Here is a 140,894-nt window from a genome sequence, read left to right as displayed (position 1 = left end):
TTCTCTAGAGTTAACATCTGTTTCTTGGTTTGTCTCTTTTTTCCTTCTCTTGCTTTGTTTCTTAAATTCCACATATAAGTGAAATCGTATGGTATTCGTCTTTCTCTGACTTATTTCACTTAGTATGATACTCTCTAGCTCCATCTGTGTGGTTGCAAATGACAAGACTTCATTCTTCTTCATGGTGGAGTCATATTCCATTGTGCAACTATGCCACATCTTCTTTATCCAGTCGTCTATCAATGGACGTTTGAGTTGCTTCCATCATTGGCTATTGTAGATATTGCTGCAGTCAGCATCGGGGTGCATATATCTTTTCAAATTAGTGTTTTTGTATTCTTTGGGTAAATAACAAGTAGTGGAATTACTGGGTCATAGGGCAGTTCTATTTTTAACTTTAAAAAAAATTTTTTTAATTAAAAAAATTTTTTTATTCATGAGAGACACAGAGAGAGAGAGAGGAGCAGAGACACAGGCAGAGGGAGAAGCAGGCTCCACTCAGGGAGCCCGACGTGGGACTCGATCCCAGGTCTCCAGGATCATACCCTGGGATGTAGGCGGTGCTAAACTGCTGTGCCACCGGGGCTGCCCTATTTTTAACTTTTTGAGGAAGCTCCATACTGTCTTCCACAGTAGCTACACCAGTTTGCATTCCCACCTGTGGTGCCAAGGGGTTCTTTTTTCTCTACATCCTCACTAATATTTGTCTCTTGTGGGGGTTTTTTTGTTTTGTTTTGTTTTTGTTTTTGTTTTTGTTTTTTTGCCATTCTGACAGGTGTGAGGTGATATCTCATGGTGGTTTTGATTTGCATTTCCCTGATGAGGAGTGATACTGAACACCTTTTCGTGTTTCTGATGGCCACCTGGATGTCTTGTTTGGAGAAATGTCTGTTCATGTCTTTTGCTATTTTTAAATTGGATTATTTGGGTTTGGGATATTGAGTTGTATAAGTTCTCTACATGTTTTGGATATTAACTCTTTATCAGATATTTTTTAAAATATCTTCTCCCATTCAGTAGGTTATCTTTTAGTTTTGTTGTTTCTTCTGGTGGGCAGAATACTTTTATTTTGATGTAGTCTCAATAATTATTTTTGTTGTTGTTGTTTTGTTTTTGTTTCCTTTGTCGGCAGAGTCATATCTAGAAAAATGTTGCTGTAGCCAATGTCAGAGAAATTACTGCCTGTGTTCTATTCTTTTTATGGTTTTAGGCTTCATATTTACATCTTTAACTCATTTTACTTTTATGTATGGAGTGGAAAAAAGTGGTTCAATTTCATTCTTTGCATGTAGCTCTCCAGTTTTCCCAACACCATTTGTTGAAGAGGTTATCTTTTTCCCATTGTGTATGCTTGCCTCCTTTGTCGAAGATTAGTCGACTGCATAGTTGTGGATTTATTTCTGGGTTCTCTATTCTGTTCTATTCATCTATGTGTCTATTTTTGTGCCAATGCCATACTGTTTTGATTACTACAGCTTTGTAGTGCGTCTTGATATCTGGGATTGTGATACTTCCAGTTTTTCCTTTTTCAAGATTGCTTTGACTATTTAGGGTCTTTTGTGGTTCCATATGAATTTTAAGGTTATGTGTTCTAATTCTGTGAAAAATGCTGTTAGTATTTTGATAAGGATTGCATTAAACCTGTGGATTACTTTGGGTAATGTGGACATGTTAAAAATATTTGTTCTTCCGATCCAGGCCATGAGAATGGCATATCTTTCCGTTTGTGTTATCTTCAGTTTCTCTTATCAAGGTGTTATAGTTTTCAGGGTACAGGTCTTTCACCTCCTTGGTTGAGTTTATTCCTAAGTGTCTTCTTATTTTCAATGCAATTATAAATGGGATTGTTTTCTTAATTTCTCTTCCACCTACTTTATTATTAGTGTATAGAAATGCAACAGATTCCTCTATAGTGATTTTGTATCCTGCAGCCTTACTGAATTCATTTATCAGTTCTAGTTCTTTTTTGGTGGCGTCTTTAGGGTTTTCTATATATGGTATTATGTCGCCTTCAAATAGCATAATCTTGTCTTCTTCCTTACCAATTTGAATGCCTTTTATTTCTTTTTCTTGCTCAATTGCTGTGGCGGGGACTTCTAATACTATGTTGAATAAGAACAGTGAGAATGGACATCCTTGTCTTGTTTCTAGTCTTAAGGGAAATGCTCTCAGTTTTTCACCATTGATGTTAGTTGTGGGTTTTTCATTTATGGCCTTTATTATGCTCAGGTGTGTTCCTTCTAAGCCTACTTGGTTGAAGGTTTTTATCATGAATGAATGTTGTACTTTGCCAAATGCTTTTTCAGTGTCTATTGAAATGATTATATGATTTTTAGCCTTTCTCTTATTGATATAATGTTTCACATTGACTGATTTGCAAACACTGTACCACCTTTTCATCCCAAGAGTAAATCCCACTTGATCCTGGTGAATTATTTATTTTTTTGATATATTGTTGGATTAGGTTTGCTAATATTTTGTTGAGGATTTTTGAATATACCTTCATCAGAGATATTGGCTTGTAGTTCTCATTTTTTTGTAGTGTTTTTATCTGGTTTTGTTATCAGGATAATGCTGGCCTCATAGAATAAAATTTGGAAGTTTTCTTTCGTCTTCTATTTTTTGGAATAGTTTGAAAAGAATAGATATAAAACTCTTCTTTAAATGTTTGATAAAATTCACCTATGAAGCTGTCTGGTCCTAGATTTTTCTTTGTTGGGAGTTTTTTATTTATTTATTTATTTTTTTTTTATTTATTTTTTTTTTATAAATTAATTTTTATTGGTGTTCAATTTACCAACATACAGAATAACACCCAGTGCTCATCCCGTCAAGTGTCCCCCTCCGTGCCCATCACCCATTCACCCCCACCCCCCGCCCTCCTCCCCTTCCACCACCCCTAGTTCATTTCCCAGAGTTAGAAGTCTTTATGTTCTGTGTCCCTTTCTGATATCTTGTTGGGAGTTTTTTAATTGCTTGTTCAATTTCTTTGCTGATAATCAGTCTGTTCAAATTTTCTAATTATTCTTGGATCAGTTTTGGGACATTATATGTTTCTAGGAGTTTATCTATTTCTTCTAGATTGTTCAGTTTGTTGACATACAAGTTTTCATAATATTCTCTTATAATCTTTTGTATTTCTGTGGTGTCAGTTGTTATTTCTACTCCTTCAGTTCTGATTTTATTTGAGTCTTCTCTCTCTCTCTCTCTCTCATCCAGTTAAAAGTCTATCAATTTTGATGATCTTTTCAGAGAACCAGCTCCTCCTGGCTTCATTAATCTATTCTATTGGGTTTGTATAGATTTTCTATTTTGTTTGTTTCTGCTCTAATCTTTATTATTTCTTTCTCTCTACAGGTTTCAGGCTTTGTTTGTTCTTTTTCTAGCTCCTTTAGCTGTAAGGTTAGGTTTGAGATTTTTTTTTTGTTTCTTGAGGTGGGCCTGTATTACTATTTTTTATTTAAATTCACTTTGCCAACATGTAGCATAATATCCAGTGAGGCCTGTTTTATTATAATCTTCCCTGTTTTTAAGTTTATTTCTTCATGAGACACACACACACAGAGAGAGAGAGAGAGAGAGAGAGAGAGAGAGGGAGAGAGAGAGAGGCAGAGACACAAACAGGCTCCCTGCAGGGAGCCCAAAGTGGGACTTGATCCTGGGTCTCCAGGATCAGGCCCTGGGCTGAAGGTGGCACTAAACTGCTGAGCCACTGGGGCTGCCCAATAATCTTTCTTTTTTTTTTTTTTTAATGTTTATTTATTTATGATAGTCACACACACAGAGAGAGAGAGAGAGAGAGAGAGAGAGAGAGAGAGAGGCAGAGACACAGGCAGAGGGAGAAGCAGGCTCCATGCACCAGGAGCCTGATGTGGGATTCGATCCCGGGTCTCCAGCATCGGGCCCTGGGCCAAAGGCAGGTGCCAAACCGCTGCGCCACCCAGGGATCCCCAATAATCTTTCCTCTTATAATGGCTTTTGCTGCATCCCAAAGATTTTGAACTGTTATTTTTCCATTTTAATTTGTCTCCATGTATTTTTTTATTTCCTCTAGTTTCTTGGTTGACCCATTCATTGATTAGTAGCAGGTTATTTAACTTCCATGTATTTGTGTTCTTTCCAGATTTTTTCTTCTGGTTGATTTCTAGTTTGTAGTGTTGTGGTCAGAAAAAAATAGATGTTATCCCTTCAGTCTTTTTGAATGTGTTGAGTCTTGTTTTGTGGCCTAACATGTGATCTATTCTAGAGAATGTCCCATGTGCACTTGAAAAGAATGTGTATTCTGCTGTTTTAGGATGGAATGTTCTGAATATATCTGTTCAGTCCGTCTGGTCCAATGTGTCATTCAAAGCCACAGTTTCCTTGTTGATTTTCTGTTCGGATGATCTATTAATGTAAATGAGGTATTAAAGTCCCCTAGTATTATTGTATTATCATTGATTGCTTTCTTTATGTTTGTTGTTAGCTGCTCTATGTATTTGGGTGCTCCCATGTTTGGTGCATAAATATTTGCAGTTGTTATATCTTCTTGTTGGATTGTTCCCTTTATCATCATATTGTGTCCTTTGTCTCTTGTTACAGTCTTTGTTTTGTACTCTATTTTGTCCTATATAAGTATTGTGACCCCAGCTTTCTTTTCACTTCCATTTACGTGATAAATGCTTTTCCATTCCTTCACTTTCAAGCTGCCTGTGTCTTTAGGTCTAAAACAAGTCTCTTGTAGGCAGCATTTGGATAGAGCTTGCTTTTTTATCCATTCTGTTACCCTAGTCCTTTGGTTGGAGCACGTAGTCCATTTACATTCAAAGTAATGATTGATAGGTATATACTTAATTGCCATTTTTCTACTTGTTTTATGGTTGCTTTTGTATTTCTCTGTTCCTTTCTTCTCTCATGGTTTGCTGGCTTTCTTTACTGGTATACTTGGATTCCTTTCTTTTTATTTTTTGCATATCTGTTACTGGTTTTTGACTTACAGCTACCATTAGGTTTCTATATAACATCTTCTACGTATAACAGTCTATATTTAGTTGATGGTTGCTTAAGTCTAAACCCATTCTTTACTCCTCTCACCCCAATATGGTGTCATATTTTACATCCTTTTATTCTGTGAATCCCTAGACTGATTTTTATAGATATACATTTGTGCTTCCTACTCTTCTTACTTCTGCTTATAGTCTTTCCTTTCCACTCAGAATCCCCTTTAACTTTTCTTGTAAGGATGGCTTAGTGATGGTGAATTCCTTTAACTTTTGTTTGGGAAACTCTTTATCTCTCCTTCTATTCTGAATGATAGCTCTGCTAGATAGAGTATTCTTGGTTGCAGGCTTTTTTTCTTTCAGCACTTTGATTATCATGGCACCCTCTTCTGGCCTGCAAAGTTTCTGTTGAAAAGTCAGCTGAATGCCTCATGGGGTTTCCTTTGTATATAAGTGTTTTGTTGCTTTTGAAATTCTCTCTTTATCACTGCTTTTTGACATTTTGATTACTTAGGTGTCTTGGTGTGGAAATATTTGGGTTGATTTATTAACTCCTGGATCTGGATTTCTATTTTGTTCTCCAGATTTGGGAAGTTTTCAGCATTAGTTCCTCAAATGAATTTTCGGACCCTTGTCTCTATCTTCTCATTCTGGGATGCCTATAATATGAATGTTATTAAACTTGATGAAATCACTGAGTTCCCTTTGTCTATTTTCATTAATTATTATTTTTTCTTTCCCTCCTCTTCAGTTTGATTGCTTTCCATTACTCTGTCCTCCAGGTTGCTGATCTGTTCTACTTCCTCTGGCCTATTTATTCCCTTTTTTATTTCAGTTCTTGAGTTCTTCATCTCAGATCTTTTTAATGTGTTCTGTCTCTTTGTTGAGGGTCCCACTGAGGTCCTCCACTATTTTCTCAAGTCCAGTAAGTATTTTTATGACCCTGCCTTTCAATTCTCTATCAGGAATATTATTTCCATTTCATTTAGGTCTCTTCTGTGATTTTGTCTTGTTATTTCATTTGGGACACATTCCTCTATCTTATTTTGTCGAACATTCTGTTTCTATGTATTAGGAAAGGCAGCTAGCTACATCTCTTGCTCTTGTAGGTAGTGGCTTATGAGGAAGAGGTCCTGTGGTGCCCTGTAGTGCAATATCCTCTGTTCACCAGAACCTGGAGCTTCAGGAGTGTGTCTCCTATGCTTGTTGTGTATGCCATCCTATTGTGGCTGAGCTCTATTTGCCTTCAGTCCCATCATCATCAATGACTCTCTTTGCCTGTTGTGGGCAGGGTTGTCCCTGTGTTATTAGTGGGCCAGTCAGGGGCCACCTTCGGTTTGAGTTGAATCAGGTGTTTGCTAGAGATGAAATAGCATCAAATTGCAGGATACTTTCCCTGTGCTATCCCCTGTGAAGCTTGCATTGGTGGGTGAGTCCTGCTGTCAGACCCAATGTGCCTGCTGTCTTGCTGGGGCTGCAGTTGGACTGGCATGTGTGATTATCTTCCCCTTCCTCCGGGGCCAGAGCCACTTTGGAATGGTGGTGGTCTCCATCTGGGCTGCTTACACATGGCCAGGCTTGTGGCCTTGCTTTGGATGGGCTCTGGCCAAAGGCATATTGGAGGGGATGAGTCCACAGGTGAACTCGGGCATAGGGCAGGTTGTGCCAGCAAGGTCTGCACTTAGTCTGCTGGGGAAGGGGGCCCGAAGCCACCTAGAAAAACTCTTCTTCCCCAAGCTGGGATTGAGGCAGTGTGTCTATAGGAGAACCCAGAGGCAGGCCATGACTATTAGCAAGTTAACTGGAGTATGTTTCTGCTGAGCTGGCTCCTGCAGATGTATCTGTGTGTCAAGGCTTGGGGCAGGGGAAGGCAACAGTACCACCAGCTCTTTTGTTCTTGGAGAAGTCTCCCAAAGATCTCTATGTCTGCAGCACATGCCCAGAGATTAATAAATAAATATCCTTAGTAAGTAAATCTCCTTCCCATAAACCCCAGGTATTTTTCAAACTACTGCTTCTATGGGGCATCTCTGTGGGGATGCTTGTTGTGCTGTTTCTTTAAGGGCTAGGACTGTTTCATATCATCCTCCAGCTCCCCTGGAACTGCTGGTTTTTTAAATTCCAGGTGTTAAGCCCCACTGCTTATTAGGCCCCTCTGGCTTTCAAAGCCAAATGTTATGGGGATTCATCTTCCCCATGTGGGTTCCTGGGGTGCCTAGCATGGGTGTTTGCTCCACTCCCCTCTCTGCACCCATCACATCCCTCCCTCCTGCAGAAAGTCCCTCGAGTCTGAGTCCTTTTACCTCCCCCATGTCTCTGCCCTTCCTGCCCTCTTTGATGTGGCCTCTTCTCTATATCTATCTGTGGAGAGTTTGTTCTGTCAGTCTTTGGGTTATTTACACCGATATGGGTGTTATCTAGGACATTTAAGGGTCCTCCTACTCCGCCATCTTCCCTGCAAGACTAGCTTAATCCCCTTTGAAAAACATTCCTGGAAGCCTACCTAGAGACTTCGGATTAGATCTCATTGGTCAGAACTGCAGGTGAGGGTGGATCCCTAGAGCTGAAGGCAGGTTATGAAAGGCAAAGCCCTCCCCACCCAGACACTAACACAGGCTAAGTATGAGAACTGTCTGGTAGTCAGAGCTAGCACCCAGCTTTATACAAAATGAGAGAAGTGGTGACTCAGAACTTTGGGAGAAAGCAGAGTGACCTTTGAATCGCCCACATATTACGCATTTAGGACTGACTGTACATTATTGTGTGCGTATCTATAGATGGTATAAATATATACACATATTTATATGAACCATGGCAATTCTCTTGAGCTGTTATGCAATAAAGATCAAAGACTGAAAATAGAACACACTAAGATTATTTGGTGAAACATCTCAGAAGCACCCTGGAAAATTTAATGATGACAAATGGGATAACCCACCCAGTGAAGTTTTGTCTCACCCTCAGTATCAAGAGAATAAACATATCCGAAGCACTAAGGCCAGTGATGTCAGAGGCCAGCTTGAGGGTAGTGACAGTGGAAACCCAGCAAAATGAAGAGGTCAACTAAGATGGTCTGGGGAAGTGGGTCTCCTTTGTGAATCCCCTCCCTTGCTTTGATATTCTTCCTGGAGGTTCCTAGGGCTAAGATAAGCTAGGGCTTTAGGCCCATTTTGGAGGTACATCACCCAAAACACCTGCCTGGAAGACATAGCAATGGATAAGGCATCCGAGTCAGATTTGATTTCAGGTGCTGGCTCAGCTGCTGAGCGATGGATGACTGCTGGTAACTCACTGAACAGCTCTTCCACACTCAGCTACCATCTTGAGAAAGGGGGCATTCAGATGCCCGAACAACTCTCCTCCTGAGGTGTCATCAAGCTTAAATAGCATAGTCCACATTTTCAAGAATTGACAGCTGTATACAAAGGGAGATTAACATTATTCTGTTTAATTATCAGGCTCTCATCTCTTCCTTCAAAGCTTTGTCCACCACCCTCAGGGCCCAGCTTTCTGGTAATCCATATAAGGAAATGGCAAGAGTGATCCTATCACGCAGCCTCTCTGCATCATTTATTGAGATGCAACATTTTCACCCAAAAGTTTGACTTTCTAGACATGAGACAAAAGGATGAAGAAAGTCTTCTGTGACAGGGTAGCGCTTAGTCTCCTAATCTCCAATCACACAGGCAGCAACTCATTGAGCAGGCCTGGACCTGCATGGAACTGGCTTTTTCACTCTTGGAAAGTGGTGTTTAAATTTCTTGGTACCACTCGTAATTTGGTGGAACTGGAAACTTCAGAAAAATAAGCTTGAGTGTAGGCTTCTTCCTGGGAAGTTCTGCATCTAAGTAACTGCCTTCTTTTTATGGAGTTCTGAACCTGGAGTGCCTCCTTGGTGACTTGGCTGAGGATGTCCTCTTGTGTGTCATACTGGTTACTACTGCCACTGTATCTCAGGAAAAGTTGCAAGGATGGGGGCAGTACTCCTGTTAAGCTTTGTCCATAGCTATGTGTAACTTTGTGATACTGTGATTTATTTTTTATGTTTTAATTTTATTTATTTTATGTGTGTGATACTGTGATTTATACAAGACCTATATATTTGGTCTTTGTCCCTGTTTCTGGCTTTGAGCTCCTTAAACCCTTGAAATTTCCTGAGCACCCAGAGTAATAATATTGTCTTTTGTTATGTTAATGAGGTAACCTTTGGAAGGCCCCTAATCTAAGGATGGGGTGGTTGCCAGGGAAACCATCCATGTGACTAAAGGGTGTGGGGACTTTCAGCCCCACTCCTCCACCTCCTGGGAGGGAAAGGGGAGTGAAGTTTAAATCAGTCATGAATGGTAAATGATAAAATCAGTTGTGCCTCTATGATGAATCCTCCATAAAAACCCAAAATGATGGGATTCAGAGAACTTCTAGGTTGGTGAATCTGTGTAGGCAGTGGGAGAATGGAACCCTGGAGAGGTCACGGAGACTGCTGCCCATTTCCCCAGACCTTGCTGCTTGCATTTCTTCCAGTTGGCTGTTCCTGAGCTATATCCTTTTATAAAATGTTCCTCTGAGTTCAGGGAGCTGCTCTAGCAAATTAATGGGACCCAAAGTGGATTGGGGGCTTGGAACCTCCAATCTATTGCCTCTTCATTGGTCAGAAGCTCAGGTGACACCCGGAACTTGTGATTGGCATCTGAAGTGGGCAGTGGAGGAGGTCTTATGGGACTGAGCCCTTAACCTGTGGAATCCTATGCTGTCTCCATGTAGACAGTGTTAGTGTTTAGCTAAATTGTAGGACATCCAGCTGGTGTTGCAGAATTGCTTGGTGGTACTGGAAAAACACATTGGAACCTTGAATATTAGCAAGGGGTCTGCGTGGGCCAATCTCCTGTGTAGGGTGGCATCAAATCCTACCACCCAAAGTAATTTGAAGTGAGTCCCCAAATCCCACTGCATAGGCTGCACCCCAGACCAGTTCAATCAGCAGCTCTGGGGAGGTGGGGGTGGAACCTATGAGGCTCCCTGATACTGCAGCACCCAACCAAGACTGAGAACCTTGGTGAGCCGGCTAGCAAGGATACCCCGACAAAATGACTTTTGAGTAGAGATCTGAAAGATAAGGAGAGAGCCAAGAAAAATTTTGGGAAAAATACCCAATAAAAGGTAAAAATGGAAGGCATTATTGCAGTAAATCAGAGAAAAATAAGTTGTTTGCCTTTTCAAAATAGATTATTCTGTAGGTAACTATGAGGGAGCCTCAAAATCCAAACCAACTAGGAGAGGTTTCTTTTTTAGATTTTATTTATTTATTTATTTATTTATTTGAGAGAGAGTGAGCGGGCTGTGAGGGAAAGGATGAAGCAAGAGGGAGAGGCTCTCCAACAGACTCCCTTCTAAACAAGGAGTCTGTCATGGGGCTCAATCCCCGGACCCCAATATCACGACCCGAGCCAAAATCAAGAGTTGGACATTCAACCGACTGAGCCACCTCAGCGCCACTCCCAGGAGAGTTTTTGGTTTTGTTTTTTGAAAAAAAAAAAAAAAAAAGATTTTGTTTATTTATTCATGAGAGACACAGAGAGAGAGGCAGAGATGTAGGCAGGGGGAGAAGCAGGCCCTGCAGGGAGCCCGATATGGGACTGGATCCTGGGACCCCAGGATCATGCCCTGAGCCCAAGGCAGATGTTCAATCCCTGAGCCACCCAGGTGCCCCTCCTAGGGGAATTTTTATATGGCGAGAGTCCTCCACTTCCCTCAGGAGTTAAAATAGGACTCAGTGGAAAAGAATTTTGCTTGAATGAGGTTTTCAGGACTCCACCTGCTACATAAAGTGGGTGTCCAGGGAACTGTCTCCCCAGGAGGAGAAATGGTGAGGGAAGAGGGCCGGAGAGCAGGGGCCCTGGGGTCATCGCCTCCCTTCTCTGAGGTGGGCGGTTTTCCTTTTACGAAGCCTGTCACAGGAGCGCGGGCAGGGAGATGATTCAGGGACACAGGACCATGTCTAATGTCTCATTTGAACCCTCAGTCTGGTACAGTTGGTTTGAGATATTGGTTTTCTGTAACACAGACGTGGAACCAATAGTAAAGTCTGTATCAGCCTTCAGGACCATATCACAGGCACTGTTAGCAAGACCTGTGAGTACACAGCATGACACAATGGGACGGCCTCCTGCAGGGCCACAGCAGCACCTGGGAATCTATCATCAATGATGAACTTCCCTGTGGGCTGTTGATTCCGAGGAATAGCTGCACACAGTGGCTCCCACTGGGGACATACAGAGGCCACCAGGAGTTCCCCTTGTCACCCTGGTGCTACCCTTCCGGCTCTCCTTTACGGGCCGAGGTGACCTGTGTGCGGACTGGCCCTGCCCAGTGGAGCCCTGGGGAAGCTGCCTGCAGAAGGAAGTTTCCAGATGCTGGAACTGAATAACCTAGTGTGGTTTCTTCCTTGCTCTTGCTCCGAGCTCTTCTGGACGCGGGGTCCTTCTGATGTCACAGGGCCTTCCCCTGCGTGTTGACACAGCCTCACGCAGTAGGTGTCCTCCTCCTGGCTCCTCTCCTGCCTCCTTCCTGGACGAGCAGTACACGCTCCAGGTCCCAGTTCTGCAGGCTGTGTCCCTGGCTGAGCTTCCAAATCAAGGCCAGATTGCGGAGCTGTCTGCAAAGACCTTGCCTCACCCCATGCCCCCAGCCTCCTGCATTTCCAGCCAAGGCTGCCTGCGGTCGCCCAAGGGTGCTGTCGTCCCGGCCTCTTAACCTTGGCTCTCGAGACTCTCCCCCTGTGGGCTCCCTTCCTTTCTTCTCTCTGCTGATCCGTCACCTCCTCTCTGCCCTGCTCAACATTCACCTCTTTCAGAAGGATGGAAGATGAAAGAGAGAGTAGGAGCTGACACAGCTATTGATCAAAGCTGTGCTCTTCTAAAAATAGCAAGAACTAAAGTCGGCCGGCTTGTCGGTAATCCCTGGACTGTTCCCAGAGAGCCAGGGTTCCTCGGTGCTTGGACTGAGGCTTCTTCTTCTTCTTCTTCTTTTTTTTTTTTTTTTTAAGATTTTATTTATTTATTCATGAGAGATACAGCGAGAGAGAGGCAGAGACACAGGCAGAGGAAGAAGCAGGCTCCTTACAGGGAGCCCAATGCGGGACTTGATCCCAGGACCCCAGGATCACGCCCTGGGCAGAAGGCAGCCGCTCAACCCCTGAGACACCCGGGCGTCCCAAAGACACATGCAGCCAAGTCACCAGAACTTCGACTGCCAGCCCCCCTAGAGACAGGGTGGCTGGGGTTAATGGAGGGGGTGACAGCGCGAGACTGATGAGACTGTGTGAAATGACTTTTGAAAACTGAACCCTGAAAAAAATCCATGACATAAATCCATCGTCTGACAAGATGACCTCTCATTTTCCTCTTAATATCAATAAGGGGAAAATACAGTTCACTTCCAGTTGCAGGTCATTTTAGGCGATGTTTTGTTGTACTCTTTTCCCCTAGAGAATAGCAAAATAATTTATAAAATTCATTTTTCTATCATGACTAAGATATTTATAGATAAATAGTTGTTCTCAGCTAAAAATAGATATAAAAGCTTAGGAGTTATAATAATGATTCGTGTTTATTGAATGCTACTCTGGGCCAGTTATTTTTTTTTAAGATTTTATTTATTTATTCATGAGAGACACACACACAGAGAGAGGCAGAGACACAGGCAGAGGGAGAAGCAGGCTCCATGCAGGGAGCCCGTGGATCACACCCTGAGCCAAAGGCAGACACTCAACCACTGAGCCACCTCAGGTGCCTCTAGGCCAGTTATTTTTTATACATGAATTAATTTTCACATCCCTGAAGGGTAGGCATCATCATAGTCATTTATCCGTTAAGGAAGTTGGGGTTCAGTGAGGTGAAATTACTCTTCAAACTCATTCTTCCACTGAATGTCGGGACTGAGACTGGACCCCCATCTATTTGATCCAGAGACCAGATGCCTTACTGCTCCCCATGAGGCCTTCCTGCTTTGGAAGTGTTTCAGCTCTGACAGTCTCATGCCAAGGTATCAAAGGAAGCTAGAGACTTTAGCCCATCAAATTGACATAAGAAAGGACGTCCTGCCCTCTGTCAGAGGAGAACACCAGCATCCATGAGTCGGAGATACTTCACACGGTGAACAAATGTTTATCAAAGGGTCTTCTGGGGCACTTGGGTGGCTCAGTCAGTTAAGTATCTGCTTTCAGCTCAGGTCATGATCCTATGGGATGGAGCCCTGAGTCTGGCTCCTTACTCAGCAGGGAGTTCGCTTCTCCCTCTGCCTCTGCCCCTTCCCCTTGCTTGTGCTTGCTCTCTCTCTCTCTGTGTCAAATAAATAAATAAAATCTTTAAAAAGAAAGGTGTGTGTGTGGGGTCTTCTAGGTGCCAGGCATCTTCTAGATACTGGGATGCAGCAATGAATAAACCAGAAAAAAAAATCCTGCCCTATGGAAATGCATATTCTGGTGTGAGGAAGACAAACCAGTTTAAAACAAGTAAAATGTATATTATGTCACATGGTGATAAGAGTTGTAGCAATAAAGTCCTGGAGGGGATAAGGGAATCAGGCAGGGGGAGCAAGTGGTCGGGGAAGGACTCTGTGGGAAGGGCACTGCTGAGCAAAGACCTGAAGAAGGTGGTGGATATCTGGTGCGGAACATTCCAGACAGAGGGAACAGCCAGTGCAAAGGGCCTGAGGGTTGCTGGACTCGTGTGAACAAGTGGTGAGATGAAGTGAGACAGGTATGGGGGGATTGTGTGGGGTCTCACCAGCCTCTGTAATGACCTGGACCTTTCCTCTGAAGGACGTGGGAGCTACTGGAGTGGGAGCTACTGGAGTAACAGAGAGTCCTAAGAAGACAGCATCTTAGAATACTGGTTTTTTTTTTTTAAGATTTTATTTATTTATTCATGAGAGACACACAGAGCGAGGCAGAGACATAGGCAGAGGGAGAAGCAGGCTCCATGCAGGGAGTCCGATGCAGCACTCGATCCCGAGACCCCAGGGCCATGCTCTGAGCTGAAGGCAGGTGCTAAACTGCTGAGCCACCCAGGGATCCCAGAACACTGGTTTTAATGGGATCACTCTGGTTGCTCTGCTGGACATAGGAGAATCGAGGCTACTCAGGAAAGCCAGATGGGTGACGATGGGGCCTTGGGCCAAGGAGATGGGGGTGGAGCCAGTACTGGATACACTTAGAGGGAAGGAAGGGCATTCGGGGGTGGACGAGGTGAGGTGCATGAGGGAGAGACAGGAGAAGAGAATTACTGCCAGGTCGGGGGTCTGAGCAGCAGGAGGGGTGGGGCCTCCATTGTCTGAGCTGAAGGAGACTAGAAGCAGCAGGTGTGGGAGCAAGCCAAGTGTTCCCATGTTGGCTGGACCAGGTTTGAGACTCCCCTGCTGCCTGCCCCGGCCCTCCCATGGTGTGATCCCCCCCTCCTAACTAAGCAAACCCCCCCTTGATGTCCCCTTGCTGCTCACTGATTCCAAACCATAGCCCACCTTGGTGTTTTTGCTCCCATCCCTTCTAGATGCCTCTGTGCTGGCCCCGGGATTCAGTGGCAGCTGTGGCTACAGACGGCGATGCTACCTTTTCCAGCTTTTGAGAAGGGAAGACATTTCTTTAAGATCCTAGGAGAGGAAACTGAGGCACCCATATGAAGATCTTTCCCTGAGATTGTTGAGGGTGAGAGGTTTGGGTGGGCTTCAAGAGAACAGGGACAGATCCTGGGGGCTGATGCCCACCGTGAGGTCAGGGAGGCCCTTAGCGGGCAGTACGTGCACCAGGCCGGTTTCCTCTGGCCTGGCCGCCTAGCCTGAATGAGCAGCCCAGAATGAGGGTGTGAAAGATAGGGACGCTGTATGGGTTGAATTGTCTCCCCTAGAACTTATACGTTGAAGTCCTAACTCACAAGACCTCAGGGTGTGACCTTATTTGAAAATAGGATCTGAACCCAATTAAAATGAGGTCACCAGGGTGGACCCGCATCCAGTAGGACTGGTGTCCTGATTAGAGGGAGAAATTCAGACACAGATGTGCACGTGGGGAGAGCACCACTTACACAGGAAGCCCTGAGTCCTGGTGCGGCGGGGAAGCCAGCAGGGCAGCTGGAGCAGAGCCTTCCCTGGCACCACGTGGGATTGTGGCCCTGCCAATGCCGGGAGCTAGGACTCAGGACTCCAGAACTAGGAGACCATAAGCTTCTTCTATGGAAGCCACCAAGCTGTGGCCCCTTGTTATGGCAGGAGACTGACACAGCCACCAGAGAGAGTACCAGGGGCAGCTTCCGGTGGGAAGGAGCCACTGTCTTCTCATTCCTCCTGGACATAGGGAAAGAGGAAGTGAGGAGATGGAGAGGAAGATAGAGGTGAGATCCTTCAAACTGCTTCTGATACTAAGATGGAAACTTCCTTCCCTAAAATGGAAGTGGACAGACTGGCTTTTCTGGGTCAACTCTGATCAACAACATGTGGCTTTTTTGGGGGGAAAAAAAAAGCCTGGGGTTGGGGGGCATCTGAGTGGCTCAGTTGGTTAAGCATCCGACTCTCAGTTTCGGCTCAGGTTGGGATCTCAGGGTGGTGTGATGGAGCCCTGTGTCAGGCTCTGTGCTCAGCTCGGGGTCTGCTTGAGGTTCTCTCTCCTTCTCTCTCTGCCCCTCCCGCTCATGCTCTCTCTCTCTCTCTCTCTCTCTCTCGAAAATAAATAAATCTTAAAAAAAAAAAGAAGGAAAAAAAAGCCTCTGAGATGATTTCTATCTGGAACCATTTAAGGCTCTCCTAAAAAGTCTTTTAAAAATTCTTGATCTGGTGCTACAGTGAGTACTTGTCGATATTTGTTTATTGCATCACAAAAGTGAAGCCTGTGCTCACGTGAACACGCAGAGGAGCGCGGCATCCGTCGGGCTGAAGGCTCTTACAAAACGGTTTTAGTGCAGACAGGCTCTCAGAGGATTTCAAAGCTGCTCCAGCAAAGAGTTGGAAAACACACCCTGTGCTGGGAGGCAGAGGGGTTTTGGTGTCTCTTTGATTTTTTTTTTTTAAACTATTTGAGCCCAAGTGGCATCTGCAGATCCAAGTGGGGGAGAAATGCCAATCTGTTCACTTTCGCACACATGGTCCAGTGCAGCAGAACCTCCAGGCAGCGAGCAAACTGAACCAGGCTGCGGTCGGCTCCCCGTGTCTGCAGCCAGCTGAACACATGCCCAACACACACACAAAACACTAAAGATACTTAGACAAGCGAGTACTTTATAATTAGAAAATAATTGTTGCTTCTTTTGGCATTCTTTTTATTTTTTATTTTTATTTTATTTTATTCTATTTTATTTTTACATTCTTTTTACCATGAATCTATTGCAATCCTTCACTAACCTGGGGCTTTATCAGAAACGTTGGCTGGGGAGGTGCTGGCACACTAAGGTAACGTGAAATATTACCCCGAGCCAGCTGTCTGCACATCCATGGCGAGCCCCCCTCCAGGACATGATGCCCATTGGCAAGAGGGCATCGGCTCTGCCATTCTCATTAGTGATAAAACCTGCTGTTGAGAACATGAGCCCGTTTCAATGAGACGTTCATTTATTTTTGTCCTCTGCCCGTCGCAGAGGTCCACAGTCAGGCCCTCTGGGAAATGGAGACACTCAACGTGTATGAGCAGCCTGAGGGCCTCGGGGGCAGAGTCGCCGGCTGGGCCCACGAGGCTGGCCCAGTTCAGTGCCTCAGCTTACCCACTTAGGAAGACAGGCAGGAAAATCGTGGAAACTGAACGTGTTACAAACAGACCTAAGCAGGCAAGCAGGGTGGATACTTGTGAGAGCCCAGGACGGTATCTTTGCTGTATGGGAACCCGCTGCACACTTACCGTATTCGTGCAAGGGAAGCAGCCTGTCATCTCAAACAGAAGGTCAGGCTTTGGGTGGTGGACAGACAGCCACACGGCCCCACAAAGGCCATCCATGGGAGCCCTGGCTGGGACAAACCCCACCGCGGGCTTCCCGGGCGCCCCTTCCGTCCCTGGTCCTCCCAATATTTTCAGACAGATGAGATCAGATTATAATAAACAATAATGGCTCTTTGAAAGAAAAAAAATCTAGGAAGGAGGAAAGGACAGCTGCATCCAAGAGAGCTACCCGTGGGCTGACTGTGAAATGCAAAATCTGGGAGTAGAAAAGCTTTCCCTTCAACCGTCCAGATGAAACTTCAAAGCCAGCCAGAGGGGAAGAGGGTTACAGGGGGACTTTGACCTTTCATTTTGTACCTTACTATAATTTTTTATTTTTTTATTGCTTGTGTTGATGTGATGTGTGGGTTTTTGTTTTTGTTTTTTTTTTTAAGATTTTGTTTATTGGGCAGCCCGGGTGGCTCAGCGGTTTAGCATCACCTTCCGCCAGGGTGTGGTCCTGGAGACCTGGGATCGAATCCCACATCGGGCTCCCCATAGGGAGCCTGCTTCTCCCTCTGCCTGTGTCTCTGCCTCTCTCTCTCTCTCTCTGTGTCTCTCATGAATAAATAAATAAAATCTTAAAAATATATATTTTATTTATTTGACAGAGACAGCACAAGCAGGGGGAACAGCAGCAGAGGGAGAGGGAGAAGCAGGCTCCCCGCTGAGCCAAGGGTGCCTCATGTGGGGCTCGATCCCAGCACCCTGAGATCATGACCTGAGCTGAAGGCAGACGCTTAACCGACTGAGCCCCCCAGGAGCCCCCCGATCTTATGTTTATAATTCTAAATGATCACTAAAGGAAGTATCCTGGTCTGTTGAGAGGGCTCTGGTCACACCCACTAAGTCGATATGTGCGTATATATACATACACTCATTCTGATCAGAATGCACCCTGTGCCCTTCTGCTGTTGTAGAACCTTCTAGAACTCCGTGGCTAAATGCACCTGTAGGATCTCTTTGGGGAAAGCAGGCTGCAGGCTGACTCATACAAAAATGAGCATTTTAGGATCTGTAGCCAGGGAATCACTTCAGAGGGATGGCTGGAGATGGCAGATTGTCTGAAAACATGAGATGTGACTGGTGGAAGGATTTTCTCCAAATCCCTTTTCAAAACAAAAATCTCATTGAATTTTTTTTTTTTTTAAATCCAAAGCTTGTGCCCAAGAACAGTATTTTAGAGCTGAAGCCAGGAGTCTTCTGTGGAGGCCGCGCTGGCCCATGGGGTGCTCGCCAGGCCTGGGGCCAGCACCTCCCTGTTGTCAAGCTGCTAAGAAATAGCCGGTGCTCCTCCAGGGGACTGTGGTTGGAATTCTAGGAGGTCCAGCGCTCCCCTCAACATTTTGGGGCCCTGTGGTGTAGACACCCTCTCTGAGTGGGGTCCCTGGCCAGGGTGGAGAACCCCTGGGAGTGTGCTAGAATTCAGAGTCTCAGGCCCCACCCCACACGTATTGAGTGAGAACCTGCATTTTCACAAGATCCTGGGTGACCCGTGTGTACTTGTTTGAGCAGTGTTGGTCACGCAGCTTAGAGGTGACCCAACAGTAGGGTCAGGGAGGAGATAAAATCATCTTCAAAAACAGCCATCTAAGAAGGCTGCGTGGGATCCCTGGGTGGCGCAGCGGTTTGGCGCCTGCCTTTGGCCCAGGGCGCGATCCTGGAGACCCAGGATCGAATCCCACGTCGGGCTCCCGGTGCATGGAGCCTGCTTCTCCCTCTGCCTATGTCTCTGCCTCTCTCTCTCTCTCTCTCTGTGGGACTATCATAAATACATAAAAATTAAAAAAAAAAAAAAACCTTAAGAAGGCTGCGTGCTCTGGATTCCAACTACTGTCTACAACATTCTGGAAAAAGTGAAACTACAGGGACCCTAAAAGACCAGTGGCTACTGGAGATTGGGGTGGGGGGCGGAGAGAAGATGAATCGGTGGGGCACAGGTGGTTGGGAGGGCGGAGGAGGCACTCTGCATGATGCTGCAGCAGTGGATGGACGTCATTCCGTGTGTGCCAGGACCCAGGGAGTGTACAGCCGGAAGAGTGAGCCCTAATGTAAACCCTGGACTTCAGTTAATCACAACGTATTACACTTGCTCCTCAAGCGTGGTAAACGTGGCCCACTGATGCATGATGAGGGTAATAGGGCCAAACAGTGGAGTGGGGGTGAGGGAGCCTACGGGGACCCTCTACTTGCCACTCATTTTTCTGTAAGCCCAAAACTGCTCTCAAAAATAATCTGTTAACTCTACAACCTGTGCAACCAATCGGGGTGCGGGGAGCAGACATTCTCAGCTTGGGGTGCACAATCCCATCCCTGAGCTGTCCTTCTGTCATTTCTTCTTGCCTGGTGTCAACTGGTAGGCCCTTCTGCCCTACAGCCGGGTGGGATCCCCTCTGGCAGGGAAGGAGACCCAGTGGGACGTGGGGTCCCCATGAGCTGGGGCGCGCCCCCGCAGGCTGTGCAACATCCCCTGGTGCCACCCCGTGGGCTCAGGCCTGGCTCCCCAGAGCAAAGCCATGATGCAGGAGCGGGGAGGAAACACGGATGCACCTATGTCCTGCTCCAGTAAACGGAGGACGAGGAGGGTATTACCAAGTTACTGATCCTGGGGGAACGTGACCTGGGGCACGGATGCCAAAGAGCAAGCGTTTGTGCCAATCTACGCATCTCACCCATTTTGTTTAAATGTGAATTTAATTAAACAGAGAACTGTAGCCACATGTGTGATAACGAAGGAAATGGCCTTATGTCTTAGAGGCCGCCTGTGGCAGCAAGGGGCACACTCAGCAATAGCGTGACCTGACCCAGCAGAGGTATTCATGTTTTCTGTTGATACAGCAGCTGGATGCGGCTGGGAGTGCCCAGATTAGGGACGGGGGGGGGGTGGGGGAGGGCCTGGGCCCTGGACAGACCTGGTCAGCACTGAGTCCTGGACAACACAGCCACGTGCAAAAACAAACACATAGACAACGCGAAGTCGGTAAAGCTGGGCACAAAGATGGACTGTCTTTCGGGAGTGACAGCCGACTCCGTCTCTCCAGACGTCTGGTCACGAGTCCTGCCCCCCAAGTCATTTCAGGGAAGACAGCAGGTGATGGGTTTGGAAGCAGCTGGAAATCGGATTGTCGGATTGTCACACCGCTGGGCAGGCTAGTGTCCTCTTCTTGGGTGTTTCCAGATTTCTGCCCACAAGATTGTGCTGCTAGCCGGCAGCCCTTGGTTCACAGGGGATGCGAGCTTCTCTTCTCTGCTGGGGTCCCGGACGCCAACTTCTTTGTGGTTGTGGAGTTTGGCTGAGTTTTGCTTTTGCTGACACCCGGCTTCTTCTGTTTCTGGCTGTTGTTTTGAAGGGATTTCAGCCCCAGCATTTTACAATACTTGTTACACTGGTGTAGTGCTTTAAACTGATCGATGAAGGTCATAGAACAGTTGCCTTTAAATCCTTTGTACCTGCGAGTTTGGGTAGAAGGACACATACTTTTTTAAAAAACAGGACACTTCACCAGTTTTAACAGGGACACTAATGGTACATGGAAAATATATTGATTCCCACTCTAGGCAGGAACGGCCCAATGTTTGCCACAGCTATTGACAGGAAAAACAAACCCTGTGGGACTAAGCAAAGGCAAAGACCCACTGGCATGCACAGGACGGACCAACGGCCTATGATTACACAAGTGTTCTAGATGCTTATGGTTCCAATAAAACAAAATATCATTGCCCTTTTATGTTTAATCATGGGGACTAGTGCTGGACCATCTTAATAAAAAATTAGATCTCTCAGTGGTCTGAGAGCGATCCCATCCCACCCAGAAGTTCTGAATAAAAGATTCGACAACTCTCTGGGGCTGGAAGAAATTATTTAGGTTAGACCTTTCAATTCATAGTTAGAGGAATGTAGGCCCAGAGTCTCTGGCAGCAGCCCAGAAAACAAAGCAAGTTAGTACAAGAGCTGAGTGAGGATGCAGCCCTCTGAGTCTTCTTCTAGAGAAGATCTCGGTCCTGTGTCACCACCCCCTCTGCTCCCCAGCAGGAGAAGAATCTGGGCCTTTGTCACAGGTGGGCTCTAGAAGGGGCCATGCTGACCTGCCTCGGAGTAGTCTGAGGGGTTGCTCCTTTGGGCGGGGACACTGAATACTCAAACTCTAAATGACTGTTTTTTCTCATCCCGATCATAGAAGGTTAGTGTCCTCCTTGAGGGGACAAGGCCCTCAATCTCCCCACCCATCAAGAAAGCTGTTTGATGGGTTGTTGTGAGGATGAAATGAGAAAATCCACATAGACCACCTAGCTCAGTGCATAATGCAGTACAGACTCAATGAACATTGGCCAAGTTATTAAATGATCAATATTATATAACATTCCATCCCGTAGAAGGGATGTTGAAGCCAAGATTGAAGGGTGAGGGAGAATGAGGGAGGTATAAATGGGGGAGTGGGGGTGAGCCCGGCACACAGAATGGGGCCGGCACAATTTGTAGGGTCCTGTACAAAATGAAACCAAGGGCTCCTTGTTCAAAAATTATGAAGACTTTTGAGACAAACAGTGGAGCATGCATTCAATGAAGCCCAGGGCCCTTTGGAGCGCAGGTCCCGTCGCACCACACAGTTAGCAAGCCCATGAAACTGGCCCTGCTGGGTGGGAGAGAGCTCTGGCCACGTCTGATTAATAGGACCAACGAGAAGTCCGGCCTCTTCCATTTGCTGGTAGAAACCACAAAGATGAACGAACCTGGAATGAACGGGGACCGGGACTGTGTGCTTTTCCCTATGAAATCAGCTCTGTTAGGGGGTTAAAGGAGTTAAAGCTGCTAGGGGAGCTGTTAAGGGAGTTAAAGGTTCCTTTCATCTCTGGGGCCAGAGCATCAGGCAGCAGCTCTATCTCGACAAGTTTGTTACAAATCCCGCCTGCTCCCTCCTCCTCTTCCCTGGGAGGGAACGCTCTACCCCTGGGAGCCCATAGGCCATTTGCTTGTGAAAAATGACTCGGTTTCTAAAAGCCAAGCTCCCTCATTGAAGACAAAGTCAGCTCGAGACAGGAGTTGAATCCAGCAGCATAGAAAAAATCCCACTGCCAGCCGCGTCATCTTTACATCTCTATCTTCTGTAGGACACCAGAGAAAGGCTGAAATGTCAGCCCCACTGCATCTCTCTGGTCCCCGAGTGCTTCCCAGCAGGATGCAGCCAGGATGCAAGGCCCCCTGGGCCTGTGTTTGTCAGACCTGATGGAAAGCCCAACCCCATCCTTCTGCTGGAGGGAGGCCTCGCTCCTCACGCAAACTAGGAAGGTCACAGGCAGGGGCAGCCTCCCTGTCTAAGAGCCCTGGAAACACGTCCTGGTCACGTGTCTCAGGCTGCCTGGAGGCTTCTAAACATTCAGACAACATCCAGTCTCTGCAGAGGAAAATCACTAATTCACACTGGGGCCTCCCAGAAAATTTGAGAGTCACTTTGTAAGCCCTGCCTGGTGGCCGAGTGTGCGATGCCAGGTAACAAGTGAGCCCTTATATAGTGGTACCCAAGCTCTGGAATGGAATAGGCTGAGTGTGGACAAAGGGGCAGGACTTCTGCGCAGCCCAGCAGGGTCTGCCCTCTTGACTAGCCTGTGAGAGCCCAGGCCCCTTTCCAGAAATCTGGTCCCTTCTTTTCCTCTATATCCCTCCTTCTTTAGAGTCCTCATGGAAAGCCAGAGTAGGGCAGCAGGGACTCAGATTGGGCTGATTTTTACTATCGATGGCCGTGGGCCTGCTGAGGCCCTAGACGGATGGCTGCTTTGCTTGGCCTAAGAGCCCCTCTCTCAGCCCCCAGCTCGAGGGCATTTCTGTGAAGCCTTCCCTAACCCTGTCTTCACCAAGAGAAGAAATATCTCCAACCTCTTCCCTGCATCTTTAGGAAACTACATCCACTTCTCAGAATTCAGGGAATGCCTCACATCTCTGCACAGACAGTGATCTCTCCCAGGACACTACCTGAGTCCCGACAAACCTGTCCAGGGGATGCTCCTCAGCAAAGGTCAAGGAAACAAATGGAACCAGCTCCATCCTCAGAGCTGCTTCACCTTGGCCCAGAGGGTCCCCAGATCACATTTCTGAACTTCTCTTTCTCTCTGGGTCTAATTTTGGACTCTCAGCTTAGCATGTCACATAATAACAAACTTCCGTCCCTTATCTGTAGAACTTTTCTGGCTACCTAGCATCTACAGAATTAAAAATCTTTCTCTGGGGCACGTGGGTGGCTCAGTTGGTTTAGTGTCCGACTCTTGGTTTAGGCTCAGGTTGTGATCTCATGGTCATGAGCTCCAGCCCCACTTTGGGCCCCCCTCCCCGCTCAGTACAGAGTCTGCTTCAGATTCTCTCTCTCCCCCTCTCCTCTTGTGTATGCTCTCTCAAAATAAGTAAATGAAATCTTAAAAAAATATCCTTCTCCTTTCTCAGTTTGGTTTTGGTCTCAGTCAGGGATGCTGGGTTTCTGTCATGATTTCTTATTTTCTCAGACTCACAGCCATAGCTGATGCCTTAAAGGAAAACAGGACAACATCCTTTGTATTTCTCGATCAATTAACCCAGAGTGTTTCCAAGGACACAAAGCTCTCCTGGAACATCAAGCAATGGGCAACACACTGCCTGTGGTCCACCTGGCATGCCATTGTGCCATCTGCCACCATCAGGAGTAGACGGTGAATCTCAAGGAGCCTGACATCTCTCCAGCATTATCCCCACTGCACTCATCTCTGTTGTGTTTGTTAGACGGATGTACTAGGTTGAACGGTGTCCCTTCCAAGAGGCATATCCTTCCTGGAACCTCAGAACATATCCTTATTTGGAAATAGTGTCGATGTCTTATAGATGTAATTAAAATGAGGTGAAGCTGGAGTAGAGTAGGTCCTTAACCCAATATTACTGGTGTCTGTGCAAGAAGGGGAGAAAAGATACCGATACACAGGGAGAAAGATCACATGATGACAGGCTGGGAATGACAAGGATTGACGCCACCTTGGGAAGCCTGGAGAGAGGCATGGGGCACATTCTCTCTCCTTCTGGTTCTTCAGAAGGAAACTACTCTGCTGACACCTACCTGAACCTTGGGTTTCTGGCCTTCCAGAATGTGAAAGAATATATCTCTGTTGTTTCAAGCCACTAGTTTGTTCCAGAAGTAGAACCATAAATTCATTCCACCGGACATCAGCCAATGGGATCTTTTCTTGAATATCTTTCCCCTCAGATGAGAGTTGTGCATACAAATTACCCAGGGATCTTGTTCAAACACTGGTTTGGGCTCAGTAGGTCCGGGGTGGGGTCTGAGAGCCTGCATCTCCATGGAGCTCTGGGGGTGGGGGTGGGATGCTGAGGCCACTGGTCCAGGAATCCCACCTGGAGGAGCCAGGAGATGAACTAAAGTATGATGACCTCAAGTCATCCCTACTGACCTTGGAGACACTTTTATATTTAAATCGGAACACAGGCATATCATTTGTTCATGAAATTTATGTCGTACAGCATCCTGAAGCCTGTTTCTGGAGGAGCTAGGAGGCGCTCTATTTCACAATCCTGCCCCGACTCAGCACAGATTTACTCAGCACTCACTATGTGCTGGCAGCCTTGCTAGGCTGACTTCTTGCTAAAAAACGATTCCTCTTTTTCTCTCATCCTCATAATCAGACTCATACAGAAACCGCCAGCTGATGGCACGGCCGGCTCCTCTCTCGGCTCATCACGGCTTCCCTGTGCCGTGTGTTGCTTCCAAACACACCTGGGAGGAGAAGCGGGTAGAGCCAAGCAGCAGGAACTTCCAGATCTGGCTGTGGTGAGCAAATTAAGGTTTCTGTCTGGCTTCACAAGGGACCCGTTAAAGAGAACTTCATAGGGCAAGAAAAAGCAGTAGGGGATCCCCATACTTCGGGTAATCCTTTTAGAAGCAAGCCAGAGGCTATTTATAACAGAAATGTCAGTTTGATATCCCTTCTGAAGAAACTTTAACTTATAGGGACACAGAATTCAGGTTGAGGCTGGGGGTGAGGAATTGGACTTAAACCTCTAGTTTTGGGGGGAGTGTGTACAATAAAGCCAGGGCTGGATTTATGAACAGATAGAATAGATTCATGCCTACGTGTACTAAAGGAGAGGCCAGGGAAGCCCCCCACTTGAACCACCTGGTAATTCCTGCAGTTCCACCAATACCCTCCATTTCTTCCGTTGTTCATTCACTGGGCACAGCTAGAGGGCAGACATGCCAGGGGGACCCCAAAGGATCAATAAGGCACGTGGCCCTTTTAGGGAAGCTGCCCATCTTGTAGGGAAGACAGACACATTCACAAATAATTGCATTTTGCTGTGATAAATAGCTAATGAGGATCCTGAGAGATGGGGTTTTTCCCAGCACGTGGTGGGTCCTGAGGAGGACTCACAGGACAGATGGCTTAGGGTTCATGGGGCAGAGGGACCGGCACGGGCAACGGTTCAGAGGACGTTCTGAGGAGGGATGAGGCCAGAGGACATTTGCGGGAGGCTTCAGGAGCGGCGCTATGTGATTGTCCCTGTGGGTCAGCATTTCCCAAAATATGTTCCAAGGAGCAAGAGTCTCACAAGACGCTTTGAAAGAAAAATCATCCTGTGGTTTTAAGAACCGCGATCAACGCTCTACGATCTCTCTCCCTCCCCCTTGGGCCTTGGAATCACCCACCGGCTCTTTAAACACCTAATGAAGGCCCACCCTAAAGAAATCTCCTGCACTTCTCGGACCCAAGGTTCCCCAAGGTTATTTGGCAACAGGAATCTGGTTTTCACGTAATCCCTCTGAAAGATGCCTCTGTGGGAGTCACCGAGCTCTTGGGGTGGGGATGCCGCGAGGTAATCAAATCTGCCTTTTCTGGACAGTTGTACTCTGAGGCTGTCTGTGAGCTGATCCTCCTCCCTTTGGAGAGCTGTCCTCCCCCCCCCCCGACCCCTGCAAGGGCCCTGGGACCCTGGTCCAGCCACCACCACCTCACCCCAGACCATGCTGTCCCTCTCCCACACCACCCCCGGGTAAGACGGATCACGGTCACCCAGCTGCTAGAGGGCTCCGTGTCCCAGGAACTTCCCTTGGCCGACAGCCCACCCTCTGTCCGGCTGTGTCCCTGCCACCCCCCCGCTCCTCCTCAGGCCCCAGCCTGAGCAGTAGCCCAGGAGCCTCCATGGAAACCGGCCCTGGCACCTTCTTCCCTGACATCCGCCCAGGCTGGAAAAAAAAAAAAAAAAGCAGAATCATAAAAACAGGAGGGCAAAAGCAGCCCACGAGTCCGGTTCTCTGGTTCTGCTGGCAAGGCCATTCTAGAGGGAGCACCAGGCATCTACGACGGTCCCTGCTCTGGAGACCATGTGGCCCATCCCCACATACGCCAGAAGCACGCAGTCCTCTCCGTAATATCTGGAACATACACTGAAGTCAGGACACAGAGGGCCGAGGAGGGGACCCTCGAGACGAGACAGCCCTAAAACAGGCAGTCCGAGAGCCAGAGCCCAGCCGTGTGATTCCCAAGGCTGCCCCACTCCTGAATTTTAGCTGCAGAGGGAGGAGCTACCTTCTAGCTTCTTCTAGACGTTTTCTTGTCTTCTATTGACGCACCTGTCGAGTCTGTGGCATCTCTGTGGCGTGTCCCCTCTTCCATCCCTCTAACCTGGCTCCACTGCACTTTGCTTGGACCTTCCTCAAGGCGCAGATACCTTCTTTCTGGATGGCTCTGGCCCTCATCCCACCTGTGCTCTGGGCGCCCCATCCCCCTCATCGTGCATTTCCCTCCTCCTGCCTCCCAGGCTGTCCTGCAGGGGCCCGTCTAGAACCCAGCAATCTCTCCAGATGTTCTTTCATCTCAAGCTGGACGACAAATGACAAGGAGCCTGGCTGCAGGTCCCTCGGGTCCCGGGGGTGGCTGGGTCGGGGGTAGCGCCGAGCAATGGGGAGAACACGGCTCCAACTGTAGTCACTTGGACAAAGTGTCCTTTGCAAACCTTTTGGGCACAGCCCAGGAGACTGCCGTGCTTTTCCCACTCGGTGGAGGGGGTATGTCCTTGCTGACGCGTGGGCCCAGGGGACTCTGACCACACGCCAGAGAACAGTGCTGGTGGAGCCAGCCGGCCTTGCCAAAATTGTGAAAAAGGTAAATGCTCCCTTCACGGGCCTCCAGACCTCCTCGGTGGCCAAGAGTGGCCAAGCACAGTGGCCCCTGGCCAGCCTGCTCTCTGCGTAATGGCTCGATCAGATTAAAATGGGATGCAGGCTGCCTTCCTGGGCAGATGCCAGTGGGGCCAGTGGGAGAAAGCCGACAGTTTAGGGGGTTAAGTGTCTTCCTGTGGTCCCTTAGGCCTCAGAGAGGGGCCTCCGAAGCCTGCGGTGGCAAGTCAGCTAGAAAGTGTGGGTTCTGCTGCGAGAAGCACTTACAGGATGTCAGGAAATTCTGTGCCCAGGTCCCTTTGTTTCCTCCCCTCCTGGCGGATTCATGCATTAACGAGTCCGCCCGGAGTCACCATGCACACACACACACACACACACACACGAGCACACGCACACACATGTGCACCCAAGCCTGTTGTAGGACTGTGTATCTTGAATACAAATCCTTCCTTTGTCTCCACAAGCCTTGGCCTCTCTTGGGGCACAGCGGGGTCTCCGGCTCGTGACTGCCCGTGTGCACACAGGCCCCAGGGGGGCTGATCTTGGCAGCGAGGGCAGCCCGTCTTCTGGAACTCGGCTTGCCTGCATGTGAGAGTCTATTTCAATCTCTCCTCTTTTTCATGGCTGGTAGGACGCGAGCTGGACACACACCAGCAGAGCCTCTTTCTCGGGGCGCTTGTCCTTACCAGGCTCCTGCCTTGACATTTGGGTCGCTATCACCTCACGTTTGCCCTTCTGCGCGGAGCAGGCCCTTCGGCATTCTGTCCAGGGTCTCCTGGATTTGGTTTCCGTGTCAGGGACCTTGGACATCGCCATGCATCTCACGGCTTCTTCTTTCTTTTGAGTGTAGAAACGTGATGCTGGCCGCTGGCCACCCTGAGGACTGTCCTTTGGGACTATTCGTATGACACCTGCTTTGGTCCAGTGCTTACGGACTGTGAAGAAATCTGCTCAGGGCTCTTCTTTATTTTACTTTAATCCAGCAACATAACATGTGGGGGGGGGGGCTTGTTTGTTTTTGTTTTTTTTTTTTTTTTTTGGTTTTTTGTTGAGACTATAAAGGGAAAACGTATTGGCTCTGGTGCCCTCTGGTGGCTAATCACAATCACGCCATCTCCCCAGAAACTCACTGGTGGCTGGGGAGGGGCCTGGGTTTGCAGGACCTACTGCGACACCTGCCCCTCTGCTCCCCTGCGTGCATGGGTTTACACCGGTTTTGGTTTGGTGACGTTGAATTTCTAAATCTCCAGTTATAGAAGTAGGCATTTCTCCTTTTTCCCCCTTCAAAGAACTCTAAATGGCCAAGCAATTTCAAATTGGAAAAATACTCAGCTGTCCCGTCAGCATCTTGGGTCTGCCTAGAAAATGGGTTGCTAGAAGTTGTAACAGTGCTATTTGCCATGCTTCGTGACTTGAAGTTTTTGCACTCACCACTGCTGAAAGATTATGGGTACCGAGGTACAGGTGATGTGTTTCCAGACCTATTCCTATCTCTGGCTCCCAGGAGAAATATGACATACTTCTGCTTTAAGGATCATTTACATTTGAGTTTCTTTTCAAATTTCTTCTTGTGATTTAGTTCTAGTTTCAAAAGCATTGTGGTCTGAAAATATCAGGGGACAATCCCAATCTTTAGGTATCCATTGAGGCCTGATTTGTGACCCAGTATGTGGTCTATTCTGGAGAAAATTCCACGGGCCCTTGCAGGCAAAGTTGCATCAAAACAAATAAGTCCTGACAGCCCCTATTTTATTTCATGAGATTGTAAATAACTGCCCTCAACATAGTAACATACCCTCTGCCTTCACTAAACAAGAGGACGAGACAGGTTGCACTTACTGGAATGTCAGCAGCCAGTTATATGGAGCAGATTGAGACAAAAGGGGAATATTTTCTTTCGGTGACACAATAGCTTCTCTTCCTGCAAAAGATCCTGACCACTGCTGACCGGAAAAGGTGGGCCCTAAATCTGGGAGATCTTTTTCTTGCTGGTTTAAACAATACAATGCAGTGTTTATTATTTTTAAAAAATGTTTGGGTTTTTTTCAGTAATCTCTATGCCCAAGGTGGGTCTTGAACTCACAACCCCAAGATCAAGAGTCACATGCCTTTCACAGTGAGCCAGCCAGGAGCCCTGTTTAGTAGTAGTAGTAAAATAAGTCAGACTGGCCTCCAGTGCTTCTCCCATCATCCATGCCTTGTGCTCTTTCTAATGTGGTTAAAAGACTGTGTGTAATGCTGCCTACATGGAACATTGCTTTTTAGGATGGTGCCCCTTCCCCAGGCTCCTCCCTCTCCAGCAGATGAACTAAGCCCCCCTGGGGTGCTTGCTAAGACAGTGCGTATTGGACGCTTGGCCATCAATCCTCTCTCCTGCTCTCCTGAAGCCCTCTGGCATTTACAGTGCTCCCCAGCCTTCTCTCCCCCCGCCACGATCCTCCCCACCTGGACTCTCTCAGCCCAGTCTTCGAGCTGCCTTTGAACCAGAACCCTTTTTCAGGCTCTCCCCTTTTGAGCTCCATGTGGCAGCTCTGGCTTTCACTGGAGAGTCTCTTCAGCTGATTCTCAGCTCCGGACATGGAGGGTCTGCCCTTGGCTCAGGGGTGCCTTCCTTCACACAGCGCCTGCCTGCAGGCGGCATGGCCATTTCTCGGCACCTCTTGCTCCTCACTTGGAAAGAAGGCTGCACATGGTTGTTGGTTCTCAATCCAGAGCAGAGGGGTTCCCAGGGGCCTCCGAAGAGCTCTCTCAACCACTCCTTACTTTCCAATCCAGGGTTCTCCCTTCCATCTCCCTTTTTAAACTGAGCTTCTAAGAAATGCTTCTTTGGGGGAAAAATTGTGACTTGGGAAAAGTTTAAGGAAAAGCTTTTTAAAAACAATGGACATAAATAAATAAGTAAATAAATAAATAAATAAATAAAAACAATGGACAAGATGATCTAATATCCTTTCCAAAACTCTCAGATGCTTCAGAACTCCCTTCTCTCCCCATCTCCTCCTCCCTGATCACTGCTGGGGAGGAAAAGCCGTAAGTAACACTTTATAGACAACATTTTGCACTGGGCTCCAGCCATCTGCTCTTCTAATGGGTCTTGGGCAGCTGTCCCAGGCCAGACAAGTTACATTAAAGCTGAGAACAAAACCAAGGGATTGGATTTCTTTTCAAATTAGGAGAAAAAAATGTGCAATGAGTTCCCGGAAACTGTTAAGATGCTCTTAAAAGATATCTTAAATAATCATGCTCTTACATTTGTCTTAGTTTTTGAAACTACTTGAGCAGGTTTCTGTTTTGTTTTGGTAGAAAGTTGTTCTGAAGAATGGTACGAATTTTGCCCAGTCTGGTGTCAGGCTGAGGAGGAAAGGAAACCGATATTTATTATCGTGTGCATACTGAGCTTCAGGGCCTGGAGGCAGATTAACGGGGGGTGGGGGTGGGGGGGATCCTCCAGACAGTGCTCTGTGTCCCCATTCTGTGGATAAGTGGCTTCCAGAACGTAAAGCCACGTGACCAGGGGCGCCTGGGTGGCCCAGTCATTAGGCTTCCACTTTTTGGCACCTGCTTGGGTCATGATCTCAGGCTGTGGGATGGAGCCCCGTGTTGGGCTCTGTGCTGCGCAGGGAGTCAGCTTGGCCCGCTCCCTCCTCCTCTGTTCCTCCCTCTGCTCACATGCTCCCTCCACTCTCTCTCTCAAATAAATAAATAAAATCATTAAAAAAAGTTTTTGAAGTCACATGACCCCATAGCTGGTAAGATGAGAACCCAGCATTCAAAGCAGGTAGGCTTGATGCTGAATTTGCTCTGAACCACGGAGAACATGGGAATCTGCTTTACTGGGGAAATGTTTCTGAGGTCCAGAGAAATCCCTTCATAAAGAGCAGCACCATATAATTTATTTCCTAAGTGGAGAACATTGTGCAGGACAAATGACTAACTAGATGGAGGCCAGGACAGCAGGCATGAAATGGCACCATCCTGCACACACCGGGATGCACCCTCACCCACCCCACGGGCCACACTAGTGCCTGTAACGCAAGGGGCCAGGCTGCCCCGGGAGAGTCCGAAGTAAAGGCATGAGGGGTGGCTCAGTGGTTGAGCATCTGCCTTCGGCCCAGGGCGTGACCCAGGGGTCCCGGGATCAAGTCCCGCATCAGGTTCCCTGTGGGGAGCCTGCTTCTCCCTCTGCCTGTCTCTGCCTCTCTAAGTGTCCCTCTCATGAATAAATAAATAAATTTTTTAAAAAAGAAGAAGAAGAAGTCAAGGGCTTCAAGGTTTGAACCCAAGTCTCCCTCTACAGCCCGTTCTCCCCACCGCATCGGGCCCCTCCTGACGTGCTCTCTTTACAAGCCCAAGGCCACAACCAAACTTCTGGGCTCATCTGACTTAGGGGGCTCCCATCAGCACCGCCGACGGAGCGCGGAGAGAATCCCAGCACAAAACTGCATTATTCTGAGCCGCTTTTGAGAAGGAAACTATCCAAGCTGCATCTTACTTCGAAACCCAAACCAGAAGCGCTGCGGAGTCCGTGAGAACTCTGAATCACAGTCGACGATCTGGAGGTCACAAAGCCCCTTTTCTACTTCTTTCATATCCCCCTGCGTTTCTCTCACGCTGCTTTGCTAACGTGGGAATGGGTATACCTGTGGGAAGCAGAGCTCTGATGCCCGTGGTCTGAAACCACCAGAAAGCTCCCACAGATAAGTCCTCAGCAGTCATAGGACAGAAAGCTGTATCCATCCTGCCTTTTGTTTTTGTATTTCTGATGCTTTGACATCTGGGGTCTTGCTCACCCTGGAGAGAGCGCCCTTCCCAGGGCTAGCCAGGTCCTGGAGATGGCAAATGACTGGCCTTCATATGCAGACTAACCAGTCCAAAGCCAGTTCCCACCACCTCCTCTCCTGGGGTCTCACACCTACCCTGATGCACCAGGGCCAGACCACGAGGACAGCCTCTCCACCCCAGAGCCTGCTGCCATTTTCCAAACTAGCCAATTCCAAGCTGGCTTTCCCTGCCTCACCCATTCCTTCCCTTGAAAACCAAACAAAAGTTGTTGCTCGCATTTCCCCACACTCCTCTGCCCCCGCAATGACCTACGTGGTGCTTCCCCACATGGACCCCACGGCCTGGCCCTCTTGGGAACCATGAGCAACAAACCCCTCTCAGTGGCTATTGTCTCCTCTTCGATCCAGAAAAGCACTGGCCTCCCTACACCTGAACAATAGCAAAACAGAAGCCATCCATCCCTTCTAAAACTCATCTCTCCCTCGCTTCGTCCTCATAACAGACCGTCTCAGTACATGGGAACAGCAGTGGGCAAAAGCAGTGGCAGCTCCAACGCAGAACTTCATGCTCACCAAGAACCACAGATTGCCTGCTTTCTCCTCAGTGGTGGTTCCAGCAAAGCAGAGAGAAGCCACAGTTGTTCAAGAGATAAGTCAGTAAGATGTTACGGGGCCGCCCAGGCAGCGCCCACCTGGCACAAAGCAATACCCGACACCAACCTGGGAAACAGCCATCACAACCCCCAAGGGAGCTCCTCCCAGCTCCTCCCTAGCCGTTCGCTCCTTGAACCACCTCCAGGGAAATGTGGGAACAGCCCGAAGGACTTTTTAGGATAAGGTGGGATTTTGGGGGGGGGGGGAACATTGAAAATGTGCAAATTGAATTCAGGACACTCAAATGCCAAAAAAAAAAAAATTAGAAGCTTCTAATAGTGAAGATATGAAAGGCAGAAAAATGGAATGTTCATAATTAAAAGAAATTCCAGAGATGCTGGCATTGCCCCCCACCCTCCACGGCCCTCCTGTTAGTGATTAATCTTGAAATGTGTTTCCAGAGTCCTTGTTTGTTTCAAAGTTAGGAAACAAATGTGTTTCCCTGGGGGAACGAAGTCCATAAATATTTTATGTAAGTGAGAAAAGTGAATTGAATTCGTCCCAAGAACATTCGTCATCCGTGGTTAGGACAAGAAATCTACTCCCCCCCCCCTCCCCGCATCAGCTTCACAGCAGGTGTTTGGAAGCTCAGGATGGAACGATCTGTGCTGGGGGTTTTTTCTACTCACCCTTTAGCCAGTGTTGCTATGCCAACGTCCGTTAACTTCATTCCTACGCCTATAGGAAGAGAGAGCAGAGATGGGATTTGTGTTACCGGGAAAGCTCCTGGGGAGGCTCTGGCCATCTATTCTCCGGGAAGGGGTAGTGCCAGCCCCACCTTGCTTCCTTTCCTACATCAGCACACTTCCCTCCCTGCTTCCACCAGCAGAGGCCTCTCTCTATGGGCACCCACAGCCTTTCAGAGGTACACCCAGCTCGGTGGGGTGATAATGGGGGCTGGCCTCTGACGGAGGCCTAGGGGAGTTGTGTCTTATGGGCACCAGCGGTGGAGCCTGATGCCCCAGATGCCCCCAGCCCTTTGTAGCTCAGAAACGACGTCCTCTGTCTGTCTGGCCGCCCTCTCTGCTGGAGGAGGAAGGCCACTAGCTCTCGAACCACTCAGGTTTGTCGCTTGTCCCACCAGCTCTCTCCCTAGAAATGCTCCGACTGGGGCTTCAGTCTACTCCACTTCATCACTGAGTGTGGAAGTCCTTACACCAAGGCCGGTGGTGTGGGCGCGGGCCTGGCCAGGGGCTGGGGTGGGAGAGGTCAGCAGCAAGAAAGTTCGACATGGCATTTGTTCAGTTCAAAGCCACACTCCAGATACGCGATTTCCCATCTCCATAGAGTTGGTTTCCCAATTGAGGATGGAAGATTTCCTGGGTTGGCTTTAGGCCCAAGGGAAACACTCCCGAGTTACATGTCAACTTTTAACCACTGGCCTGAAGATGCTGACACATGGCCCCCATGGTCTAACCCTTTGACACCCATCTTGACCTCCACCCATTACGCCATCGTGGCGGGTGGCCACCAACAGCGAACAACCAAACAGCCACCCGAGCTCTGAGCTCTGGTTCAGCAAAGAGCCGTAGTGCCCCAGAACGAATCCCAAGCACATGGAAGTCTTTTCGCTTCTGCTTCTCCGGCAGGAGCAGGTCGGGAGAGCGACTGAAGAACCCAGGGATACACGGAAAAGGGGAGATCCTTCTGTCTTGCAGGGCAGGGAAGGGCAAGAGTTGCCAGCCCCTGGGGCGGTAGAGGAGAGCCATGCTCCCAGCCTGTCCCCATCTCCCTGTGCATCCTCAGCCTCTTCCAGATTTGGAGGAAGACAGACCTTTCCGACGCCCTGAGTGTGGATGGCCTCTGGTCTTTCCAGACTCTCCTTGCCAGATCACGGCCCAGTTCAGCTCCTGTCTCTCCAGGGTGGTGGCTATGGGTACCGGCTCCAACTCAGGCAGCCTCCTCTGCCTCAGGCTCACTCGTGCAATCCAGTGACAGGCCTGCTGTGGCAGAGCATGGGATCCACATGCTCCCCCCATGCTACCCCGCTGGCCTGTCAGGCTTGCCTCCTCCTCTCCAGCTCCTAACTCTTGTCCTACCCAGGCCTGGGTTGCTGTGCTCCCTATGGCCGGCAGATGCCCCGCTCATGGAGGGGGGCACAGCACAGAAACCAGTCTAGGCTGTGGATGAAGGAACCAGCATCCTCTCCAAAGCCAACTGAGGTTAGGTGTGATGGCAACCTAGCTCCATCTGAGGGTCTCTGCTCTTCCGAGCACTGTTTTCGGAGGCCGGGGAAAGGAACCCTAATGGGTTAATGCTCTGATTCAGCAGCATCTGCCTGGAGCACAGCAAAAATCCAGGCCATGTTGCTATTCAGGCTGGTTAGTCAGACAGAAGCAACGAGCCGTGCTTTTCTGCAGTGCACCTGTGAGCTAAATCAGACCCGGCACTTTGAGTGAGCCAGTGAGCGTTTTAAAAGCCTCGTTCACAGTGGGCAACTAATTCATCTCATTCTTGCAAAGCTGCTAACAACTAGAACATATGCAGAAAGGCTTCACGGAGCCTTTATTACAAGGACTGTGCTTTAAAAAAAAAAAAAAGGCCCCAAATTGTAAAAGCCCTCTTTGGACATCTTGTTTTTTTGTGGAAACTTGTATTTAAAAACCACAGCTCTGAGCTGCAATTTTTGTTCAGCTTTAAAAAGTCATTTGGCAAAAGGTCGTTGACCCTGGGAATTGCTTTTCCTGCCTCTCACAATCATCAGCTATCACTTACGGTTTAGAAAAATAGGATGCAATTTTGAAAAGGAAATTTCTCTGTTTCAGTTTAGTAATTTGCCAGCAGTTCAACCAAAGTCTCTATAGGATAATAATTTGAATTCCAGTGTGCTGCAATGAAGTGGAGTTGGGGATAACAGTCATCTACGAGTCGTTTCCCATAAAAGGAAGGAAGGAAGGATGCAGCAGCCTCTGGAACTTGCTCTCCAGAGCTTGAGTTCTTGGGTCTTTGGCGTGACGGCTTCTTACAACCCTAGTGGCCTCAGCAGTGGGCAGATCTCAGGGCCAAATCACAGGAGAGGCTTTCACCCCTAGGCTTGCAGAACCCACCACAATCCCATCAACAAGCAGATGCAACGAGAGAGGGGATGGCTTTCAAGAGTCTGAGAAGGTAACAGTTGAGTTTGGGTTGGCTTGATTTTTTCAACCTAATTCTAGTGTCTCCGTAAAATTATAAAATGTAGAGGTTATTTAGAGAAGAATGTGCCATCTTCTACACATCAATGATGACAATGAAGAGATTTTCCCTAGGTACACCGTGCCAAGATATTAAACAGCACACAGCATTTACGGAGAGATGTAACATTCCACTAGGCTTGTTTACAAGTGCCTGGAAGCAAAACTAGCTGTGCACGAAGCTCCGGGGTGTTGCTTTTCTATCGAAGAACTATACTTATTGCAAAATTAACTCTGAAGAAGAATAGATGGAGGGGGGAATCCAGATTTCCACAGCCGGAGTCTAATTAGAATGTGTTAAGACCTTGTGTGTGTGTCCGTGTGCGCATGCGTGCGTGTGGCAGTGGCTTCTCTTTGGAAAGTGAGCAGATATGGCTGCCTTCAATATGCAGACTGTCCCCATCGGCAAGACTGTAACACCGCACCCTCAGGAAGGTCCTCACTGTAAGCTTTAGCTTCAGGAGACACTTGGAAATCTCTTGCAAATTGGTAAATTTGTGGTTTGGTGGAAAGAGCTTGGGTGTGGGAGTTGGAAACCACAGGGTAGAGTCTTAGACCCCTCTGCCTATCAGCTGAGTGACAGAAGGCCATTAAAACACTGTCCCTGAGCCTCTGTTTTCTCATCTGTAAAATGGATCCTAATGGCTTCCTTGTAGGGTCATCGTGAAGACCAAACAAGAATTACAGGGGAAAAAATGAATACATACGAAAAGGGGGGGTCTCTCCAAACACTTTTACAACTCCTTGTGTCTATGGGTATTTCAAAATAAAAAGTTAAAAGAATTGGGGAGCACTTATAATGTGGCAGTTCTGTGCTAAATGCTTTCCCAACCTGTGTAACCCTCACGAGAACCCCACGTAAAGTACTGAGGCACGGAGAGGGAAGTTATTTGCCCAAGGTTAACAGCTAGGAAGCCGTGGGAACAGAACCCGGAGGCAGGCTAGCCCTTCACCACCAGGCCGGAGACAGAGCTGGAGATCCTCATATGTGACAAGGTCTGACACACAGCAGGCATACAGTTACAGTTCAGATTTTTCTTCACAGTATGATTATTTGGAAAGGAAGAGGAAAAGGAAAACCCTTGTGGTAGAAACTACTGGCGCCCCGCCCACTGCCCTCACCCTAACCGCTTCCGTGCACACAGGCTCCACCTCACTGTGCTACCAACATTTCTTGCCTGAGAACTTTCTCTGATCGCAGGAGCCTGCTTTGCTCAGCTTGGCTCACCTGTGTGCAGGTGGCAAATGCAGGGGAACTAACACCCCCACCAGGAATAGCCTCCCACGGGTAGCTGAAGGCAGTTGGTGCATCAATACCCCTGCTCCCTCTCTCCTTGGGTGGGATGATTCTGAGAAGTGTGCTCTGCACAGGCTCCCAGAGTTTCCCCAGCAGGCAGGAGCTCCAGTAACCCACATTATAGGTACCCTACTGCCTGCCTTCCCACTGCCTGTCACAGTTCTCTCACTTACCAGTGTTTCCTGGGATCCCCTCTCCAATATTTGTACCTGAACACTTGTGGGCAGGAAAGGATTAATCAAATAGAGTTAATCCTTGCCTAACTCCTGAGAGGTAACCTCTAAGCCCTGGAGTGACCTGCCCATAAAGAGTGGGTAAGAGCTGTTATCTGCCTGGGGCCTTGGGTGTGGGGTACCAGCTTGACCTCTGGAGAGGCTAGAGGCGAAGGACCATCTTATGGCTAGTTATGCCTAAGTGACAGACCCCCATTAAACTCTGGACACCAAGATTTGGGTGAGCTTCTCTAGAAGGCAGTTCTTCACGCATGCTGCCATGCATCATTGCTGGGAGAAGTAGGTGCTGTCTGCGTGACTCCACTGTGACAGGACAACTGGAAGTTCCCACCTGAACTCCCCCTGGCTCTGCCCCACGAACCTCTTCCTTTTGCTAATTTGAGTCTGTATCCTTTCACTATAATAAACCATAACCATGAGTGTAAAGGATTTTCGGAGTTTTGTGAGTCCTTCCAGTAAATTAATGAACCAGAAGATAGTCTTAGGGAACCCCAAACTGCATCTTGTCTCGGGGCAGCCTCTATGGGCAACCTGATGATCAAATCCCCTCTTCATATGAGAAATGCATTCCCATCAATTTGTATATAAATTGAAAATGCTGTAAACTAGCCAGGGAAGCTTGAAATCCAACTGTGAAAGACCCTTTCACCTGTGACAAATGAATTATTAGATCTTCATTTATCTTTTGGTATAGCCAGATTTCTCTAGATACTTCTGAATTGCACCTGTTGAGGATATAATAATAAAGCCAATCTTCGGTTACCTACGGTAAGAGGCAGGCATTCTTGGCGCAAGTCATTAAAGTGTACTTGATTACTCTGTCTGGCTGGTCATTTCAGGCTCCTCTGTCAGACCTTGTTTCTGATGAGACATCGGTAACACTTTCTGCTGATAAAGATGCTTAAGGGCATCCAGCAGATCTCTCCCTCTCCTCCCATCCACATCCCTAGGAACATTCCAGGCCCACAGCATCCCTGGATCCCAGGTCAGGCTGCTCTCCTCACCCTGCATGTCCGTGACCAGGAGGCAGCCACTTGTCTTCTGGTACACCCAGTGCTGGAAGGTACAACACTTCTGACCGGCCTCCGATTCTCTTCTCAAGAAGTTTATTTCCTTCCCATCCCTGATGGAATACTTCACAAATTCTCCAATCAGCTCCTCCTCCACTGTTGCATAAGGGATGTTGTTCTCAGGTCGGTGGATTAGAAAAATAGGAATTATCCTGGAAGGGAAGACAGCATGGGCACACATCACATTCTCACCTGGAAATAGAGACCAGGGGCATTCTCTCTTCACTTGGGGTAGCAGGGAGCTGCAGAACAAATCCCCGGATTCCATTAGACGCAGGCTGACCTCGACCACAACAATTGTTCATAGGTGAAAAGATATATTTCTGTCTTTCATTTGGGCCTAGAGTTGGTCCGAAACTCCTCCTTGGGATGGAGTTTGATTGCCCATGTAGAAATGAATGTTTTCATTACAGTCATACCCCCGTGACCCATTGGCCATTCATCCACCCATCATATGTCCTTCCTTCCTTCCTTCCTTCCTTCCTTCCTTCCTTCCTTCCATTCAGTCAGCAAATAGTCTTTCAGTAGTTGCTATGTCAGATAGTCTTCCAGATGCTATTCAGAAACAGTGAAGAAAACAGAGGCTCTGCTCTCAAGGATCTCACATTAAAATGAGGGAGGCAGGCAATAAATAAGTAAATGTAGAGTGCAATGTGCTATGTGAAAAAAATAAAGCAGTGGAAAGGTGCTACATAGCACAGGGGGCAGGGAGGGGCTGCTATTTTACTGAGGGTGGTCAGAGAAGGCCTTGCTAAGAAAGAACGTCTGAGCAGGACCTGTAGAAGGGAGATAGGGACCCATGAGGGTATCTATGGCTCCGAGTAAAAGGACCAACAAAGGGAAAAGGCACTGGGGCAGGAGCATCCTTGGTGTGCTCCAGGAACAGGGAGGGGCCAGTGTGGCTGGAGTAGAGTTAGCAAAGGGGAGGTGAGAGCGGGTGGGTGAGGACAGGGAGGCAACGGGAAGCCAGACCTTGTGGGGTCTTGGAAGGCCATTTGGAAACTCTGCCCTTTGTACCAATTTGGATAGAAAGCCACTGGAGGGTTTTGGACAGAGGAGTGCCACGATCACACACCTGTGTTATGGAGGAGTCTGTCGCTCTGTGAAGAAGGGGCTGTGCAGGGGCAGAGGCAGGAAGACCAGGCAACACACTGCACAACAGTGATGGTGTCTCCAGTGGACAAGGGATCACATCCAATATGCAGTTTTCAGCACGATCCATTCGTCCCCCACCCCCGGATGATTATTTCACCCCTGCTCCTCCCTCCTCACACTGCCCGCACCTCCTCCCCAACCCCACTCTCAGTGGATGACTCTGCTTCCTGTTTCATTGTGAAGCCTCAAACAGAGGAGAGCCTCTAAGAGCTGCCACCGGCACAGAGTTCAACCTCCTGGGGTCGGCGCCCGCGTAACCTCCCTCTTCCTGCCTCCCTACCCCACGATGGACGAAGCCTCCTTGCTCCCACCTGTACCGCTTGTCCCACTGGTGTCCTGGGTCTGGCCAACCCCTGTAATGCTCATGGCTATTGCTCCAAGTAGGTGCTCCCACCCTCCTCCATCACCTTTTGCCTCCACAGAAGCACTGCCAGGGCACAGCGACAAGCCCAAACAGCTCTACGCAGCAGGTTGACTCCACAGCCCAGTCCACTGCGGACTCCGTTTTACCTCAAAGCTCAGATCGTTGTAGTCTCACTGTCTACAACCGTCCCCTCCCATTCTCTCTGGCACCCGCCCAAGGAGGCTTTCCCTCTAATGCAGCTTCAGCCAAGGTCTCCAGCAGCACGTGGGGCTGGGTCTACCGGTCTCTTCTCAGCCTTCATCTTACTTGTTCTCAGTGGCCCTGGACACCGCTGATCTCTTGAAGCACCTTCTTACTGCTTCCAGAAACTTCCTCTTGGTTTCCTTCCTGCTCCACCAGCTACTTCTTTTCTTGTCTCCTTTGCTGGATCCTCATTTCCCCCCAACTGTTAGACTCTGGCATGCCCTGGGATGGCTCTTCTCTCTCTGCCCACACTGGCTAGTGACCTCCTTGCATCAAATACAGTCTGCATGTCGGTGAGTTCCATAGTTATGTCTCCAGCCCAGACCTCTCCCCTGAGGTCCTGACTCACATTTCCAGCCTCCTACTCTCTTTGATTGATGTCTAACAGGCATCTCAAATTTATTTTTTTTAAAGATTGATTGATTTATGAGAGACAGAGAGACAGAGAGAGAGAGGTAGAGAAAGAGGGAGAAGCAAGAGCAGGGAGCCCAAGGTGGGACCCAATCCCAGGACCCTGGGATCACGACCCAAGTCAAAGGCAGATGCTCAGCCAACAGAGCCACCCGGGTGGCCCAGCGTCTCGAATTTAACATAGCCAAAATGGAACCACTCATGTGCCCCAAACTCCTACCTCTGCCCCATCTCAGTGACTGGCAACTCACCCTCTCATTCTTTTCATTCAACAAATGTCTACTGAGCACCTTATGTCAGAATCTCAAAAACTCGCCAGGAAAGCAAGCATGAAAGAGACAGTCCCTGCTTTGCAAGGGCGACCACTGGGAAGGGAGGAGCACCCTGCTCCCAGCTCCTAACTAATGAGGAAGGGAGCGGCTCTCCAGATGTCGTGTGGTGTGACTTGAGTTGCAAAGACTGAGTAGAAATAAGCTGGAGGAGCGGGAGGCAAGGGGGAGGGACATGCGAACACCTGGATCCCCTCCACTTGGCTACCCCATCACCTAGCAGACCCCGCTCACTCGCACACACTCACAAGCCCATCTGAGTCCCACATCAGGCCCTCTCTTGACCTCACCCTGCCTGGGCAGAAGCTCCCCTGATTCTGCCCCCGGAGGTCCAGCCCAGGGACGCTCTGCCCACCCCTCTCACTCCCTAAATGCACTCACCCTGGCATTGAGCAAGGATGCAAACTCGCAACTGGCCATTCCCATTTATCACTGAGCAAGGAATAAACTGCATCGGAGCCTGTGACGGGCTGTGCGGGAATCCGCCTCACCGACTGCTCACAGCAGGAGCAACCATGCCTTGGTTTGGTCCCGATTCCAATTTCCTCTTTGATCCTTTACCCTTCAGTTTGCAAAAATCCCTCTTGCTGGGACGCTTGGGTGGTGAGGTCAGTTAAGCGTCCGACTCTTGGTTTGGGCTCAGGTCATGATCTCAGGGTTGTGGGATTGAGCCCCACTTTGGGCTCTGGGCTCAGTATGGAGTCTGCTTGAGACTCTCTGTCCCTCTCCCTCTGCCCCTCCCGCTCATGTTCTCTGTCTCTGTCTCTCTAAAAATAAATAAATAAATCCTTTAAAAAAATCCCACTCGCTAAGGTCACTCGATCTGATGGCTTTTAATGATTGCCTGGGGTCTTTCTGCACCTCCTGAGCATTGACCCTTTTTCCCCCTCTGGAATGACCCTCTCCCCTTGACCCTGGGACCCTGCCCCCTCCTGCCTGCCGTTCCACTGCGCTGGCCTCTGAGGCCCGTGGGAGAGGTGACATGTACTCGCCACATACCCTGACCCCCGTGTGCTCGCGTTTCTCGGGGCTCCACCCCTGGGCCTCTCTTCTTGTTCTACATTCTACCAGAGGACTCCACCCTTTCCGCCGCTGCGATGGCCACCTTCACGCTCGTGTCCAGCAAACCAGCTCACTGCTTCCCTTCCCTTTCAGCTCCAGCCTCAGGTGAACTGTCTGTGGGAGTCCGATGGGCCACGGTGCCCGCCCACCTCAGACTGGGCATATGCGGAGCTAACTCCGCACCTTACTGCACACCTGCCCGGGCCCCCTCCCTGCTCCAGTGGCAGTGTCATCTCACTAGTTTCCTGAGCTAAAAGCCTTGGATTTATATCCCTTCTCCTCTCCCTTCTTATGCCCTATATCAGTTTTGTTAACTACACCGACCTACCGAATGTCCCAACTCCCCATGGCCAGTGACCAAGTTCCACTACCACTGCCCCGTCCCTGGGCTGTAGCAACACCTTTCGGCCTGGTCTCAGTGCATCCAGCCTCTGGACCTCCTCTCCCACGGGCCTCTTCCTTCCTTCCACCCCCAGGTGGAAGTGTCTTGATGGTCCTTGCACACGGAAGCATCTCGAGGCTGAAAAGTATCTGAATCGTCCCCACCCCAACACATACATGCTCACGCTCACTGTGCCATCTCCTCTAAAATCTTGCTTGCGTTCCTCTTTTCTAACATTGTTTCAAGTGTAGAAGCCTTGAGAAGGCAGTGTGCGTGTGTGTGTGCGTGTGTGTGTGCGTGTGCATGTGTGTTTCCTGGTGTAGAGTCCTCTGATTTTGGTTCAATGAACACGGACTCAGGAGCAGGTGACTTTGTGAGGACACCTATCCTTCCATATGTTATTCATGCGCTCACAAATTCTTCCACCGTAAGGAAGGGAAAGATGTTTACACATCAAAATGTCCTAATCTATCTTGAGGCCACTGGCATATTTGGGGCGGTGCCAATGATGCTAATTAGCCCCTGTGTCCCTCACATGCACAGGCCCTTTCCAAGTCCCTGCACCAATCTTTATTTTATTTATTTTATTTTATTTTATTTTATTTATTTTATTTTTATTTATGATAGTCACAGAGAGAGAGAGAGAGAGGCAGAGACACAGGCAGAGGGAGAAGCAGGCTCCATGCACCGGGAGCCCGATGTGGGACTCGATCCCGGGTCTCCAGGATCGCGCCCTGGGCCAAAGGCAGGCGCCAAACCGCTGCGCCACCCAGGGATCCCTGCACCAATCTTTATAGTCATAATTTTGTGTCGTTCTCTTTAGAAAGCCCCCAAATTGTTGTGCAAAACTTGGGTGTGCCCCACCTGAGGGTGCTGCCATTCTGCCCATGTGGACGGCTCACCCGGTTGACCCTCTTCTTCTTTGAGAAGAACTGAAGGGGGCAGAGACTGAGAAAGGAGGCTGGAGAAGAAAGAGAACGTGCAAGTTCCTATAACAAACTGTAACTCACCCCACATTGCCGTCTTAGTGGATTTACCGGAAAGGCAATTGTGTATTTTCTTTGCATTATGTAAATTGTTCTAGAACTTGCCAAGAAATGTCTGTGTACTAAGTAAGTCTGCTAGGCAATTCTTGGCATAGAGCAGAAAGCATTAGACTTCCTATATGATCTGCCCAACACACCACCTCAGGGAGAGAACTTTTCCCCCTTTGTGAGCTGACAGGGTCCATGGAAGCAATAACACCTTCCTTCTTTCCTCTCCCAGTTTCTACTGATACACAAATGACTGTTTTGTTTGAAACTTCCAGTGTGCCCTGGCATACCTCTTTCTTTTTCCACTTGAACACACACATGCGATCTCAACCAGATAAGCAGACCAGCAACCACAAGCTGCAGACACCCAAACAACTGCTTGGGTTAGTACATATTTAGTCAATGAGTAGATAAAAATAATCCATGTTATTTGTCTCTGTGGGGTTCCAGGAAGTGGGTACCATGTCCCTACACTGCTGCTACCCAAGTCACTCTTCTTAGACACAGCATCGTATTTTATTTTCATCATAGGGTGATTGTTTTGTGATATTCTTGTATTCTCTTGTACTTGCTTATTGTTGGGATAATGTAATATCCACGAAGTAGACACTCTTTCTCTTCTATTTAACACGATACATTTATCCAATTCATTTTCTATCCAATTCTTTTCTATTTAATACGATACATTTATTGAATTCATCCATCCGTCCATCTCCCCATCCTTCCATCCCTCTTTCCATCCGTCCATCCATACATTGATTTAAAGAATACTTATTAAGGACTCCTGGGTGACTCAGTTGGTTAAGTGTCTGCCTTTGGCTCAGGTTGTGATCCCAGGGTCCTGGTATCAAGTCCCATATTAGGCTCCCTACTCAGTGGGGAGTCTGCTTCTCCTTCTCCCTCTGCCCCTCCCACTCTGCTCATGCTCTCTCCCTCACTCTCTGTCTCTCAAGTAAGATAAGAAATAAATAAATAAATAAATAAATAAATAAATAAATAAATAAAAATAAAATCTTTTGTAAAAAGTATATTTATCAGGTATCTCTCTATAAGCTTCTGGCAACCTAGTGAGGAACAGGATAGGAGCCGTGTGTGTGTGTTCTCATAACTCCCAGCCAGAAAGCTCAGGTGAAATGCTTGTCCTATTGGTCTTTCTTATCCTCTCATCTCTCCAGGTGCTCTAGATCCACAACAAACCAGGGGTGATGATACAAGAGAGGATAAACACACTTACTCTGGCACTTCTCCAAAGCCTTCCAGAGGCTGTGCTTCAGCAGCATAGATCTTGGCATAGTGTCTGGCAGTATTTTGGACATAGCATTCCTACATCACCCACACACATGGGAAAAACAAGTGATTAGAAGAAATTCAGAGTTGCCGGGAAGGCTAATCAGATTTCCTGATGTGGGTCAAGCCAATGGATTCCCCTGGTTGGAGGTACAGAAGCAACAATTATTGCATCCTAGAGGTATCTACCTGCAGAGGAGCTCTGAGACCTGAAGAAACTATCCAGGTAAAGCTCAAGAGGTTTCTGGGGCCCGATGTGCTGAACTATAAAAGTTCTAGAACTGCATGGCTGAAACTCACCCTGGGCAAAGGGACTGGCCCCATGGCAGGATGCCAGGTAAAGCTCGGGACCTGCAGGGCTGTGAGCTCTCCCATCTAAAGTCCTTCTTCAAGGGTGTAATGAGAGCCTTGGGTAGTGAACATCTCGACAAGACGTATGGAAAGCAAAATGGACTCCGCTTCCCCCTCTGCAGGGCCTTTCCAAGAGGGAGTCTGGATGTTGGGAGGTTTTCTGGCTGGACCAGATGGCACTAGAAATTGGAAGAATATGCAGTGAAAGAATAGAAGAAAGAAGGGTTGATTTGGAGGTGAAAGGAATACAATTGGCAAAATGCTATACTCAGAAGAGGGGCTGCCTTCATGGGCACCAAAGCGTCACATGCCATCAGCACATCTGAGACAATCGCAGATGGCTAGTGCTTGACAGCACCCAGGACAGTCATCAAATTCTAACTTATTGGGGATACCTGGGTGGCTCGGCGATTTAGTGCCTTTCTTCTACCCAGGGCATGATCCTGGAGTCCCGGGATCGAGTCCCTCATCGGACTTCCTATGGGGAGCCTGCTTCTCCCTCTGCCTGTGTCTCTGCTTCTCTCTCTGTGTGTGTCTCTCATGAACAAATAAATAAAATCTTTTTAAAAATCTAACTTATTCCTTTTACAGGTAACAGTTTTAGGAGGGCACCTTGTTTGTGAAAAAGCTAGACCCAGCGCTCCTGAAAGCTTGGCCAGTGCTGGTGGTAAGAGTGAAATACGTGGGCCAAAGTGGGAGGAGGGGCAGGGAGGGAAGCCCATGCTCCCTTCTTGCCTCAAGATCTTGTGACTCAATAGCACAGGGAGGCGGGAACTTAGTTGGAGTCTTGGCTCAATCTCCCATCATAGCTTATAGGCTGACATTGACCCAAACTCAGAAAGGCAGGAAAAAGGACAAATGTTGAACCTTCTGAATATATCCTACCCCCCTCCATAAACCAAACCAAACCAATCTAGAAGCTGCTGCCTTGGGAATGCGTGGGAATCCTGGCATCCCACGTAACTTGGAATCCCCACTTTCCATAACATCCTGTGTCCAAGTGGTCCCAAACCTTCAAGAACCTCACAGGGCTCCCTCAGAGTGGAAGTAACCCCAGCCGAGGTCAGAACAGGTGAGGGCCCTCCAGACATAGGCTGAATCCCTCCTATCTGGCTGGCATGAGGGCAAGAAATTGCCCCCAAGAACTCAGCCAGGGTTCCCGGCTTTCGGGGCTTGATCAGGGGCTCCCTTACAACCGCACCCCAAAGGGAGAGACACTCCCAACAATTCTGAGTCTGACTTTCATCCCAGGCTCTCCCACATCCCTCTCATGCCCCCCGTATAGTGACTCTTTAGGGCAGGGGGCCCCACCTGGGCAGCGAGTCTGTAGTTCCTCTGGATGAGCTCAGCGTTGTTCCTGGTCCCGTAGGCAACGGCGTTGTGCACCTTGAGGACACAGGCGTGGCCGGGCTGGAAGACAGGCATGAGGCCCCGCATGACTTTGCTGCGGAAGGCTTTGCGGTGGACCCCTTCTCCAAAATGCAGCTCCTCCGTGGCGATCTGACCGTGCAGGTGGTCCCCAAAGTAGCTGTCGCTGAGGAAGTCTTCCCTGAAGATGAGTTGGCTGAATTCAATCTCTTCACATCCTAAAACACAGCTCACCTTTAGCCCCGCGGAATACCCTCCGCCCCCCAGCTGCTCCTTGGCTAACGGGCATCCCCACGCAGAAGGCAGAAGGAGAGGGAGAGAGAGAAACCCAAGTGGGCTCTGTGCTGAGCATAGGTTCTGACATGGGGCTCAATCTGAAGACCCTGAGATCATGATTCAAGCTGAAACCAACAGCTGGTCGCCCAACCAACTGTGCCACCCAGGCGCCTCCCAGGCAAATTTTAAGGAAATCATTGTAAGATTTCAGCCTTAGTAGTAGAACCAGGAAAAAAATTAATTTATGGAGAAAAGTATTTTTTAAGTTAAATTTTAAAATTGGATCACAAAACAAAGAAGGGATTCTTTTTATATAACCCAAATCTTCTCAATTCTAGTTACATGAGTAATTTCATGTTAAAAATTTGGCCCTAATACCACTTAAAGAAAATAAGAAGTGTTCTACATGGACATACCAGAGCCCAACAAATATGAGCTATATTTACCCCATTCTGTTTTTCTTCATAATCCCCCAAATTTCTAAAACTCAATTATTCTTAACAGAAAATTGTGAACTGAGTGCTTACAAATGCATCAAATTTAACACAAAAGTTGTTCCAGACTACATGCCTAGAAATAAGAAGGGAAATATTTTGTATATTACTATATTGGGTATAATTAACAGTCCTATCTATAATTTCCAACAAAATTGTCTCCTTAGCAAAGATAAAACAATGAAAGGGAGAGAAAAATAAATCTTAGGACTTTTCTTTGAAAGCCCTGTGTGCTATCATTAAATTGGGCTAGCTTGTGTTTTACTTGGACCATCATTCATTTTGGGCTTTCCCACAAGCTTGGTTTTATTAGTTTCTTAATTAGAGACCAACTTGTAAAATATTATTTATTCCTCCTCTGGAGAACTCAGCCAATGAAATGTTTAGTGAGAGGGACTCCTCCAAATAAGAAAGGTGGTAAAGAAGCTGTTTGAAGTTTCTTCGCATGAAAGATCAAGGGGACAGGGAGGGAAGTATGGGCTCCCCAGTCCCATGAGAGTCCCGGTCATAGGGGGTCTGACACTGGGAATAGGTGAGGTCATTGGGTCTAGACCCAAGCCCTCTGGTTGGAGTCACAGCGCTACACCTGCAGCACCATTTCCCCCCAGGTGGCCAGCAGCTCATCCCCACTGGGGTCTCATTCCTAACTGGTAAAAACCTAGAAAAATGAGTTTATGTGAACCTGAATATGAGCGGGGTCATAGCAAGTATCTGAAATGTGAGTGCCAAGCAATGCTAAGAAGCTGATGAAACAGAGAAAGCCTTCTGAAAATCATTTTGTTTTCTTTTTCTAAGGAGGAAAGACATCCTTTTTTGCATATTTAGACTTCTGGGAGATGGGGGCAGACATGGAAAAAGAATCTAAAATTATACAAGTACACTGCATAGTAAATACATTTGAATAGGTTTACAAAGATCCTGTATGTGCTGTGTTGGATAAACGCCCTGATGCGTATTTGTTAGACCATTTCTAAGTCAAGATCCCAGCTCCTTGGTGTATGATCTATGATGCTCCCCCATCATAATTGCATTTACTGCTTTTTCTTCACAAGGATTTCAAGTGTTTTTTCATCTAAAAATCCCTCACATGGGGTAAATTTCTTTATGACACTAAACCAACCAAGTTGTCAGTTTTCCTCACATCTCTTCTAAAGGACCAAAGCTCCTATGAGGTACTAAAAGCTGGGGTCTCGTGGGTGAGGGTGAGGCAGGCGTGCAGAGGGGGCTGCAGCCAGCTCACTCCAGCTCCTGAGAGCTGCTGGGGGTGCATCTCATCCTGGCTCCATGTTTTCTCGACATCACACTGGCAGTTTAAAATGGGCTGTGGTGAGAGTATTTACATCACAGAAATTAGAAATCAGGGCCTCCCCACCCTCACTTAACAATGGGCAGGTCGTTAAGCATTTCCCAGCACACCACTGGGTGGGGCTGGGCATGTGGGTGGGGAGACAGGTAGTTCTCCCTAAGAGGAAATCCATGCCAACCAAGCTTGGACTCCACCAAGCTGTATTCAGTGGGTGGTCCAGTGACGGTTCAGGAGCAGTTGTCTCTCTGTTGCCACACCAGCGCCAAACCGCCAAAGGGAAGCACCAAACCCCATCTTTCATTTTCATTAAGATGCAAATGAATGGGGACGCCTGGGTGGCTCAGTGGTTGAGCATCTCTATCTGCGTTTGACTCAGGGTGTGATCCCAGGGTCCTGGGATGGAGTCCCACATTGAGCTCCCTACAGGGAGCCTGCTTCTCCCTCTGCCTGTGTTTCTGCCTCTCTCTGTGTGTCCTCATGAATAAATAAATAAATTCTTTAAGAAAAAAGATGCAAACGAATGGAGATACTCTCCTCCACACCTGTCTTTGGAATCTGCTCTGTTGGTCAAACTACAAGGTAAGACACAAAAGGCTGACAACCCCCTGCAGTGGGGCTGGATGCAAATCTGAGGCCTAAAGGAAGACATCTTACCCCAAAGCCCCACCAGCATGCCCTCACTACTGCACGCTAGAGTCGGATCATAAACACTATACTTCTGGATATTTGTAGCCTTGTGCACTGACTATAGGCCTTGTAAGTAGCTTGAATTAGCTCATGAGTGGTCATTCATTTTCTCAGTCATTCCTTCGCTATCTCCAACTTGGTTAGAAGAGGCGATGGGAAGACTGCTTCTCCATTGATCCTAGGAGCTATTACATGCTTTGGTGGAGTGCCCACGTCCTTGGACATCTAAATCGGGTTAGCTTACCTTTAATATCCTGGTGACTCTTGAGTTGCTTCAGAACTAGAAGACAAAGAAGAGAGTGCCTTGAGTAGGCATGGGCATTCTGAACTGGAGTGGGGGTACAGCTCATGGTTTTCGCCTGAAACGGAGCATCTGAGGCTTACCTTCAGCTGTCAGGTTGAACTCAGTGGTCACCTTTCCATAACTGTTCTTGATGCAGCAGTAATAGATGCCCTGGTCCTTCTGACCAGCTTGAACGATGGCCAAGGACACAGTGGAGTTGTCGCCTGCACTGCAATAGGAGACATGAATGTTTGAACGCTTCATCGTTCTGAGGTTGGATTTTTCTAATATATTTAGGGATAAAGAAACACATGCTTCCCTGTCCTAATGGTTTGGGCCAGGGAGCTGGCTAAAGAACAAGATCTCGATAAGCTGTTTAAATAATTCATTTATCTGTAGGGGATGATGATCATCAGTCCAATTTTGGTTTAACATCCTCACTCACTCCAACATACAATATTAATACAGAAACATTTGGGAGGTTTGGCTGCTGCTAGTAGAGCAAAGAACCAGAAATGCGAATTCTGGGAGCTGTCATTAACGTTTCTGGCTCAGAATTCACCTCAGTTATGTTACTAATCCCCGTGCCCTGTGCTTAAAAGAAACCTAAAAATTCCAAACCCAAATCTAAACACAGGGCCATAAGGGATATAAGGGACAAAAAAAGGAGGTCTCTGCTGTAAATAAAGACACGTGGCTGAGGGCATTTTTTAAATAGGGTTCTCCCCTAGTGAATCAAAACCATCTATCCATCCGCCCTCCCACCCACTCAACATTATTAAGTTCCAGACACTGCGCTATGAACAAAAAACCCAGCGGTGGTAGTGATGATGACAATGACGATGACGATAGCTAACGGGTACTGAGCGCTTGGTACACGCCAGGCACTGTGCTAATGACTTACACCTCTACTTCATGTCATGCACAGATCAATCTAATGAGAGAAGTAGTATTACTATTCCCACTTCCCAGATGAGGGAACTGAGGCATACAGAGACCAGGTATATGACCTAAGGTCACATAGCTGATAAGGGTTGTGCTGAGACTTGAACCAAGAAAGCCTGAGTCTGGAGTCCTCATCTTGATCTCATTATGCAGCCTCCCCAGGTGGTTTGTGACCACCGCCCTCCCCACCTGGGATAATGGGAATTATGGCTAATGCCCAATCTTTATTCCAAAGTCACAAATTAAAAACTGACTTTGTAGCCCAAAAATTACACTAAATAGGGTTGCAGCTTTGTTCTGTGTAATGAATGTGGTTAAACATTCACCAGGTGTGTGTGTGTGTGTGTGTGTGTGTGTGCAGGGTCTGTTTCAGTTTTGGATCATTTCACAGTTCAACCCCACCTTCCACTTGTCTTGACTCTGTCTCAATGTCTCATTCAACAGAGTATTCACTATCAGTTGGTTTTTCAAGGGACATCAAGTCTCTGATTTACCCATGTTTCCTGCACCAATGGCTTAAAACAAATCCATGAAATCATAATACATTGTCTAATGTGGCCTCTGAACACAAGCTGAATGTATGGTTGGAAGAGGACGGGTCCAGTTATGAGGGGAAGATTTCCTGTTGGGCTGGGAAACACTGAGTCACAGAAGGGCTAGGGCAGTGTCTTTCTCTGTGGCCTACTGGTCAGCACAGCATTTCTGTCCCCAAGACCCACCAGAAAGGCTGCAGGCTGAACTAGAATTGCCCCGTGAACATCTTTCTTCTGACCCAGAAACTCCCTGATTCTCTGATACTTGATAGAGAACCTTGGAGGCCTTTTCCTGCCTTTCATACGTCACAGCTTAACGGGCTCATCCGAGGAGAATTTAATTATGGGAAAATGATCCTGTGGGGGACTTTGCTATTTAAACAGACGCCCTCCACCACCAGAGACATTTTTAACTTGCAACTTACAGGTTCCGTCTAGGAGAAAAGACAACCTCAAGGTTTATTACCTGTTGAATGTTAACCAGTTTTGTATCTGTTTGCAAAAGTATTATTTATTGCAATTTGTTTGCCTGACTACACAAATCTCCATGCCTCAAATGCTCCTTTGAACAGACTTACCATCTTACTGGTTCTTTATTATCTAACCAGTTGAAAAAGATCTTTGCTGCATGTTTATATGACTCTTGTTTGAGAGATTTCAACTTCTTTAAAAATACGTTTTGACAAGGCAGTGAGATGCTTCTTGGAGGGGCATGTAAAGGAAACACTCACCTGGAACTACGGGTGAGAGAAATTTGAAAACCTTCAAAAACCCACTTGAAATGATATAAGTGATTTCTTGATATACAGAGGATATAGGACTCCCAAATATTCTCCAGTGTCACCAGAGAAAACACAAATGAGTGCACCTGAGCCAGTGTTGCCAAGAAGAAACGAACCCAACATTGCAACGAACGTAAAGGCCTGGCCACGGGTCACTAGTACGTGGCAAGCCTACTACTGTCATATGCTGCTCAGAGGGAGGAAAGCTTTTCTAAAAACATCTCAAATGGAAAAGGGATCAGAGGCACCAGAAGATTCAGGTGCCAATTCTGAGCTCAGAGCAAGACTGCGACAAACCCCACTGGTTAATTATCCTCTACTGACAGCGAGAGAAAGTTCTTTAAGTGAATAATTAGTGCTTCTTTTCTATAAAGCTCTAGGGAACGGCCTTGATTTAAAAATCAAGCCATTTCTTCTGCATTTCAATTCTTCTGAAGCCATACATAAGCAGGATAATAGCAACATTTGGGGGCAGCAAGGCCTTATTCTCATTTGTCACAATCCAGTTAGCTTTCCTGGAGTGATATCAGGGAAAAGAAACTATAGCTCAAATCTGCCAGAGTTGCATTTGGGACATAATTTCCAGACATATGCTCCAAGCAGACGTGTTTCATTTAATTATACATAAAGCTCTTCGATTTTTCTTGCTTTTTCAAGCTACTTGTAACGAGATGAAGGGGGTAGGATCACCTCCCATGACTTAGAGCTGAAGGGGGGCAGGGACCTCCTTTGGCAGAAAGACCCATCTGAGGACTGTCTGAGTTATAGTGGTTTCCCCTGAACCAGGTGATGTGTTTGAGAATGAGCCACGTCCCCTCAAGTGTGTCCGGTGAAGCCCAAGGTCACAGAAGCTCATTCCACACCAGTATTCTGGGCAAGGATTTGCACTCTCCTCTCTTCCCCCACCCCCCTACTCTCCTCTTACATCCCAGGGCCCAAGAAATAAACAGATTTTTCCATCTCAGAAATGGCTGCTTATCACCCTCCAAGCTGCCACTTTTTATTACCTCCTGGATTGATTTTTTTTTTCCCTTTGGATTCACCTTCTTGGCATTGAAACTTGCCAGGCTTACAGGAATTTAAACAGAAAACACAGCCAAATTCACAGACGTACAGAAGAGAGCTCTGTAATCTTGGGACCACGGAGCCTCAGCCTAGAAAATGATCTGACCTGATCCTGATTCTAAAAACATCATGATCAAATATAAAAGCTCAAAAAAAAAAAAAAAAAAAAAACATTGAAAGGCTTCCTGGCTTCCCGAGGCCAGAAAACTCCGGGAGGGTAGGGCCTCAGGTAGGAACCCTCCACTGCCTGTCCGGCCTGGACACCTGTCTTTGCTTACTTACTCGTCTTGGATACTTTGGGTGTGGGGTTTCGGCTTCAGCTTTCCTTTTTACTTCCTATTATTCTTTCCTTTTAGAACTACGTTGTGAAACAAGCAACAGCTGTGAAAAGTGACCGGGCAAATATCGCACCTTCTCTGCACTTGGGCTATTGCCTTTGAATCTTTTGTCCACCAGATAGTCGAATCTTCATGAATTTCCGCAAACTGGCAGCTTAATTTTACATTCCCGGAGAGGTCAGGGTACATCTCGGCTTGGATCTTTTTCAGTAATATCGGAGCTGGAAATGAGAGATTTGCAGGTCAGTATCCTTACGACAGTCGTGACAAGCCTCACAAATGGGGAAAAGGCTTCCCCATTCCATCACGTTTCATTCCAACAACAATCCCAAGAATTGGGATAATAATAATTATTACCCTCAATTTATAGATGAAGAAACCAAGTGTCTGAGGGCAGGTGTGGCGGGCCTAACAGAGAATGAACAAATCAATCTAACAGAAAAATCTCATTTTTCATTACTTAAAACTCCCCGAGTGAGATCTATAATGCACAAAGTAGAAAAGAATATGAAAGAGTTCTTCTTCTTCTTCTTTTTCTTCTTCTTCTTCTTCTTCTTCTTCTTCTTCTTCTTCTTCTTTTCTTCTTCTTCTTCTTTTTTTTAAAGAAAAGGGCAGGGGACTGTGGATACGTAGTCTATAAAACCTGGGCCTATCAGGGATGCTTTTAAATGATCACCAGATGGTCCAGGTCAAAGTCAGAGCTGGGGATTAGGGAGCAGAGTAAAATCCAGAGTGTCCAAGTAATTGTGGGTCAGCCCCAGACACGAAAGGCAACTCATCAGTAAGTTATTTATTTATTTTTTTTTTATTTTATTTTTTTTTTTCAGTAAGTTATTTATGAATAATATCCCTCCATCTTTACCCTAATTGGCTGCCTTCGCTGAAGAGATCCTAATGGATTGCGGTGGTGTCTGATACCAACTTCATTAGCAGGAGAGAAGTGTCTTCTAGAATGAAATAGGAGCCAGCAGGAAACCATTCCCAGGGGGTTAGCTGTGCTCTTTGAATACCACCTTTTTAAATCAGGGGTGGGAGCACCTCGGCCTGGTAAACGTGCCATACCTCAGGGCAGCCTCTGGGCAGCAGGACGGACACTAGAGCAGGACAAGGGGGGGCCAACCCTGCCGGGTGGGCTGAATGATGTGGCACTGAGGTTACTGCAAACGTGATGTCAGTCTTCTATAGACCAAGTTCCCCAACTCTGCAGCCGTAGTAACCCAAAGCATCACCTAATCCACTGTCAACCCGGGAGTCCTCAACACTGATGTTTTGTCTGCCCCTTTACCTCTGGTCCCACTGGCCATGAAGTAGCCTCTCGTCCCTCCTTGAGGCCCACAGACACTTGGGCAACAGGATGCACATTTATTTATTCTTTTTAATTGTTATTTATTTATTTTTAGATTTTACTTATTCATTCATGAGAGAGAGGCACAGAGAGAGAGGCAGAGACACAGGCAGAGGGAGAAGCAGGCTCCCCACAGGGAACCTGATGCAAGACTCGATCCCAGGACCCTGGGATCCTGACCTGAGCCAAAGAGATGCTCAACTCCTGAGTCACCCAGGTGCCCTAGAATGCACGTTCAGTAGCTTATTTTCTTCCCAGGACATGGGATAATGGGCTCGGGGGACAAACCTCTCAACTAGAAAGCAGCTGGAGATACTAACAATATGATGGGAGAGAGAGAAAAATCTACCAAGTGCTTATTGATGGCAAGACCTGTTTCAGTTCACACAGCCGTAGGGGGTTAGCTGTGCTGGGCACCGAGGCCTTCAGCCTCAAACTCTGGGTCCAGAGCCTTGACTCAGCCTGCCTCCTGCTCCTGGCCCTTCCAGCACTATGTGGTGGCAGTCCTCACGATGATCTGTGGATACCTTAACATTCCTGAGGCTGCCAACCCTGTCCGCCGCCCATTCTAAGTTCTGAACACAGAAAGTTGGGGGGACAGTGGGAAGGGCATACAATGGGCAGCAGAATGAAATGCGGGTCTTGGGCAAGAGGCTGTAGAAAGATACCCCTGTTAGTGTGGGACAAAGTGGGGAACGGAGATGAAGGAGCTAGAAGGAAGCCCTGGGAATGTGGCTAGGTTTTTCTTCTGTGCATATTCTGGCCAAGTGTTGAGGAGAAAGGCTAGAGCAGTCCCTGGTGAAAACAAAGCTTTGAACCCAGGAAAGGTTACTCAGCTTTATTAGTGGAGTCCTGAGTCGCCCTCCAACCCCACCCCCACATACTCACTCCTTCCCTGTGGGGTCTCTGTATGAGAGCACCCCCCCCTCCAGAGCGCTGTCCTCACGGAGGCCGAGCAGACACCCCGTGCAAACTCCACCACCTGTGCTTTCCTGGAGAGTCCTTGCTCCTACAGTCCCTCGGATAACCACGGACAAGGATTCCAGATGGACCTTTCCCTTTGGGCTGAAACCACTTTAGGGATCTTTTAAGATATTGCTTCATTCTCTTTCTAGTATATATATATATATATCATACTAGACACACACAGGCATATATATATGTTTCAAACATTGAAAGAGTATAATATATATTATAATAATTATATATTATATATTAGAAATGTGTGCAAAAAATTAAAAATCTTTTAAAATATTGCTTCATTCTCTTTCTAGTATATATATATATATATATACTAGACACACATACATACATATGTTTCTAACATTTAAAGAGAATGAAGCAATATTTTAAAAGATTTTTAATTTTTTGCACACATTTCTAATATACATATTACATATAATATGTATATTAGAAATCTGACTGGATGCCCCCAAACTTTCAGAAGGGAGTTTTGTATCGAGTCCTGCCTGCAGCAGGGGCTGAGGGCCAGTGGTGTGCATGGGGAATAAGGAGCACCGGTGTGGAAGTCTGAAAACGGTGCGGGAGGAGCAAAGCCCTCACTCCAGGTTAAAGGAGCCCCCGTTGGGCTCCTGCACACACAGAGGGCATCACTTTGCTGTATGTAGTGTCTTCTCTTTTGACTCCTCCTACCCATGAGAAGGGAAAGAAAAGCTCTGAAATAAAAGAGGCTAACATTCAGGCTCAGGGATGGAGGTTGGGGCGGACGTGACCCCCACCCCCGGCAAAGCAGAAGTGACTGCAAGTCACAAGGGCCCTGAGCCTCACGTGGTCAGAAACCTGGATCAGAGACCCCTGGGCACTTTAGACTCACCAAAAGAGGAGGGTGAGTTGGAAAGAAGTCTTATGCTCAAATTTGGAAGAAACCCCAAGTTTCCATTAAGCAGTTTTTAATGAAAATCACCAATTAAAGAAGAGAGTCCCAAATTGTACCTAAATGTTTATTTCTGTAAATCCTGCTTAGCGTGTGGTCTGTTTAATTATACTAATTAGCTGCACTGATTAATGCTTCTGTTTATCTTTGTAAAATATTTTTTTACAGGATAATTAAACAGAAAGTCATCTTAATCACGCTCCCTCGATTAAACCTACCTCCAGGCGGCCCCTTCCAGTGGTTCTCTCTCCAGATCACCTGGGGCACTTGTTGGAAACACGCTTCCCCAGCTCGCCCTGTGAACCCGAAGCTCTGGGGGTGGGAGCCTGGCAATCTGCATTCCAACGAGCCCTCCAGGTGATTCAGAGGCCAGAGAAGCTTGAGAAGCACGGCCTGCGCTTACCAGGGGACACTCACCTTAACCGCAGGAGGACCTGGAAGGACACAGGCACCGGTCGGTCATCTGGTTGGCAAACCCAAGCTTAACCACAGAAAGCAACAGAGCCTCACCTTTTCCTTCTCTTTTGCAAGGTGGTTTTTTCGCATCTTGCTTCTCCTCTGCACACGATGCCAATGTTTCAAGGTTAGGAATCCTTTTGAGAAAGCCTGAACTCCTTCTGACGTTCTCCTTCTCCTCCAGTCGCAGCCTCAGGGCGGCCACCCTGGACAGGATTTTCTTCTTCACCCCCTCAGCTAAATGTCCACTCGCCGAGGATTCTGGCTTCTGGACCTCCTCGCAGCCGCTCCCCGCTGGTAGGGCCTCTGGGCGTCGGAGGGTCTGGGCTGCCAGGCGCCCGAGCTTCTCCTCCCTTGGGTCTCGCCCACTGTCCAGGGGGGAGCCCTGTGGACGTGGGGACTGCAGGGTCTCGGCAGCTTTCTCTGCTGCACGTTCACCTGCAATGGATGCCAAGGTCACGGCCGGGCAGCCGGCTGCGCTTGCAGGCCTGGTCTCCCCGGTGCGGGGCTCTTCCATTTCCCAGATTTTGTGGCTTTTTGAAAAGTTTGTGATGTTTCCCTTAGATGAGGTAAAAGGCAATGGAGTGAGACTGCTGGAAGAGGGTGCATGTTTCCCACGCTCACTCTCAACGGCTCCTCTCTCCTTTGAGTCAGAAAATGGATATTGGCAGTTTCTGGGCTCAACAACGAGCTCGTTCTCAGGGACATCATGACTTGGACCTGAGGAGTTGTGAGTGTCCACTCCAACAGATGCGTGAGCTATCACTGCGGGGCCATGAGAAAGAGGTGCACTGGGAGAAACGGATTCTGCTGTGTTGTTTTTGCCTTGCTCAGCCTCCCCTGAGCTTCGCTCGCTGCCGTCTTGTATTTGGCTTATTCTGCGTCGGTGTGCAAGGCTTTCCCCACCTTCGTCAGGACTTGGGCCTTGCAAGTTGGCAGGCTGGACTTCCAGGCTCTGACCCGTGTGCCCATCACCCCGCTTAGCCTCCTCCCCCGTGGCAGCCGGCGTGGATGCTGAAGGCCCTGCTGTCTCAGCCCTGGCGCCCACCGTCACGCCTGCTTCGTCCATGGGATCTACAGAGGACTCTACAACCTTAGAACGGGTCAGAAACTGTTTAAAGAAGGCAGCATGATCCACTCTGATTTGGCTTTCCTCTTGGTTTTGACTCACAGTGTCAACATTTTCCCTCTTTCCGCTTTTGGAAGCTTCTGATGGCACATCTGTGTCATACATTTCCTTTTTGTCTACAGGATCCACAGATGACTCTAGGAGTCTGGGTTGGTTCAAATACTTGGGAGAAAGACTACTCCAGTATGCACGGCTGACTGGTCTTCTGGTCTTATAAGTTTCTCTGCTTTTAGCAAGGGCTGAGCCAGACTCGGCCTGAGGGCCGTGAGCCTTGAGAACGTCAGACGCAGCCTGGACCCTGTCGGGAATTGTGGGACCAGCTTCCAACTCCTTGTACTCAGGACCAGTCTGTTGTCTTGGTGGCCAAACTTCTGGAATGGAAGCTTCCAGAGTTATAATCTTCAGCTTGCTGCCTGTTTTCCAAAATCCTGGCCCGCTCCCTCTGGACTCTTCCAGGGGGAGAGTAGACAGAGGCAGAATGTGGCGTGGAGCCTGACCCCCATCTTCCACGGTGGCTTCACCCACCTTGCAAATGCTAGTCCCCGGGCCTGAGCTCTGTTCCTTCTCCTCCCTGGAGGTTGCTGATAAGTGGTCCAAGGACACTAGGTCTATTTCCCCTTGTGCAACAGATGCCGTGGGCCAACTTTCTCGGCAATCATCTTCAGGAGGAGAACCCCGTTGGGGTAAGCTCTCCTGCTGGATCCTCTGTGTTGTTTCACTTCCTTTGTCTTGGAAATTCTGTTCAAGGCTCCTACTGTCTGCTGTGTCCACAGTCAGGCTCTTATCTCCAGAACAGTTATCAGTCTGAAGAGGGGAACTGCTACGGAAGCCCTCCACCTCTGGGCGCTGGGGAACATGGACGTGGGCTCCTGGTCCACCGGGAGCCATGCAAAAGGGCTCTTCTAGAGAATCGGTTGTGGAATCATTTGAAGTATGACCCAACTGTGCATTGGAAGGAAGCTGGCAAATATTTTTGTCTGGTGCTGTAGGTGAACTCTCCTCAGGACCATCTGTGTGACGGTTCTCAGCAATGGAAACAGGGAGGTATTTGGCTGGGTAGACTTTGGTGGCCATGGTGACTGTCGATGTGTCCCCACTCTCCCTGGTCACTTGAAGACACTCGAGATTAGCAGTTAAAGTCATTGGCTTCTCCCGAGGAAACATTACAACCGAACCATTTCGGGCTGGTGTGGCTGTGGTGTCTGGGGCACTGGTACTGGGCCTCTCAACACCTCCTTCTGGAAGCTGCACAGAAGAGCTGTTCTCAGAACATAGAGGCTGTCTTTCCAAGCCTCCTGGGCCGCCGGGGCTTGGCCTCTCCTGGCCAGCTGGGACTATGGAGACCAACGTGGAGGTGGAATTCTCCATCTCTGCTAAATCTTCCCCTGGGCCACCTTCACTGGCTTTTTGCGAAATGTTCCAGGTAAAAGTACTGGTAAAAAGAGGGGGCATGGCAGGGCTTCGCTCCTTGCTGCTCTCGCATGGAGCCCGTGGGAGCTCGGAGCCTTGTGTTTGAAAGTGAATACCTGGCGTCTCATCATCAGGAGAACATAAATCAGAGGGTTTGCTTGGCCGCTTGGCCAGCTCTAAGTCCAGGGAGCAAATTTCCTGAGGCAAGTATTTATCAGCTGAGGCTCCAAAAGGAGAATCCACGGTTTCACATGTTCCTTGGTCACATGCTTCAAGATGCTCCAACACACTGGCCGCTTCCCCGGCCCTTGGCCCATGGCATGGGGCTTCCAGGGTGGGGCTAGTAACTGCGGGTTCAGGGGCAGCAGCAGAGAGAGCCTTGGGCTCCCTGGGATCAGCACTGCCCTCCCGGGGGAAAAGCACTGACAGCTCCCAGGGGCATGTATTTCCCTGATTGGCATCTGGGATGCTCAGCTCATGTCCTGGGTCTTTCCAAGAACCTCCGAGTGCATGGTCTTTCCTGTCTTGCTTTTCTCCATGCTGTGGGCATCGAGGACAGCTCTCCAGTTCCAGGTATTGGGCCAATGACGCGTCTTCCTCGTTGATCCCCTCTACGTCGGGGAAGGGATTTATTGTGGTCCCAGCAAATGCAGACAGCTCCCCAGCAGGCTCTGAGAAAGCAGGCAACTGGCTGAGAGAGTCCCTCTCCCTGAGCATTTCCTGAATTTGCACCTAGGAAGATGAAAGTGATATGAATAGACTTGTTCTGAGGAGAGCCCACAATTGGGCATCACTGCAAACCCAAGAATGTTAATCCTTGACTGTAATGATGGACAAGAGAAGTAGTGGAAATGACTGAACTCTAAACACTGGTCCCCAAACCCTCTCTAGCTGATAGGGACCTCCTGGAGAAAGGCTCATTTAAGCAACTATGTGTTCCAGGGGACTCCAGGTCAAATTCCCCAGTATAAGAAAAAGCCTTCTGACAGTCATTATTTAATGCTTTCTTTAAAAAAAATTTTTTTTATTTATCTCTTCGAGATAGAGAGAGAAAGCACAAGCAGGGGCAGCAGCAGAGGGAGAGAGAGAGAAGCAGGCTCCTCATGCGGGCCTCAAACCCAGGACCCTGGGATCGTGACCCAAGCTGACAGCAGACACTTAACCAACTGAGCCACCCAGGCGCCCCCATTTAATGCTTTCTTGTCTCTCTCTCAGGAAAAAAAGATGGAAATAAATTGAATATAAACTTTTTTTTGATAGATTTTACTTATTTATCTGACAGAGAGCAAGCAAGAGAGCACAAGCAGAGGCAGAGGGAGAAGTAAACTCCCTGCTGAGAATGGAGCCCAACCCAGGGCTCGATCCCAGGACCCCAGGATCACGACCTGAGCCAAAGGCAGATGCTTCACTGATTGAGCCACCCAGGTGCCCTGAATGTAAACTATTTTGATCAAATAAGTCACCAGAGCTTGTGTGCATCTCTCCAGAAAGGTACGTTTCACATGATCATAACAAATGGAATATACAGTGCTTGTAAGGTAGCAACGAACAACCTTTGTCCCCAAAATATGACAGGCTTGCTGGTTAATTATGTTACTAAAGAACAGAGAATAGCCTCTCCCTTGAGCCTGCCTCTAACGAAGTCACAGGGTTATGTCTGGCCACCAGCACTGCCAATTATTTCTGCCCTGGGAAGGTTATAAAATCCTAGAATGCCTCTTCCACTTTAAAACAAATGCCCTGTGGCAGGCAGAACCTGTCCGTTGAGAAGTAGAAGATTCAGGGGAAGAGAGACACAGATAGAAAGATAAAAAGGGATGGAGAAAAGAAGCAAGGAAGGAAGCTCACACTGTGAGGAGTAAACCCTGGCTGTTCTGGGACATCAGCTGTTGTTTAAGGAAGCAATAGGATCTTGGACCACATTCTTGTCTCTTAAAACTTTTAGCTCATCGATTCTTTCAACACACATCAAACTTATGCCCAGCCACCAAAAAGGGGAATTGCTGCTAAATTTTGGCAAGTACCTCCATCTCTGCCCCCAAGACCCCTGCTTTGGAGCAGCCCCCTTCAAATGTGCAGAAACCGATCATTGGGCTTACAGAGGGGAGGAGGCCGAGCCCCCCAGGATATGACAAAGCAGACCTGGGATGTTCCTGTGCACAGTGTGGCTCCAAGTCCTGAGGCTCATTCCCATAAATCACACGAGAGAATCTTGGTCTTCTGGCCCTGCAGTCAATGCCTTTCCATATTGCCAGGGGAAACAGGACAACAGCATGGCCACACCTTCCTCTGTACCGCACCCCCCACCCAAGGCTGCCTGCTGCCACCAGTGATTCCCCTCTCATCTTCTCCTTAAAGCTACCCCGGTGTTCATTGAATTCTGATCTTCTTGGCACACAAGTGCTAAATGAACAAGAAGAAATTTAGTATAATTTCCTGCACTATAACCTCTGTGAGGGCTGGGGCCATTCGTCGACTAAACAAACATTTATTGAATGCCTGCTGTGTACTAGGGGGCGTCCCAGGGGATGGAGATACACACGGGCAATATGCCCACCCATCCAGAAGGATCTCCCATTCTAGGTTGTGTTCAAGGCCTGTTATAGCAATTAGCGCCCAGCAGCTGTGCCACAAGCACCTGTTGAAAGGACTGAATGAACCACGCACCAGTTCGGACAGCTCAACCCAATGTCACCCATTAGACCTCTCAATCTTAAGGGCTTGGGACTTCCATCAGATCCTGACATTGGGAAAACTTACTTAAAAAGCGGGGGGGGGGGGGGGGACTTTTAAACCACAGCAGGGGGCACTACTGGTTCACATCCTGGTGTTTCTAAAAAGAAAAATATATTTACTTTCTCTTTTAAACAAGATTGTATTTATTTATTTGGTTATTTATTTATTTATTTATTTATTTATTTATTTATTTATTTATGCAAGAGAGAGTATGAGAAGGGCCGGGGGGAGGGAGAAGCAGGCTCCCCACTGAGCAGGGAGCCCAAGTTGGGGCTCCATCCCAGAACCCCGTGATTATGACCTGAGCTGAAGGCAGACACTTAATTGACGGAGCCACCCAGGCATCACTGTACTCTCTTTCTATATCCCCATCATAGAAAAAGGAAAACAAGGAAGATAGCTTCTGTGAAATAAGAAACAAGGGTGGGTTTTTTGTTTTTGTTTTAGTGTCAAGGAGTTTTAAGCTGTATATGGTTTCACCTCGATCTGTGAACATCTATAACACATATAGAGAATCCTCTTTCATCTGCTTTTTTGGATCATTTTTTTCCTAATGAGCTGTAGTACAAATATAATGAAATATTAAGCATAGAAAGTGTGAGCAGGTTCCTGGTCATGATTTGAGAAATGAGGAAAGACTGTCCAGTTCAAAACACTGCGACCCTCTCCTGAGCCTTCTTCCCTGGCCAGAATTTCCACCGCCTATGTCAGTCCTTTATTTTAAGATCTTGTCATCATTGCATTATCATCAGCGCCAACAGACATTTATGGAGTAGCTGCCTTGTGTAGAATTCTCTGGCAGGCACCGGACAATTTTTTTCCAAAGGGCTCCAGTTAAAAAGCCACTATGTTACTTATCGGCATGTTACCCACCCATTATTGCCTTTTACCAAACAACAGAGTTAGAGGCTGACACTTAGCAGACACTAGCCTCTGGAGAGGGTGAGTCACAGGACAAATAAGTTCTGATCAGAGTGAGTCTGGTCACTGGAATATATCAGCATATCCATGGTATTATGCCTTGGTTTCCAAAACAGTCATGTTCCTATTAAGGTATACTCTCTCCTCTCCCCTCTTGCTTTTAAAATAAAATCCCACCTTAGCCTAGTGAAGCCCCACATATGTAAAAAAAAAAAAAAAAAGTATGGCAAATCCATATAAATTCATCCCCTTGACAAGCATTTACTGAGCATCTACTACGCACCAAGTTCTATTCTAAGCACCCAGGAAACATAAGACTGCTGGCTTTTCGGAAATGATGTCCAACAAACCACATCAAAGGTGTGCTGCTGATGTGAAATCCCATAAATCTGATCTGAAACAATGGAATTTTCTGAAAATGGAGACTTTAACAGCCCAGTATGTACTTGTCAAGACTGAGACTCCAGGGGCAGGCTCCTTGGGTGTCATTCAAAGGCTGACTCAGAGAGAGAGGGAAACCACAGACTCACACTTTTCAAGTGAGTCAGGCCTTTCTTTTAGGAGGAGATCTCTCGGTGAAGTCATTATGAAAGAACTCCAATAAATGATTCTCTGGCTGCTCGGCTAGTCTCATTATTGACTGAGTGCTGGGACTCAGGAAGTTCTGTGAGTCAGAAAACTGTTCTCATTCAGGTGGAAAGAAGGGAAACATCTGAGGCTCCAGAAGGAGGCCCAGTGTGGTGCATGAAGGGTGGGCTCCGAGGACTGGGCCCCTGAGTTCAGTTCAGTGCAGTATTGTATATGTGACCCCAAGTAATGTCGTGGGCCTCTCTGACCCTCTGTCTCCTCCTCCAAGGTTAACCACACTTTTGTCCGTATCATCCCCTCCAATCCCACCGAACTTTGCCTTGTTCTCTGCAAAAAGAAAGAAGCGGCTAGGACAAAGAGAAACTGAGCCACACCGATTAGCAGAGGCTAGCCTTTCTCATTGAGTTGGCCGAGTAAATCTGAAATACTGATGCTATCATCTCAATCATCTCTTCCTGAATAGCCTGACTCCAATCAGGAGACAGCAACCACACAGTACATCAAGTAAAGGAAGTTGAATATAAATAATGGTTAGCTACGTAGAAGGGTGACAGTACAATACAAGGAAACCCTACTGTACTCTAAGGGGAGGGAGAGTACCAAGGAAGGACAGCTTGCGAGGTGCTCAGACCTAGCTGGAGAAGGTGTAAACAGGCCACCAGATGACAGAGCTGTTCACTGGGTTAGCCAGGCCAGGGTTGGCCTGGAATTGCTGGGTGAGCAACGGATCGCCCTTCCACATGCAGGCAGGGAGCAGCCAGTCAGCACCCGGTGCGTGAGCGTGCAGCAGGAGTCCAGACACTGGCAGGGGCAGAGGCTGGGGCCTTCAGAGTGCATGGGCTGGGCTACATGTGGTGGGAGTAGGGACAGGGAGTGACAGCCCTGCGTATCTGGGGCCACGGGAGTCTGGATGTTGGTGCAGACAGGGGCCCTTCAGAGAGGAGGCCAGCAGAGCTCTGGTGTCTGAGTAGAAAGGCTAGAAGGCTGCAGATGGGGCATGTTCTGAGCCCTGTGGTTGGAGCAGGTTCTGTGGGGTGGACAAACACACATACACACACAAACACACACACACACACACACACACACACACACACACACACACACACACCATGCTCAAAATGCCAAGGATTGTCCTCCTCCTGCAGTGTCTTTCCGGCGCCCTCTGTTGAGAACGCTTTACACTCTGCTGAGAGCGCTTTACACCGGGCTTACTAGCTCAGAGAAATGGTTAATAAAATTCTGTTCCCAGTAAGCCTACATTGAAGGGTGCATGAGGACTGAGAGGCTGTAAATTGAGAACTGACACATGAGGTCGCTGATGTGCAGGGGTTAGAAAGCTCCCCAAGGTCCCGGAGCCAGTGGCAGAACCAGGCCTTAAAGCTGAGTCTTTCTGGCTATAAAGCCCTTTCCAGCTCAAGGTTCCTAACAAGAGAAGTTAAAGCAAACACCACCCAAAGGCTGGGAACTCCCCTTTAATTTGAAAGCCAGCATTTCTGGGCTCCTCAGACACTTTGGGTAGAAGATTGTAATGGTCCCTGTTCTGCAACATGACCACTTGTTTATCTGTCAGCTTCCTCACGGGCTCTAAGGGGAGGGACTCTGTTACTCATTTCTGAGTTTCCAGAACTTTAGTAGCCCATAGTAGGGGTTCCATTAATTTTGCTGAATGAATAAACATATGAATGAATACAAGGTTCAAGTGAACACATTTGAACCGAATTTAGTAACACTTCCAAACCTGTTTTTGAAAGCAGCACCGGCCTTGAAAGCCTACCCTCTGCTTGCGCTGCACTTTCCAATCCCCTTTCTATTGACATGCCTCTGACTCTACAAACACATTGTTTCATTTGTTGGCCTTTGCAAAACTTTGGCCTCCTAAGTATGTCTGTCATGGATTCCACGGAAAGGTGTGTCATCTCTTCACACACCCCATGGTGTGCAAGGTTACACTCCTCTTCATTAACGAGAGCATCCTAAATGCCAACAAAGTGCATGAGACTAATTTGAGTCACTAACAATAGAAGGTGGTATGAGATAAGATCCCTCTTCTCAAATAGCTTATAATCCAGCTGAAGAGACAAGATGTACATGGAAAAGATAAATAACAATTCTTGACAAGTTGAGCCAACAGCCAAATGGATGGATTTTAGCTATCAGTGCTGCTCCGGGAGAGGAAACAAGGTCACCACCGAATTCTCCTCTCCTACTCCACGGGTGCAATCCCCACAGTACAAAAACCAGATGTTGCACTCTCTCTCTCTCTTTTTTTTTTTTTAAGAGACAGTGTGTGGGATGGGGCTGGGGATGGGGAGAGGGACAGAGGGAGAGGGAGAGAGATTCCCCGCTGAGCACAGAGCCCTACGTGGGGCTCCATCTCACAACCCATGAGATCGTGACCTGAAGTCAAGAGTCAGATGCTTAACTTACTCCTCCACTCAGGTGCCCCCAGACGTTGCACCTTTATGTTACTTATATCAACTTTTAGATAGTTCTTGAACATTTCTCTGAAATCTCAGGAAACCTCTCTACTGAGCAGAGTGTGGCAGATGTGGTAGGCACCATGGTTGACTAACTCAACAGCACCCCAGCCCCCTTCTCCCTTGAGACCTCCAACCAAAAAAGCTGGAAGACCACATACCCTCCCATTGCTAGATGGGGACAAAGGTCAGTTCTTGCTAATGAGACACAAGGAGAATTCTGCTAACGGACTTCTAAGGAGGCTTTGCTTTCCTTGGAGAAGGCACAGATATGGCAGGTACCTTGCCTACCCTCATCCTTCCTCCTGTAATGGAAATGTGCCACCTGGGGCTGAGCTGTCATCTTCTGGTCAAGAGGCAACAGTCACACAAAAATGAAAGCCAACACACTGTGGCTGGTGGAGCAGAATGAGGGAACAGACTCGGGAGCTTGCTGGCATCTTTGAGCCACTGGAAGAACACTGACACCTTCTACCCAGACTTCTGGTCAAGTGAACAGCAAAGATTCTGTATCTGAGGCCGGTAGTTGGTTATGCCGTTAACTGCAGCTAAAAGCACTCCTAATGGATACGAGAGGAAAATATACTGCCGGGGGATGAAGAAAAAGTCCTATGAGGTTGGCCCTGGAGACCTTCTGGAGGCATGTGGGTGGCTTTGGGTGGCTTTAGGTAGAGATTAGTCTGATGGCCAATGTCACAAAGGGCAAGGGGGGTGGTTCCTGGAAAGGGGACTCAAGGGACTGGTCCAAATGCCAGGGGATCAAACCGGCCTGAGGCAAGGTGAACTTGAAGTTGAGGGAGGGAGGGAGAATGGGGAAATGTGAGAAGATAGATCATCAAAGGAGAGGCCAAGGTTCTAAAGGCCAAATACAACCATGGGGGGCGGGGGGAGGGGGGGGTGTCGAGCCACTTAGATCCTTGCTTTAACTGGGAACACTGCCAGAGCCTGATGTGTGCTCTGGCTGGCAGGGCGGGGGCTGTAATTTTCTTTCTCTAACTCTTGTTTCCTTTTAAATGTTCTTTGAATGTTCTTTCTTCCTTATCTGGACTAGTCATAAATAGCACCATGTTCTTTGCCAGTTGTCTGCACATCATCAATCCCCCTCCCCCCGCCGTGGTTCCAGGAATCTTTAGGCAGGACCTTCCCCACTCCCAGCCATCCTGGGTGCTGCAGCCTCGCCCCACGGCTCACCTTTCCTCAATATCTGCTGAGCCCTCACTAGGCCGTAGCTATTCAGTCATTTGTCATCCGACAGAGCAAATCCATACCACCTGTGGCGGCAACACTGAAATCGCCTGGCTGCCCGGCCAATGCAAGCTTCCAGGCAAACTAGAATATTTTAGGAACTTGAGTTTATTTTTAGGAGTTGCCGGGTGGCCCAGAAAGGAGCGTCACTTAAAGGTTTTGAAGGGTAAAATAATAGAGAAGAAAGTGGAGGACACTCGTCTAAAATCTTCACCCTGAAACCTGATCCTGAACACCCCTGTCACTTGACCTGCCCCTCTTCATTCCACTCTCCCCAGGAGACAAGAAATCTTCAGCCAGCTGGCTTTACAATCGGTCCTGATTTCTTGGAAAAGTGGTAGAGTCTGTTAAATGTCAATTTGATCCCTTATTGGGAGAGGCCTGGGTCCCCAGGATAAATGTCCTTTCCTGGGGCTGAGGGCCTCTTGTGAGGTCAGTGGAATCTTTGCCTGGAAACACGGTGTCAGGGAAGGACCGTTAGCTTGTGAGCAGAGCAAGTGGGGGGAAGTGCCATTACTACTACCAATCCCTAAACCCAGTGTAGCCCTTCACGGGGGGCAGATACTATTCTAAGTGCTTTACGTATGTTGATGTAGCTAACGTCTGTAAAATGCCATAGCAAAGCCCACCAGTGGGACTTTGGGTTGTATAAAGTTAAGGACAAATATACCAGCTACCCCAGCACACGAGAGGACCTAGATGGCATGCACCCAATGGGTCCGAAAAGCAGCCTTCATCCTTCCCCGTGTGCATGGGGAAGTTGGTGGGGAGATACGCAAACATAAGGAAAACAGAATTGGGAAGGCCGGCGATTTTTCTCGGATTCCTTTGCTGAGTAGTCTCTTGGTTTGCTGCTGTCTTGGAGAGACTGGGATTGGACCAGTAGGTTCCAGGAAAGGGGAATCGGTGGTAGGTTGAGGAGTGAGCCTCAGGAACCCTGGGGCTCTGGTCCTGGAGCTGCTGCGCCGTGGAAAGTGGCTTTGGAGAAGTCACCGGGGCTCTCGGAGGCTATTTCTTCCGCAGGAAAGTGAGAGGCTGCAGAGCATCTCTTGGCCCCGACGGCCCTGGTGTTCTGTGTCCCGCTGCCATGTAACCAACACAAACACTGGAATGGGCCTTAAGGCTCACCTCCTCCTTGGAGCAGATTTCTCTTGGACTCCTAAGGCTTCCAGACCCAATCCTCTCTATGAACTAGAACTATTAGAGAGAAAGACGCAGCCTGTCATCATACCCACGTACCCGGCCCAGAAGGAGCCTGTGGGGACCCCAGAGAAGGCCAGGAAGGAGAGGGTGGGCTGGGCACCGTGGGGCCCCATGTCCTCATTCTCGTCCTGCCCCCCAACCCCACGCTGCTGTCTCTCCCTCCCTGCTGTGAAGGCCTTGTGCATCCAGCAGGCTGCACTGCGCCGGCGGACGGCTCCCGATCCCCACCCTGCAGAGCTCCAGAGCCTCCCAGGCCCAGTCCAAGCCAATGAAAGCCTTCGGGTCAGGGGCTGTCGGTCCCCAAATCTGCTCAGCCTTTTTGCAGTTGAGAATAGTTATGGGCTCTTCCCCCAAATCTTGTTTTACCTACACAACTTTGCAAATCACTTCGGGGCTTCCAGGCCCCCTGGAGCCCAGCGATCTCCTCCTCGGAGCCCACGGGGCCACGGACTGAATTCCTGCCCTGGGTCTGGAGTTGGGGGTGAGTCGTGGGGTTTACTTCCCACAGCCTGAAATTTCTAAGTAGATTGCAGGTTGGATAACAGGGGGGGATTAACCCTTAGTCAGGTTCTAGGAGCGCATTTTCAAATCAGTCTCTCTCTTCACAGTTTCTAGAATTTGTGAGCAAAATCAAAACCAGCGTAGTAGCAATTACTGTACTCCACCGACAATAATACATGGTACAAAGCAAGTTCTTGTCAACTTTAGAAACAGGAAATACCTGTCATGGTTACTACGCTCCTACCCTGCCTGTTCAGCGTGGCTTCGTGATGCACACCAGTGACGGCATTTGGCGCTTGGAAAATCTGAATATAAACGTAAACATGGGCAGGTCACTTGTCTTGGATAATCATTGCCAAAAATGAGAAAATGCAAGCCTGGGGCCTGAAGAGTCCCTTCCCTTCCATCTGTCTCTTATAGTAAGCAGCAGGATAGCTCTGTGCTCACGTTTGGCTTCTGGTTCGAGAATGTCCCTCCAGAAAGTTCAGTTCTAGAAGGATAGTATAGAGACCCAGCAGGCAATACAGCTCCCTGATTAGATTCAGAGACAGCCTCGTTCAGCAGGAGAAGCAAAATTTCCCAGGGCGTCTTATTCACCTTGGTGCAAGGCACCCAGCAGGTGCTCAAAAAATAGGCCGAATGAGTGAAATCCATCGCATTTGTTCTTGGACCAGCTTCTTTGCCAACACAGGCAGGAAAATTTTGCCTCTTCGGAGTAGGGTTCTCTTCTCAGTCTCTGTTGAGATGATTTGCTACCTGAAAAGTTGCTCGAGGGGCCTGTGCTTTGGTTAATATATATATTCTTCTAAAATTTAAGTCTTCTTTGTCTCTAATCATTTGTTGCTTGCTCGGCCTCAGTCTTCTTTTGATCTAAACCGAAGCCAGCTGCTTTTTTTTTTTTTTTTTTTTCCAACTGCTCTTTTTTGAGGAGAGAGAGAGCAGAGAGCTAGAAGCACCTCTTGTTTCTACCATGAGTGACTGAAGTTCCAAATTCAGGCTGCCGGGAAGACATCGGTACGTGTGCACCAGTGGGGGCCAGGCACTGAAGGGGGCCACGTCCACGTGCCATGGGCACAGAGTTGTACAGTTACACCGTGTGCTGGAAGGGTCAGGTTGAAAGCCTCCGCACTGTGAAGATGAAGGGGATCAAAGGCTGGGTGGAGGGCAAGGAGGAATGTGGTGATAGGACCAGAAATTCACGGAGCCGTCAAAATCACCTCTCTCCTTGTAGCGGGGAGGAAACAGAATGATTCAGAGAGAAGTTTCAGGAAGCTGAAGTTGTTAGGGAAATACTGGCAGACCCAAGAGAAAGACAATGTCTGGGGTTCAATGCAGTGATTTGAACCAGGAGAGCAGAAAATATGCTGAGCTGATATTTGCACTGATGACGGCTTGCAAATTCATATATTTCTTCCCATAGGCACGAGGAAATGCAAGCCCTGTATTATTATTTTTTTTCCCCTGGAACTGACCTTGTTTTCCTCTTTTTTTTTTTTTTTTTTTTTTGACCTTGTCTTCCTCTTGAGCTCTCAATCACATATAGGAATTTGAGGGCTGTGTGGGGAGTCACAGCTTTCTCTCTGCCTAGGCCTGCCTCTGAGCCAATCACTTGACCATCCCTTTAAGGATGCCCGGGCCCTTGGTTCTGCTGGGCCAGGTGGGAGCTGGCGTCTGAGTCGTCCACGCTGGTAGGTGGGTGGTGGGCTACTCCCCCTGTCCCAGAGTGGAAGCAGGGGAAAGATCTGTTCTCGCTGTTTCCCTATCTCGTGCTAGCCCGATCCTGACGCCAGGAGACGTGAAGCCTGGATGATGTGCCCCTCGAGACCCTGACTCTGTCAGCTTTGTTTGTCCCAGCATCTCCAAGGGCCTTTGCCAAGGGCAGCGTACTCTTGTCGAGACCCTCACGCACTCCCACTGATCGTGCAGACATAAGGCTCCCTGGCCTAATAAGAGGAAAGGAGTTTAGAAAAACCCCTCTCTCAACAAAATCCAACTAAAAATTCTTGTCCTGCCTCGACAAAAATAAGAACAGACACCTTTTTCTTTCCATCTGTTTGCTTTCTTCTCCACAACCCTTATGGCCATCTTCACCTCACCCTTGAGGCAACCCCGGTCTCCTGAGCTACTTTGGAAGTGGACCCAGGAGGCAGAAATGGAAAAACAGACATTTTTCTTCCTGACATATCCCTGCACACACTGTTGGCAACCGTGTTCATTTCCTGGAGCTACAGAGACAAATGACCACCAACCGGGTGACTTAGAACAACACACATTATTTTCTGGGATCTAGAGGCCACAGGCTGGAAATCAAGATGTCCCCGGGGCCATGCTCCCTCTGAAGGCTATAGGGAAGAATCCTTCCTGTTTTGTGACCTCATCTTTTTACATCCACAAAAACCCCAGTTCCAAATACGGTCACATTCTGAGGTTCCAGGTGGACATAAATTTGGGGGGACAATTTTCAACCCTCAACAGCATCCCATTCCTTTCCCAGCCTGTCCTATGGGCCTTCCCTCCCACACAGTCCTCAGTTTGCTCAGCAGTGACACTTTGTCACTTGATGGGATAGTGTGCACGTGAGGTTTAGAACAAAGTCCTAGCTGCAGGATCTTATGGGAAGGCTGGCTCTCGCTTGGAGGTTCTGCTTGCTTCTGTGCCAAGCGGCCTGTTGGGAGAAGGGAATTCAGTACAACCAAACGTCCAGCCCTCATCGCTGCCTGGCTTCTGGACCCTCTGATGGGTGCCAGCCGCTTGAGGATGTCCTTACGGGGACCGGCCCAGGCCTGAGCTGGATGCGCTCCCACCTGCTGAGGGAGAGGCAGGGACTGGGAAATTCCTTATGTGTGTCGTCAGATGAGCTAGAAGTATAACAGATGGGGCCACCTGGGGGCTCAGTGGTTGAGCATCTGCCTTCAGCCCAGGTCGTGATTCTGGGGTCCTGGGATCTAGTACCGCATCGGGCTCCCTGCATGGAGCCTGCTACCCCCTCTGCCTATGTCTCTGCCCCTCTCTCTCTGTGTCTCTCGTGAATAAATAAATAAAATATTAAAAAAAGAAATGTAACAGATGAAGTACTAAGCGGTTCTCAGGATGATTATTTTCCCTCCCAACACCATCAGTTTGATGGTAAATGTGAAAGCACTTGTTTTTAAGCCATCACTTAAACACACACACACACACACACACACACACATGCCCGAATCTCAAGGCAGTATCAAAATACCTATGCTGACTCAGAAAGATAATTTTTCAAGCATCAGCAGAAAGGGGAACTTACAAAATTTGCAATTTTACCTCCCGCCCACCCCCACCCGGCTCCTCAGCTCTGCAACTGCGGTGGAGGCAGCACATCGGAAGGGGTGGGGGAATGTGATTTTTCATGTTTGTCTTGCCTCTTTAATGAGATTTAATTCAGTTGAACAGATCATGGTGACAGGCACTGTGTTTGCTCTGGACATTTACAGATGAATCAGACCCAGAGTCTGCCTCCACGTGCCTACGGGGTAGCAGCCCAGCTGAGCAAGCAAACAGGCTAGCAGAGAGGTAGGAATAAAGCATGATGGGGGAGGGTGCCTGGGTGGCTCAGTCCGATAAGTGTCTGCCTTTGGCTCAGGTCATGATCCTGGGGTCCTGGGATCGAACCCCGTGTCTCAGGTCATGATCCTGGGGTCCTGGGATCGAGCCCCACGTCTCAGGTCACGATCCTGGGGTCCTGGGATCGAGCCCCATGTCTCAGGTCACGATCCTGGGGTCCTGGGATAGAACCCCGTGTTGGGCTCCCTGCTCAGCTTCCCCTCTGCTCCTCCCCGGTGCTCGCTCTTGCTCTCTATTGTGTACACTCTCTCACATAATAAATAAAATCTTTTTAAAAAATGTTATGGGAGAAATCAATTCCCCTTCAGGGAGAGGGGAAGGGACAAACATATGAGGGAAAGATCCAGAATCTATTTATTTGCTGCCTCTGCATTGCCATGCCTTAATTCTTTCATTCCTTTATTCAGCAAACACTTATGGAAAGTTCTCCATGTGCCAGGCCTCATCATAGCCGCTGGGAAAAGAGCATGAGCAGCCAAGGACTGTCTTCTTGGAATTTACTTTCTGTGTAAGGAGGCAGAGAAGGTTAAGGGTGGTCAGCAAATGCTCCATCAGGAGGGCAGCTCAAGGAAACAGCACGAATAAGACAGTGGGGCAGAGAACCCCCAGTTATCTGGAATGATGAGAGTGTGGGTTTGTGGAAAGGGCAGGGTGGCAAGGAGACAGTGGCAAGAGCCTACAGGCTGGGGAAGCCTGGGTGGCTCAGTGGTTGAATGTCTGCCTTTGGCTCAGGCAGTGATTCTGGGGTCCTGGGATCAGAGTCCTGCATCGGGCTCCCTGGAGGGAGCCCGCTTCTCCCTCTGCCTGTGTCTCTGCCTCTCTCTCTCTCTCTCTCTCTCTCTGATTCTCATGAATAAATAAATAAAATCTTAAAAAAGGAGAAAGAGCCTACAGGCTGGAGATGGAGAGCCATATGTGTTGTGCAAAGCATTCAGATTTAGTCCCGTAGAGAGAGGTTCAGCAAGGTTTGGCCTGGGCTGGGAAAGTGTTGTCCTTTTAAACAAGGGAAAGATAGTCCCAGATTCAGGTTTCAGGAAGATTGCTGCAGCCACATGTGGGGAGTGTCTTAGGAGAGGATATTGCCTACATTCCCCGAGGGTGGGAAGGCGATGGCCGGAGCCTGAAGAACCTTCACCATCGCACCAATGATGTTGGAGGCCCAATTTGGAGAAAGATATCTGACCCCCTTGCCCTGGGAACTGGCCTGATACTGACCCTATATTGATGTATGGTTCTGACTGTGAAGGCCATGGGCTTATTTTTTTCCCCCAACTATTCTTTACTTTATGTGAGTAGGTCATACACACACACACACACACACACACACACACACACACACACAGTAAGACCCTCACAAGGTACATGAGGAAAGGGTATGAGTGACAAGTGTCCTTCCTACCCCTGCCACCTACTCAGTCCCCTTCACCAGAGGCAGCTACAGTTATCAGAGTTTATTTTTGTCCTAAAGACAGTTAAGGAACTCAGACCTAAAATGGAATGAGGGGGCGCATGGGTGGCTCAGTCGGGTAAGCACCTGCCTTCAGCTCAGGTCATGATCCATGTCCTGGGATCGAGTCCCACATCAGGCTCCCTGCTCAGCGGGGAGTCTGCTGCTCCCTCTCCCTCTGCCTGCTGCCCCCCTCCCCTGCTTGTGTTTTTTCTCTCTCTCTCTCTCAAATAAATAAAACCAATTTAAAAAATAAAATAAAATGGAATTAGGGGGCTATGTAACGTGGTGAGGGCGGAGGGCCTGGAGTCAAGCAGACTCTGTTCAAAGCCCGGCTGCACCACTTCCCAACCCAGAGCCCAGATAGCCACAGGATTTATCTGGTTGGGTTGTTGAGATAATTAAATAAGCTAACCTACTGAGGTCTTAGCACAGTGCCTGGCACATATTTAAACTCAATAAACATCAGCTATTATTAACTACTGGGCAGTTGAGTGTGATGGGGGAGGGTGGAAGGGAAGGCCAGGGCACATTGAATACTTTCTGGAGGAAGCCTTGGTTGCTCAAAGTGTGCTCACTGGAAATCCCTGGGAACTTACTGGAAGTGTAGGATCCCAGGCCCTTTCCTAGACCTGGTGAATGAGAAGCTGCTTTCCAACAACCTCCCAGGTGACCGGCACGCATGTGGGAGCATGAGAAGCACTATCCCACACAAGCCCAAAATCCTTGAGGGAAGGGGCCATAGATTCCCTGCCTCTGGGCAGATGCTGATGCTGAATCTTGACCTTCAGACCTAAGCCCTTTGATGTTTTATGATGAAAACTCACTTTTAAGGGAAATGCAGGCCCTCTCCCCTCCAGCTTTCTATTCCACATCTGATTTCCCAAGCCCAATAACCTGTGACCTCAAAGACAACTGGAATGTGTCCCCTTTTGTCCTGACGGTAACCTGATAGATGGCTCAGGGGCGGGGTGGCATGTTGTTTTTAAAGTGATATAAGAGACACAGTGGAGCCTGCCCAACAAGCAGCAGGGCTGCCAGGATGCCAACTGGGACGCAAGGCTCTGGCAGTGGGGGGCTGCCTTAGAACTTGGCCTTGAAAGTAGAGCCTATTGGGGTTAAGGCTGGGAGGCTGGAGGGGCTCCTGGGGTGACAATTGCTACTGTTTCCCACTTGTTCCAAACTGGTAGACCACGGCCAGAAATATAGGAGATACAGGAAGCAGCCCTTTCTTTTAAAAATAGAACCACAGGAAAAAAAAAAAAATAGAACCACAGGGACACTTGGGTGGCTTAGTCGGTTAAGCGTCCAACTCTTAATTTCAACTCAGGTCATGATCTCTGAATCGTGAGATCGAGTCCCATGTCTGGCTCCACACTGGGCATAGAGCCTGCTTAAGATTTTTCTCTCTCCCTCTCCCTCCGCTCTCTCTCTCTCTCAAAAAAAAAAAAAAAAAAAAAAAAAAGAACAACACACCATAATGGTGGGTGCATGTCACTATACATTTGTCCAAACCCACAGAATTTGTCCAAATCCACATCAGATTTCACCAAGAGTGAACCCTAATGTAAACCATGGACTCTGGTGATAATGATGTGTCCGTGGAGGTTCATCGATCATAACCAGCCATGCTGGTGGGGGATGTTGATAGTGGGGGAGGCTGTGCTTGTGTAGGGGCAGGAGGTATATGGGAACTCTCTCTATCTTTTGCTCAATTTTGCCAAAAACTACTCTGAAAAAGAAAACTTAATTTTTTTTAATAAAAGGAAAATTATAATTTGTCATCGAATCAGTTGTAGGAGAGCAAAAAAAAAGAAACCCAGGTTGAGGCCTGGAGCAGTATGCTTTTTAAAAATCACAATTGTAACAAAAATAACTTAGAGCTGAGATGTCCAATCCAGAAGACATCAGCCATTTGTGGCTAATGAACACCTGAAATGTTCCTAGTGCAACTAAAGGAACTGGATTTTAAACTTTATTTAATTTTAATTAATTCACATGTAAATTCAAAAACTGACATGTAATACACACAGTAAAATTTTTTCTTACACAGTAAAATTTTTAAGTGGGTTTGGAACAATTTGGGTATGTGAATTAACTCTTTCGATTGCTAATTTCATGAAATCTGAATATACCTCATTTCCAGTGAATAGTTAGCATCCAGATTGAGATACAATATAAGTGTAACATTTTGAAAACTTAATACCAGAAAAAAAAGGATGTAAAATATCCATTTGTGTGTAGGGATTATATATTGAAATAATATTTTGGTTATATTTAATTAACAAAAAATAAAAGCTTACTTTACCTAGGTCTTATAACTTCAAAATATAGTTTCCAAAAAAGTAAAGTTATGTGTGTGGCTCACCCCTGTACACTACCTTAGGAATATAAAATGGTGCAGCTGCTTTGAAAACCAGTATGGTGGTTCCTCAAAAAGTTAGACATAAAGTCACCTAGCAACCCCACTCTTGGGCATTTGCTCAAGAGAACCAAAAACATATGTCCACACAAAATTGCTACAAAGTGGAAACAGCCCAGATGTCCGTCAACTGATGAATGAATTAAAATAAATGTGGTATGTCCATACAGTGTGATCTTATTCAGCCCTAAAAGAGAATGGAAGTACTGATAGATGATCGGCATGGATGACCCTTGATAATAATATTCCAGGTGAAAGGAGGCAGACACACAAAATCCACATACGTACAATTGCATGTACATGAAATATCCAGAATAGGCAAATCTGCAAAGACAAAAGCAAATTAAGGTTTGCCAAGGGCTTGGGGGAGAGCAGAATAGGAAATGACTGTTCATGAGTATGGGGTTCTTTTGAGGATGATGAAAATATTCTGGAATTAAATGGTGGTGATCGTTGCTCACTGTGTGGACGTGCAAAAAACTATATATGTGGCTTGTGTTAGGTCTCTGTTGGGCAGCGCGGATTGAGATGACCTAGCTGTTCCTCTCCTGTCACTCTTGAGGGGATAGAGTTGAGCCACAGCTAATGGCCATGGGGTCATTTTTGCCCCTCCCCCAGGGGATATTTGGCAATGTCTAGAGGTATTCCTGGCTATCAGCTACGGTGGGGGTGAGAAATGGCCAGAGGGATGAGAGGGTGAGATTGGCCAGAGATGCTGCTAAACATCCTACAGTGTGCAGGACAGTTGTCCCTAACACAGAGCTGCCCCGCTCCCAGGGTCAGTAGTGTCCGGTTTGAGAGGTCGGGCACTAGAGCTGCTCAGGGGTCCACGCCTCCTCCAGGCTGCCCTGCAGTGGGCCTGACCTTCTCTGGAGCCCAGCCCCGTGCAGGTGTGCTCTGCTCCTCTGGACACCTGAGGTTGTGCACTTGGAGATGTTCTAGGCAGAGTCTGGGAAGGGCCCAGGAGTCCCAGAGAGGATTAGCTGTGGCGTCCATGGCTCTGTCCTCACTCTCCGAGGCTTCCTGAGTTCCAAAATGTCATACTCATTTTAAAAGAAGCTGGCCTCATTCTGGGTAGATTGCCATGGTTCTTGTTGTTTTCTCTTCCACATCAGATTTCCTAAGCCAGAGGCCACTGGAATTTGCAAAGCCTGTGTCATGAACGGGTTCCCTCTCTGATATCTAAAGTAAAAACCTGAAAAAGGACATCTCCAGACTTGGCTTTGAGGTACTTTGTTGTCGTGGGTTTTTTTAAAAAAAAGATTTTATTTATTTATTCATGAGAGACATACAGAGAGAGGCAGAGACACAAGCAGAGGGAGAAGCAAACAGACACGAGACACTAGCAGGGAGAAGGTGGCCATCCTCCAGCTACAGAGAGAGGCCCGAGAAGAAACCTACTGGACCAACTACCTCCTTGGCTTTGCATGTCCAGCCTCCAGAACTGTGAGGAATCTAATTTCCATTGTTTCAGCCGGCCAGTCTGTGGCATTTTATTATGGCAACCCTAGTAAACTAAACACCATGTTCCCACATTTGTACCACTGTATGGTTTGAGATGAATTATTACAATTCAAATCTTCTCTTATTACTTTGGTTTACAAAGTTTCTGAAGTTCTTGTCACACTGGCTGAGTTGGAACCCCCTTTCACAAGTGGGTTGTGATCAAATGCTGGGTTCAAAGCAACGTTTATTGGGCATCTCTAACCATCGGGCACTAGACGTTCTCAATACGGCTTGTCCCTGACCCCTGCAGAATCAGTGTAATGTCCATCTAATCTAGTGTGATTTGCAGCAAAAGCTCTAAAGTCGGTGAAATGAAGAGCCATAGGACAGATCAGGGCAGGATGGTTAGGCGGGGACGTTAGGATTCCGGAAGTGTTATGAAATGAGTGGCATTTGAACGCTAGGCCTGGAGGCATTGGCCAGACGCCTTCACACTCAAGCCTTTAAAGAGAGTTCCCTCTGTGTTCCAGGGATGGAAGATTGCACGTTAACTGGAGGCTTTAGGAGTGGTCTTCATTTGAGTCAGCCCTCCAAAACGCTGACATGAGACAAGAACGGGGATGCAGTTAGTTTCTCAGGGAGGTGACCTCAGGGAGCACGGGAGAGGAGGAGTGTGAGTTAGGGGAGGGAGGAGCCAGCACAGGACTGAACATATTGCAGCCGTGAACACAGGGGCCTGATCCCACGGGCCCTGCTACAATACTGTGTGGCACATGCCTTAGAGTCATCCTACGGGAAAGTGAGGTTTCCTCCTTCCAGCTACCTTGTCACGTGTGGCCAGACAGCCTCCCAAGCCATGAAAAAAATCTTCAGGCAGTGAGTAGTTGGAACCTGTCTTCACCCACAGCTGTAGGTGACCCGGGTGACAACTAGATAATTTCATAGACCATCTGGATGTTGGAGTCTGTCAGTGGGGTTCTTTAACCTCAACGTTTCTGACTCTCCTGCCCATCAGAACACACTGGCCCTCACAACCATCAGCCTCAGTTTCTGCTTGTGCTGATCTGATTTCCTCAGAATGTGAATTCCAATTTTGTCACTTAAGATAGATGTGCTGTGGGCCTGTTAATTAAGCTCTTTGAGCTTTGTGGGCCAGCTCACACTTTCATCACAGGGATTAATACCAAACGTAGGGCATTGACATAGGAGCTGGAAGATGCAAACACTCTATGAATCGTTGCTATTTTTATGGCTGACAACCCTTGTTTCTCTCTATAGTCAGTGCAAACGTTTGCCCAGGTACAGAACTCAAGATGATGACCTAAGAGTGTACCTCCACAACAGCTTCATCTTGATGCTTTTTAACTACACAACTGCCTGGTATGACTCGCTTATTGCTTGGTTTTGGTAAGTAAAAATGTCATTTCAGAAAAATGCCTTACTAGAGTGTCATAGAAGTGTCATGCCATGAACACAAAAATACCAAAATCGTCATTCATAAGAACTTACAGGGGCACCTGGGTGGCTCAGTGGTTGACCGTCTGTCTGCCTTCAGCTCAAGTCGTGATCCCGGGGTCCTGAGATCGAGTCTTTCATCAGGCTCCCCACAGGGAGCCTGCTTCTCTCTCTACCTACCTGTGTCTCTGTGTCTCTCATGAATAAATAAAATCTTAAAAATAGAAAACAAACTTACAGCCTCCCACTGAATAACCTCTGGTTTAAATAACATACAAATGAAAGCTACTGTAGACTATAGGGATGATTTTTGGTAATTTATTACATTAATGCACCAAGTAGTTCCCAAATTACCGGGGGCTCTGAATTCTGAGGGTGACCTTATGTCTCAGTCTGTTCGGGCTGCTATATAACAAAATGCCGTAGCCTGGGCAGCTGAAGGAACAGGAACGCTATTTCTCACAGTTCTGGAGAACCAGTGTGGTTCCAGGTGAGGACCCTTGTCCTGGCTTGCACGTGTCTGCCTTCTTGCTCTGTCCTCACGTGGCACAGAGGGAGGGAAGGGCGGAGCTAGAGGGAAGGGGAGCGAAGGGAAGAGAAAAAAGAAGGAGAGAGACACACACATATATCCACACTCAAACACAGAAGGAGAGAGAGAAGGGGAGGAAGGGAGGGAGGGAGAGATAGTAAGAGAGAGGGGGATAAGGGAGGAAAGGGAGGGAGAAGGAGAGGGAAGAAGGGTGGGAGAGAGGGCCAGCTGTGGTCTCTCTTTCTCTCTCTCTTTTTTTATTTATGATAGTCACACAGAGAGAGAGAGAAGCAGGCTCCATGCACCGGGAGCCCGACGTGGGATTCGATCCGACGTGGGATTCGATCCGGGTCTCCAGGATCCCGTCCTGGGCCAAAGGCAGGCGCAAAACCGCTGCGCCACCCAGGGATCCCCTGTGGTCTCTCTTTCTACGAGGACACTAACCCCATCATGGGGGCTCCACCCTCAGGATGGCATCTAAACCTAATTACCTCCTGAAGGCCCCACCTCTAAAATCCAATACTGCGGGAGTTAGAGCTTTAACATATGACTGGGGGGGGGGGGTGGAGATATAAATATTCAGTCAGGACACCTTGCTTACCATCATAGAGTACCTCCCTCCCCCCCCCCCCCCGCCCCTGCCCCTGGGGGGTGGGGGTGGGGGTGGGGATGTAACATCTCACCTAGTGCAGTCTCACCACATACGGCTCTAGGAAAGTAGTAAGAAAGGGGATTTTATCTATATTTACTGGTTCTATTTTTAACAATATTTAGGCCCCTTGGATGCTCATGGGGCCTCTATGCAGTATCTAACTTTCAGCATCAAAGAGAACTACTTTTCACTGATCAAAGAGAAAGGTTCTCTTGCTAGATTTGGGGCAGCCCCTTAAGGGATTTAGAAAAGCTGTAGTATTATCATATATATACATCGTCTTTCAAGGAAAATGGAATGTAGCTTATTTATATTGTAAAGTAGCTGGAAGACAAGAAGAGATTTTTATTTATATTTTTTATCTTTGAGAGAGAGAGAGAGCAGATAGGGAACGGGGGAGGGGCAGAGAGAGAGGGAGCAGATTCCATGCTGAGCGCAGAGCCCAACTCGGGGCTCCATGGATCTCATGACCCTGAGATCGATCTCATGACCCTGAGATCATGACCTGAGCCGAAATCCAGAGTCGGATACCTAACCAACTGTGTCATCCAGGTGCCCCTGAGGCTATTTCCTTTTATTTATTTATTTTTAAATATTTTATTTATTGTTCATGATAGACACGGGGAGGGGGGCGGGCAGAGACACAGGCAGAGGGAGAAGCAGGCTCCATGCTGGGGAGCCCGAAGCAGGACTCTATCCTGGGTCTCCAGGATCACGCCCTGGGCCAAAGGCAGGCGCCAAACCACTGAGCCACCCATGGACCTGGCTCTTTCCTTTTAAAAGCCACCAGTTTTTGTCAGTTCCCTTAGGCAAGAGCTCAGTAGATGATTTTGAGACTGACTCGTTTAGGCTAGAATTGCAGCAAGGTGTAAAGGCACTGGACAGGAAAATGACCAGGGGTTTCCCTTAGGGTCTGGGGGAGCACAGGGGAAGAGCTGGAGCTTCCTCTCATGAAACCTCATTTTTCCAATAAAGAGACTACACACACACACACACACACACACACACACACACATATTGCTTCGTCATTTGTTTACAAGCATCTTTTCACATCCTTAAATGTCTTCAAAGCATGATCTGTGATGGCTGCGTGGTGTTCCAAAGGATTTTGCACCACAATATTTAACCATCCCCACCCCGCCTCCGCTCTTAAATATCTAGATTGGTCCCAAAATTTCCTTATTACAAGTCAGGCCGCAATGAGCATTTTTGTCCACCTAGCACTGTTGATAGCGCTGATTACCTCGTTTGGTGAATTACTGGGCCAAAGTTTGCATTTTAAAGGTATTAGTAAGTATTGCCAATCTGCCACCCAGGAATGGGACAGCAATTTGCACTCCCACCACCAGCAGCTTAGAAGAAAGCGTGATCCTTCACAGTCTTATCAGCTGGTGATATCATCTCTTTAAAAGCAAATCTCTGAAAACTGACAGAGGAGGGAAGGCAGGAAGGAAGAAAATCAGTTGATAAGTTTATGATGTAATTGTACTTTTTTTGTGTGAACTATTTGATTTCTTTGCCTATTTTGGATCAGATTTTCATCTGTTCTTATGCCGCTTTCTTTGTCTATACACCTCCAATATGTACTTTTCTAAATTTTTTATTTGTTTTTAAATTCTGCTTGTGGGGTTTTCAACATGCAAAATTCTTACATTGTCAAATTTATCACTTTTTGCCCTTATGCTTAGAAAGGCTTTCCTCCCCCTTGAGATCCACATTTTCTTCCACTCTATTTGACATTTATTTGGGTAGCTGATGTGGAATTAGGGATTCACGGGACTTTAGAGCCTTGGAAACTTAGAGATCAAGTTTAACGCCTTCAGTTTAAGGAAAAACTGAGGGAAGAGGCCCAAGGAGGAGGAGAAGTGGACTCAGGGACACAGAGCTGGTTAATGGCAGAACTAGGCCCCAAATCACGGATTCCTAGACCTCAGTTTATTCTTTTAAAACATACTGGTTTTCAAGAATACAAGTAACAAAGGAATAGTTTCCTTAAAAACTATAACATCACTAAACACCTATCCAAATACTAGTTTTCTATTCACACACCCTCTCCTGCCAGAGTTATCATGGTTGTCATTTTGGTGTGGATCCTTCTACATTTAACAAAGATAATTTTATGTACTTCCCTCTGTATGTACAAATGACATATATGATTATGGGTTGGTTCAGGGGGGAGCATACCTGGTACCATGTTGTGTAAATCATTCTGTAATATACGTTTCTTGCTCTACATCATGGTACGTGTCTCTTGGGCCCATGAAACTGCAGTATAGTGGGTAATGCCCTTTTTAATTTTAGAAGATATTAATTAATTTTAAAAGATATTATTAATTTTAAAAGATATCACCACGTTACACTCTTGTTGACAAAGTACCCATTTCTCCATAGTCTCAACACCTTGATATTACCTACCATCTTGTAAGTTTTTTGCCTATCTCATGGGTGAGGATACTTTTTTAATTTATATTTTCCTAACTACTCATGAGGCTGAACATCTTATGTGTTTAGCAACCATTTCTATATCCTCTTCTGTGAACCTTGAGTTTATTTACTTTTACCTTTTCTTAAAATTCACTTGCTAGGAATATTTTTTCTTATCTGTTTTTTATATACTTTGGAAATTAATCTTTGCCTGTTACATGTGTCCTACACATTTCTTCCAGTGTGTCACTTTCGTTTACTTTTGTTTCTGACATTTTTTGTTATATAGACATTAGCTCAATGTAACCAAAATGATCAATGTTTTCTTTCTTTCTTTTTCCATTCTTTGTGTCCCAAGAAGATCTCATAGCTTTCAAGTTCCTAAAAATAGTTTGCAATATTTTTTCTAGTAGTTTATAGCTTGGGGGTTTTAAATATATATAACTGAGAGATCCATCTGGAGTTTATTTGGGGTCCACTGCAAGATACCGGGCTTATTTTTTCCTCCACCCAGATGACTAATCATGTCAGCATCGAAGATATTGTTTCTTTCCTAAAGCTTGAAAGGATATTTCCATCATAAACCAAATTCCAATATATTCTTGGGTCTGATTCTGTACTCTCTACTTTGTCTGGTTCATCTGGTGATCTACTGGGGACTGCTCCCACCCCTTTCTGCCACAGCTTTATCATTTATATTGACAGAGGGATGGTTAGTTCAACATCTTTCCTATCCCATTATCAGCAAAGCCAGTTCACTTTCTGTCATAGCCAAAAAACCGCCAATAAAGCATGTCTCTGGCACCTGGCTCCCACCCAAAGAACTGATGAGAGTTTTGCTACAGGGACTTAAACCCACCCAAGCAGCCAAGCGACCCTCCTCTCTCTGGCCTCCACTGCGACCCCTCAAATTCCTGTCACTGAACTCCTCCTTAAAATAAAGCTCAGCTGTAGATGGCACACCTGTTTTGGATTAGTTACAAGAAGTCAGGATCTGTATTTATTTCAGCGGCCGGACAGGTGAAGAACAAGCTGCGTTTATAGCAAGCCAACTAGAAAGCAGAGAAACATCCATCAAGAGGTGTTTTCCCCCCTCTTAGGGCAAAGGGGTTACCCTCGACAAGCCCTAAACTTCCTGTTGCTTCCCAAATCCCGTGATTCTTTCCGGGAATGCCTCAGGTGGTAGTAGTCACTCAGGGTCTCTATCTAAGGAAGCTCACCGTTGGAGTTTTACTTGCGCAGAAGAACCACCTACGGTGCTCATTACAAGCGCAAATCCAACAAGCCCAAGGTAAAATTTAGAGATTTGTGCTCCTAAACAAGCACCGTAGTGGATGATCCCAGTGCAGATAATCCAAGCCCTAGCAATGATGATGCGGTGCTGTTGCGCCGCCCTGGGCCCCTGGGCTGGGGAGAGGCCTTGGGCCTCCTGCGACCCTGCGCTACAACACCTGCTCTGTAGGGAGTGCTCCCTAAGAGAGGAGTTAGTAGGGGGATGGTGTCGGTATAACGCAGATGCTACACTGCTTCATTCTTGATTTCTCCTAGGCCCAGGAGCCCTGGCATAAAGTAGAGAATCTTGAGCAGGAAAGGGTAAGAGACTGCAACCCAACTTTTGCATTGGCAGCAGAGACTCTCTGGGTATATTCGAATAAAGTTAAAAATGAGGCCTGTCCTGGCACTCTTCTCTCCTGAGACGTGCGCTCCAGGCCTGTGTCTGAGCTCAGGAGGCACTCCCCACCCGCACCCCCAGGCCCAGCTCCCCAGCAGTCACTCACAGACACTCACTTCTGTCCCTGAAGCTGGGGCACCCTCAGACTTGTCGTACTAGAGGGCTACCAGCCTTTCCACTCAGTTAGCTTGTGTATTTTTTTTTTAAGATTTTATTTATTCATGAGCGACACAGAGAGGCAGAGACATAGGCAGAGGGAGAACCAGGCTCCCCGCGGGGAGCCCAACCCAGAACTGGATCCCAGGGCCCCGGAATCACGACCTGAGCCAAAGGCAGATGCTCAACCACTGAGCCCCCCAGGTGCCCCTCTTGTGTATTTTTAATATCTGCCCCAGCAACCACCGGCCAACCCGATCTGCCTCCCTGGACGGTCCAAGTGAAGGAACTTCCTGTGCACATGTTTTTGCTTTTGTCATTGGTTTTCAAATGACCTGTTTCTGAAGTGACCGGCAGGGAATGCTATGTTCCCCAGAGGCCCTGATAATTTAAAGTGTGTGATTTTTGCAGAATAAGAGATGTTTCAGGAATGTGGACATTGCACAAGAGCAGCAGCATCTTATGTGCGGAGAATTCTCATTGTGTGTTTGAAAAGGAGTGAATAAACATGGGGCTTTGTTACTCAGCTAAGACTGGAAGGAAATCAGGGGCAGGGGGCTCAAGAATCCCTCAAAGAATGCTTTCATGAAGCCTATGACCTTCAGCTCCCTGCAGCCCTGCTCTGTGGGTCTTCAACCTCGAACCTCCAGGGGGACCCTTCCAAGCGGACCCTTCCAAGCGGACCCTTCCAAGCGGACCCTTCCAAGCGGACCCTTCCATTCCACTAAGGCAACCGGTGTACAAGCCTGACTTCAGGACTTCCAGGGGTGGGGCTTAGGCATCTCTACATGTAGAAAATACAGGGATGGTTCTAAAGCACAGCTAGGATTCTCAGATTTGTAGATACAGAGAACCACCCAGGAGCTTTTAAAACCCCCAATGCCCAAGCCACACCCAGACCAAATTACCTTAGAATCTCTGGGGGCTGAACTCAGGAATCAGACTGTTTTAAGGTCCCAGCCAACCAGCCAAGCCGCTGCTTTAGGGCCTTTTTTTAATCTGAGAAAGATCTCCTCTCTGTAGACCAGAGCTTCTGGAACTTCAGTGTGTATACGAATCACCTAGGAATCAGGTTAACATGCAGATCCTGATGTAGCAAGGCTGGGGCAGGGTTTGAGATTCTGTTCTGCAAGCTGGTCTGCAGACCGCACTGTTAGTAGCAGAGCTGGGGCTTCGAATGACTTTCCATTGATTATTTAACAATCACTGAGTACAATTACTGCGGCGAGCCAGGGCACCCGCTAATCCTGCAGGTGCAGGGCAGTAATGGCATTTGGCAGAAGCAGCACAGCAGGCTTTGTGATTAAAAACAAAACAAATGTTTGTGTTTCTTGCTGGGTCAGCCGTGGGATGGTGTTGACAAGAGGCCTGACTGCTGCGTGCTAAGAGATGAGCGATTATAAACTTCAGCCCTTCCTCTCATCAGTAGAGAGCTGGCTTATCAGCCTTCTGGAGTCTGTTTTAACAGTTGCTCATTTGGGGAATATGAATAATAGTGAAGGGGAATATAAGGGAAGGGAGAAGAAATGTGTGGGAGATATCAGAAAGGGACACAGAACATAAAGACTTCTAACTCTGGGAAATGAACTAGGGGTGGTGGAAGGGGAGGAGGGCGGGGGGTGGGGGTGAATGGGTGACGGGCACGGAGGGGGACACTTGACGGGATGAGCACTGGGTGTTATTCTGTATGTTGGTAAATTGAACACCAATAAAAATTAATTTATAAAAAAAAAAAAAACAAAAACAGTTGCTATTGGGCAGTGGAAGGAGGTGTGGGGGTGGGGGGTGGAGGTGTTTGCATTTTATTATGCAGATGAATTCAAATCTCAGGTTGCTCTGTCCCAGAGATGAAAACTACATTATAAAGAGGCTTAGATTATCTGCTTGGTGTTTTCCTATGCTAAAAAAAATATATTTATTGGAGACCTACTGTGTGTCCTGCCTGTCACTGGATGGCCATGCACATCTCAAGCTGCCACATACTGTGTTATGGTATCGCCTGCCTAGCTACGAGGCTGAACTCCAATTAGCATGAAGTGTCACACTGCATTTATCACATGAGCCTACACAGGTGATAAATTTTGGTAGACACACAAGAAGTAAAACTGGGAAAATTTGAATGAGATGGCTAGATGGTATCAATGTCAATATTTTGGTTGTGATATTATGCTAAAGTTTTTCAAAATGTTACCGTCAGGGGAACCTGGCAAAGTGGGAAGGGGGCAAAGTGTATAAGGATATCTCCATGTGGTTTCTTAGAACTGTGTGTGCATGTACAAGTGTCTCCGTGAAAATTTCAATTTAGAAAGGTATAAAACCACTCACAGCCAGCCCTCAAATATGTCTTTAATATGGGGGGGGGAGGACATATGTATTAAGAAGGTAAATAATAGGGGGGCCTGGTTGTCTCAGGCAGTAGAGCATATGACTTTTGATGTCGGGGTTGTGAGTTTGAGCTCCATGTTGGGTGTAGAGAGTTTTTAAAAATAAAATCTTTTTTGAAAAGGTAAATATTAAAATAAAAATGATAATACTTATTACATGCTAACTATATCATAGGTACTGTGATAAGCATTTTACATGCAAGGCTTTAATTCTCACAACACCCTATCAGTCATTATTCTTATTTCTGTTTTCTGTTTTTATTTATTTATTTATTTATTTATTTATTTTTATGAAATTTTATTTATTTATTCATGAGACACACACAGAGAGAGGCAGAGATACAGGCAGAGGGAGAAGCAGGCTCCACGCAGGGAGCCTGACATGGGACTCGATCCCGTGTCTCCAGGATCACGCCCTGAAGGCAGCGCTAAACTGCTGAGCCACCCAGGCTGCCCTGGTTTCTGTTTTAGATGAAGAAAGTGGACCCGGGAGAGCATAGGTGGTTTTTCCCAGGGTCACAGAGTCAGCAGGCAGTCAGGCAAGACTCAAACTCAGGCCCAGAGCTCACTATACCACACAGAGTATGCGAATAAGAATGCTATGTTTTGGGATCCCTGGGTGGCTCAGGGGTTGAGCATCTGCCTTCGGCTCAGGGTGTAATCCTGGGGTCCTGGGATGGAGTCCCCCACTGGGCTTCCTGCATAGAGCCTGCTTCTCCCTCTGCCTGTGTCTCTGCCTCTCTCTCCCTTTCTCTCTCATGAATAAAATAAATTAAAAGTGTTTTTAAAAAGCTGTGTTTCTCTGGAAAGAGAAATCATAGTGAAGGGTGAGGACTGTGCTTCAGGAGTGGGGTGCAAATGGAAGTACCTTGCAGGATCTTGGCCTTGAAAGAAGAAAGGAGTTGAGCTGGCAATATGCCAAGCGAGGGCATTCCAAGGCAAGAAGACAGAAGAAACACCACACGTCTGAAAGAATGCTCCATTTTCCAGGTGAAGAAAACAGTGAGTTTGTCTGCTTTGCCACTCAGAGGTAGATGGAGGCAGTATGGCAGAGGGTCTTCAATGCGAGGGGCATGTGGTAAGGTCTCCCTGGGTCTGGCCAGTGATCTGGACAAGCTAACAAGGCACTGATCAGACCAAGTTATATGTGAATCACCAGCATTCACAGGGAAGCCGCGTGCAAGGTGTTTACAGTTTAGTATGCAGTAATCCATTCCCAGGACCCAAAGAGCAATGGGAAGCAATTTGGTAGTGGAAAATTGGTAGGTGAAGGGAACCAGAGTGTCTACTTATAATACCAAAGGCCATAAAGTGGTTGAAACCATTGGTCATTATGGAATTAATGGAATTAAATCTCATCTCGTATGGCCACTTACTCTTCCGACTACTGAGTGCCTACTACGTGGCCAGCCCGATTCCAAGGACTTGGGACATAGCAGTGAGCAAAATACAGTGACCCAACTCCCTGCCACCAAGGAGCTCACCTTCTGTGCTTAGTGCTGATTCCTGATCAAGAGGATACTTAACTCTCAGAACCGAAGATTACACTTTCATACTGTACACTTGAGATCCCACGAGCCCAAAGAGAAATGCAAATCTCCCTGGGGTGAAGCTGGGCAGCGATGCAGAAGGACAGACACAGCACTTCTGATTTAAGAGTGAGGATGATCTTACCCCAGTGTGGCTACAAGGAAACTTAAGATGGGCGGGTCGTCAGGCCATGCCTCTGAGTTGGACCATAAAAGAAGAGCAAAACCAAGGTGAAGGATTGGGATTGGCAGTGTGACCCTTGAAGATGATTCAAGTTAGCCTGGGGTACCCTCTCAGTGTTTCCACTCCCAAACTGGGATTAACTTTGGAATCTTCCATAAACGTAGAGAAATTGGGGGCTTTCCAGTCCCAGCCTGGGTAAGTACTATTTCAACACAAATCAGAACAAGATGGCCTTGCAACATAAAAGCAGGAGAGGAAGACCGGAAGTAAGTACACCTGGAGACCTATGTTTAGGCAGGAGATACTCTACAATCTAGTCTTATTTTTAAAATGCAGAATTAGAGGTATGGACCCTTCCTCGGAATGCTAAAAGCAATATACAGATGAAGACAAACGACTAAAAGATAAGCTGGTGGTCACTGTTTCTACAAAAAGACACCTAAAGGTAAGTGTATCAGGCAAGAGTCAAGAGTGGGCAGATTTATTAATATTACCCCAACCGAGGATTTGTTACCATTTCATATCTTAAGTTCCCACAAGCCTCGGTTGCCTGAGAATAAATATTTAAAATATCTTTTCGACTTAGTTATAGAAAGATTCACCAATTTTTTTCTTCAGAAGTATTTAAGAAAAAAAAGTCTGATTTAGTTCCCAGGGACCTTCTCATGCTTTTGTATCACGTTTCCAATGATATTTAGCCCTTTGCTGTAGATTTGGCCATATTGTGTATGCGTGCAAGAAACACAGGCATCTCCTACAGTTAGTAACTTTTTGCGTGGGTAAAAGCATCTGCACTCACTATGCCACTGGCCCTGTGGCAAAATTTTCCCACTTTAGTTAAGGGAAGACAAATGACACAGATACAGAGGCTGCACAGGACCGTCCTCCATAGACAACTTCCATTCATGTTTCTGGGTGCCCTTGAATGAGAGGCTGGCTCTGCCACGGAGCACAGCAAAGGGAGAAACAGTCCTACTACCTGCAGAATGCAAGCTTTCTAAAAAGTCACCTCTGTGGGTCAGAGGTGATTGCTTTAGTTATGCCACAAAGCACAAAACACACCTTGGACCTCCAGCCGATGGCTGGGGAGGGGAGTGAGAGTCGCACAAGAACTGGGCTGGAGACAAGAATCTGCATGAGGCAGCTGCCTGTGGTCCTGGAGATGGCCTGTTTTATTTTTTTATTTTTTATTTTTTGATGGCCCTTTTTATTTAGCTGCACTGAGCCTGCTGTCCCCAGGACTTCAGATCTCAGAATTCAGTTTAGGGTGTAAGCTGAGGAGGACTAAGGAGGCTCCTTCCTTTAGCTCCTCTCATTGTTGGCAGCTGAGGAAGCTAGAAAGCGCTTCCCCCAGTGGCAGGTCTGAAACTATCATTGTCACTAGTCTCCTGTCCTCCACGTACTCCTCCCCGGCCACTTGACCCCCTCACCCCCCACCCCTGGAACCTTTGATAATGAGGATAATTTGCCCAGTGAAATGCTCAACGTGGAGAAGCAACTGTAAAAAGGTTCTTAGCTGATCCAGGAAGAGCATTATATGAAAACAAAGGGAAATGCTATGTTTATGGATGTGAAAAAATGAACACTGCAACCTAATTTCATATTAGTATTGGGCTAAACCACCTCCATAAACTTATCCTGGGCACCCATCTGTGGTCACTGGCATGTGATCACCCCTGTGGTAGGTGTTAAACAACCAAATAGGATAAAGCAGGCTCTCCTGCAAAAAGTAAAGTACAAATGTGACTTTTATGTGGTGAGTTTGGCCAGCAGAGCAGACAATTTGCTCAGGAAAAAGCTACCTCAGATCTGGAGATTTTTAGATTGGCTTCTTTAGGACTGGGTCATTAGAAACCAATGTAGTACGTGTTTACTTTTTCACAGAGAGAGTGCAGTAACTGTGAGTGCATTTGGGAATATTCCGTCATCTTTGGAATATGTCTAATCTCTAGGTTCCTACTATGAAGATGAGGGGAGGGAGAACACAGATCTAGTAAAAATAATTGAAAAACCTTTTCTTAGGTAGTTATTTGCAAAAATAAAATCTTGGCCACACAGCACAACATCAATGCAAAGCCCACTGGGGAGCCTTTAAGACATTCACACATCAAACACAGTATCTTTGGTGCATTAATTATTCCTGTTAATCTCTTTCAAATATACCCCCCAATAGGTAATAGGGTGAAACAAATTTATTCCCCGGCGGTAACTTCTTAGCCTCTTCTATACTTTGTGATCTAAGAAAAACAAAAACAAGCATTCGTTGAAAAATCTACTTTGATTTGTTGGGCGAAGGAAACCGACTCTGTCTACTTCCTCCAACACCACTGAGTGGGTTCTACAAATCTTTGAGATGCACCGAAATCTTTCATTTTACGATGAATTCTGACTAAAACCAGCGCTTACCATTTTCAAAGAGCTCCCGAGAAATTGCCAAAAGAGACTTTTCTTTTTCTTTTAAGGTCTTCACCCAAAACATTTGCTTGAGAACCCTTCTGAATAGAGACATTGCCTAGTAAAACACATGCGGTAGACAAAATATCAAATTTCTTTGTCCAGCTGTCCAGAATCCCATTAGTGCCTCTTACTTCTATCTGTCTTTTGCTATAATTAGGATGGCTTAGGGTTTATCTGGGCCTTTTTTCAAAACCAGATTTCCTTCCCAGCAGCAGCAGCTGTCATTCACAAGTACCCTAATGGTCCTGGGAGACTTCTTTTGATTTACACTGTGGTAGAGTGATCATGAATATGAAGGGAAGGGACACACACACACACACACACACACACACACACACACACAAATACCTTTCATCTAGCAATTTTTAAAGAGAGGAGTCTTACCTGAGGGAGAGCACTCCAGCCTGGAACTCCGCTTATTTCAAACAGCCTATGGACCGGCACTCCTTCCCCCTGGAAGTCTGAGTTCGCTCCTTGGGGGCCTGAGCCCAGTGGAGTTTGCAGGGTTTTTGCTCCTTGGTCTGCTGGCGCTGGAACAGCACCTTCTCCTGCAGGGAACTGGGAATTCCAATCAGCAGCTTCTGCTTTGGCACGAAGACTGTCTCTTTTATCACACTGGGTTAGTGGGTGCTTAACAGGTTCTTTGGGATAGAGGAGATTAAGGGTGCCTTCTGTTGCACTGTCTTTCAGGTTGGGGCTCAGCTTTTTGGGTTTTCCTCTCACGCCTGGCCGCCTCACCCTGGGGGGTTTCTCGGAGCCCGTCTTGGTCAGCGACACCCCATCCCCTACCTTTTTCTCCGCTGCGATCTCCAACCACTGGCTCACCCCTGGCTTCTCTAACTCACCAGACAAGCGCTTCATCGCCGTCTCTATCACTGCTTTATCCATGTTTAGCAGATTGTCACTGGGGAATTCCTCTCCTGCTTGGTGGCTGTCTCTGGTTTCTCCTCGAATTCCTGGATAATCATTTTCAGCGGCCCCAGAAGCAGTGGGTGGTTTATGTCTCCCCTGGTCTGTCACCGTAGATGTCGTGTCTCGGTGAGGCCCCCAAGTCAGAATCATCCCCGTTTGCAGGGATGAGGGACTGTGGGTGGAGGCTTGGCTGCTCCTCACCCCCACTTCTTGGGGTTGTGAGTGATAACCACAGAAGCCAGTGGTGGCATCCATAGGCCCCGTGTCATCCGACACCCAAGGCCCACAACCCATTTCACTGAGGAGATGCTCACACCCACCCAGGCAACACGCACCGAATTCCATCTCTTCGTCATCGCTTTCTAATAAAAAAACATGCTCAGAGCCCTGCAGGTTCCTTTGCCAGACTGCATTAGAGTAATCCGTCATAATGTCGGAACATTCCAGATACTCTAGGTCATCATCTGAAAACTCCTCCGTGCAGGTTAAGGTTATCTCTGGGCAAAGTTCATAGTCACTGTCAGAGTCTTCGCTGGACACCTGTGGACTGCCTTGCTGGTTGATCGTGTCCCTGTCACCTGGGCAAGCAGATGCGGCCGCCTCTGACAGTGGCAGGCTGAAGCTGATGTACTTCTGCGCTTTAGGATCCGGATGACCAGAGTCTGAGACTTCCTCCTTAAGGCCATCACTGCCCGAGGCACCATCCCTTAGCCTCGATACTTCGGAATGTGCTGTCCTGGGGTAACACACATTTTGTTTAGTGGGGATTGTACTTGAATCAGAAAAAAGCAACCCAACTGCAACTTCCTCTGTGTCATCCGGACCAGGCGCCTCTTCCACTGGCCTCGTTCCCGTAACATCCAAGGGATTTTCAGACCTGGATGCACTAGTGTCACTGTTGGCCAATAACTGGAGGGAGCACGAGGGGCTGAATTTGGAGGAGGGGGAGTCAGCTGACACGGGACTACCTGCCGAGACACACTCTTCGCCCTCACAAGGAGGTTCTTTCTCCCCCAGCTGATTTGTCTTGCCCTGCGCACACGCCTCTGTTGCAGGTGGCCAACCTGGGCCCCTGCCATCTTTCAGGTTAGGAGAGAGCTGCGGGCTCTCTGCTGAGCACCTGACTTCAACAGAAGCAGAGCAGCAAATCATTCCAGAACAGTTTTTAGCAGAGATCTGATACACGGCAGCGTCATCAGGGGTACAGCTAGGATGAAGAGAACACACAGGTAAGTTTGCCATGTTTTGGATGATGGACGTGCCAACATTTGTCACGTCATGGCACACAGAAAACGACCATGGTTTTAGCTGCACCCTCCAGGAGATCTTCTGTGGTCTCCCTGGAAGGGGGTTTGTGGTCAGAGGCAACCAGCCTAGGGGCTCCAGCTGCCCTCGAGCTGAGAATCCAGGAAGCTCAGCATTTTCCCTTAAAACTTTCCACCATCTTACCCCAACTTGAAAAATGCTTGAGAATTATTCAGATGAATGGGGAGACACCTTATAATCTGGTTTCTTCGTCTCTCCTTTTAAGTCCTTTTTATGCTATGGGAATTTGAGAAAAACACTATTTTCTGGAGTGAGACATTGTACACGAAGGACTGAAGAATCCTACTTCATGCAGTGGGAGCAGCATGAGCAATAACTCTGTGGAAGCCCATGCTAGGAAGGCCTGGCTCTTGCCAGGAAGGTGTCAAGGTATCACTCCGGGATTATGTGTATGGAGGATAGTGCCATTTCTCTTAATTTTGCATGACTCTGAAGTCTAAACCTCACCCCGTGTGCCCCTCTAGTTGGAAACCCAGGTCCACATGCCATCCTGACTTACACAGACGGAGCCAGGTGCTCGGCTTTGGCCCAGCAGGGAAGAAACTGAATCCTGGATCATGCTGAGCCTGCTCTCCCTCCACCAGGAGAGACAGTGCTCCCGTGGCTCCTCCCTTTATTGACTGGAGCTCCGGGTAGCCTCCAGCCTGACCGGCTTCGCTGACCTTTCCCACTAGGGCCTGTCTCCAGGCTCTGCAATCCCAGTAAAAACCCATTACACTTGATTTATAATTTGCACTCATTTATCTCATTTGACCTCAGTGTAGCTATAACATTGCTGGTCTCCCTCAATGCATTATCCAGCTCTTAAGTCAAAAAGCACTTTTCAGAAGGCAGCGGCTGTGGGTCTGGCCAGAATTAGAGGTGATGTTTAGATATTTATTGACTGATCTGAACAAAATGTGCACAAATACCTGATCTGGAAGGATCAGTGTCAGGCCCTCAGTGGCACACAGTCTTTCTTGTTCTCTCTCTTCTCACTGAAAGCATCGCTCTGTCTCCCCAAGCTCACATGTGTTCGTAAGCCCTCAATAGTCAGATGCCTGCTCAGATACGCCTCATTTTCAAAAATAATAGACTAATTCCAATTTTGTTAATATCTTAGTTTTTTATAATCTGATTCGCAAGCAGGAGCCACCCAGGGGTGGCTGAGGCTGGCCACAGCCTATGTTCGACTTGCCTTGGCCAACAGCATGGGGAGACGAAATTTAGGGTCACTTTCTAGAGGAAACAGTGCCTGCCCCTCCTATCTGCTTCACAAAGTTATTCTGAAGTTCCAATGAGAAAAATCAATGTGAAGGGGCTTTGCAAAACAGAAACCTTATGCCACATAAGAATGTGGAAATGATAATTATGTGATATGATAGAGATATTAGCTAACACTACTGTGGCAATCAGACTGCAATATAAATGCATCAGATCAATATGTTGTACACCTTAAAACATACACAGTGTTGCATGTCAAATATAACTCAATTTTAAAGGGGGGGAAGAGGACACCTGGGTGGCTCAGCAGTTGAGCATCTGCCTTTGGCTCAGGGTGGGATCCTGGGGTCCTGGGATCGAATCCTGGATCGGGCTCCCTGCAGGGAGTCTGCTTCTCCCTCTGCCTGTGTTTCTGCCTCTCTCTCTATGTCTCTGATGAATAAATAAATACAATCTTAGACAAAAAAAAAAAGATATGAGAGTGCTAAGACCAGATTACCTCTGGTTTTCAAGAAGTGTGCAGAAGAAACTAAATCATCAAGAAACTAAAATTTTTGAATCAGAATCCACGGGTAAAAGGCCTGAGAATCTGCTTTTAAACGTCCCAAACAGGGGGGCCTGACTCTTGGTTTCGCTCCAGTTGTGATCTCAGGGTGGTGGGATGGAGCTGTGTGTCAGGCTCTATGCTCAGCGGGGGTCTGCTTCTCTCTCTCTCTCTCCCTCTACCCATCCCTCTTCCCTCCCCCAACCCCACTCACCCACTCTTGCAGGCTCTCTCTTAAATAAATAAATAAATCTTTTAAAAACACACACACACACACACACACATTCTGCTATAAGTTGTCTTTGACCTGCCCTTGGAGACATCCTCATCCTCATCCTCATTACTTACACGTAGGTCTCCTCAAATGAGCTGAATTAAAGCTGAATGAAGACAAAGAGGACTTTGTTTGAGCTTCACATGGCCCATGCCACTGCCTGCTTGCCTCTTTTCCATTAGTCCTTGGAGACCTGGCCTCAGTTAGGAACTTAGAAAGAGCATAAAACAATTCCATGGGCTACTGGGAAGCCCCAAATAATTGTGATTTCCTGATTTATCCAGACCAGATCCCTATGCCAGAGAAACCACCTGCCAAGACTAGTGTGGAAAGAACAGAAAGGAAGAGAGGAAAATAAGCTGGAGAAGCCAAGGGAACAGGTGAGAAATTAGCAAAGGCAGAGAACAGAAATAGTTCTCAAGAACCAAGGAGGGTAAAACCAAACAAATTTTAGAAAAATATGGAGAAAATAATGGGTTAAATAAGCAAATGGGAGAATGTTATGATTTAGTAATGTGTGATTTTATGGGGTATGTGTTTCAGGTGATAGAAGATTTACAAATCATCCTAAATCTACTAGAGAGAAAAAGCATAACTGACCTCTAAGAAGTAAATTAAGTATGATTCTTCTCACTAGCTAATGACCTTTTCAGAGACTTATGATTTGTGGTTGACATGTCCTTGATCATTATCTCTAAATATCTTAAAGAAGAGAGGGAGAAAATCTAGCCAGGAGTACTGTGTTTGTTGACCGTCCCCTCTAGTAAATAATGTGCTATGCTGTTCCCTGTGTCCAAGAGGAGACACAATGGGGTTGATTAATTTCCCTGAAGTGACAAAGCTGGTAAGTGGTGGTGCTAGGCTAGGAAACCAGAGCCTCCTTCTCTGAGGTCAAGCTCAGTGTGTCATGTAGAAAATTCACATTCAGAAAAAGGAAGCGACAAATGTAGAGAGATCATTTTTGCAAATAAAGTGTTTCTGTCCTAAGGCTTTATTTTCATTGGTCAACTGACACACTCATGAAGAGTTTGTTCTGGTGCCCAGTGTTAGGTTGAGTGCTGAGCGAGAGTCAAGGAGATGTGTGCCATGTCATGTCCAGCCCTAAAATGACTAACAGTCTACTGGGGGAAACAATCTGAATCTCTGCGAGAACCTTGTAGGTCTGCTCTGTGCTAAGTTGTTCCAGTGGAAACTGGAAGAACAAGAGAAGCTCAAAGAGGAGACTCCAGTGGTGGCAGCTGAAATGGTGTCAGTAGGCTTGGGCTTTCGAATATGCAAGACGCTGGCAGAGTGACCTGTGTGCCCCACAGTGATTTGACAGGAATGCAAAAGCATCCCGGAAGAAATTCCCTGAACAATTAATTGCGTTCCCTGCTTGCATATCTTTCCTTTTGGCTGAAGGAAGCAGCAGCATTCCTCTGCCTCGCTGTGAAAGTCTTGCTGGAATGCTCTACATTCTTTCTAAATTAATCATTTCCATATTAAAGAAAAAGACATACATGTGACCTTAAGTGGATGGGGCTTCTTCTAGGCTTGGACCCCCTGGGTTGGTCTAAATCAGAGGTTCTTAAATATTTTGGCAGCAGGACCCCCTTTATGCTCTCAAAAACAATTGAGGACTCCCAAGAACTTTGTTTATGGGGGTTACATCTTTCAATATTTACCATATTAAAATTAAAGCTGAGAAAAATTGAAAACGTTTGTTCATTTTAAAATAACAAAAATAAGCTCATTACATATTAGCATAAATAGCATATATTTATGCTAAAATACCCATATTTTCCCTAAACAAAGTAAAATTTCACAAGAGTAACATTGTTTTACCTTTTTTTTTAGATTTTATTTATGTATTCATGAGAGACATTCAAAGAGAAGCAGAGACATAGGCAGAGGGAGAAGCTCTTGATCCCAGGACTTGATCCTAGGACCTTGGGATCATGACCTGAGCCAAAGGCAGAGGCTTAGCCACTGAGCCACCCAAGTGCCCCTGCTTTACATTTTTTTCACACAGCTACTATCTGGCTTAATAAAAGACAGCTGGTCTTTTTTTTAACCTGCTTCTGTATTGTAATACGATAAGGCCTGGTTGAAGTATATTGAGAAAATCTGGCCTCACACAGATATGAAGTTGGAAAAGAAAGAGTATTTTAATAGTCTTTTCATATGATTATAGATCATCTTCTTTGATACTATACAAAGAGTGGTTGCAATGTGGAATCTGAACCCCTATCAACTAGTTACATAAAATCCATTGGCTTAGACTACATTTTACATGCATCTTTACCCATATATGATTTTGTAACATCATGTATTTGTTCATCTGGAGAAACTTGGTTCATGAGATCTTCTAAATAATACCTTTTTTAAATCACATGCATTAATATTCCTACTGTTGGTTCCAAAATAATTTGGAAGTATTGGGAAACTGTTAAGCTTCTGATGAAGGATACAAGTTTTTGAAATTTCTAGTTAGGGAAATAATACAAATATTAATTAATCATAACAACATAAGTCAATTCTGTGCTAAGTTGCTTGGTAGCAGTGGAAGGGTGAGGGACATCTGTAAAATGGCAGAATTAAAACTTCTGGAAATTTTCTCCTCCATAAAAGCAATGAGAACACTGACAAAATTTGCCAGGATCAACTTTTTCAGAATTCTGAAAATTAACCAAAGACAAATCTGAAGATTTATTCAAGAAAAATAACTGAATCGCAAGGAAAATAGCAAATTTTCTGGTGTTTAAACTTTCCCTAGTCCAATCCCTCATCCCCACCTCCATGTAAACCAAGTGTTCACAATCATGGCATAAGTCAGGGGTCTGGCAGCCACCAGAAGGGGCAGAACAGGGTTGGAGCAGCTCCAAAGCCCCATTCTCAGTGAATTGTTATCTGACCTCTCTGGTGGCTCCCTGAAAAATCATACTCACAAGACTGTCTTTATGTGTTCTGATTCAGAGTTCAACTAGAGTGAACAACCTTTTTCCTGAGACATTTGTCAGGTAAAAATTCAGAGGCAACTTTCACATCACAGCTGCCTGAGGCACTGGATCACTGGTGAGACAAACAACGGGCTAACCAAAAAGATTAAGAGGGAAAGATAGGGAATGAGATGCCCACAGGGGACATTGAAAAGCTCCAACATGTTTCTGGGAATCTAGTAGGCCATGCACATGTGTGTGGCTTTGAGCATGTCCAGGGCTGTATGCATGCTCAGGAAAGACTTAAGAAGACAGTAAGCACTCAACTCTAACTGACCTGAAGGCTCTGTGCTAGCAGGAAATGAAGGCTAAGACAGAGTTGTCTACTGCTTGGCTGAGTGTTGAAGGCATGTCCCAACATGTGCACAGAGCCCTTCAACAAAAGCTGAGAGACTTACTGGTTCCAGGCATCTAAGGAAATCTCTGTCTAGTCATTAGTCAACTACTAAGTTAACTGAGCAGAGATTTCAGTGACCACAAACAATAAGGAATACTGGTTTTAAAGAATTAGTTCAGAAAAGTCACTAAACAAACAACAACAAGCACTGTGAAAGGGAGAGAATCTGCTTTCCAGAGTCACCACATTATATGTTTAAAATGTCCAGTTTTGCAAAACAATTAGAGACATGCAAAGAAAGATTAAAGCATGGCCCATACATGGGGGTTGGGGGGCAAGGAAAGTAGTCAGTAGAAACCATCCCTGGAATTGCTAAAGATTTTAATTAGCTATTTTAAGTGTGTTCACAGAAGTAAAAGAAGCTATGTCTAAAGAACTAAAGGAAAATGTGAGAAGAGTGTCTTAATAAAGACACAGAGGCTATAAATAAGAACTATATAGAAATTTTGAAGTTAAAAAGTATAATAATTGACATGAAAAAATTTACTAGAGGGCTCAAGAGCAGAGGTGAGCAGACAAAGTTGATGAACTTGTAGATGATTGATTGCATCTATCTAGTCTTCAGAATAGAAAGAAAAAAGAATGGAGAAAACTGGACAGACTCTCAGAGACCTGTGTGTGTGGGATACCAGTGAGCTCACAACATATACATAAAGGGAGAATAAAAAAGCAGAAAGAATATCTGAAGAAAGTGGAAGTCCTTAGTTCAGAGAAGGGACTGCAATGATAACTTGAAAGCTTGGATTTTTTTAAATTGAGGTATAATTGACATATAGCATTGCATTAGTTTCAGGTATATGACATAATGATTCAATATTTGTATATGTTGTGAAAGGATCACTGCAATAGATCTAGTTAACATCACTCACTAATGTTGTAGTGAGTTACAAATTTCTTTTTCTTATAATGAGAACTTTTAAGATCTACTCCCTTAGCAACCTTCAAATACATGATACAACATTAGTAACTATGGTCACCATGCTGTACATTACATCCCAGACTTACTTATTTTATAACTGGAAGTTTGTACCTTTTTTAAAAGTTTGGATTTTTATCACTAGCAGCAGATACTATAAGTTTTCCTTGAAGTGGCAGACCTACTTTGTTTATTTTGAAGACAATGTTCACCAAATATCCAAGGTTGGATGATCATCGTTTGTCCATTGTTCTTTCAAGTAAAAAAATTGTACTTCATGAAAAAGTGGCTAGTTCAGCTTGTAACTTAAACAATAATACATATGCTATCTCTCAAGATGACTATCATCTCAAGGAAATCCACCAGAGATGCTCTGGGCATATTTCCCATTTCCTTACAGGGCAGTAAAAGTGCTTCATCAAGATTTAATGAAATTAGCAATTTTTACTGATGCATCAGAAACATTATCAAGTAAAATGTTTTGATTTTTAACTATGGCTGCATAACAGTGAAGAATTCTATGAAAACTGGTATAGTTTGGGACCACTGCCTAGATTCATGCTAAGCCACCAACAGTTTTACCATCCATTGCTTTTTATCATCACTACATATGTCAACACAGTGAAAAAGACAAATAATGTTTCAGTACTTCTGTGATAATAGTTTTGATTTTGCAGATCCTCCGAAAGGTCATTAGTGACCCTAGGGGTCCCTGGACCACACTTTGAAAACCACTAATTAAAGCTATTCACCAAGGGAAGCTTTAAAATGCTCTCAGAAATTCTCTCACAGCAAAACACCTGGCAGAGAAGTGCCCTTGCACTCTGGAAAATGGGCAACAGAATGGAGGGCTGACGCGTTGCTCAGTATAATCATTCAGGTGCTGTCTTAGGCAGATGACTTCATCTCTTTGGGCCTCAGTTTCCTGATTTACAAAGAGGAAGAAGACCTATGTCTGGGTCCCACCCCCTAGAGATTCTCATTTAATGCTCAGTACATGGGTCTACACGATTTAATTTGGGGCTGGAGAAGGCTCGATCAATCAATACAGGAGTGGGAGGAGGGTGCTAACCTTAGAATTTCTGGAGATCTTGCACAAAAGATCATAGGATGGTTTTGTGCTTTGGGAACAAGGATTATAAATGCGAGTGAGAACTAGAACAGGGCAAATAAGAATATGAAAATAGGGGGTTGAGGAATAGAATGTAACAGGTGCAAAAAGAAGACAAGGAATCAATTTTTTTCTCTAGCTACCAGCAAAACAGACCTATCAGACCTGGTATTCTTTGAAATCCCTACAACCCCCTCAAAAAATAAAATAAAATAAATAAAAAATAAATAAATGAAATCCCTACAACCCCCACCATTACTGCCCCCTCGGGGTGTTGGATTTGCACATTCATTCTTCATACATCTATTCACTCACCATTCCACTGACAAATAAAATAGAATGACTTACTCCCGCGCAGACTGAAAAGTGGATTTCCCCGGCTCAGGTTGCTTCTCTTCTCCCTTTTGTCTCCTGGAGGTCATTCCCCTGCTCCCCAGAAAACTCTCCCAACCAAGATTAAAATTGCTGAAACAAACCCTGCAATCTGACCAGACACCCTGAGGACAGTGTTCGTGGGAGACAAAGCTCAAGCGATTGGCTGGAGGTAAGACAGGAAATCCTCCCTGGGTTTCAGGTATTGTTCTATTTTACTATGCTCTCCACTTTCCAGTGGAGGGAAACAAGACCTGGGAACAAAATGTCTGCAGTTGTCTTCCCTGGGGCAGCCAGGAATTCGCGTGGAGGGGTGGGGGGGTGGGAGGCCTCTGAAGCCCCCCTCCCATTCCCTCCCCACCCTGCAGATTTTCTGAGCCTTGCCTGCCCAGTACAGCAGAGGGGAGGGAGAGCACCAGGCTCAATAAATACTTACATGATGACATCCATGTCCTTGCCCCTGTCACAGCACCAGGTGAAGGTCAAAGTATTTTCTTACACTAAGTGTCCATATCTTGTTACTTGCCTAACTGCTACTATCAGTTTGATTGATTGAATTATTCAAGATAACTAAAGGAATAAGAAAGGCTTGGGTTTTTTCATGCCCCAAAGCTATGTTTGTTGAAGAAATGGGAGAATTCTAATTCTAGGAACACAGGGAACTTCTTGATCATAATTTCTACGAGCTAGATACACTTCAAAACTGATGAGGAGTTTCCGCATACATTTACCTGTTCACTCATTTCTCCGATGCATTTATTGAACCACAAGTCTGAAGACTGAAAGGGGACTTGGAGCTGTGCCGCCCCTGGCTCCCCGGCTCCCAGGACCACTGGCTTCCTGCTATATTTGACTACAGGGCAGCAGGAGATTGGAGAAGGGGAAGATGGGAAAAGTCACCCTCGGGTGGTCTTTCTTTCTTTCTTTCTTTCTTTCTTTCTTTCTTTCTTTCTTTCTTTCTTTCTTTTTTTCTTTCTTTCTTTTCTTTCTTTTTCTTTCTTTCTTTTTTTCTTTCTTTCTTCTTTTTTTCTTTCTTTCAATATTTTATTGATTTCTTTGACAGAGAGAGAGAGAGAGCACAAGCAGGGAAAGCAGCAGGCAGAGGGAGAGGGAGAAGCAGTCTTCCTGCTGAGTAGAGAACCCCACCCAGGGCTCTATCCCATGACCCTGGGATCATGACCTGAGCCGAAGGTAGACGCTTAACCAACTGAGCCACCCAGGCTCCCCTCAAGTAGTATTTCTAAGAGGACATCCCTTCTGTCCTCTTCAGTAGCTCCAGGTCCCACAGACGGGCCCACCAGGGTTCCAGCTTCTGTCCTGTGACCCAGAACTAGTAGTCCCGCCACCTCCCTTTGACTGAGCAGCCTAGGGAATGGTGGCTTCCTGCTGATGCTCATCTCTGGGTGACCCTGTGACTCAATCACCCACACAATCCCACATTGAATGCTTGAAAATAGTTTTTGTCTTCCTGGTTAGACCCTGACTGGTAGAGGGTGATTTAGTTCACTGACTCAGTTGGAGATGAAACCCGAGATGTGACTATCTTAAGTAACACAGTTAAGAAATTATAAGAAATGTCTACCATGCATAAGGCACCGTGTTAGGCTCCATGTAGAAGATAAAAATGGTAAATTCCTTGGCTCTTCCTAAGAGCTTCTCATCTAATAAGAGAAATGAGGCATCTATACCAGCGGCTACAATACAGGACAGTACGTGCCAAGGGCTATCAAAAACATGACTAATTATGGAGAGCCGGGTCAGGGGACACAAGATAATGAGGGAAGGTTCCCTGAGTATACAGGAAACAGGACATACACAGGAGGATTTTGGCGGGAAAGTTGGTATATGCCTGGGGTTGGGGAGGGAGCTGATCATTCCAGGCACAAGGAACAGCCTCAAGGTGAGATCCTAGGGGAGTGGTGAGCTAAAAGCTAGGGCCACTGCAGTATTCATTATTTAAACAGAACATTTTTGAGAATGAAAAGGGACACTATTAATACTTACATCAATACTGCAGGCAGAAACCAGGGCCATGCCAGGGAAATAGAGACTGACTCAGATAAATCAGGAGATGTGGTCACCCACCAGGGCTTGGGCAGGGCCCAGACTCTGGGGGATTTTCCACCCGAGACTGAGGAGTTTGGACCTCAGGCTCCAACTGGGAATCCCTGGGAATCAGATCAAAGCAGCCATTTAGAGGGGAACAGAGACCATACTGTAAGATGCTCAACACACGCTCACAGTGTGCCAGGGGGAGGATGGAGGGCTCCTGCTCTCCAGATCTGACATGGGCTGTGGTCCCTGCTGGAGCAGGAACACCTCATTCTCCCATATGTCCTATTGGACCTACCACAATACATGCCCAGCCAGTGTGTGGGACTTGAGAAAGGGGAGAGAAATCAATGGTATATTCATGGTCTCCTTCCCCAGGGGAGCTCCAATTTTGCAGAGAGATAAGACTTTCAGGTGTTACACAGGGGGCAAAATGCAATTTGCAAACTCTAGTGTCACTGAATCCCAAAAGGCCCAATTAAGGCAAGGGAGCATTTCTGGTGCTAGGAGGGGAGAGGTCAGGGTGGCCTGGATCTTCAGACAACATGCCAGGAGCGTGGAACTTGAGCGTAGTGGAAAGGATTAAATTTTGGCTCCGGGTTTGGGGTGGGGGAAGTGGCGAGGGCATTTGTGGCAGATGTACCAGAGCTGAAATGAGCAGGTCATGTGGAAGGGACAGTAAAGAAAAGAGCTGGTGGGGAAAGGGCCCTAAAGACAGAAGCTGTGGGCTGAAAGGCCCAGAGTCCTGCTCAGGAGCACAAGGCACATGTGAACTGCAGTGGAAATTCTACTTTTCCTCTTCACCCGAGTGCAATTCTGAGCAGACGGGAGAGGCAGATGGCAAAGCCAGTATGGCACAGCAGTTAATGGACAGACTTTGCAGCAAGACTGCCTGGGTTCACACACTGCCCATTCACTGTGTGATGTTGACAAGCTACTAAAGTACTGTGACTGTACCTACAGCAGGGGATGACCTGAGGACTATAGGAGGTAATTCCTAGAAGTGCTTAAAGCAGGGCCCAGCACACAAAAAGCACTAAATCAGTAGTTCTCAGCCCAGGCTGAATGTCAGAATCACTAGGGGTGCTTTTCAAAAATAACAGGGCCAGAGGATTTTTAGGGCAGTGAACAACTCCGTATGAGACTAATGGTGAATACATGTCATTATGCATTGATCCATAAGCATGGACTGTGCAACACCAAGAGTGAACCTTAATGTAAACCACAGATTCTGGGTGATAATGACAGCTCCACATAGGCTCACTGATGGTAACTCTACCACTCTGGTGGGGGATGGAGATGGTGGGGGAGGCTGTGCGTGGGGTGAGTCAAGGACGGGTATGGAAACTGTACTTTCTGCTTATCTTTGCAGTGGACCTAAAAGTACTCTAAAGAATGAAGTATTTAAAAGGGGGGAGGGGACACCAGTGTCAAGGCCCCTCCCCCCCAAAAGCAAGTAAGCAGCATCTCAAGGGTGAGGAGCTTCACCATGCATATTTTTGCAGCTTCCCAGGTGATTCTAAAGGGGAACCAGAGCTCAGAAGCACTGAGATAAATGAATGCTAGCTCCTGTGTGGCCCTGAAGGAGGTAGAGGAATTGGTAAGTTGATGGGAGAGGAGGGATCTTTGCCTGGGCATGTATCAGGAGTGATTTCTTGGCTCTATTTTGAGACAAAAGTGCTAAGCTTTTGACAGCTTCTTGAGCCTCTGTGAGCAATGTAGGCTGACCAGATATTCTTTAAATAGGAAACAAGCAAACTGACTTCAGAAAGGAGAAAAAGAAAAACCTTCAGCATTACTACCATCAGGCTTAGTAAACAGACAACTGAACCCTCTTTTTTTAAAAAAAATTATTTATTTACTTGAGAGAGAGGGAGAGCCCAAGTGGTGGGGGGGAGGCACAGAAGCAGACTCCCCACTGAGCAGGGAGCCCAACACAGGGCTTGATCCCAGGACCCCAAGATCATGACCTGACCGGAAGGCAGACACTTTAACAACTGAGCCACCCAGGCGCCCTAACAGCTGGACCTTCTTATCAAAAGAAAACCCAAGGGTAGTTAGAAACGGTCCCTACATTCCACCCAAGCTAGCAGAATGCCCAGAGTGTGTCCAGAAATCTCAAGGCACATTGTGACAACAGAAGAACTCCTATATTAAATTATAAATCTGTCCATGAAAGACATGGCATCTTGAGAACAGGCCAAAAACAGCACACCACTAGACACTGGAAGACCCAGAGTTCTTTTATAAAAGCCAGTTAGCTTATAAAGACCAGTACTGCTAACTCGTCAAAAACCCAACTGACCGCAATCCAGGCCTGCTTCTTGTCTCAAAAAAATTGTGATTCCGTTCTACTAATCATTCATGGGGCACAGCTCAGAGTCCCATTTTTCACTTCCCCTCGGCATCCAATCCAGCAGGAACTCCTGGCAGATGGATACAGAACCTGGTGCCTCCTCGTCACATGCTCCAGGTCCACCCTGGATTGGGCCATTTCCTCTCTTGTCTGGATGATGGCTTTGCTGCTTGTGGGTCTTCCCCACTCTGCTCTATCTCCTCTGTAGCTGCAATGACCTTGCATGCTCCCACCTCCAGCTTCCTTCTGCCCCTGCTGGTCCCTCTGGAGAGAACACTCTGCCCCAGGATAATCCCAGCCCTCTCCTGCTCTCACCCTTCACACCCCTGCTCCTAGCACCTCAGCAAAGACCCCTTCTTCCCAAGACTCCTTCCCTTCCCCACCTCCTTTACTGTTTGTCACCTGACACTACTGGTTTTGCTGGTGTGACTCCTTCTTTACCCCCGTCCCATGAGATCAGGACTTCACTGTGCTCCCTACTGGGTCCCAGGGGTCTTGAATGGTTCTAGTGTACCATAGGCCCTCCATTAATCCTTATTTTTTGAAGGCAAGCCTCATGATCACTTCGTTTTGAGTTACAATCCAGCACACATGTTAGTAGATTTTGTTTTAGAGGACGGCTCTGGTAGAGAGAAATGCAGTGAGTAATATAATAGGACAGGAGTCCTAGGAGACAGGCTTTTTCACTTCAAATAGTGGCTGTGTTCCTAACCAGTTGTTAAGAACTTTGAAGACTCCCATGATCTTTCTGGGCCTTGGGTGATCTATAAAGTAAAAAACCAATTGGGTTGGATTAATTAAATCAGCCATTCTTAGGTGTAGGACCTGAGCATCAGTATTTTTTAGAGTTCTTCGTGTGTCACAGAGAGCCAGGTGTGGGATAATCCTTAGAGCTCAGCTTCTCACATGTCATTGTGCACAGGAATCTCCTGGGATCTTGTTAGAATGCAGAATCCAACTGGCAGGGGAAGGGGTCAGGACTTGGGCATTCTAGAGAGCTCCAGGGGCTATGGTGGTGGCTGCTGCTATGGCTCTGAAATCACCTTTGAGCGGCAAGTTCTTAGAGTTGCTTCCAGCTCCAGGACTCCAATGGTTCTAAAAAGTGAAAGTCCCTTTATTAAATTCTCAAAAAAATATCAGCTGTCACTTGACTCACTGCTCAATTTGAGCTGAGTTCCCAGTAATTGCTTGACAAGCTGCCCCCACATCCAGCTCTGTGGGTGTTGGAGCTAGTTTTGCTTTTTAAAAAAACCAACCACTCCACCCAGGCACAAAACCAGACCCGAGAACTTCTCTCTCAAAAGCAGTCTGAGAGTCTGCGGTCAGGGAAGAAACTGTCACAATTCAATTGCTTCTCTTTGTGTCCTGCCCTACCAGAGCCTCAGTGCATGTTATGTCCCTCTCTTTCATTCCTCTGGGCCATTTCACTGTGCCTCTGCCTTGATCCCATATCCTGGGGCCCTGTGGCTGAGTAAGTGTGTGGCCCCAGGCAGTCACAGGAAAGCAGGGAGCCACATGGCACCTGAGAGGAGCATCTCATGTTGCAGGAAGGCTGGCCTGGGCTGGAGGGCAGGAAAAACCCCTGCCTTGCTCGCCTGGCAACCCAGTGAATGGGAAATGATAAGGACAGAGAAGGGGCAGCAGCATAATGACCAGAAAAGCAGACTCCCGGGAGCTCAAATGGTCACGGGAGCTGCTGACACAGTGGTCTGCTCCTATAGCTCCTGCCAAGGGCCTTTTATAATTACTTCCTATCTTCACAATCCCCTTAGACCGCACAGCCTCTAAAGTAATAGTTGGCTGACCACCAAGAAGCCATAGTAATTTAAATCAAGCCCCCACATTCATATGGCTGCCCATGGAATGGTTCTGCAGGGGAGGAAAAAGTTTTCTCAACTATTCAGAGTCCATGAACAGACCTGAAAATTAAACTGATGAAGACAGATTAGCAGGAGGAAAGCATACACATTTTATTGAATTTTTACAAGGGAGTCTTCACAAGAGAGTGAAGACCCAAAGAAGTGACGAGAGCAGAGTCGTTTGATACATTTTAGACAAAAAACAAGAAGTTTGTGAAAAATTGATAAGACAGAGGGGTTTGGGCTAAAGGTAGCAAATGGTAAAGAAGTAACTAGGAAGGTAAGAATGAGTTTGACAAGGTTGTTTGTACAGATTTCCTGACCCCAAATTGCCTGTCTCTGGTGATAAAGATGTCTCCCCTCCCCCTGGCACAGGGAATGTACCTTTCTAGGAAGAGTTTTAAGACCTGTTGCAGGGAAACAGGGAGAGGATGGTTGTGGGGGAAGGAGTGCTCAGACCTTCCTCCTTCTGCTGTTTTTAATAATTCCTTCAGCTTAAGTTATTTAATATGCCGAGGTGCCATATTTTGAGGTAATGTGTCCTGAACCCCGTCAGCATTCCCCCCTCTCTTGGCAAAACTGTGGAGAATACAGCAAAAGCACTGAATGCATTATATAATTTATCTCATAGATCTTTACTGAATGTGTGATGATAACCAGGCACTGGGCAGGCTCTGGGGTACAGCAAGGAACACTGGACATATTTCTGCTCCCATGGAATTTACAATCCACTTGAGGGATCCTCACAATAAACACAAATACAAATAAATATGCATCATGACTGGAAACAATGCAAGTGTCCATCAACAGGTGAATGGAATAACAAATTCCGGTTGAGCCAAACAATGAAACACTGAAACACAGTTGAATGATAAAAAAGAATGAACTATTGGCACAGCAAAGGACACAGATGATTCTCAAGATAATCATGAAGAGTGAAAGAAGCCAGGTACAGAAGAGTACATGCCTGGTGATCTCATTTATATAAAATTCGAGAAAAGACAAACTAGCCTCCAGTGATAGAAGGCAGATGGGTTGCTGTGTAAGGATGAATGGCCAAGACAGCCTGCAAAGGGACACCGAGAAATCATTTGCGGGTGACAGACATGTTCATCTTGATGGTGGTGATGGCTTCATGGGTGTGTGCACATATCAGAGCTTACCAGATTGAACGCTTTAAATGTGCAGTTCATTGTGTGTCAACTACACCCACACAAAGTTGTTAAGTATATGTATACACACACACACACACACACACATACATTATGTCATGTGCTATGTGAAAAATAAAGCAAGATAAGAAAGGTAGGACATGCTGGGGCAGGTAGAGCTATTGGTGACTGGTCAGAGAAGCTCTAAGTGATGAGGTGAGCTGCAGCAGATGCAAGAACTAGCCATAGGGCTACGTGGGGAGAGAACATTCTGGGTAGAAGGAAGAGCAAGTGCAAAGGCCCTGTGGGAGCAAGCCACTAGACCTCATTAACATCTTTGAGTTCCGAAGTGGCTCAGAACTGAGTTACTAAAAGTACAGGGAGGAGGGGAATGGAGTCAGAGATAGGAGAAGCTCCCAGGCATGATGGGGCAAAGATAGAGGTAAATTTCATGGGGGACTCTTGGCTGAGAGGCAGAAAATAAGGCTGTGCTGGCCAGGACAAGGACATATGTTCCCAAACCAAATTTTGTTCTTAGTCCTGCACTCCCCCGCCAACCCACTGACCAACACCCCTTTCTTCAGAGTTGGAGCAAAGCCCATCCTGGGACTCATGGAGCCTGAGTTGGTTCCAGCCCTTCCCCCAAGTCGCTGTCTGTCCTTGTCAAGTAGCATCTTTATGACGTTCACCTTTAAAACGGGAGTCAGTCAAGTGATCACTAGCACTAATGCTGTGATTTCTACATCAGTGAGGCTCCCCATCTTGTCAATCATCAGAAGTGTTGGACCAAGATTCTGTGATTACAAATTAAGAATGAACCCCAGTTGGCCCCAAACTTCCCTAATGTTACCCGTCTGCTCTAAGTCCCCAGAAGGTGTTGATGGAGTGGCATTTACAAAGACATTTAGCACGCATCCAATTTCCAGGGATTACTGCACTCCTCTCTGTCCCAAGATTTGGGAGGGGCTCCTGACTCAGTCTGTCACCTGCTCCCAAACTAGCATCGATTTGCCCTGAGGGCCAGCACCGCAGTGGGATCAACTGCCCAGGAAAAGATGAGTGTCCCACAGTGTGGCTCCCATAACCATTCACTCCTCTGACACACTTACCTAACCAAAATCAAAACCAGAGTGTGAGGACAGGCGGGGGATTCTCGGCACAGACCTGTCACCCTGGGGACTAAATGGGAGTTTCTTGTCAGACCCTCAGGACTCATTCAAGAAATGCTCGAGGCATGGTCTGAGGAATGCCCAGGATGCTGAAATCATTCAGGAAGAACGCCCGCCTGGGCTCTGTGCTGGGAACAAGGAGGCCTTCGGGGTGCAGAAGGTTCCGCCAGTCATCCTTAAGACTTGTTACACCTACTTAAGCTCACAGGAACACAAAGTTCACAAAATGCTTTCCAACCTCAGATGAAATGCCTTTTCTGTCTTAGCCAAGACATAGCAGGATTCAGTCATCTTTATTTCTACCCAATGGTCCCTTGATGAAACACATTAATTACATCTCATCCTCCAAAGGGAAATAGCCGAGGGAAAATGCTGCCAAGCTCTGCTACCCGTCTTACCTCCTAGTTGCCCTATTTTTAATCAGGTCAAAAATGATAGTTCAGTGTGGGGGCATGTTCAAACTGCATAAAATATTATTTACAGAGAATTCTAAATCACCCATCCTGATTTAATCCCCATACCAATCCCATAAAGCAGTACTATCATTATCCCCATTTTGCAGATGAGAAAACTGAGTCTTAGAGAGGCTAAGTAACTTGCTGAAGATGATACAGTATATAAGATCTGGGATTTACATCCAGACAACCTGGCTTCAGATCGTTGCTCTAAATGGTGGAAATAAAGGAAAACCACCTTTCCTTTGTAAGTAACATTGATGGTGACAATTCTGCTGTTAGCAGGATGTGTGGCTTGAAGTGTTTCTTGCAGGGATCAAGATGTTTGAAACTAATTCTCCAATACTCATTTGCCCAGACTCATTTTTGACCAACGACTCATGTTTTTTAGGTATTTGGCAAGGAGTCTGGGTTTCCCTGGGTGATCATGTCCAGAAAGAGGGTGACGGCCTCCAGAAACCAAAGTGTCTGGCTCAGACAACAAGAACTTATAAACAGCTCTTTGTGACAAACCAGAATGGCTTCGAGAATATAACAGTGTCCCGGTGCTCCTGGCATCTGTCCACCCAGATGTGAGGAATAACTAAAAAGTCTAACACATCACTACAGTCACAGATTTGACCATCTAAAAACCTTCCAAACAGGGTTTCAAGTACAAGCATATATGAGAAAAGCAGCTTCAACTTGTGGCTGGGTTCCAGCTCACCTGTTAAATGTCCACTTCTTTCCTGGCTTTGAAAATTCTCCAGGGACTCTAATGCTTTTCAAAACTATTCAGATAAAATTATCCTGGCTCTAAGTACAACTGCTGTCAGCTAGGGCAGAGTAATTCTTTCAGAGTAATTCTGGGACCACATTGCTTTCAGGGAGTGGTCAGGAAAAGGGCATCAATTATTAACTAATAACTGATACTTGTTGCATGCTTAATGCACACTTTGTTGACCATTTTGAATGAAAAATCTCATTTAAATTATCACAAAAGATCACTTTATGAAGACACCAAAGCACAGAGAAGTTAATGGACTTGCTCAAGGCCAAACAGCTAGCAAGGGGCGGAGCATGGCGACAGCGAAATTAGGACGTTGAGGCAGGACTTGGAGAATTTTGTCATCATTTACAAACACATGAGTCTGTGGGGATAAGAGATGACAGAAATCCCACTCCCTGCCCCTAGGAGCTGAAGAGGGGACATCAGTGAAGCAGAAGTCACTAACTTCATGCAGCCAATATCAACTGAGCCCTGAATGAAAAGTCCAGGCTTCACAGAGCTTTCGGTCCAGTCAGGAGACAGACAGAAGCCAAGTAAAGGATAATGTGCAGGGGGCACCTGGGGGGATCAGTGGGTTAAGCATCTGCCTTCAGCTCAGGTCATGATCCTGGGGTCCTGGGATTGAGCCCCTGAGTCAGGCTCCCTGCTCAGCAGAGAGTCTGCTTCTCCCTCTCCCTCTTCCCCTCTCCCCTGCTCATGCTCTCTCTCTCTCTCTCTCTCTCTCTCTCTCTCATATAAATGAATAAAATCTTTAAAAAAAATGAATACTCAATTTTTGTCCAGGTTCCTGGAACATGGCTCCTGAAACCATTGGAATCTCTGGAATGATGTCTTTTGTGTGGTGATGAGATGACTGGTGCCTGGAAACCCCTAGTTAAGCTTCAGGAGGGGGCATGGTCCCAGAAGGACCAAGGCACGATTACAAGGTTGGAACTTCAGCCCCAGGCCCAGACCTCCGGGGAGGGAGAGGGGGGGAGAGGGGCTAGAGATGGTTAATCACCATTGGCCAAAAATTCTATCATTTCGTGCCTACATAATGGAAGCTCCAGAGAAATCCCTAAAGGACTGGGTTGAGAAAGGGCCCAGGTTGGTGACTATATCAAGGTTCCGGGAGAGGGGCAAACCTGGAGCGGTCACGAAGTGCTACAGCCTTGACCCCACGCCTCGCCCTATGTATCGCTTCTGTTTGGCTGTTCCTGAATTGTACCCTTTATAACAAAAGGATTATGGTAAGTAAAGTGTTTTCCCCTGAGTCCTGAGTTGTTCTGGCCAATTACATAACCTGAAGGGGGGAGAGGAGATTGTGGGAATCCCCCGACTTTGTAGCCAGTCAGACAGAAGTGACCAGGGATCCAACAATACTTGCAACTAATGATGTCTGAAGCAGGACGAGGGGGTGATCTTGAGGGAGGGAGATCTTAAACCTGTGGAGTCTGATGCTACCTCTGAATATCTGGTTGTCAGAACTGAACTGAACTGTAGAACAGCCAGCTGGTGTCAGAATTGGTTGGTATCAGGAAGAAAAAAGATGACTCATTCTGCTAATTGTCTTCTTCTGTGTCTGCTTCCTCCGCTGGACTGTGAGATCACAGAAGTCAGGGGTGAGACATTTTCTTAGCCCTCCACATGCTCCTATTTAGGGCTGATGAGAACCTACCAAGTGTGCTTGATGTTTGCAGAATAAATGAATGGATTAGGAATGGAAAGAATTGTCCTACAGGCAAAAAGGAGCCTTAGAAAGTTGTTTTCCAGCAGGATGAAGAGGCTTAAGTAGGTGATTTAAAAGATTAATTAGGTACATGTTAGATGGAGAGAGGGTGTAGTAGATCACACAGTTTGCCACAATTTCCTCCTGTGCATTTACGCACACCCTATTGCAATGTGACTTTGCCACTCCACTCTTAAAGAAGTGGCTTCTACTTTTGTGCTGCTTAAATATGGTCCGGTGACTTGCTCCCACCAGGGGAATGTATTGGAATTGGTATTACGGTGGCACCCAAAAGGCCTGCAGATCCATTCCCCTGGAATGCTGCTCTGAGACCACAGCATGGGGAAGCCAGTTCTAGCCTCCTGGAGGAGGATAGGAGCCCATGTGGAAGAGAGCTGAGGTGGCCCAGACAACAACCAGCATCAACTCCCAGACCTGTTGGTGACGCCGTCTTGGACCTTCCAGCCCAACCAATCCTCAAACTCAAGTGGCCAGAGGGAGCATTGAGTGAGCCAGGCCAAGCCAGCAGAGGAACCACAGCCACCCCCACAGAACCATGAGAAATAATAAAACACTGCCATTTCAAGGAACTCTGTTTTGTGGTGGTTTATTACATAGCTTCTCAGCCTCAACACTACTGACATTTTAGACTGGATAGTTCTTTGTTGTAGGGCATTGCCCCGGGCAATGTCCAATGTCTAGCAGCACCCTTAGCCTCTCCTCACTGGATGCCAGGAGCATCCCCTCCCAGCCGTGACAATCAAAAATATTTCCAGACATTGTCAAATGTTCCCTGGGGGCCAAAACACAAGTGACCCAGGAAATCTTCATATTGATCTTTCCTTCACAATCTTAAGTAATCAATATCCAGTTTGAGGCATAACTGGAAAAATGTTTCTTGCCCCTTGACTCATAGATGCCCCCAGGTGGCCCAGGTGAATCCAGCTGGTATTTTGGGACCAGTACTACATTATCAGAGAAGTCAGTCACCCCTAAGTCAAGATAGGCAAATGGTAGCACTTTTTTCCCTAAAATGTTCAGGTATATCATGTTTTAGTTTCCTAGAGCTGTCATAACACACTACTATGAAGAGAGTAGTAAAAAAAAAAAAATTATTCTTTCACAGTTCTGGAAGCTAAAAGTCCCAAATCAAGGTTGTCAAGGCCCTGCTCCCTCTGAAGGTTCTAGACAAGAATCTTCTCTTGCCCCTTCCTAGCTTCCAGTGCTGGGGGGCAGTCCTCGGCATTTCCTGGCTTGTAGCTGAATCCCTGTGGCTCTGCCTGTCTTCACATGGCTATGTCCCCATCTGTGTCTATTTTCTCCTTTAAAAAAAAAACACCAATTATTGAATTAAAACCCACGTCAATCCACCACCATCTCACCTTCAGTAATAATTACAACTGAAAATATCTTAATTCCAAATAAGGTCACATTCTGATGTCCAGATGAACATGAATTTTGGGGAGGACACTATTCAACCCATATACATCATGCGCAGACGGGCTCACGGTGACTGTGCATGGCCCCCACCAGGTCCTCTGCAGGGCACGCCTCCAGCCTACCCCAGGCTGGACTGCTGAGCTAAGGAGGGGTAGGAGGAGCAGCCTCACCCCTGCCTTGGATCCAGGCTTTCTGACCAACCCCACTCACTCCAGCTTCCCCTCCCTCCCACCTCTCTCGCAATCCGTGCTCTCTCATCGTGGTGGGATGTGATTGCTCGTGACCTCCTTGCTGAGGAGAGGAGCCTCTCTCTAGGTGTGGGTTCCTGGACAGATTATCTGTTTGGCTGCCTTAAATCGTGTTCACAAAAGGCCACAATTCCTTGTATGTATACGCACTCCTCAAAATTCACTTTCTATGAGGTAGAAAACATCTATTTGCATTTTCTTCTCCTCCTCCCAACCCCCACGTATTTTGAAGAAAAAAAAATGTTTTCATGCTACAGTGCAAACCATGCTTTTATTAACGTCGCCCTCCCTTGGAATGCTTTCCTGGCTTTCCACTTCTCCCCTGCCAAGCACACTTGACCTGTGGTATGTAAAGGTCACAACAGCCCTGATCAATCTCCTCGAGCAATCTCACTTGTTCAAAGCACATGGTGTTACAAGATTAGAGGGGTATGTGGAGGAGAACCCAGGGACCAGGGATAGAGAAGAATGATGCCAGGTGAGGAAAGAGGTAAAATCAGAAGGTCCATTGATAAGTTCTTGACCAGAGTGGAACTGCAGATTGGGTTTATGAAGACAGGAAAAAAAAAAAATCCTTGGGAAACACAGGAAGAGGAGCTTTTGAACATCTGAGAGTGAAGATTTAATGACCTAAAGACTAAACTCAGGTAGGTTAAAAACAAAAGTACTTTTCTTTGGGGAACTATGAGTTAATCTGGTGGTTTCTGGTGTCCTGATGATGGCAAGAAAATCTGAGACTAATATGATAACTGACAAGCCTTTTTTATTTTAAGATTTTATTTTTTTATTCATGAGAGACACAGAGAGAGAGAGAGAGAGAGAGAGAGGCAGAGACACAGGCAGAGGGAGAAGCAGGCTCCATGCAGGGAGCCTGACGTGGAACTAGATCCCAGGTTTCCAGGATCATGCCCTGGGCCAAAGGCGGTGCTAAACCGGGAAGCCACCCGGGCTGCCCCTGACAACCAGCCTTTAATCTTTGGAGGACATTTGCACAAAATACCATTCATTTGCCTAAGCAGCATTTAACACACTGGTAGAAGTCAAACTACATTGGCAGGTGAATGTTTTAGGATGTAAAGAATTTTTCATCTTGGGGCACCTGGCTGGTTCAGTTGGAAGAACATCAACTCTTTTTTTTTTTTTTTTTAAAGATTTTATCCATTTATTCACGAGAGACACAGAGAGAGACAGGCAGAGACACAGGCAGAGGGAGAAGCAGGCTTCCTGCAGGGAGCCCGATGCCGGACCTGATCCTGGATCCTGGGACCACACCCTGAGCCAAAGGCAGATGCTCTACCGCTGAGCCACCCAGGCGTCCCCAAGCAAGCAACTCTTGATCTCAGAGTTGTGAGTTTGAGCCCCACGTTGGGTGTAAAGATTAAATGAATGAATGAATGAATGAATGAATGAATAAATAAATAAATAAATAAATAAATAAATAAATAAATAAGAATTTTTCACCTTGGGCAATTACATTGGAATCACCTGGGGTCCAGACTGAATTAGTCAAAGTCGAAGGCCAAGCATTACAGGGTTTTAAAAGTATCTTGGAGGATGCTCATGGGCAGCTATGGTTCAGAACTTTACTGGTGTTAAAACGTCAGAGTTTTCAAAAGATCATTAGTACCTAGCACATTCCTAAGCAGAAAAATACAACCGCATCTAATATCGTATTGCCCCATCAATCTTCCTTGTACCAGGACTGAATGCCTTTCCCAGAGGCTACTTTTCAAAATGGCAAAACAAGAGTTTGGAAAGAGTACATTTCATCAACTCGGGTCTTTAGTTGTTACAGTAAACCTGCTGGACTTCTGGGATGAGAATGAGGACTCCGTGCCCCGCCCACAGCTCAAGTTCTCTTCCTAAATTTCTCTTCCCATTTTAACCTGCCCACCTGCCCCTGGGATTCATCATGGTCTTCTCATTCCTCCATCCCTTAGCTCCCTTACCCCACAAACACTGGTTGTGCCTACATTTCTGGTCTTGTATAAACAGCAAATAACGTAAATAACAAACCTCAATTCTTAAGTGGCATTCCATCAGTCGAAGAACACTCATTAAGCCTCTCTCCTGGCTAAGAAAAGTGAGTATAATATTTTAGCTAAGTGTGAGACTAAAATTAATCAAGGAATATGGATTGAGTGCTCAGAGGGACAAAGGCAAGAATGGAAAACATACCAAGAGTACAGTATGTAGATACTCAAGGATCTTACCATCTAGACCAGGGATTAGCAAACTATAGCCCATTGACCAAACCTGGTCCCCTATCTGTTTCTGTAAATGGTTTCATTGGAACACATCCATGCTTAAATATATATATATATATATAGTCTATGGCTGCTTTTATACTACTATGGTGGAGTTGAGTAGTTGTGACAGATCATCTGGCCTTCAAAGCCTAAAATATTTACTATCTGGTTCTTTCTAGAAAAAGTTTGCCAATGTTGATCTAAATTAATATCATATATATTTATGGTACATATAAAACCATCCACCCACCCATCCTCTTAGTAAATATTTATGTTGCACTTTACTAGGTCCTAGGGGATGCATTAGTGTGAAACAGAGACGGTTCCTACCCCAAGGAGGCCTACAGTCTACTGAACTGTCAATCCTAAGCAATAAATAAGCACCAAAGAGGTGTCCGTGCAAAAGAGAAGAGAATGTCGAGGCTAGACAGAGCCGTAACTAGAATTATTGTGAACTATAGAGATGGATTCTAAGTTGAACAGGATGAAGAGAAAGGAGGGGAAGGCCTTGACAAAATTAGAGTGAAGAGGCAGGAATGTCTACTCCATGGATGAGGGTGGCAAGTGGCACCTGGGCTGGCTTCCGGTATACTGGGGAGCAGGGGAGGGAATGGCATGATTTGTTCACCATTTATCTTCTGTACTAGACTCGAAGTTTGATGAGAGCATGGAAAATGTTTATCTCTACCCCTAGCATTATGCAACAGGACTGCCATATAATAGCTGCTTGATGAATATTGTTTAAAGAATTAAATAGTAAATGGGGACACTTGGGTGGCTCAGTCGGTTAAGTGTCTGACTCTTGGTTTTGACTCATGTCATGATCTTAGGGTGGCGAGTTTGAGCTCCACATTGGGCTCTGTGCTCAGTGTGGAGTCTGCTTGAGATGTTCTGCATCTCCCTCTCCCCCTACCCTTCCCTCCACTTGCACACTTTCTCTCCCTCTCAAATAAATAAATAAATAAAATCTTTAAAAAATGAATTAAATAGTGAATGAATAAATGAGCATCTTGACTATCAAGTTAGATATTCTGTAAGTCAGTTAAGTCAAGAATTTCAACCATGATAAAGAGTTCTCTGGTCATATTTTGATACAAAAGAATGGATAGAAAAATGAGAAAGCTAGTGTTTATTGAACAACTAGTACACAGCAAGAACTTTACAAGCATGATATTATTCAATTCTCTCAGCAATCCTTTTATTTTGCAGATAAAGAAATTCAGTCTTGGAACGATTAAATACCTGGCTATGGTCAAACAGCCAGAAAATAGTAGAGCCAGAATTCAAACCTCATTCTTACTCTGTTATTCTCAGATCCAAGGCTATTGCACATGCGCATGCCTACTGGTCATTTTCATACCATGCTCTGTAGACCTGGGGCTCCTCAGAGTCCCCGTAAGGACCATCTGACCAGTTCTGTAGCACAGAGGACTAAGAGCACGCAGACTGTCCACCCACTTTCAACCAAAGCAGTTCTTATATTTTCTACTTCATATGTGGAGCTTCCTGATTTCATCAAACAAATAGTTCTTGGGGAAACAAAAAAGAATAGAAACCACTGTACTGGACCATACTACTTCCTAAAATCAAGCCAGAAGGCATGGTTTCTAGCCTTCTGCCGTCACCAGTGTGCTATGGGATCATGGCCAGCCACTCCTCCTTCCTTCCGTTGTTACGCAAGAAAGGTTGGATGACGGTGCCAAAACCCTGTTGCGTTTCTTGACTTTCCAGAGAGAACAAGATTAAATGAAGAGCTCATTTAATGAAGGAAAATGCCCGGACCACCTTGAATAAAAGTCTAGATAAAGCTGTAATTCCATCAATGGCAGCAAATTAGAGGAGTGTGAACAGTTACCAGACAGAGTTCAGCTGGATGCCTTGGCTGACATCTGCTCATAGCATCTAACATGGGAGTACGAAAAGCAAACAGGAGCCAATCATTTGGCCTTCCCCGACATCAACCCGCACATGACATAACGCAGGGGCCTTGCTAAACAGTCCACAGAGGCACATTTACTTACCAATAGAGATGTAACACATGAATATACTGATTCTGGAAGAATTCACAACTGGAAACAATGCCACACTCATCGATGGCTCGGCCATTCTTATACCAAGTTACCTCTGGCTTGGGTTGACCTGATAATGAAGACATAAGAATGTTCTTATTGCATTAAGTATTTTCAGGAAAAAAATCATAAAGCTATGAACAAGAATGGGTAATAAGCAATAGGGATGAGCATGATGAAGTATCTCAGTTCGGGAATGCCCTCTCCTGGATTCAAATGCATCACTCAGTAAGCACTAATGAGCATGCTACATGCCTAAGATGATGTGATACTGGGGTGGGGGTGAGGCATCCAAAATGAAAGATCCTCTCCCTAATCTCAAGGAGCTATTAAGAAAAATTATCTAAAACATGGATATGAGGCAAAAATGTGGGTAGGATCTTCTTTCAGTGTCATAGGGGGACAAAGGTCCATCTAGGGGAATGTACTCTGTTTAATTCGAAGATTACTACTGATTAAAATTCCCAGATTTAGTGAAGCTACACGTAAACTGGTAAATTTTTATCCAGTGGAGATGTAAATGATCTCTGCCCGTCTGAAAAAAATAACTCTGTAAGTCATGGTTTATTGCCCTATAGGACATTAACCAGTATTTTTACCTGGATCAGCAATCTTATCCTAACATTCTTTTATCAAATTGCCCATAAATAAATAGTTCCTCAAATGTTCTTTGACCAGGACTTCCTACTTTCTGGTTCCCTCTTTACTTAAAGATTGAATGAAACCATTGAAATGTTCGTTGCACATTTGCAGGGAAGTCGCTTGACCTTTGGAAAATTGTACTTTAACTGTAATGGCACAGAAGAGGGAAGAACGAAGTGGAGGAGCAAAATGCCATCTCCTAAGGATGAAGGAGTCCAGGATGTGTGTTTCCCAGGCAGGGACTGTGCATACCTGGCTGGCGCCATCACAGACACTGCCCTACGCCTTCTCCCTCAGAAGGAGCCCATCCTGCCCTTGTGATCATTAACCAGATGTGATGCCAATGGACTCATCTGGTAAAACCCCAGATCACCTCTTGGGATTTTTCTACCCCGTGTTATAGCTGAAGGAAGGTTTCCAGTGTGTCCCAGTGAGCTTTCCCCTTAGCTTCTATTTCATTGAAAACATACCCAAATGTGCCATGTGATCAGAGGAAAAGTCCAATATTGAGAAACAAAACACTTTCTAGATCCATCCTTCTAGTGTTTCTGTTTAATTCATCACAGGATTTTTGGTGAGCGGCCCCAGAGATCACTACGGGAAGTGCTGGGTGCGCTTCTGAGATCTGCACCATGGACAGGACCTGAGGGTGCTCAGAGGCCCTGCCTCCTTCCCCATGTCTTGTCTGATCTGGGGCCTCCCAGCCAGGCTACCTCTGTGCTAACTCCATCAATGTGCTTGGTGGCCACTGTGGCTATCACTCCTTGCCTCTCTCTCTTTAGGCAGGGGCCTGACTAATCAGTCCGCGGAACCAGGAGCAGACAGGCCTGCGTGCAAGGACACATCCTTCTTTACCAGTGGCTTGGCGGAGTCCCTTCCAGGCAAATGACTAAACCACCAGAAATGAGCTTCCCTGAAAAACCATCAAGGATGCTGCTGATAATTCATTTCGGCTTGTTCTTAGCAGCTTTGCATCCCCCTAAAATCATCTAGTCAATTTTACTAGATTCCTTCTCAGGAAGTATCGAGTTGCTCCTATTTTTGTGCATAGTTGTGTGTGTGTGTTTTTTTTTTTTTAAGATGGTACCTAAGGTACGGGGAACTCATTCTAATCGCTTGGACCCCAGTTTTCTTATTCACACCGATCAGGGCTGGTTGATGCCCGCAGTTTCTTAATGGCTGACGGGTTTTTTCCTTCTGTGCAGTATAGATCTGAATAATCAGCCAGAAATGAGACTTACACAGGGAAGTGGTATCTTATACCTTGTGGGTGGTTTTCTTTTCTCCCTCCACTTGCTGGAAACCTCACCCGAAAATCCTCCCTTGTTTTTGAAGCCTACCTGCAGGTCACATATTGAGAGCCACCTCCAGAATGTTTCACAAGCATCCGGCTAATGGGTGTGGGGACTGGTAGGCAAGTTTAGTGTATGTCCCAACACTGGGGCTTCCTGAGGAGACATGGGGGCCCCAGTATGAAGGCTCAGTGGTAGACTTGTGCCTGTCCCTCCTCTGAAGGTTCAATGATGGACAAACACCGAGAAAGATGGGGGATTGGCTCTGGCCTCAAAGGAGCTAAGCGCACAGTCATACACTCCAGCACCCAGACCAGAGAAGAGATTTTATTACGACTTTGGCTAAGGAATCGTGGCCATTTCAGAAGCTGGCTCCTTTCCTCTTCCCTAGAAAAAGTGAGCTCAGGGGAGAAGAGTTTTCTAGGTACCCTCAGGGAAGACCACCGGTGCCTCTGTCTTTGAAGAAAGAGACATAATCCAAGAAAGAAAACAACCCACAAGGTACAAGATACTACTTCCCTACCCTACTATTTTGCTTCTACTATTTCCTTTTAATAATAAATCCTCCTTACTACTGGGGATACCTATTTGGGGGCCACATCTGGGCTATTTACTCTCCAGTCCAGGGGGAGTTCCAGTCTCCTGCTTCTCTCCATTGGGCATCCTCAGCCTTGGTTTTGCCCTCTTTACTGTTGACTAGCATGCCTGAAGAAGGTAAGCAGTGGGAGATGCATTTAGCCAGTTTGGGGATGTCAGGGAAAGAGTGAAGAAAGATTTCATCAAGTCATCTGAAGTAAAGTTAATCATCCCATTCCTACGTACACAGGAAATTAAGAGTGTATTATTTGAAAAAACAACCAGTGTGGGAATCGCCTAACCAAGAACCACAATGTGAAGTGAAAAGGATCATAAAAATATGCCCAGGAAGCTACTCGAAGAAATTCTCCAGATTGGGGAAAAAAAAAAAATCATAGAGGATTTAGTTGTTCCACTGATCACTCAGACCACGCTAGCCAGGCCATGATGTTTTTAATAATGCCTTTGTGAGCCTAAAACCCTGGGCCCCAGGGAGATTGCAGAGGGTCATTAGCCACTGAGGGTTACCAGATATTATGCAGCGAAGCACGGCGTCTGACTTCTCAGGAACCTTCTGGGAAAGTAACGTAGATAAAAAACAAAGTGTGCGCCTCTGGGGCCCTCCCAAGTCTGTCATCCTTTCATGCCACGTGAATCTGAAAAACAAAAATCCCTGACATCACCATTTGTTGGGGGATTCCTCTGACTTTCCCGGGAGTGCTGGTGGTGGCTCTTGGGAAGAGAAGGAGCGCAGCGTGGTCCCTGGCTTGCAGAAGGCTGGGCGGTGGCCCTCAGCAGGTGGGCAGGTGGGCAGGTGGGCAGGTTGCAAGAAGCCCGCGGGCAGGTTTTTTCACCTGCTGCAACGCCCGGCACTGGGACCAGATGCTTTGTCGTGGGGGCTGTGCTGTGCACTGTCGCATGCTTAGCAGCATCTGGCTTCCACCCACCAGACGCCGCAGCCCTCCCCCAAGTCGTGGCAATCAAAAATATCCGCAGACACTGCCAAGTTTCCCCAGGGAGGGCAGCCCCAGTACAGAAGCATGCACCCCAGTGGGTTGCAAGGCAGCTTGTCCCCAGACAGAGAGCACGGCTTGAGCTGACACCATTTACCATCTCTCTTTTCTCTTTCTTTCTGTCCTTAAAGTCTTCTCATTGCACTCAAAAAGGGTGCAAGCCATGCTTGCGTCCAAAGAAAGAGTTGATTAAATGCAAAGGAATCTCCAGGTGGGAGGTATTTTGAAATTGGGAAAGTACTGCTCCCTCCGAGCCCCAGACGAGCGCCTCCAGGAGGGTGGGGGATGGGCTGGCAGTTTTGAGCAAGCCTGTATTCATTGATACTGGAAGGCTTTTAACACTTGATTAGTCACCAGGTGTGTTATTTCATTTCATTTCTTTTAAATTCCCTGAATGGTTATTAACACCTCCTACACCTTACCCATGTGGAATCTCAGAGAGATTCGACAAGTTGATCAAGGTCACACAGCCCAAGTGGCTGCTGCCCTGGGGCGCCCTTCATGGCTGTGTAGGCTGACACTGCTAGCATGCAAGGTGTCCCCGGAGTTGCGCAGTGCACAACCCACACAGCCCTAAGAAGCCAGGTCTGTCTGAACCCAGAGGACCCTATCCTCTCTTTCCTCCAGATACAGGCTAGCACCACTCTGCCAAAATGATCCTTTGGAGAGCCCCACGCTTGTAAATAACATTTTGCTCTATCCAAACTGGAGGCTCCCATTCCTCTGGATGTTGGTGAGCAGTTCCCATATGCTCAAAGCTCAGGAAAGGGAAAGCACACCCCACAGTGGGATACATTTAGCATGGATGGGGTGAGGCACACTTCGACATGCAAACAGTGATTCTGGGGATGCTGAGCATCCAAAAGCAAGAGCGATCCAAGCTCTAGGCTGTATCTTAATAGTCACAACTGTATCATCAAAGGGGAAACCCCACTCCATATGGGTGGACCTTAACTATTTAGAACCAATTCCTCCAATGTGCAGGGCCTGGTTCAAGATGAAAATGAGGGGTTCCTTGTTCAAAAATGATCGAGCTATTTGAGATAGCAACAAAAGAGCCATAAACTGAGTGCTGGGGCCCTTATGGGCATGGGGCCCTGTGCGAGGCTCACACTGTGGGACCCTGAGGCTGGCCCTGCCCGGTGGACACGGCCCTGAGAACATTCTGCTCACCAATGGCCACTAGTGCTTCCTCCCCTTTGAGGCCTTTCCTTCAGCTTTTGGTGTTCCCAGGGCATTTCCTTAATCTTAAGGTGTTCTGTTTAGAAATAAGGTTAGTCCTTGAAAACAAAAAAGCACTCCCAACTTCTGCTTAGTGAAACACCCAAGCTCTCTGAGTATGGGGGTAAAAACAATTAATTTAGGAGAATGTACCTCCTTCCTTTCTTCAGGAGAATGTGTAGAAAGCAACTTTGTGCTTTGACCTGAGGTTCAGCTAACATACAGAACGGGGAGAGAGAGCTGTACAGCTGAAGAAATAATAGGTTTGCATCAAAGAGGAAGGTAAGTGCTTAGGTCTGATACAGAGCACAAGGGCAGGGAGAGAAGCCCACAGGGCTGCAGGGAACTGGGGCAAAGAAGATTGAGCCAGAGAAACGGAAAAGAGGATGTTAAGAAGTTTTGTTCTACAGTTGTTGATTGGATCCTCTCGACACCCCTTAATCAAGACTTGAATTGCATTTCCGGTGATTTTAGGTTACAGGGCTTTTTACTGGATTTATTTATTTGTTAAGATTTGTTTATTTATTTATTTGAAAGAGAGAGAAAGAAAGCCCACGCACAAGAGCTGGAGGGAGAGGGAAAGAGAATCCCAAGCAGACTCCCCACTTATTGATCTCACGACTTTGAGATCATGACCTCAGCCGAAACCCAGAGTCAGCTGCTTAACCAACTGAGCCACCCAGGTGCCCCAGTTTTAGGACATTTTAAATGTAACCTGTAGAGATTGGCCCCCACAGGGTTCCTGATTAATAGGTATTATATTTAAAAGATCATAAGCACCTCTTAGTCTAGATAGTAAGTTAGTTGCACAGAACAGCAAGAAATTCTGTTGGCAAGATGTCAAACAGACACCTGCACCCCAGATTACATAATAAGTACATTTGTGGTTGATGGTTCCAATCAGTATAAAAAGGCCAGACTTGACCTGCATTATTTACTTAGCAGTCACAGAAATGTCTAATGGAAAAACTATCTCAACTAGGTTGAAAGAAATCTCAAAGACAAATAACTCCAAAGGGCAACTTTTATGGTAGCCACTTTGCACAAGGAAGTTTACAGAAGACTTGGTGTGTGTGGCTGAATTACTGTATGAATAGATGACTAAGCCAGAATGAGTGTGGGTCCCACAGTGCTCAGAAGCCAAGAAAAATGAATGGCAACGTGCTGTCCTTTCACTGCTGAAGAAATGTTCTCCACCCCCCACGTACTGTGCCTCCCCCCCCCCCCCCCCGCCGAAAATACACACCGAAAGAAGCAGCATCTTTGGTTAATGTCAGTATTTGCTCATCCATTTCAGAGGTCTGAGCAGGTGATGAGAGCTAGAGCTATGGAACTGACTTGAGATAAAAGTTGATATTTCTCAGTATTATTGAACAAACATTGTTGGGGCTAAATGTAAGCAAAAGGCAGTAAGAATGGACTCTAAGTCCAGTTTTAAATTTTTTACTGTATTTCAGAACTGAAAATGCAAGTTGTATTTGTGACCTCATCTACTGTTTTAACTCAATATAAAATATAGAACAAGGGTTGGCAAACATATCAAAGTACAGCTTCAGAAAGACAGAGGAAAGGAAAGGAAAGGAAAGGAAAGGAAAGGAAAGGAAAGGAAAGGAAAGGAAAGGAAAGGAAAAGGAAAGGAAAGGAAAGGAAAGGAAAGGAAAGGAAGAAAGAAGGAAATAAAAGAGAAAAGAAAGAAAGAAAGAGAAAAAGAAGAAAAAGAAAAGGAAAGAAAAGGAAGAAAGAAAGAAGAAAAAGAAAGAGAAGGAGAAGAAGAAAGCAGGAAAGGAAAAGAAAGACAAAAAGAAAGAAAGAAAGAAAGAAAGAAAGAAAGAAAGAAAGAAAGAAAGAAAGAAAGACAAAAAAAGAAGAAAAGGAAAGAAAAAGAAAAAGGAAGGAAGAAAGGCAAGAGAAAGAGACAGAGTGAGATTTAGAATCATCCTCCAAATAAAGATATTTGGAGTATTTATTACTGATCTGGTAAATTTTCCAAAGATGAGAACCATGCAATTTTACGTATTTTATACCCCAGTTGGCATATTGGTCAGACACGGCACATAGGTAGGTTTTACAACCCAAGAAAAGCAGGGAGTAGGAGTCAGAACTCTTAGTTACAACACATCCCTTTATTGTTTTTGAGCAGCAGCATGGCACCGGTGCTAGGAGATCCAGAGCCGGATACCCTGGGTTCACACGCTGGCGGCACTCCCTACCAGCATTGTCAATAAGCGTATCACGGCCCCTCCGTGCCTCAGCTTCCTCATCTGTAAAATGAAGGCAAAACAGTGGTCTATACTTCCTAGGTTGTTATAAAGATTAAACGAGTTATTGCTTGCAAAGCACTTCGTACAGCACCTGGCACAAAAGTAGGTGCCCGATAAATGTTAGCACTAATTATTTTTTTAAATGCAGCTTTGATTGAAAACATTAGCCCATCTGACTGGCAGCAAGGCTGAGAGATATGCAACATTTTTTTTTCTTTATTTATTTATGATAGTCACAGAGAGAGAGAGGGGCAGAGACCCAGGCAGAGGGAGAAGCAGGCTCCATGCAGGGAGCCTGACGTGGGATTCGATCCCCGGTCTCCAGGATCGCGCCCTGGGCCAAAGGCAGGCGCCAAACCACTGCGCCACCCAGGGATCCCCGATATGCAACATTTTTTAACAGCTTTAGTGAGATAGAATTCACATGCCATATAATTCATTCATTTACAGTGTACAATTCAGTGGCTTTCAATATATTCAGAGTTGTGTGACCATCACCGCAATCAATTTTAGAATAGTCTCATTTCCCCAAAAAGAATCCCACACTCCTTAGCTTTCAAGTTCTCATCTTTCTGTCCCTTCGCCCAAACCTACACACACAGCCCCACGCAACCACTAATCCACTTTCTGTTTCTGTGGATTTGCCTATCCTGGACTATTCAGATCAACAGGATCAAACGCTACGCGGTCCTTTGTGACTGGCTTCTTTCTCTTAGCACGACGTTTCCAAGGTCCATTTGTGCTGCATCATGGGTCAGTATTCACTCCTTTTTACACCATTCTTCAACCCTTCTTGGGAGCAGCTGTCGGGGCACAAGAATGACTGCCTTGGCTCTCCACATCCCTAGGACACTTACTCAGATGATGGGGGGGGGAGTGGGGGGAAGGGCTCTAGAATCTGGAAAATTCTCCTGATCGGGGAAACATCACAGGACTGAGGACGGAACCCAGGCTTTGTCACTTGCAAGGGACATATCTACATCTGTCTCTGCCACTTACCTGGTCAAAGTTCTTCATCTGTAAAAGGAGATGATGCTAATGTTCTAAGGATTAGAATAATCCTTACATAAATGGCCTAAGGAGAACCTGCCACATAATTGGTCTTCGAGGTGGTAATCAGTAGGCTTAAAGGAAAGACGTCACTTGGTTTCATCAATTTCCTTTCCTGCTGTGGGTTACCACAATAATTTTTTTTAAGCAATACACCAATAGATGTCTAAAAATCTCTCTTCATGGAACATTCAGCTGTAATAGTAATTTCAAGACATGACTCCTGCCATCCCCATTCCCAGGATCCACCGCTATGGATAGAAAGGGAAGAAAGGACATATCAAACTGCCAAGAAGAAAAGTTAGGGTGACACTGGGAACCTTATGTGTCATCTCTGACTCCTCCCCAGGTGACTGCTTCCTGACGGTGAAGTCCCACAGGTTACAACACTTACAAACATGCTATTTGACTCATAGAGACGGTTCAGTCACTGCCTGTCCCAGCCACGGCTGTGCTGACTATAAAGGAGAGAGGACAGTTAAGTCAGGCTGTGGTTCATGTTTCGTGGCTTTTCTGAAGGTTAGACTCCTTGGAGACAGATTTATCATTCTCCGCTAAACGTGGACAACCAATATTGAATTACTGATATGAGCAGAGGGGGCTCTGGTGGTGTTCACAGACATGGAGAGGTAACATGCTAACTGGAAAGAGCACAAGATTTGCATGACTTTATTTTGTTTTTTTTTTAGCTGTGGGGTCCAGAACAAGTCATTTCCTTTTTTAAAAAAAAAATTGGCTTGCCTTTAATTATACAGATTCTAAATGCATAGGTTACATGTATTTGTAAAAACACATATAAAGGCAAAGTTTCCCTCATGCCTATCTCTCCATCTCAAAACCTTCTCAAGAGGAAGGATTTGTGGGGCAGCCCAGGTGGCTCAGCAGTTTAGCACCACCTTCAGCCCAGGGCGTGATCCTGGAGACCCAGGATCGAGTCCCACGTCAGGCTCCCTGCATGGAGACCCAGTCCCATGTAGGGCTCCCTGCATGGAATCTGCTTCTCCCTCTGCCTGTGTCTCTGCCTCTCTGTGTGTCTCTCATGAATAAATAAATAAAATATTTTTTTAAAAAAGAGGAAAGATTTGCTGTACTTTCAGGCATTTTTCTATCCATGTATGTATATCAGCATCTAAATATGTGTACATTTACATAACATTTATATTTTGTTATATCTATATAATTTATATCCATTTATGTGTATCTCATATGTGTGTGTTTATATATAATTTTGTGGCATGCATGGCATTAAATTGTGTATACTTCCCAGGCAGTTGGCTTATCTTACTTAGTAATAACCGTTGGCTTGTTATGGATTGCCAATCCAATCCATAAAAGGCTACATCATTTTTTAAATGCTACTCAATGATATCAATATTGCCTAGCATGGCAATACCAGGCTTAATCTGTGTGTTCTTGTGTTGATGACATTGAGCTAGGCTGGAGTTTTTTACACTTACAAATGTGTCTCCAATAAAACTACATCCTTCTACATGCTTCCTTGGGCACATAAGTGGTTCTCCAGACTAAATATCAAGAAATGAAATTGCTGGATAAAAGAGCATTCACATATTCTATTTTGATAGATACTCCAAATGGGCAGGGCATTTAACAGAATAGCAGAAGGATATGGTGATGAAGGGCCCGATTCCTGAGTTCAAGTCTTAGCTCTGCCACTTACTAGCTCACCTTTGCTCTGTCAAAGGTTCTTCATCTGTAAAACTATGATAATAGCAGTATCTACTTCATTTCGTTGTTAGGAAAATTAAGTATGTATAAAGCTCTTCTAAATGGTAGAGTAAGAACTCTGTAAGTGTTAGCTATCAGGAGCTTTGGGTTTTTTTGTTTTGTTTTTTTAAAGATTTTATTTATTTATTCATGAGAGACACAGAGAGGGAGAGAGAGAGAGAGAGAGAGAGAGAGAGGCAGAGACACAGGCAGAGGGAGAAGCAGGCTCCATGCAGGGAGCCCGACGTGGGACTCCATCCTGGGTCTCCAGGATCAGGCCCTGGGCTGAAGGCGGCGCTAAACCGCTGAGCCACCCAGGCTGCCCAGGAGCTTTGGGTTTAATATCAGTAAAATCACCAAAACATCTTCCTCTCAAATTAGAAAAGAGATAGGAGGTTATAGAATTATTTGAATCATTAGAGCCCTCGATGGATGCCAAGTTTTATTTTGGCCAATCTGCCCCAATAACTCGGTGGCTTGGCTTCTGTCAGCAGGAAAGTTGCTGTCAACTGACAGGGTCAGGGAAATACTCTCATCCCACATGCAAATAATAGCTAACCAGCGCCTCTGGAGCTGGCAGGAAAGCCAGCTGTCACCGTGCTTTCTCACTGGGGACAGGAGGGATTAGTTCTGATTACTCAACCTAATCCAAATGGCAATTGGTATCTGAGTTACTACAGATTTGGATGTCACATCTACTATCCCATGTTAGTTAGGGAAGCATACGCTCCCCAAAGATGGGGTCTGGGAATTTGAGATCTGGGAATTTGGGGAAGTGGGTGAGGAGGAGGCAAACCAGGTGGGGAGAGAGAAACAATTACAATGCTTTTGTACCTTCTATGTGTCAGCCCCCAGGCTGGACACTTCGTAGACATCATCACATTGAATCTTCACAGCAAAACTACTAAGGCAGGTGTTCTTTCCCATTTGATACATAATGACTTGACACTTTAAGGTAACTTTAAAAGCGTTGACGTAACAAACTTAATTCCTCACTGCCTGCAAGTGACAGTGTTGATATTGCATCCTGGTTTGTTGGAGCTCAAGCATTGTTTTCTTTCTTGGGTGTGACTTTTGGGTTGTATGTGAGAAACAGAGGCAAGAAAATAAGCCCATGAAAAGATGCTCACTATCATTAGTCATTATGGAAATTCAAATTAATATCATAATGAATGAGATAGCATTTCACAATTACTGGAGTGGTTACAACATGATAGGCAACCAAGTGTGGGCAAGGATATGGAGAAAAATCCTCAAGCATGGCTGGAGGGAATGTAAAACAGTACAGACACTTTGGAAGATAGTTTGGCAGTTTCCAAAAAAGATAAGCATGAATTTACCAAAAGTATCTCACCACGAGAAATGAAAACAAATACTCACACAAAGACTTGCACACAAATATTAACAGGATTATTCATAATAACCTAAAATTGGAAATAACCTAAATTTCCATTGGAAACAATCTAAATGCCCCCTGGAAAAACCTAGTGAACAGATAGACAAATGGGGTATAGCCACACCATAGAATACTATGGAGAAATAAAAAGGAAAAAGCTTGGATACACAGTACAATATGGGTGAACTCCAAAAAAATTCCAGTGAAAGAAGCCAGACACAAGAGACCACATACTGTAAGATTCTGTTTATATGAGATATCCAAAGGAAGTTATAAAGACCAAAAGTAGATTAGTGGTTGCTGGAGATGGAGGCAGTGGGAGAACACTGATTAATAATAAATGTGCATGGGAGCACCTGAGTGACTCTGTCAGTTAAGCACCCAACTCTTGATCTCTACTCAGGTCTTGATCTTGGGGTCATGAGATGGGACCCTGTGTTGAGCTCAACGCTGGATGTGGAGCCTACTTTAAAAAAATAGTAATAATAATAACAATAAATGTCCGTGAGGGATCTTTTTGGGGTGACGAAAATGTTCTAAAACTGATCTATGATGATGGTTGTAGGACTTGATAAAATTATTTCAAACATCATTGAATTGAACACTTAGAAGAGGTGAATTATAATTGCGGGATGGGAGAGAAAAAAGGAAAAGGTGAATTATACAAAATGCAATATATGTCTTAATAAAGTTAATTTTTTAATGATTTTATTTACTTATTCATGAGAGAGACACACACAGAGAGAGAAGCAGAGAGACAGGCAGAGGGAGAAGCAGGCTCCCTGAGGGGAGCCCGATGCAGGACTCGATCCCAGGACCCCAGGATCGCAACCTGAGCCAAAGGCAGATGTTCAACCACTGAGCCACCCAGGTGCCCCAATAAAGCTAATTTCTGAAATAGAAGCAAGGAGACAAACATGTCATAAGCACATATTGCAGTCATTGCAGTCTTACTTGTGATAGCAAAAGACTGGAAGCAACCAAAATCTCCACAGGTAAGAAGATGGTTACAGTTTATCTGCTGAATGGATTTTCTATTTTAATTTTTTATTTTATTTTATTTTTTTTAAGATTTTATTTATTTATTCATGAGAGACACACACAGAGAGAGAGAGGCAGAGGAAGAAGCAGGCCCCATCCAGGGAGCCCGATGTGGGACTTGATCCAGGGTCTCCAGGATCATGCCCTGGGCCAAAGGCAGACGCTCAACCGCTGAGCCACCCAGGTGTCCCGGATTTTCTATTTTTAACAGCAATGGGCATTAAAAATGAATAAGGAATTTCTGTATGTACTGATATGAAATAATCTCCAAGATATATTGTTCAGCGAAATAAAATATAGAAGAGTGGAGAGCAGCTATCACTTGTATAGGCAAAACAAGAAGAATATTCTGATATGCTTATCCATACACACAATGATTCTAAAAACTCTCAAGACACTGGTACCATGGTTGTCTCTGGATGGAGGCCCAAGTATCTAAGGAAGGGAAGTGGGAAGCCTTTTAAAAACAGTGATTGGGACGTTGGGGTGGCTCAGTGGTTGAGCGTCTGCCTTCAGCTCAGGTCATGATCCTAGGGTCCTGGGATTGAGTCCCACATTGGGCTCCCTGCATGGAGCCTGCTTCTCCCTCTGCCTGTGTCTCTGCCCCTCTGTCTCTCGTGTGTGTGTGTGTGTGTGTGTGTTTCTCATGAGTAAATAAATAAAATCTTTTTAAAAAGAAAAGAAAAAAGAAAAATGCCCCTGAAACTGGCAGCTTAAGTGACTTTTCCAAGGTCCTACAGCTTATGAATGGCAGAGTCCATAATTCTTGATTCTAATTTTCAACTTACTATGTTGAGAGGACATATTCCTCTACTGGGCTTATCCTTGTCTTCTCTCCAAGCAAAGACAGGGTAGAAAGGAAAGATCATGATGCTATCAACATACAGAGCAGGACTGTACTGTTAATGAGACCAACTGCCATGGATTACCTGGCTAACATCACTTTGGTTGGAGGTTGAACATGGTGGGCCAAAGGCTGTGTCCCATGGAGGTATGTGTCATCACAGTCCTCACTGTGTTGTGAAGAAATCCTCTCTCGTTCCTCCTCTTGTCCTCTGCTTTCTCCTAGGCTCCCTGGGTCCCTCTTTGGAGAGAATGTCTATTTTTTAAAAAATTTTATTTTATTTTTTATGATTTGTTTATTTATTTATTTATTTTGAGAATGTCTATTTTAAATTGGACCAAAATGTGTGCAATGTCAGGCATCTGTAGACAGGGGAGCACCTGGGGAAAGTTCTCCTCCCTTCTGTCCCCTCCCAGCCTGGGACGGGAGAGGGGGCTGCTACGGAGAGTGCCAGTGTCACCTCGGCCACCTTCATCCACCATCCTTCTCCCAGCCAGTCAGAGGGCCTTGGGAGAAAATGTTGTGGTTTTGCCTCCACTTGCCTTGTTTTCTGAAGAATTATTTTTATCATTCATTATCAAGCTGTTTTTAGTAAAGTGTGCCTAAGGGATAAGGAGCACCACCCCCAAGGAAAGCAGGGGAGTAGCACTGTATCCATGCGTTCACTGCAGTCACACACAGGACCCTTCTGCAGGAGATTTTTTTTTTTTTTGACTCGCTCTTCATCTTTTATTTATTTATTTATTTTTTAAATATTTTTTTCTTTACTTATTTATGATAGTCACAGAGAGAGAGAGAGAGAGGCAGAGACACAGGCAGAGGGAGAAGCAGGCTCCATGCACCGGGAGCCTGACGTGGGATTCGATCCCGGGTCTCCAGGATCACGCCCTGGGCCAAAGGCAGGCACCAAACCACTGCGTCACCCAGGGATCCCCGGAGATTTTTTTTAAACTTGTTTGGGCTGCAGTTTAAAGCAGGTCTGGGGCTTCCTGGGTGGCTCAGTGGTTTAGCGCCTGCCTTCAGCTCAGGGCGTGATCCTGGGGTCCCAGGATCAAGTCCCGCATCGGTCTCCCTGCATGGAGCCTGCTCCTCCCTCTGCCTGTGTCTCTGTCTCTCTGTCTCTCTGTCTCTCTCTCTCTCTGTGTGTGTCTCTCGTGAATAAATAAATAAAATCTTAAAAAAAAATACCCCAGACCTCCTTGACTGGCCAAGTTTCCCAGTCATCCTAACTGCATTCCCCACATTCCTCTCCCATCATCACTCCAGCCTGGACCTCAAGGATGGGCGCGACCCTAGCCTTCCTGCTTCCTGGGCCCTGATTGGTCCAGATTGGTCCTCCCTGGCCCAGGGCGCCTGAAATTCCCACCCCTGGCCCTCCACTCCACAACTCCGTGTGGGACACGCCTTCTCCAAGCTGCCCTTCGTGTTTTGTTTTGCTCCGTGTTTTTTCCTTTACACAGAAAGACCATCTTCCATCTGGTTCTTCCATTCAAGTCCCACTAGTTTTCAAACCCCAGCTCAAGGGCTAAATTGTCCTTGAAGCCTCCTCTGAGAGCCTCAGGGTGGGGGGGGAAAAGAGACTCCTCCCCAAATGGTGGACCACTCACCTCCGTGTGCGCTGCCTACACTCAGTGTCCCCCACAGACATACTCCACGGTGAGATGTTTGCCTGCAAGACGACTCCTGGGTTTATCTTTTGTGCTCTCCCCAGTTCTAGCATATTGTGACTGGGCCTGCCACACATCTTTTGAAAAGTAGGCAAGTTTAGTGATTGAAAGGATCAACGCAAATAGGGTTTCCCCAGAAATTACAGGCCCAAGAAACAGCTAAAGCAGTGACCCTCAGGTGTGGTCCCTGGACCACACCATCCATCCGCATCACCTGAGGACTTGTCTGAAATGCAAATTCTCCGGACCTTCAGAGGCAGAAACTCTAGGGGTGGGACCCAGGAGCCTGTATTTCAACAAGCTTTCTTTTTTTTTTTTTTTTTTAATTTTTTTTTTATTTATGATAGTCACAGAGAGAGAGAGAGAGAGAGGCAGAGACACAGGCAGAGGGAGAAGCAGGCTCCATGCACCGGGAGCCCAATGTGGGATTCGATCCCGTGTCTCCAGGATCGCGCCCTGGGCCAAAGGCAGGCGCCAAACCGCTGCGCCACCCAGGGAACCCTTCAACAAGCTTTCTGATTCTGTTGAGCTTTAAAGTTTGAGAACCACTGGACTAGAAGAAAAATCTCTAACTACTGACTGAGGAGCAAATGAACCTGGTTATCCAAGAGCAGGATTGAAGACCAAGTGAAGATAGAGGTGAGTTGTGGGTCTTTTTCCTCTCTTGCAGGTTGGGCATTTATTCTTTTATTTTTACCAACCCTAAGATGACATGCTTACTGTCTCCCAAGTTCCTTTACATTTCTGAATGTCTAGATTTCCTTTTTGGCAGAAAAGAACAACAGGTTTCCTTGTGAACCTGTCAGTAGCTCAAGCAAAGGATTTATCAAGCTACTCTGATGTGCCTGGGCAGAAGCTGTGCCATAGCTCAGTCAAGACAGTGCAATAATAAAGATGTGGCTAGCATTCTTTGGACCTGTCCAATGAGGGCTACTTGTGACTCTTGTCTGCTCCATCCCTCTGTGCCTGACTTGTCCTCACTCCAGAACGAGGAAGCACCCTGTTCATAATGTACTTTCATCACTGACCTTGAAATTCCAGCCACGGCTCTTGAAATGTCCATCTAGCTGCTGTCTCCGCTGAGCCCCCCATGGCTAGCCCATTTCAGAGTGTTCTCACATGTCCTCACTCCACTAGGCCTCTGTCCAAGCAAAAAGGGAATCAGTGCAAGGTGCCCCTAGAAACTTTGAGGGAAGACTGGACCTGTGCCTTAATTTTCATAATAATCACAGAGATATCACTTCATATGTATAGATTTATACCTTTACTTTCCATTCTTATGGATTATGAGAACTCATATTTAAATATGACACTGATATATACTAAAAAGTATCATATGATGTTGATAAATCCCTACCTGTACAGGTAATAAATATACCATCAACCATCTTCAAACAAAAAATAGTTTTTCTCATTTATTGCAGGCACATTCTAAAATATAATCTTTGTTTTGTTTTGTTTTGCTCTCAAACACTTTATTTTTAAGTACAGAAGTTTCCTCAAAAAATCTAATTTTCTTTTTTTTTTTTTTTAAGATTTTTATTTATGCGTGAGAGAGAGAGAGAGAGTACATGAGTGTGGAGAGGTGTTAAGGGAGAAGCAGGCTCTCTGCTGAGCAGGGAGCTGGAGGTGGGACTCAATCCCAGGACCCTGAGATTATGGCCTGACCTGAAGGCAGATGCTTAACCAACTGAGCCACTCAGGCACCCAAAAAATCTAATTTTCTACGTTATTTTGGTTTAATCATTGTATTGATGTCAAAAATGTGTTAACTTCCACCACTTTAATAGTTTCTATTGTAAAAGCATTCAGAAGTTTTAGCAAAAAAGAGAGAGAGAAGTTTTTAAATTAACCAAGGAGAAGAACTGGCCTTTGGGGAGAAGCTAGGATGTGACATATACTTTAGGTATATTTACTCATGTCCCCATCACTCCGGTCAGAGTGGATGTTGCTATCTTCATTTCACAGATGAGAACATTGGATTTCAAACAGGCTGAAAAACTGTGCTAGAGTCAGAATTTGACTGGAAATCTGACTCCAGAGCCTGTGCTTTACTCCTCAGCACCCCCGGCCCCCCACTACCTCTACCCACATTAGAATGTCCACTGCTTCCTCCTTGCATAGACTGATATCTACATGTAGGTGTGCATGGGGGCCTTAAAAACAAATTAGATTGGGACAGGGAGATTTTTGCCTGTGACAGACACAAGAATCCACATGACCTAAAAGCCTTCCCCAGAAAGTGAGTGTTTTGCAAAAACTTCAAAAGGACGATGACATTTGGCAGCAAATCTGTTTCAATTTGTTTTAAATCCTGATTTCCAAGATCTGAATGTGCTAATGGACCATCAGTGCCTGTTGATACAGGATTTGTCAATTTGTTGATTCAGAACAACATCCTGGATTTTGGTACATAAGTCTCACAGCAAAGAAGTTCTTTCAATTTACTCTTAGCTGGCTGGCATGCTGTTAAACAAACAAAACAAAACAAAACAAAACATCTCTTACTGTTCCTGGTCACTTAAGCTTCCAAAATTAAGGATAACTATACTTAAGGAAAAGAACGGGGAAGGGAAATATTAGAGCAGAAGCAGTTCTAAATGCTGCTCTTGCTTTTATCTATTTTTAAATGATTGCCAGATGTCTGTAACTGACACCCTTAATCAGTGGTTTTAAAGTTTGAATGTGTTCATCAAAATGCAATGTGACAGTGGGGCCATTTTATCGATGGATTTTTTTGATTGACTTCTCACCTTAAATTTTTAAAGAATCTATTTAACAACTTGAGTACAACATCCTGCCTATGGTTAACGAAACTGCATTATACACTTTAAAATTCGAGAGGTTAGATCTCAAGCATTCTTACCTCAATTTAAAAAAAAAAGGGGGAGGGGGAAAGGAGAGGAAAGCAAATCTATTTAATGACTTGATGAATGTCTCCATCAGCCATTTTGAAATGCCTGATAGCTTTTCAGCAATTTGCATTCCGGGTGTCAGACAAGATACTGCTGTGTCCATCCAGAAAGTGGGGATTTTCAATCATTCATATAATCTAAGCAATAACTTTTGACTAAAATACTAAAATATTTCAGACAAAAGGATCTGGGGTCTGAGTTACCAGAATGATCACTCCAATTTTTCATGTTACTTTGCAAAACCTTTGCAGATCACTCCTTCGAGTCATCCTGTGTGTGTGTTTTAATTGCTGAGATAGAAAGTGTCTATTTTAATTACTGCTGGGCCCAAATAAACAGACATGAAAAATAATCATTTCCCCAAAGGGTCTGAATGGACCTAAACTACAAATGATAATTTGGCTACTTTAAAGCCTATAGAGTCAAATGTGCCAGATGGCCCCTACTTGTTCCGTCCTGTTCTGTATCATCAGGAAACCATCTGCTCTGTTCCTTATTGCAGAAAATGCAAACAACTACATATTTAAAGCACAGCCATTCCTTATGTAAAAACCAAAGTCTGGATACTTACTTTTCAGTATTTTTCGTCCAAAAGACGTGATAGGAGGGCTGGCTCGGCTGTGGGCTCCCCGGGCTGTGTTGGGAAGTATTGATTGGGTGTCCCTGCTCCTGGGACTGGGCATTCAGAGGAGTTACAGGGTTCAGGGTCTTATCCACGTTCAGGTCAAAGCACAGTTGGGTCTGTTTCCAGAAAAGCTCCTATCTTCCTAAGAGGGAAAATTCTATGCCCAGGGACGTTCTGGAAGAAGAGATTTTTTCCCTGCCCTTGAATGAACTAGGTCATTGCTGAAGCTGGAGAATATTTTTTAGCATCACTGTGATGAAACTTGAGGGCTGTTTCTGCAGTAGGTGTGACACTTGTTGACGCCGCCAGGGAGGCCCTGGCAAAGGGACCTGGTGAAATGCAGCTCCAGCGAGCTGACGAAACACAGACGAGCTGTCCCCGAGGCCTGGGACACAGAGCGCTGATCTGCAAGATTGTGCAGGCCCTCAGCTTTAGTGGCTTGCCTCCTAGAAAAGCAGAATCTTGCTGTCTGATAAAGTCTCTGGGGCCGGAGTAACACCGGCAGTTCTCAGACCAAGAGTACCAGGCATAGGAAACCTGTGCAGGGGGTGGTGGGGGTGAAGGGGAGGTGAAAAAAAGAGGCACTATGCTGTTCGTTTAGAGCTGGTATTACAGTTGTTCTCTGAAGTTCTCTGAGAAATGCAGAAGCCACAGCAAGCAGGATCCCCCCTCCTCCCTCCACCCCTAGCGGTCCTCCCCACACCCTCCCCTCCCACCCTGTCTCTCTCTCTCTCTCTCTCACACACACACACACACACACACACTCACACACACATTCTCTCTCTTCCTATTTTTGACTACAGTAGTAAGAAGAGAAGAGAGGAAGAACACAAGAAAACCTTAGAAAAAAAAAACGCCACAAATCCGTCAAATTGTCAAGAATTGCTCTTGTTACATACCAAAGTAGAATTTGTAATGTGGGCATTTCTTTTATTGAACTCTGTCCAAATCCAAGACAGAAGATAAACAAAAAGCCAGGAGTATTTTCTCTGGAACTACTTTGTCTCTCCGGAAAAGTATGTGCCATACCTGGAAACTGACAGCTTGGAGAGAAACTTCTTAGGACACTCACAGAGGTGGCTAAAATTAGCATCTCTGAGTGAGTGACTTTGAAGGGGACATAACTGGATACACTCACTCTGTGCTGGGCAGTACAATCCTCAAAAGCAGACTGTGCTTACATAGAGCAGTGTGTGCATCACCATACCTGGATGGAATGAAATTTTTCACAAGATGAAAAAGTCATCACCTAAAGTCATTAAATATCAAGAAGTATACGGTTGATGTGATCTGTTTCTCAGTTTCCTCTTCATATGAGAAGAAAGGCATTGAAAGCCGAGAGACTCTAAAATAATGACTGTCCCATTGGGAACATACCTATGAAACGCAGCCGGATGCAAAAAATTACCACCCCTTGATGACTGTGGGTATCAGCTGGTTTTATTTAAAGATGGATCCTCTTCATAGAGGCTCTTTCCAAATAAAAGTAGAGAACATTAAGAGAGCAGATAAGAGGAAGGTGTGATGATAAAAAATAAAGTTATCACACAGCAGCAGGATAGGATAAAGACAAAGGGAACCAACATCCCAATGCAGTAGACAGACATATATGGTCATGAAAGAATTGTTGCCTGGGAGTTCTTAAATGGAAAAGTTGTCACTCATTATGAAACTTGCTTTTGTTCCTGACAAACCGTCTGAAAGATGGACCCCCTCCCAGTCTAGCTTTCATCTTCTAGTAAAATAAATGTAAGGACCAGAGGATTAAAATATACATATAATTTATAGTGGATATACCTATATATATTTTATTGTTCATCTCCTTAACCTGCAGCCATAGAGTTTCTGTTTTATTTATTTATTTTTTAAAGATTTTATTTATTTATTCATGAGAGACAGAGAGAGAGAAAGAGAGAGAGGCAGAGACACAGGCAGAGGGAGAAACAGGCTCCATGCAGAGAGCCTGGCGTGGGACTCGATCCTGGGTCTCCAGGATCACGCCCTGGGCTGAAGGTGGCACTAAACCGCTGAGCCATCAGGGCTGCCCAGAGCTTCTGTTTTAATCTTAAATTTGGGGAGCAGGAATAGATGACAGTCAGAAACAGACCTTGGGATTAAATTCAATGAGGCCAGGACACTGTTCTGAATTTTCTGTGGTTTAAGGTGTTGAAGAGAAAAAGGAGGGCATACATTTGTGCCTTTTCAATAGCATTAAAAAATACATGAGTTTGTGATTAAAAATGAAGACCTAAAAATGTTTAGTATCATTCCAGGTAAAGTAATATAGCACTTAAGAAAGTATGCGTAAGTTATCTCTTTTTTCTGAAGCTAGAAAAGGAAAAACAAGATCCTCCCTTTATCCATCCAGAGAGCAGAGTTGGAAATGTATTTTTTTTTTTTTTTTAGATTTTGTTTATTCATGAGAGCCAGAGAGAGAGGCAGAGACATAGGCAGAGGGAGAAGCAGGCTCCATGCAGGGAGACCCAATCCCAGGACCCAGGGATCATGACCTGAGCCAAAGGCAGACGCTCAACCACTGAGCCACCCAGGTGCCCTGGGCATGTGTTTTTTTTTTTTTTTTTTATTGGATGTCCTTTAATTGTTTCTCTTAAAGACCTTTGGGGCTTTGTTATTCTCTTCGCTTCTCAAATGAATGGGTGCCTCACAATTCCTTGGCCACTCTAGGCTCCATGGGACCAGATCGAGTCAGTTCCCAACTAATCTGAATATTTAAAGCCAATTCATTAGGTTCTCATGCTGCTCTTCACTCCCATAAATTGGGTTTGAATTGGTACGTGAGGAGTTTATCTGTTCATTTTATCCCTGCTGGCACAGAAGGCCCTCAAATGCTCATGTCTAACTGCACTCCTAATGGTAGGAGTGATGAATGCCCTTTCCAGCAGAGCACATTCTTGGCTGAGACTTGGTAACAATCACATGTCAGGTCAGATCAGATTTTCTGCCAGGGTCCTTGGGTCAAACCAGAGCTGAGGCAGCCTCTCCACCTTCAGGGCACAGTCTGCATTTAGGGAGAGCCCCCCACTACTGAGAGCATCAGCTCGGGTTCCCTCTCTCAATAGTCCATATACCTAGGATACAGGGGTTCTCATAGTTTATGCACTGTGTGTGCTATCTTGCCGGTGGACATGACCCAAATCCAACTTTTGCAACCTTCATTCACTTCCCCGTACTGCTAATCAGGTAGGTCAACCCAATAGGCATTTTGAACTCTTTAAGTGCAATGGCAACAGAAATATCAATGTAAATATAGGACTGTGTTCTCTCGTGATGTTTTTCATACCAGGTAACATAAAATTTTTCAAGAGAATATGAAGTTTAAAAAATACTTGAAAAAGGGGCGCCTGGCTGGCTAGTTAGTGGAGCATGTGACTCTTGACCTTGAGACTATGAGTTCAAACCCCTTGTTGGATATACAGATGACTTAAAAGATCTCTATAAAAAAATCTGCAAAATAATTTTTAAAATGCAGTTTTCTCAGAATTCTTATATTCAAGAAGGGCTTTTCCAAGCATATGAATGTTGTTTGGAAGTTACATTTCATTTTCCCCCAAAGTGTCAAAATAATAAATGGGAATTAGGTTCACAGAACACCTTACAGAAGTACTAAATCCATTGTGTACCCAAAGTGCCATATTTCAGCTTCCTAAAACCGCAAGTGTCAAAATTAGGTTAAAATTCAATTTTACTAAATATGAAAGTCTGTCTGCAAAAAAATATCCAGACTTTGACTTCCAAGATAAAATTCTGGCACAGTTTATTTCAGTTTCACAAATACTAAGTGAAATTAATTAGTTGAATAATGCCTGGA

General features: G+C 46.3%; 1 protein-coding gene and 1 long non-coding RNA gene across 5 annotated transcripts; one reads left to right on the top strand and one right to left on the bottom strand.

Moving 5' to 3' along the window:
• Positions 1-19,624: 19,624 nt before the first annotated feature.
• LOC129514616 (alpha-protein kinase 2-like) lies at positions 19,625-137,290 on the bottom strand. Of its 3 annotated transcripts, XM_055333350.1 has the most exons (14): positions 137,012-137,290; positions 134,554-134,666; positions 121,836-121,963; positions 118,750-118,867; positions 91,624-93,358; positions 56,733-59,949; positions 53,057-53,204; positions 49,422-49,549; positions 49,282-49,317; positions 46,218-46,492; positions 44,503-44,591; positions 38,223-38,440; positions 33,145-33,193; positions 19,625-20,382 (listed from the first exon to the last, which is right to left on the bottom strand). In XM_055333350.1, exons 2-14 carry the CDS (start codon positions 134,586-134,588, stop codon positions 20,154-20,156), a joined length of 6,405 nt encoding a protein of 2,134 aa, XP_055189325.1. In that variant the 5' UTR covers positions 134,589-134,666; positions 137,012-137,290; the 3' UTR covers positions 19,625-20,153. The 3 variants fall into 3 exon arrangements, with proteins under 3 accessions (XP_055189325.1, XP_055189326.1, XP_055189328.1); XM_055333351.1 differs by lacking the exon at positions 134,554-134,666; XM_055333353.1 differs by lacking the exons at positions 19,625-20,382; positions 33,145-33,193; positions 38,223-38,440; positions 44,503-44,591 and having other exon boundaries at positions 46,441-46,492; positions 49,282-49,340.
• Positions 89,100-112,488, top strand: LOC129514617 (uncharacterized). Of its 2 annotated transcripts, none has more exons than XR_008665468.1 (6): positions 89,100-89,227; positions 95,783-95,878; positions 101,318-101,444; positions 104,830-104,924; positions 111,867-112,009; positions 112,127-112,488. It is a non-coding gene; the product is annotated as an uncharacterized LOC129514617 (long non-coding RNA). The 2 variants fall into 2 exon arrangements; XR_008665469.1 differs by lacking the exon at positions 89,100-89,227 and adding an exon at positions 93,309-93,380.
• Positions 137,291-140,894: the final 3,604 nt, after the last annotated feature.

Source organism: Nyctereutes procyonoides, unplaced genomic scaffold, assembly GCF_905146905.1.
Source record: "Nyctereutes procyonoides isolate TBG_1078 unplaced genomic scaffold, NYPRO_anot_genome, whole genome shotgun sequence".
In the NCBI taxonomy this organism is placed as follows: Eukaryota; Metazoa; Chordata; class Mammalia; order Carnivora; family Canidae; genus Nyctereutes; species Nyctereutes procyonoides.
This window is presented reverse-complemented; position numbering and strand designations above follow the sequence as displayed.

What these genes read in the sequence shown, in the direction of transcription:
- LOC129514616 (XM_055333350.1), bottom strand. Translation starts at nt 134,588, where the DNA reads ATGGACATTTCAAGAGCCGTGGCTGGAATTTCAAG. An exon ending in GCCGTGGCTGGAATTTCAAG is followed by an intron (nt 121,964 to 134,553) that starts GTCAGTGATGAA and finishes TTTGTTTTTCAG; the next exon opens with ATTCACGTGGCATGAAAGGA. An exon ending in GAGTCACCAGGATATTAAAG is followed by an intron (nt 46,493 to 49,281) that starts GTAAGCTAACCC and finishes GCTGTGTTTTAG; the next exon opens with GATGTGAAGAGATTGAATTC.